The sequence below is a fragment of the Nelumbo lutea genome, chromosome 2 (genome assembly GCF_056320005.1).
Source record: "Nelumbo lutea isolate HS-2025 chromosome 2, American lotus-T2T, whole genome shotgun sequence".
NCBI lineage: Eukaryota > Viridiplantae > Streptophyta > Magnoliopsida > Proteales > Nelumbonaceae > Nelumbo > Nelumbo lutea.
In genome coordinates this window covers 77036875-77181053 of record NC_142685.1, presented here as the reverse complement: position 1 = coordinate 77181053, position 144179 = coordinate 77036875, and the positions used below count along the sequence as shown (strand labels likewise).

At 35.7% G+C, this 144179-nt stretch overlaps 1 protein-coding gene, 1 non-coding gene and 2 pseudogenes across 3 annotated transcripts; 3 read left to right on the top strand and 1 right to left on the bottom strand.

Moving 5' to 3' along the window:
- Positions 1 to 2333: 2333 nt before the first annotated feature.
- LOC148871590 (Presenilin-1) lies at positions 2334 to 4266 on the bottom strand. Its single transcript, XM_088967173.1, has one exon. It carries the CDS (start codon positions 3886 to 3888, stop codon positions 2494 to 2496), a length of 1395 nt encoding a protein of 464 aa, XP_088823299.1. The 5' UTR covers positions 3889 to 4266; the 3' UTR covers positions 2334 to 2493.
- A 30229-nt stretch (positions 4267 to 34495) lies between these two features.
- On the top strand, positions 34496 to 34602 carry LOC148871589 (small nucleolar RNA R71). Its single transcript, XR_016108563.1, has one exon. It is a non-coding gene; the product is annotated as a small nucleolar RNA R71 (small nucleolar RNA).
- A 32869-nt stretch (positions 34603 to 67471) lies between these two features.
- Positions 67472 to 69792, top strand: LOC148871588 (serine/threonine-protein phosphatase PP1-like; annotated as a pseudogene).
- LOC148871587 (serine/threonine-protein phosphatase PP1-like) lies at positions 68491 to 124162 on the top strand (annotated as a pseudogene). Its single transcript, XR_016107552.1, has 5 exons — positions 68491 to 68630; positions 71985 to 72151; positions 73143 to 73229; positions 103141 to 103697; positions 107108 to 124162. The product of XR_016107552.1 is annotated as a serine/threonine-protein phosphatase PP1-like (transcript).
- The last annotated feature ends 20017 nt before the right edge of the window (positions 124163 to 144179 follow it).

Sequence of the window (144179 nt, the reverse complement as noted above, 5' to 3'; positions counted from 1 at the left end):
TGTTTGCAATTGTTCCCCATATCTGAAAAAGTCTTCTATCTTAAAATCAGCACCACTTATACTAAACTCTTATACGCATGTAGCACCAAACCAACTAACTTCCTCAACCCTAGCAGCCCTATTTCCTCTCCATCCATATTAAAAGATGCGACATCCATTCTATGTTCCTTGGCATTTCTTTGGGCTTCTAATTCTTATCTTTAATCTCTCTTCCAACTCCAAGAAAACATTTCTTGCAAACTCCCTTCCCTTCACAAAATGGAAACAAGCATGATGGTGAAATGTTGCTCATGTAGAGATGTCATTACAAACACAATTCTATGATCTTCTGATCAAGATAATAAACTGTGTTGTAGCTCTTACAAGTCTATCTAATTGGAATGTTTGAACCTTACCAGACTTTCCTACTCCCAGTGTTAACATTAAAATCATTGTTTTAAAGGCATGCAAGGCATGTGCCTAAGGATCACCTCAAGGCAAGACTTAAAGAAAACACCCCAAGGCTCAACCTTGAGTCTCAACATAAAAGTGCATATAAATCACACCTCAACATGCCTTATGTGAACAACATGTGTTTCATAGATTAATTAAAGCTGGGTTCTCAAACAGAAAACTTATTTTGTTAGCAAAAAAAAAAAAAAGAAATACGTATTTAAAGACCAATTCCAAGCCTTTTGTGTATATGTGTGTAACTGTAATTTCTCTAAAACCTTCAGGGTTTATACCACTATTTGAGGTTTTGTTTTACATTAGGAGCTTTCTAATATCAAAGGATTTAAAGTTTTAAACTGTAGATTTTAAAAGCTCGTAATTTTTTTGTGGTCCTTATTTATATAATAATTCTCTTATCAACACTCTTCATTTCAATCCTTCTATGCATGATTTTATGTTTTTCTTCGTTTTTTTCTTGAAAGAACAACATCTCATGACACAAGAATCACTCCTTGAAGTTTATGACTCATGATTCAAAGATCCTAATGCTTTGCACCACATAGCCTTTTAAAACATTAATAAAAGCTAGTATCATGTCTGAAAGGAACAAAACAAGTCCATCCTTCCACAAGATGTCAATTCCATATCGCTATCTATCTTATGTGATGGAAAGAGCAAGTCCCGAAATTGACATAAATCTGATTGAAGATCATGAAAAGGAAGAAGAAAGTACTGATTGGACAGAGAAGTTAATAAAACTTCATACCTCAAACTTCTAAGAATCTCATAAAGAACTTTATGAATAAATCATACATTAAGGAGAACCCCACATCCTTTGGAATTTATTACAACAAAAGCAAATAATAGAAGAGAGAAAAGGAGATAAGCTACCAAGAGCCCAATCCAAGTAGCAGGCCTTGTTTCGCTGTAATGTGGAACTTGAGCTTCAAATATGAAAAGGATTTAAGGATTATAATCCACAACTTCCAGTCCTTCTATTACTTAATCTCACTCTTAAAAGATCCCTAAAAAGATTTCACTTTTGGATCTAAAAATTTGACATCAAGAAGTCCTATTATAGTAGAAAACAAGTAATATTTTCATTACATACAAGACTTCAACCATAACTGTCCAGACATCCTATCGCCATATAAAAAACATTGGAATTTTTTATCTACTACTCACTATAGCCAATACAAAAGTTTAAGGTACAATCATTAAATGAAAATTACAAACCAAATGGTGGAACAAGTATCAGTCATGTTTAAGCTACCAACAACCATACTGGGAAATAAACAGGAGCAATCCAAGAGTTTTCACAAATTTTGAAGACTTAGATAGGATGAAATCTTCATGGCTATGACCATACTTTTTTTTATCAGCAACTCAGAAAATGAATTCATTAAGAAAAAATAACGAATCACAAAAAGAAGTTGTGAAGGATACAAATAGACACCCTGTGTCTAAACCCCAGGCATTACAACTGAGCCCAAAACATAGACTGTCTTTGTACTCCTTGCTTAGCAAGAACATCCACTAAACAATTGGCAGATCTTCTGACCCAATGGACTTGAATAGACATGTCCCTAGAAAGCCATTTGTACCTCCTAAGGTTGTTCCTTAGATGCCAAGAGACTCCCTCCCCTTGCTTTAACCAGTCCACCACTACTTTGGAATCTCCTTTAATGATTAGCCTTTCAAAACCCAATTCCTTGGCTATGACCATACTTATTATTACAAAGTTAACTCAATGATCAAGTTGGCAAGATTCCATGCATCTAAATATTGGAAGAGGTTCTTCCTTACAGAAAAACTGCTGAGAAGAAACCATAATCATGGCATATTAAAAACATCCTCTCCTTCTGCACCTCTTAGTTAAGAAATTTAAATATCAAAAAATATTTACAGGACAAAAGAAGCAAAGGGAATAATACATAAGTAAACTCATTTGGTTCTACCAAAACAGAAGTAAACTCATTTGGTAGTTTACCGAAATGCATATCATCTGAAACAATTATAATTCTTTCACTTGTATTGAGATTACATGAAAAAAATAAAAAGTTAGAACATCATCAAATTTGTGGAAGTCCCAACAACAAAGGGTTCCATTAATAACCGTGTCAAGAAGTAAAACATGACGCCCAATGTTATAGAGATGGGGAGAGCCGGCAGTGCTCGGTGGCACACTGCCAATAAAATAAGGGTGCAGCCAAGTCCAGATATGATTGCAAGGTAACAAGCATACACAGTCATCAGATCATACATAGCAGCTCTACCCACAAGAACACTGTAGAAGACGAAGTCCCCAAGACCAAGTTTGATACCTGGCGTTGTGGTCATAGACATATCATGGCCATTGCCACTGTTCATCCTCGTTTGTTCTCTTTCATTCTCCAAACCAAGAAGTTCAACAAGGGGTGACATTTCCTCTTCAATAGCATTTTCAGATTCTGCATTCCCAGATATACGAGCTTGTAGGGACACAATATCCACCGTCGAGTAGTTAGAAACTTCAGTACTCGTTGACCGTCTCCTTCCCGAATGAGCAACTAGAGGTGATATCTCATCCTCGATGTTACTGTTAGTCTCATCAGCTTGACGATTTCCTGGTTCAACAGGAGAGCGATCAGAATTTATACGATTTCCTAATACAGTGTCATTTCGACCTCCATTATTCTGTCCCACCGGCTGGAACTCAACAGAACCTGACTCTGATGAACTAGCAACCAAAAGACCCAATGCTGTTGAGCGACGACCCCCTGGACTACTTGAGACAACTGGCCGAGCCTCATAAACCAATGCTGGAAGTTCCTCATCTCGGCTCGAGGCCATCTCAACCAACAGCTTCAGCGGTCCACCAGGAGCCAAAACAGCAACTAAATCATACACTGCCAATGCCACAAGCAACACCCACGTCGTCCATTCTGGTAACTTAGTGAACCATGTGGCAACAATGATTCCCAAAAGAACCATATACCCTTGCCGCAAGAATATCGGAAATCCACGAGAAAAAATCGACAGAACACCAACAATAGTAAAATTGAAAAGCAGAACAGAACTGGTTATTGAATCAATAGGTATGGAGAAATGTTGAATTATCGACAGAAAGATTGATCCACCCATAGAACCCAGTACAAAGAATGCCGAGAATCGCATGTAGTTCTTCAAGAAATTGCTGAAATTATAATAATACAGAACCACAAGGAGAAAAGTAACCGCAGCGATGAGTATGACGAACACTGCAGCGTTGAGTAATGCACCTTCTAGTTTCTGGGTAGTCGAGTCAGATGGGCTTTCGAGGTAGACCAGCGTTGCAGCAGTGCGAAATGGCGTTGGGTCGGGGGAGGAAGGAGTGAGGGCGTATACCAAGAGAACGACTAGGAGCATGCAGATCGAAACTGGGGTCATTACGCCGATAATTTCGACGCCAATCGATTCAAGAATGCTGGATTCCATGGTTAGAGAATTTCGTCAACAATTTGTGGATTGGCTTTAGAATTGAGGATTTCTGATACTTGGAGTCTTGGAGATAGGGAACTCTAAAGATGATCAAATCGGTAAGTTGGATCCAAAATTGAGAAATTCTGATTCTTCGAGATAGGGAACTTAGGAGGAAGAAGATCAATTCAATACCCGATCATCGTAGCTGTTCAGAGGGGTTTTGTGGAGGAATTGGGGCTCCGCAATTTCAACTCGCCGTTTATTTACCAAAAAAAAAAAAAAAAGCGGGGGGGGGTTAAATTGCTAACAAAATAATTAAAATGACTCTTTTACCCTAATTGATTCTTCTAATTTTCAAATTATTGGAAACTCTGTCACAGTCACCAGAGAGTTTTGTTAGGCGACATGTATTCTCAATCACAAATAAAAAAATGAACATTGATACTAAAAAGTAGAAACAAGATGAAAATTCAAAAAAAAATAGAGATGTGCACCATTTTTCAGACCTCCATTGAGAAGAAATACCTCTTTATTTCAATTTGTCCGCGTAACTCAGAGAAAAATCAGAGTTTACTTTATTGCTGCCGGTCATTCCAAACAATAATTCCTGTACAAAGTCGTAATGATTAAGTGAAGCGGAATTCATCCTTTCATTTTAAAGCTTTTATTTGTATTAGAGAGATTTCATTATTTCTTTTTTATATCATATTAGTGGCCCGTGCACGGGGTATTTGATTGATGGTGATGTTTGATTATGTTATATATGGTATAGATTTGTAATTTATGTTATTTTTTTCAATTTTTATGATTTTTTTTATTTTTTTATGCATTTTTTTGCTTTTATAATTTATATTATTTTCTTCATTCTTTGTGTTTTTTCATAGTTATTTTGCAATAACATATATAATAGGAAAAATATAAAGTTGAAGGTAAAGTTGAAAAACAAAATTAGAGTGTTTTGACCAAACCAATTGCACCATTCTCATTTTTCATATGATTACATATAAGTTTCTATGATTTTCTACATTTTTCTTTTTTATAAATTTTCAATGAATTTGATAAGAACCCACTAGACATCCGCTCTAAGAATTCTTAAATCAATTTGTTATAAGTACACAGGATCTACAAAATAAGTTATAGTTGATCATATTAGAAACTTAAGGAAACTAAGTCTTTAAATAATTTAATCTTGAAGACGCCATAAAGGTTGATCACTTCCTTAATAAATCAAGATATTGTGTTCTTGGTAGAACACAATGCTGAAAATACCTCTATATTATTGATGATCTCATTTTACATAATTGTAGCATTTATATAAGCATGTAAACATCATTATTTTATAAGGAAACTCCTAATCTAATGATGTAAACATCATTATCTTATGAAAAAATTCTTAACTAATAAGGATCCCTTTAATTTAGGAAAACAAATCTGCCTTGATATAGGAATCCTTTTAAAAGACTACAATTAATGACAACTAAGCATAGAAAAGTCAAAGTAAAACAAAACAAGACAAAAACAAGCCAAATAAAACAAAACAAATCCATCAATACATCTTAGCATGCGGATTGGGCATTTCCTTATCATGTCCATGCGCCTTGGTCTTATGTCATGGATTCCAAATTTTATTCTTCCAGATCTGAGTTTTGCACATTGTCTTGCACATAAAGATAAATGATTATCCTTTGTGAAGCTTTGGAAAATTCTAGAACAGTCTCTTTGTCATGCACTTCCATGATTAAGCCTTATAAAGCCTCTTTCATCCTCTTTGTCCTCGCCCTAGTCATTGAACCACCAATTCCTTGCGAAGGATCTTGAGAATATTTGGGAATATTAGCTTGAACCATTTGGCTAATAACTCGATCTCCATTAGTATTTCTTTGTTTTTTGTAATTTATATTGTTTTCTTCATTTTATGTTTTTCATAATTATTTTGTAGTGATAATATATATAACGAAAAAAATAGAAAGTTGAGGGTAAAGTTGGAAAGTAAAGTCAGGGAACCAATTGCAACATTCTCATTTTTTGGTATATATATGTATGTATGTATGTATGTATGTATGTATGTATGTATGGTATAGAAATTTTTATGATTTTCTATTTTTTTTTGGAAATGCTTTTGTGTATTTCTTTGTTTTTTTATAATTTATATTATTTTCTTTATTTTGAGGAGAAAGGTGCATAGGATAAAGCGACACAATTTTCTATATCCTCCTTCCTACTGTGAAGTAGGAGGAATGGATAAGATATATAATATACTAAGAGGGATTTAAAGGAGAGAATTGGGGTTTTAGAATTTATTTCTTCGTTTCATGGGTACATGATAATATTTTCCCTTTTGCCTCATGTCGTTCTACTCATCAATGGTGGAACCGTTATTTACATATCTAACGGCTAGCGTTTGTATATAGGTTGATCTTGATTCATTTATATTCGGATTCGAATTGAAAATCTCTTTGATTTTTGTAGAAGAGTTTGTATCTCCTATCAACAAAACGCATTCCAAATCCCTATGACCTACCAAGTACCAAACCTTTACATTATTACGTTGGTAGGGTGTTAGATTATTGGACTGGCCTTATGATCGTCGAGAAAAAAACACCTTAAAACAAAATCAATATAATGAACCTGAAAGCATTTTTCGATCCAATACAACTTATTATGTTAACGGAGACAATCGAAATAGAGGGGAAATGGGAAAAAATACATTAAAAAATAGGGAGAAAACCAAAAAAGGCTTCATTTAATCATTTAATTGATTGTTCGATGATGAAAACAGAGAGGTTGAAAAAATCCATTCCTCCTTTCAATTTGAACTTGTGGGTTTTGGGCAAAGCATTCGATACTTGATGGGAGTAGGATCTTAGTTGCTTATTAAGTAATCCATTTTTTGTTTTTCTTTATCAAGACTTTTTATATCTATTTTTTAGAAAAAAAATTGTATGAAATGTCAAATTATTTTGATCACAACTAATTTTTAGTTTTGAAGTATTTTAATTGATGCCCATTAACAAAATGCAAATCAAGAGTTCTAATGTTGATTTGAGCATAAACTCTTTTCGAGAAGAATTCTATGAAGTGGACTCATAGAATTCATATTAGTTCATGTAGACTTGTTCACGGGCTAGGTTTTGGTCCCAACTTTACATTATCTTGGGCTCGGGCTCATTAGAATTTTGATAAAAGGCAAGCCCAAATTATGGAATAAAAAATATCATATTTTTATCCCTAAATATTCATTCTTTTACATTAAATTAGCATTTAATTGGACTCGTTACTCTTGTATTTCGATTCAGGGCAAGCAAGAAGGCAAATGGAGGAAAACAAGGCTAATCGGATGATTTTGCACAGTTTCGGCACCGTTCAGTAATCGGGGCATAACTCTCAACCCCAGACTCCTATTGGGATGATTCAAGATGCACTTGAAAGATAAGGGAGAACTCCACAACTCTCGTGTTTGGGTTTTGACAGATTCGGTCTGCATTGAGGTCAAAATCGGGCCCAAAGTTGAAACAGATTCGTAGTAAAACCCAGTTCACAACTGAAGCCCAAATCCGCAGGAAGCCTTGTAGCAGCCCAACTCGAATTCAAGAATAAAGAGTCCCATCAAATTCAAATTTCAAATATAATCCTAGATGGATAAGATGATTGAGATTAGATTACTAGATAAGAGATGGGATAAGATTAGATTAAAACTGATTAAGACTTTATATTTTTTGAGGATAATCTCCTAAGAGGAGTTGGAGAGAGCCGCGCGGGGGGGTGGGGGGGACCAGCTTTAGGCATCACTCAATCAATGAAGCATTCAATCAATTCAGAGTATCGGTCCATCCATCTGGGAAGCAGAGCAAGTCGATAACCATGAGCGGCTAAGATTTTCTTTTCTGATTCAAGGGGGATTTTCGATTCAGTTGTCATCGTGAGCAAGAAGCATTCAATCAATTCAGAGGATCGATCCATCCATCTGGGAAGCAGAGCAAGAAAGAGTCGACAACCATGAGCGGCTAAGCTTTTCTTTTCTGATTCAAGGGGGATTTTTGATTCAATTGTGTCATCGTGAGGTTCTGTGTTTAATTTAAATTCTTGCTTTTAATTCAAGTATTCATTGATTCTTGTGCATGTTCTTATGGATGTTAATGTTAATTAGTCTGACAAATTAATTAATATTGATCTTTCTACTGCTATCCATGGTTAGATGATCCGTAATTGTCACAAATAGTGATACAAGTAGCGATTAGGTTATTATCCTACATGGGTCAATTGTTCGTGACAGCCTTTGACCAATGTATGGGTATGTTTTAACCTAAGGGGAATCAACGAAACAAGATTAGATAATTGCAGCTATCTCAATTATTGTTATTTTGGTTTAACTATTTTCACAAAGGTTATTGCTATCATTAATTGATATGGAATGCTATCGTACCCAGTCGGTTAATGATAAGTGTTGATCGAATGCTGGGTTTGGTCAACTAATTCAGGAAAACACGTGATTTATTATGGCTATTCTAATAAATCTTAAGGTTAAATACTTGAATTGCAAGACTGCTGAAGTTTACCTATGATTGATGACCAATTGACTCAATCCGAACCCTTGGATCAGAATTTGGTAAGACTGAATTTTCCTTGTTAGTTGTTAATTGCTCTTTTGTTATTTTAGAATTTTAAATTATTCAAATTGCCCACTCTTTATATTGCTCATTCGATTGAGAAATTAATTATTGGCTCCCTGTGGGATTCAACCTGGTACCATTGTTACTACAAATTTATAATAAGGTGAGACTAGAATTAATTTTGAGGGCTTCGACAACCCGTCAGAATTTTGGCGCCATTGCCGGGGAGCTACTTTAATTTCTTGGCTTTGTATCTTCTGTTTGTGTTAACCTCATTTGTTTTATGACTCGTGCTTCTCACCAAGGTGAAGTAGAATATAACCCTAAAATTGAGAAGACCACCCGTCGATTGAGAAAGAAGGCGAAACAAAGGAAGGACCGTTCACCTCAAAGGGTGAATTCTGATATTGATTTGACAACTTGTGATAGACCCATTTTCGCAAAGGAAGAAAGGATGGCTGATAGAGAAGGAATGATAAGAGAGTTGGCTGTGTCAATCATGAATCAGCATCCTTTATGCATAATCTATCCCACTCTCGAGGTAGCTTTTAAACTTAAATCGGGTTTGATTCAATTGCTTCCTATTTTTCATGGCTTTCCAGGTGAAGACCCTCATAAGCATCTTAAAGAGTTCCATGTCGTCTTTTTGAGCATGAGACCACAGGGTATGGCTGAGGATTAGGTAAAACTTATAGCTTTTCCTTTTACTTTACGAAATAAAGCAAAGGACTGGTTGTACATTCTTCCTCCTGGTTCAATACGTACATGGGATGAGATGAAATGTTTTTAGATAAATATTTCCCTGCATCACGAGCTGCAAATATTAGGAAGGAGATTTGTGGGGTTTGGTAGTTTAGTGGTGAGACACTATACGACTATTGGGAAAGGTTTAAACAACTCTGTGTTAGCTGCCCACACCACCAAATACCTGAACAACTATTAATCCAATACTTCTATGAAGGACTCCAACCCATGGATAGAAGTATGGTAGATGCGGCTAGTGGAGGAGCCTTGGTTAATAAAGCACCTGAAGCAGCTAGGTAATTGATTTCCAACATGTCCGAGAATTCCCAACAATTTGGAGTAAGAACAAATGGTGCTATCAGACGTGTTAATGAGGTAAGCCATTCTAATTTGGAAAGTCAAATATTTGATATAACTGCTTTGGTTCATCAATTGGCTATAGGGCAATTACAAATGACAAAGGTTTGTGGCATATGCTCGATTCCTGGGCATCCTACAGATATGTGCCCATCATTACAAGATGGTTCAATGCAGCAAGTCAGTGCCATAGGAGGATTTTCGGGCCAACCTCAATGCAAGTATGATCCCTAATCTAACTATTACAATCCTGGGTGGAGGGATCACCCTAATCTGAGTTACGGAAATCAAGGAGGACCACATAGATTCCAGCCCCAAGCTTTCAACAGACAACCTCTAGTTCTGACACCTACCCAAGTTCAAAACCAACCCTCAAGTTCAGGTATGTCTTTAGATGAGATCATTAAGGCTCTTGCGACTAACACTCAACAATTCCAACAGGAAACAAGGGCCAGCATCAAGAACTTAGGGAACCAAATCAGTCAACTTGCTACTTCTATTAGCAAGTTGGAGGCACAGAATTCTGGGAAGCTACCATCACAGACGGTAGTCAATCCCAAGGAAAATGCAAGTGCAGTAATGTTGAGAAGTGGGAAGGAATTACAGTCACAGCCTACTTCACCAAGGAAAGAGGATACAGAGCAGAAAGAAGAGGAGGAACAAGTATCACGTGAGAACTCCCATAAGGTAAACCCCGACCCCCTCTACCTAAGATGTCTAATGCCATTGTGCCACCATTTCCTAGTAGGTTGGAAAAATCTAAGAAAAAAGAGTATGAGCAAGAAATCTTGGAGACCTTTAGAAAGGTGGAAATAAATATTCCCTTGTTAGATGCCATCAAGCAAATCCCCAAATACGCAAAATTTCTGAAGGAGTTGTGCACTAACAAAAGGATGCTGAGAGGAGATGAGAAGGTAAAGGTTGGGGAGAACGTGTCAACTGTCATCAAGAGGACCCTGCCGGAAAAGCATGCTGATCCTGGTATGTTTACCTTACCTTGCGTGATTGGCAATAAAAGAATTGAGCGCGCCATGCTAGATTTAGGTGCATACATCAATGTCATGCCATACTCAATTTATTGTGCTTTGAATTTAGGTCCATTGAAAGAAGCTAGGGTTGTAATTCAGTTAACTGACCGTTCTAACGCTTACCCTGAAGGGATTGTTGAAGATGTTTTGGTGCAAGTTAACGACTTTATATTCCCAGTCGACTTTTACATCTTGAAGATGGAGGAAGATACTATCACAAGTTCAGCCCCACTTCTATTAGGCAGGTCATTTATGAAAATGGCTAAAACCAAAATAAATGTGGATGAGGGTACCCTCTTCATCGAGTTTAACGACGAGATTGTTAAATTTAATATTTTCGAAGCAATGAAGTACCCTAATGAATGTCATTCGATTTGTTCAGTTGACATTGTTGACTCAATTGTGTAGGAAATTTTGGGGAAGAGGATATGTATGCGGAGCTTGAATTAAGTGCACAATTGGATATGAAGGAAGAGCTAGATTCATCATGTGAAGCTTCGGAATTGATAGTAGAACAAAAGGTAACAAATTCTAATTTTCCATCATCATTTTCTCATAAGAAATTGTTGCCTTCTGTTTTGTAGGCTCCGAAGTTAGAGCTGAAGGCCTTGCTAGATCACCTTAAGTATGCCTAATTGGGTGACAAAGAAACATTGCTAATGATCATTGCAAAAGGGTTGACTGATGATCAAGAGGCACGGCTCATCGAGGTTCTGAAGGAGCACAAGACGGCGATTGGTTGGACCTTAGCTGATATAAAAGGGGTCGGCCCCTCAATCTACATGCACAGAATTCTTTTGGAAGATGGTGCCAAGCCAGTCAAAGAATTGCAAAGGAAGATCAACCCGATAATGAAAGAAGTGGTAAAGAAAGAAGTGCTTAAGTTACTAGATGAAGGGATAATCTAACCGATTTTGGATAGTAAGTGGGTAAGTCCAATACATGTTGTACCCAAGAAAACTGGGATCACTGTGGTAAGAGATCAAAATAACAAACTGGTCCCAATGAGGGTACAAAATGGCTGGCGTATGGTGATTGACATTCGGAAACTTAATTTAGCCACTAGAAAAGACAATTTTCCCTTGCCCTTCATAGATCAAATGTTAGAAAGGTTAGCTGGCAAGGCATTCTTTTGTTTTCTCGATGGATTTTCAGGTTATTATCAAATTGTTGTTGCTCAAGAGGACCAAGAGAAAATGACTTTTACTTGCCCACTCGACACTTTTGCCTATAGATGGATGCCTTTTGGTCTGTGCAATGCTCCAGGTACTTTTCAAAGGTGCATGATTAGTATATTTTATGACTTTATTGAGAAGTGCATTGAAGTGTTCATGGATGATTTTACTGTCTATGGTAATTCATTTGATGATTGTTTAGATAATTTGAGTAAAATTCTGGATAGATGTATCGAAACTAATTTGGTTTTGAATTATGAAAAATGCCACTTTATGGTAAAAGAAGGCATTTTGTTTGAACATGTTATCTCTGCAAGAGGCATAGAAATTGATAAGGCAAAGGTTGATTTAATTGTAAGCCTACCTTACCCTACAAATGTTAGGGAAGTGCGTGCTTTTCTTGGACATGCAGGGCTTTATCGTAGGTTTATCAAGGACTTTTCAAAAATTGCCCTGCCATTGTTCAAATTTCTTAAAAAAGATGTGCCTTTCGACTTTGGGGATGAATGCAAGGAAGCGTTTGGTAAGCTCAAGAATTTGCTGACGATTGCACCCGTTATTCAACCACCGGACTAGAACTTGCCCTTTCAAATCATGAGCGATGCAAGCAACTATGCGGTAGGAACTGTTCTAGGTCAACGGATTGATGGGAAGAGCCATGTCATTTAATATGCTTTGAGGACGCCGAATGTTGCACAATGCAACTACACAACCACCGAAAAGGAGCTATTAGCAATTGTTTTTGCTTTAGATAAATTTTGATCATATTTTCTTGGCTCTTAAGTGATTGTGTTTTCTGATCATGTAGCTTTGAAATACTTATTGACAAAAAAGGAGTCAAAACCAAGGATGAAAAGGTGGATACTTTTGCTCCAAGAGTTCGATTTAGAAATCAAGGATCGAAGGGGAGCTGAAAATTCGGTGGCGGACCATCTAAGTAGGTTGGTAAAAGATGAAGACTCCTCACCCATCTCTGAGCGTTTTCCTGATAAGCAACTGTTCCAAAAAAAGGTATGGTCCCTTGGTATGCTGATATCGTGAATTACTTAGTTACTGGAATTTTGCCTAGTTATCTTAGCAAGTCGATGAAGGATAAAATCAGGTATGAGGCAAAATATTATGTTTGGGATGAACCTTATTTGTGCAAATTTTGCTTTGATCAGGTGATTAGGAGATGTGTCCCTGAAAGTGAACATATGTCGATTTTGAACTTTTGTCATAATTATGCTTGTGGTGGTCATTTTGGGCCAAAAAGAACTGCTAGGAAGGTCTTAGATAGTGGGTTGTATTGGGCAACTTTATTTAAAGACGCATACTTGTTCTGTAAAAATTGTGAAAGATGCCAACGAGCAGGTGCATTGTCTCGTAGAAATGGGGTATTGATTTTATTGGACCATTTCCTTCCTCTTGTGGTTTTGTTTACATACTTCTAGCAGTTGATTATGTCTCGAAATGGGTGGAAGCAAAAGCCACCAAAACTGATGATTCTAAGTGTGTTGTAGGTTTTATCATATCTAATATTTTCAGTAGGTTTGGTATTCCTCGAGCCATCATAGTGATCAAGGGACCCACTTCTGCAATAAAGCCGTTGAAGCCTTGCTAAAAAAGTATGGGGTGCATCACCGACTTGCCACTGCCTATCACCCCTAGACAAATGGACAAGCTGAGATTTCCAATCGAGAGGTCAAGTCCATTTTAGAGAAGATGGTAAATCCAGGTAGAAAGGATTGGAGCCTATGTCTGGATGACGCACTTTGGGCATCCCGAACCGCATAAAAAACACCAATAGGGATGTCTCCTTATAGGATAGTTTTTGGCAAATCTTGTCATTTACCAATTGAAATCGAACATAAGGCATATTGGGAAATCAAACATTGCAATATGGACATAAAAGAAGCTGGAAAGGCAAGAAAGCTCCAATTACAAGAATTGGAGGAGTTGCGGTTAGAAGCATGTGAGAATTCGAGAATCTACAAAGAGAAGACCAAGTTGTTCCATGATAATTTGCTTTTAAGGAAACAATTTATGGTTGGTCAAAAGGTGTTATTATATAATTCTCGACTCAAACTCATGCCAGGTAAGTTGCGTTCTAGGTGGATGGGTCCATTTGTTGTTACTAATGTGTTTTCTTCTGGTGCAGTGGAGATCAAAAGTCTTGATACAAATAAGGTTTTCAGTGAACAGGCACAGATTAAAGTTGTTCCATGAGGATGCAAATGTCTCATCCTTGGTAGACATCTCGTTGGATCTCCCTCATTGTTCATCGAATTAAGAGAGCAAGAAGGACGTCGAGCATAACGACGTTAAACAATTGAACTTGTGGGAGGCAACCCATTGTGTTTAGTTATTTTTGTTCCGTTATTCTTTTTGTTTTCAATTTTAGGAACATGGTTGTGTTTAGCAGCTGATTTCACACCAGAAGGATCTCAACAAGGCGTTGTTCCCTTAAATCTTTCTATCTTACGCACAGTCATATACATTGGGGACAATGTATACCTTAAGTGTGGGGGGATTAAGGGAATTTGATAAATTCTGGATTAACTCTAGCATGTTTCGATCATCACTTTTTAACCTTGCTTTTTGAAGTTTCTACTCCCTAGAAACTCATCTTTGAATAATTTCAAATTATCATGATTTATGTGCTTAGGTTGAATAGACAAGATAGGATGCAAGCATGCCTAATTGAACTTTTTGACTACATAAGGCACCTCATTATTTTGGAATAAGCAAGATTCGATATAAATGTAACCCTTATGAACAATTTTTTTAATCCTATCAAACACAGTTTGATTGTTTTAGAACTTTTTTTGTAGTCATGTTGAGACCACGGCAATGAGTTCGTGGATCGGAATGGAAACGGTGATGTCTACTATTGTTCAAAAAAAAAAATCGTGACAAATGTGAGATGGAGCATAAAATGCACCCACATTTAGAAGCGAAAGACAAATGTGAGATAGAGCATAAGATGCACTCACATTTAGAAACAAAAGAAAAGGGTGAGATGGAGCATAAAATGCACTCATCCCTAGCACTCCATTTCAATTTTTGATGCATTGAACTCATGCTAAGTGGAGGAGATGTGATACATAAGCAAGTTTATGGTAATAACATACCTTGTTTTGACCTAAGAGACTAATGATGCCTCAAAAAACAAAGAGAGATATTTGAATCCGATTGCATTTGATTGTTAAAACAATGAATGCCTATTTTAGTCAAAAAATGTTTAGTTTTGGAATGTTTGTTTTCCTTGACTGTTGAATTAACTTGGGTTCATGAGGAATGGTGAGTTGAGATTACTCTTTGACAAGTTAAAGAGGAGAAGGAAGTGGAAAATGAAAAGATTGTTAAGTCTGGATTGAAGCATGCGAGAGGCTAAGCATCATGTTGAGAGAGAGAGTTTTAAAAGTCAATAGGTAGTTAGATTGTTTTTGCTTGAGTTTTGTCTTGCCCGAGGACGGGCAAGGTTTAAGTGTGGGGGGATTTGATGGGAATAAAAAGTATCATATTTTTATCCCCAAATATTCATTCTTTTACATTAAATTAGCACTTAATTGGACTCATTACTCTTGTATTTCGATTCAGGGCAAGCAAGAAGGCAAGTGGAGGAAAATAAGGCTAATTGGATGATTTTGCACAGTTTCGGCACCGTTCAGTAATCGGGGCATAACTCTCAATTCCAGACTCCTATTGGAATGATTCAAGATGCATTGGAAAGATAAGGGAGAACTCCACAACTCCCGTATTTGGGTTTTGACAGATTTGGTATACATCAAGGTCAAAATTGGGCCCGAAGTTGGAATAGATTTGTAGTAAAGCCTAGTTCACAGCTAAAGCCCAAATCTGCAAGAAAGCCTTGTAGCGGCCCAAGTTATTAAAGAGCCCAACTCGAATTCAAAAATAAAGAGTCCCATCAGATTCAAATTTCAAATGTAATCATAAATGGATAAGATTATTGAGATTAGATTACTAGATAAGAGATAGGATAGGATTAGATCAAAACTGATTAGGACTTTCTATTTTTTGAGGATAATCTCCTAAGAGGAGTTGGAGAGAGCCCCTCCTAAAGCTATATAAAGGGGGGGGGGGGGGACCAGCTTTAGGCATCACTCAATCACTGAAGCACTCAATCAACTCAGAGGATTGGTCCATCCATCTGAGAAGCAGAGCAAGAAAGAGTCGACAACCATGAGTGGCTAAGCTTTTCTTTTCTGATTAAAGGTGGATTTTCGATTCAATTGTGTCATCGTTAGGTTCTGTGTTTAATTTAAATTCTTGCTTTTAATTCAAGTATTCATTGATTCTTGTGCATGTTCTTATGGATGTTAATGTTAATTAGTCTGACAAATTAATTAATGTTGATCTTCCTACTACTATCCATGGTTTGATGATCCGTAATTATCACGAATAGTGGTACAAGTAGCAAGTAGGTTATTATCCTACATGGGTCAATTGTTCGTGACAGCCTTTGACCAATGTATGGGTATGTTTTAACCTATGGGGAATCAATGGAATAAGATTCAATAATTGCAGCTATCTCAATTATTGTTATTTTGGTTTAACTATTTTCACAAAGGTTATTGCTATCATTAATTGATATGGAACGCTATCGTACCCAGTCGGTTAATGATAAGTGTTGATCGAATGCTGGGTTTGGTCAACTAATTCAGGAAAACACGAGGTTTATTATGGCTATCCTAATAAATCTTAAGGTTAAATACTTGAATTGTAAGATTGCTGAAGTTTACCTATGATTGATGACCAATTGACTCAATCCGAACCCTTGGATCAGAATTCAGTAAGACTGAATTTTCCTTGTTACTTGTTAATTGCTCTTTTGTTATTTTAGAATTTTAAATTATTCAAATTGCCCACTCTTTATATTGCGCATTCGGCTGAGAAATTAATTATTGGCTCCTTGTGGGATTCGACCTAGTACCATTGTTACTACAAATTTATAGTAAGGTGGGACTAGAATTAATTTTGAGGGCTTTGACAACCCATCACCAAGCCCGACCCATGAACAGGTCTAGTTCAGTAGACTCGCTAGGAGTTTTCGAAGAGTTAAATGCAGATGAATCTTAGTGGCAAGATAATGATTCTTGAACCTAGACCTCTTTGATACAAGAATTCATATAATAGATCTTTTGGGATTTCGGGTGGTTTTCTTAAGTCTAGGTAAAAGATAAAATTGGGATTTAAAAAAAAATTAACTATAAGTGATATAATGTACAAATGGATCTTGACAAATTATTAATGGAAGGGAGATCTCCGTTCCATAATCCCATTGAACAAGAATTTTAAGTCCATTTAGGAAAGAGAGAGAAGGTCTTATTATTTAAGATAAACATTAGGGAAGGTTTAAGTCTTTTACCCAAAAAAGGATAAATTAAAAATCCCCTTGTTGGCACTCGGATTGGCCGAGGGCAACAAGGTAAATTCACTCCTGACCTTCGAAGGAAGGCCGAAGGCTTTGAGATTTCAGAGGGGATTTGTCGAGGCTGAGTACTGTAGGTCGAGGTGGATTGTTCCCTCGAATACTATAGAGGCCAAGGGCTAGTATTGAGGACGTTCGAGGAGACCAGGATATAGCTGCTCACTTGTGCGTACAAGGGGTCTGGAAGAACTCTTGGAAGTTTCTTTGCAAGGAAGAGAGTGTCAGAGGCCTTGGGTGGAAACCCGTGGCAAGGACTCCGATGGTCAAGTTAGTGTTTGCACGAGGTAAGCAGTAAGTCTAGAGCCAAGGGGTCCAGACGAGGTCATTGATGGCACTAAGTCCTCAATGGAGAGAATATGAGAGGTCTCAAAAGTTCTGGATCCTTTACATTGTGGGGGGTGCCTTGCCTTTATAGTCAGAGCTGCCTGGGAGTGGTTAGGCTCGGATGGCCTAGATGCGAGCCATACGAGGTCTTGCGAGATGTTCCAGCGGAGGACACATGGTGCCTTGCGATTGGGCCCATCTGGTTCGTACCAAAGGGGTCTGTGCATCCTTATGGAAGCCCCATGCTTTCGCCTTCTGTCTGACATGCGTCATCTTGGGGGAGCCGAATGCGCCTACATCACTTTCCCCCCACTCTCGAGGTTGAGGCGGGGGGCTTCGGCTTTGGTCGAAGGGAGTGCTAACATTGGTAGGTGCCTTTGGGTTCATCTTGCAAGGTGTACCCTATAGTGGCATCGCGTTTGTCTTGCGTATGCTTCGACCCAATTTCTTCTTCATGGTGGAGTGGCAAAGCTGTTGGGGCCTCGACTCCAGCTGGGTAGCCCGTGCAAGTGGGTTTGGAGAAGTTGAGTCTATGCCTCATGCCTGAGTGGGTTGCTGCATCGGGGCTGTCTCCTGTATGGGTCGTGCGTGACGAGAGTCTTCTGTAGGCAGGATGGATGCTCTGAGTGAGCCAGTCTGCAAGTCCATTAGGTTAATGGGTTTGAACTAGCAGGTTGTGGTGAATGGACTCGTCGATTCGGCTGGTGTCGTTTGGTCTCCCTGAGGCCGAGTGTTGAGTGTCATGCCACGGATGGGCAATAGGGGTGGAGGTTTCCCCACATTGGATCTGGGCCGTTTGTTCTCCTATAAATAAGGGCCTTAGATGCGATTTTTTCTTCGTCATTTGACTCTAGGCTCCCTTGCAATCGAGACTCCTGCTTCCTGAGCCTTCGGCTAACACACTTCATCTAGTTCCTTCTAACCTTCTTCTTTAGGTAACACCTCAGCCCAATGTTTGGTTCCAATTTTGGCCCCGAGTGTTATGAGCTTCCTGAATTTTCAAAAGGGAGTTCTCTTTGGACTCCTACTCTGCTTAGCTCCAATTTGGGGCCGTTGGTTGCCGAGGTCCCCCCTTGGTGAGAGGTGGAGGTGCTAAAGGAGAGGGTAGCTTCTGGGGGGTGCCGAGGGCAGCATCCGAGGCAGTGGCCCTCCCTGTGAGAGCGTCGCATCTGTGACGCTGAGGGAGCCGAAGGGGTCTCCTTTGGCCGAGGGGGACCAGGTCCCTGAGCACAATCTGAGGGTGGCAGTGGAAGGTGCTCCTCGAGGGGTGCCCTGGCCAATCTACCGTGTTTGGAGTTCGATAGCACTCTGGATGTAGACCAAATGAAGGCCCTGGCCAGGCACTTCTACATACCTCGTTCCTACTCACTTCGAGTACCTGACGTTGGTGACCATCCATGGATTCCCAAGGGTGGGAGATCTACGTGTACCAATATTTCTTAGAGTTCGGCCTTAGGTTCCCTCTTCACCCTCTGATTTCCGAGATGAAGAGGTGGTATGGGATCACCATCAGCCAGCTTGTCCCCAACGCCCTCTGAACCATGGTAGCCATGTTGGTAGTGGCTCAGCTTCAGGACGTGGAGCTGACGCTTAAGTTATTCAGTGCCTTGTTCGTGCCAAGGAAGCACACCTCCAATGCTGGCATGTATTACCTTCAGCGCCGGAAGGGTAAGCTTGTTGACAATTGGAAGGGCAAGTTCTTTTTTATTTCTTGTCCCGTGGGTTGGTCGTTCAGGTCAAGGTGGGGAGAGGCCTGTACGACAGTGGAGAGGTGTCCCCCACACTTTGGAACAAAGAGGCCACTGACATGGCCCACCTACTCGTGTTGGGGAAGGTGAAGGCCAAAACTTTGGTGGAGGAGGAGTTCCCCTTGGTATACGCGGGGTCAGCCCTGCCCTAATCAGTAGGAGAGGTCTTGTAGTCTCTTAACGCATTCCCCTCGTTTTCCTTAGCTTACTAACTTGTGTTTTTTCCTATTTGCAAAGGTTCCCATGACGCGAAGAAGCTGCTATTGGAGAGCGTCCATGCTAGGAAGAAGGCCCAGGGGGGCAGCACTCTAGGAGGGCAAGCGCCGAAGAAGCCTGCCGAGGGAGCACCTGCTAGGGGTGATTGGGTGCCTGCTTCCGCTAGGGGGGCCAATCCACAAGAAGTCCCTACTGGTCGAGGGGATTGAGGGAAGAAGCCCGCAGCCGAGCATGGGAAGAAGAGGCCAGTTGAGGAAGCTCCATGGGACCATAGTCGAATAAGCTAGCACACAAAGATCGGCCGACCAAGGCTACCGTCGTGAAGAAGCCCCCTATGAAGGGGTTTCCTGCAGGGCCCTCATCCGCCTAGGACCCGACTGAGGAGGCTGAACGCCTTTCTCGGGTGTTTTGTCCCCACTAGTTGATCCACGAGGGGGACTCTATCTCGGAGAAGGGGGTTGCCAAGGCCCTGGTGAGCAGGATGGTCCTTCCGAGGGATCGCTTCAAGATGATGCAGAGTGACCCCCAGTTAGTCCGCAATGAGGGTCTCTATCATGTGGCCGAGTTATGGCTTCTCCCTCGTACTTCATCCATTCCTCAACACTTACTTTTTCCTTGATTGCTACTTGCTTTACTGATGTTGTTCTCCTCAGTGCAGGTCTATCATCACTACGCTGGCATGGCAGACAGAATGGAGCTCTTCCGCGATCGCCTTGACCAGCTTGAAAAGATCAATGAAAAGCTTGCCGTGAAGGTCGCCAATGTGGAGAGCAACCGAGACGAGGCCATGGCCTCCCTGAAGGAAGAGTAGCATCTCCGGTAGATGCTGGAGGATGATTTGAAGAGGGAGAAGGCCCGAGTCGACCGCGTGAAGGAGGCCCTCAAGAAATCTGAGGAGGATCAGGCTCATCTCGATGGAGTTACACTAGGGGCAAGCAAGCGGGTAGTGGGAGCAGAGGAATGGGCAGTCGAGGCCAAAGCACAAGCAGCTGAGGCCGTTGATGGGGTTGAGGTTGCTGATGGAGCCGAAGACTCTACCCTCCCCCTGGCTAGTGGTGAAGCTTAGCTGTTTTTTTTTTTCTTGTATTTTTGTTTTTCTTTTTTGATGTAAATGTTCTTGGCCACCGAGGCCACAAATTTTTTGTAAATGCTTATACGAGATGAATGAATGAATGATTAAAGCAAATTTTGTACTGTGTTCTCTCATTCTTTCTCTTCTTTTCTCTCTCTCTATTTTTTTTTTTTACCAAGGGGTCCCTTCCCCTCTCAACGAAGAGATCATAGTTAAAAAAATGCTTCGTAATGGCTCACTTTAGATAGTTGGGGAACCGAGGCCTAGGCATAAGGTGTGCGACCGAGGTGCGGTTTGCTTGGCTTGCTTCCTTCCAAGTGTTTACTTAGGTGAGGCCGAGGTGGCCTGTTGAAGTGTGGGGGAGGGGCAGAAGCAGAGGTGTAGCTCGCCTGGCTAATCTCTTTCCCAAGTGGTTACTATGACGAGGCTGAGGTGACGCTCCTAGAAGGTCTAATGGTGATCTAGGTGCTGGCCAAATGGCTCAAGCTAATATTCCCAAATATTCTCAAGATCCTTTGCAAGGAATCGGTGGTTCAATGACTAGGGCAAGGACAAAGAGGATGAAAGAGGCTTTACAAGGTTTAATCATGGATGTGCATGACAAAGAGGCTATTCTAGAATTTTCCAATGTTTCACCAAGGATAATCACTTATCTTTATGTGTAAGGCTTAGATCTGTAAGAACAAAGCTTGGAATCCATGACATAAGACCAAGGCACATAGACATGATAAGGAAAGGCTGAATCCGCATGCTAAGATGTATTGATGGGCTTGTTTTTGTCTTGTTTTGTTTGATGGACTTGTTTTGTCTTGTTGGGATTGTTTTTTCTTGTTTTGTTTTACTTTGACTTTTCTATGATTAGTTATCGTTAATTGTAGTCTTTTAGAAGGATTCCTATATCAAGGCAGATTTGTTTTCCTAAATTAAAGGGATCCTCATTAGCTAGGAGTTTCCTCATAAGTTAATGCTGTTTACATGATTAGATTAGGAGTTCCCTTATAAGATAATGATGTTTACATGCTTATATAAAGGCTACAACTGTGTAAAATGAGATCATCAATAATATAGAGGTATTTTCAACAAGCTTAGCTTTGCCTTCTTGTGTTTTTGGTAGAATACAATATCTTGACTTATCAAGGGAGTGATCAACCTTTGTGGCGTCTTCAAGATTGGATTATTTAAGGACTTAGTTTCCTTAAGGTTCTATCTAATCTAATCAACTACAACTTGTTTTCTAGCTTCTGGGTGTGCATAACAAATTGATTCAAGAGTTCCTAGAGCAGCTCACCTAGTGGGTTCTTATCAAGGTCGGGGTCTCAGGCCAAGGCGAACCACTGTGTTGGTCAGGGTTGCCATAAAAAACGCAAAGTATATAAGACCAAGAGGCCAACCGCCACCGAGGCAGGTAGTGAGGCGTGCAATGCCTTAGCCGTCCTGATGTATTTTCGTTTGGTGAGGCTTAGTTTGGGTGTCCTCCACTGGCTATGTGCCATGGCGATGGTCCGACATGAGCGCATGGTCCTCAGAAGAGGCTGCGCGTTTCGGCCAGTCGAGAAGCCGAGGGGTCCCTCGGAACTTAGTGAGAATACACACTAAACATTGGGTTGTAGAGGAACTTTGCACTATTCATTCATCATTTGTCCATCAAAATTTACATTTACTGGTAGTACATCTGAAGGTTCTCCAAGTTCCATGTCTGAGGGACGAGTCTTCTATCTAAGTGTTCCAGACGAAAGGTACCAGGGCTGAGGACTTGTGCTTGACTTTGTAAGGGCCTTCTTAGTTGGGTCCCAGCTTTCCTACTCCGGGCTCAGGGACCATGACCTTCCTAAGGGTGAGGTCTCCCTCTCGGTAGTGTCTTTCTTTCACCTTCGAGTTGTAGTAGCGGGCCACTCGTTGCTGGTAGGCAGCCACCCAAATTTGTGCCTTCTCCCAGGCTTCTTTCAGCAGATCTAGGATTGTTCTCAATGCATCACTATTCTCGGCTTCATTGTACGCTTTGATCCGGAGCGTCGGCTGGCTGATCTCTACTGGGATAACTGCTTCTATACCGTAGGTTAGGCCGAATGGGGTCTCTCCCATGGCCGTCCAAGGTGTGGTTTGGTATGCCTAGGGGACACTGCTCAGCTCATCAGGGGGCTTGGCGGGATGAGCTTCCTCGACTGGGTGACCCTTTTCCAATTCATCTTCGAGGGCTCGGTGGAGGGCTAGGTTGAAGGTGCATTCTACTACAAAGTTTTCCAAGGCTTGCGCTTTGATGGCAGGCCTCAGCTAGTGTTGGATGGTGAACTCAGATAGCTCGATGATCCACTTGATCAGACGTCCCAAGGTCTCAGGCTTGGTGAGGAAGACCTTGAGGGGATGGTTCATTAGAACCACGATGGTGTGAGCTTGAAAATTCAACTTGAGCTTCCTGGACGAGATTACAAGGGTGAAGGCCAGTTTCTCCACCTCGGGATATCTGGTCTTAGCATCATAGTGAACCTTGCTGACATAGTATATTGGCTTTTGTGTCCCGTCCTCTTTTATCATGACCAAGCTGAATGCCTCGTCCTCGTCTGACAAGTATATGTACAAAATTTCTCCTGGAGTAGCTCAAGCAAGGAGGGGTGGTGAGGCAAGGTATCTCTTTAGATCATCAAAAGTGCACTAGCACTCCTTCATCCATTGGAAATGTTTTAGTTTCTTGATGGCGCAAAAGAAGGGAAGACATCGGGCAGCCGACTTCGACATGAAGCGGTTGAGAGCAGCTATTCAGTCGATGAGCCTCTGAGTCTCCTTCACCGGCCGAGGGGGCGCCATCTCCAGTATGGCTCGTATTTTGTTAGGGTTGGCCACAATGCCTCTTTGAGTAATGACGAAGCCCAAGAACTTGCCTCAGGTGATGCTGAAGGCACACTTGTTGGGATTATTCTTTGTGTTGAACTTCTGGAAGGTGTCAAAAGTTTCGACCAGGTCCGAGATGTACATCTTAGCTTTCAGGCTCTTTACCACCATATCGTCTACATAGGCTTCGACGTTCCTCCCCATTTAATTTTTGAACACCTTGTTGACGAGGCATTGGTAGGCGGCCCCTACATTCTTGAGGCTGAGGGGCATCACTCTGTAGCAGTAAGTGTTGGACAGTTTTTGTATGCCCTTAGCTTCAATCGACTTTGATGTACTTTTGATATTTAATGTAAATAAATAAAGTACATGTTTGATTCATGTTGTGTGGTATACTTCTGTGTAAGACCCTAAAACTGGACATTTAATGAGACTCATGTTGGTTTTAAATGTTCACAGCCGTTGGATAAGTCTGGGGAGATTTATCCTACCAAGGTTGACACTGGTGTGCTGCCAACTGTTGGGGTGGCTTGTCTCAGCCGCCAGGGTGAGACCCAAGGCACAGTCCATGTCTAATTTATGATTGTCTAAAATCAGAAATATTAATTTCATATCTTTCCTGAATTAATTATTGAATTGAAAATTAGTTGCAGACCATCTCGGACCAGATTGAACCAAATCTGTTTGGACCGAATCTAGGGTTCGAAAGGTGACTGTCTTCAGTCCAGTTTTCTCACACTTTCAGGCCCAAATTTGATGTTCAATTGCAGGTATTAATTCAACCCAACCTGTAAAGCCCAATTTTAAAGATTTAAAATTGCAAAAGCCCACTTTTGTGAGAAAAGCTATATGGGACGAACTGCTAATTGCTATTCAGCCCACATACCTAGATGTTAATTGTTAATATTGTGTTTTTGCTAGGCTGATTAATGGGCTTTACAGCTATTGACTGATTGGATCAATTCTTCCATATCATGTGATGTGTGGATGTTTGATGTGCTGCGACCATGGGTCATAAGCACTTGGCCTATGATGTTATGTTAGTGGATGACCCCTTCCTTAAATGGTGGGCCCCACAACCCTGAATGGGGTTGCGTGCGAAAACCCTAGCTAGTTTAGGCTCACCAGAAATCTGACTTTATGAAAGTCAGTGGGAGCCACTTTGGTTTGACCTAAATTAGAACTAGGGCGTAATTTTTGTTCCCTCCGGTAATATGAGTGCATGTGATTGGGAGATCCATATGATGGACTCTCTTAAGGCCTTCCGTCATTAGCACGATGCTGGGTCCTTCAGTAATGAGGAAATACACCATAAAATTGGGCTATCCATTTGTTGTTGGGTCTGTCAGAGTGTTTCATAAAATGATAGGGGCGTCATAGACCGATGTGGGAGGGGCTTCACTAGAAAATGGGAACTCTCTCACGGTACCTTGGTGTAACCTGAATATGATGGGTGAGCACTGACTGGATAGAAAAGCTTACTTGAAAATAGCTCTGAACCTTGTCTGACAGAGGCCAAAGGGAACCTCATACGATGAGTGGATGTGATCCGTCACAGAAAGGTGGTGGGGTTATGCAGTTGAAATAGTTGGCTCCATGCACCCTATGTGATTTCCCACATTTCCAAAGACATTTTGCCGTCTTCGTCACTGAGATAGGAGGGAAATCTCAGAGATGAACAAATGGAAATGGAACATAGATTAAAATCTAAGAAGACATTTTGCCATCTCCGTCACTGAGATAGGAGGGAAATCTCAGAGATGAACAAATGGAGATGGAACATAGATTAAAATCTAAGAAGAAATTTGATTTCTGTTTCTAAACTGTGTGTGAATGGATATACTATCTCTTTTACTAATGTGATTACAATCAAAAGGAATAATAAATTCATCGCATGCGGGGAACTGGAGAATGGTTTCTATGTTCTACATCCTTCTCTAGAAACTAACTTAACCGAATCTACGTCAGTCGAAATCCCCAAGAAAAGGACTCGCTAGATAGTCAATCCCACGTGCCTGTGGCATTACCGTCTTGGCCACATCGGTATTGATCGAATCACAAGATTGGTAAAGGATGGTCCTTTGGGTTTTCTAACCATAGAAAACCTTCCCACTTGTGAGCCTTGCCTTAGAGGCAAGATGACAAAGCGGCCATTTAATGGTAAGCCTGAAAGATGTACAAGCACACTTGACCTTATACATAGTGATGATGTATGTGGTCCCCTGAGTGTTAGGACCTGCAACCAACATGTGTATTTCATCACCTTTACCAATGATTTGTTACGATATGGTTACGTGTACCTAATATGACATAAATTTGAATCATTTGAAAAGTTCAAATAGTTCAGACAAGAGGTCAAAAAATAGTTAGGGAGAGAAATTAAGGCCCCTTGATCAGATCGAGGTGGCGAGTATCTCTCTGACGAATTCAGGGACTACTTGAAGGCCAATGGGATTATCTCACAGTTAGCTCCTCCTGCAACACCCCAGCTTAATGGTGTTTTAGAGAGGAGGAATAGGACATTGTTAGACATGGTCCGGTCACTTCTCACACGCTCGGAATTACCCACATCCTTTTGGGGATATGCGTTAGAGACCATAATTTACGTGCTAAATCGGGTTCCAACCAAATCGGTTCTGAAAACTCCATACGAACTATGGACCGGAAAGAAACCAAGTGTCAGAAACTTGAAGATTTGGGGTTGTCCTGACGGCCCTGAGCTTGGCTCATAGTTTTGCAATCCGAGGGTTAGGTGGAGCCTACTCCCCGTCTTTGTCTTCATGTGCCTGGCGGAGGTTGGCATGAACTCCGAAGTACTCCAAGGCTGGGCCGTGCACCTCCCGTCTGGCGCAACGGTCATTCAGGATGTCATGGAGGTCTAAGGTTGGCACACTAAGGTGTCCGCCTTCGTCCCATGGGTTCTCCCTCCTATGGCGATGGTTCTATTCTGAGGGCTGGTGACTGTCTTTGGACCGCAGTGGCTCTTCCTCCCTTCGGTTGGAATGTCTCACATTCCTCTATGGTGGGCTGGAGGGCTGGTTACTGCTGGACTCTGTGGGCTTGGCCCATTGGGGGTCAGCTTGGCTGAGAGCTGGAGGTTTGGCATGCTCGCGCCGGTTTTGTTCTGACACCACGACGGGGCAGTCGCCCCGAGGGGGACCTCCTGCTTGGGGGTAGACTTGTTCCACACGTTGCATGAGGTGGTCCCAATGGTCAATGACTGCTTGGAACTGTTCATAAGTGACCAGGTTCTTGGGGTTCTTGGCTCTTTGTACCATGGTGTCCGAAGCTTAGGAGATCTTAAATTTAGAGTGTTTTAGGAAATCGTCTTAGAAACACTTCCCACAGATGGCGCCAATTGTTGGCACTCGAATTTATATTATTTTCTATACTTTGAAGGAGGGCTGAAGGCTTTGAGAGTCAGGAGGGGATCTATCGAGGGCTAGTACTGAGGACGTTCGAGGAGACCGAGATACAACTACTCACTTGTGCATACGAGGGGTCTAGAAGAACTCTTGGAAGTTGCTCTACAAGGAAGAGAGTGTCAGAGGCCTCGGTGGAAGCCCAAGGCAAGGACTCCGATGGTCAATGATGTGTGGCTCACTGTGACACTAGCAAGTGCACTAACCGTTCAAGTAATAAAGTAGTGAGTGAAGTATCGTTCCCACGAGGATTTAGGAAACAATTACCAATACTAAATTGAACATTTCTTATCTGATCAACAAATAAATCAAAACTCTAATGAAAGCTAAGAAATCCTAAATTAAAATCTATCTAAATCATTGGTCCAATTGCCTTCAATTCAGGTTAGAAGAGTAAGCAGTAAATGTCAATCTCAGAATTCAGCAATCTATCAATTTGGATCATTCGAATGAATCATGATTGAGCCTTGGTTTGATGAAACCCCAAGGTCATGAACAGCCTCTCTCAAGCGCATGTTCATCCTATGCATGAGTGACGGTTCTTCTATCTCTAGCAAGAATCTAATCCCCATGCATGCATTTCTTCAAACACTTCTAAGGCATCAATTCAAATCTGAATTGATCACCAACTGAATTGTGCAAGTTATCTCTAACCTTGCACTCAATTCAGTTCTTGAATAGTAGATCTGAATTCCTAGAGTCTCTCTCAAGCACTCTAGGAATTCCAAGCTGTAGATTAATTCGCCCAATCTGAAATTTGCAGATCTGAATTCTCTTTCAAGCAATTCAGATCTTGCAATCTCAGATCTGAGAATTCAGATCTGAGTTTTGAAGGTTAGTTGGCCGAATTGATCTGCAATCACACCCTTATTCAAGAAACTTCAAGTACAATGCATGATCATTTGAATGAATCAAAAAGAATTAGATTGCTGAACTGAAATTTTACAAGCTGAAATACATCAAGGAAGAATGGAAACAAGGAGAAAGAAGAAAGAACATATAACTAAGAAACTGAATTCAAATCAAAAGAGAATGAAACTACAAATGATTTATTACAAAAAATCTTTGAATCACAATCCCTCAATTCGAACTCACCTTCTTCTTCTAGCTTGCTTGTCTTGAACTTCCTTCAGCCCTTCTTCTTCTTCTTCCTTGCGCCTAGCCTTCTTCTCTTCTCTTCTCTCAAGGTGGCTGAACCTCTAAGAGTGGGAGAGCCTTTCTCTCAAGCAATTGAACAACTTTCTCCCCTCCTAGAGGCCTCCTTATATAGTTTTTCAAGGGGGCTCTTGCCCCTTCTTGAAGCCTCTAGAATGGGGTGTATTACACCCCTCATGAACCTTCTAGAGTGCTCCCTCCTTCTCTTCAAGAAACTCCTAGAAGTTGCCGCCCCTAGCTCCCTTTGGGCTGCTATTTGGGCTACAACTTAGCTTGCTTTTGAGCTCATGTGGGCTACACTCTAGGCTGTTATTTGGGCTAAAAATGGGCCTTCCTTGCTGGGCCGAATTCTCCTCATAGCTAGGCTTCTTCCCTTGGATTTTCCAAAGAGTTTCACTTGCTCTTCTTGGGCCGAATGAAATTCTCTTGCTCTCATGGCTGGGCCGGGCTGAACTTGATAAATTTTTGGGTTTTCTTTTCTTGCTTTTGCCTTCTTTTTGATGATTTGGCTCCCCCTGAAATCTTTCTTGCAATCAAGCTAAAATACGGCAAAAATTTAATTAAACCATTATAAAATTTCATGCAAAAACCTCATAAAATATAGATAAATTGTAAGTTCATCAAATACCCCCACACTTAAGCTTTTGCTTGTCCTCAAGCAAAGACATCAGCCATAAACTTAACATTCCCCCCTTCTGTTCTCACCATTTACCTGGTGAACTTTTTAAGATAGAAATGCATTGAGTAGTCGGGGAACTTTTGTAAGTGCTTAACTCTTATTCTTGTAAATTACCATTTAAGATATGTATCAGATCCGAGGAAAGGAGAATATGAATTTCATCATAGTCTAGCCTTCACTCCTAATTCATATATAAATCAGCTCTTTAATTGTCAAGGTTAATAATCAAATTTCATTGAGTTTCACATCTGTAACTAAATCTCAATGAGAGTTCAACTTTAGAGTGCCCCTTTGAACCTCGATTGTCACCACAATTACTTATTTCTAAGGGTGAGTGCATTTTATGCTCCATCTCACCTTTTTTTTTTTTCTTTTTTTTTTTCTTTTCGGTGTGAGTGCATTTTATGCTCCATCTCACACTTTTCTCTCTCTTTTTTTTTTTTTTTTTTTTTTTTGGTGTGAGTGCATCTTATGCTCCATCTCACACTGGTCACTTGCTTGAGGTAGGTAAATAGGACTCATGTTCTAAGCTGCTAGTTTTACTATTCAGCTCAGAATAGCGGAGTCAATTTGGGCTTTTGTCCTTCTTTGCAATTATTGAACCTCAAGAATTAGCACTTCAGATGTGCACTAGCTCTCTTGACCATTAACAATGAAATCAAGGGCTTCCATACACATGAAGGAAGTTAGGGCTAGTCATGCTGAAAGGCATATTCAGCTCCCCTTTTCTCCTGCATAAATCAAATTGGGTCATTTACAAGAATAAAAACTTAACAAGTACATCAGTCTCCCTCAACTCATTGAATTCCTTCTTAAAAAAAAATCATCAAATAAATAGTAATGAACTTGAGGGGTTCCAGTCTTTTTTTTTTTTTTTTTTTTTTTTTTTTTTGTGATGTCATTGCTTGCATATGTGTGTTGGGGTGCATGAGGTGCATGGTTTCAACCCCCATACCCTAGCCTCGGGCTCACTCCCCCACACTTGAGATGAACATTGTCCTCAATGTTCGTAGTGTTAGGGAGTCACACTTGCTAGAGCAAACTGAAGAAAAGAAAATGATGAACTGAGTCCTTAAAGAATTGGAATTTTGAGAAAAAGATCTTTATTTTACTAACTAATATTCTAAAAAGATAAATGACAAAAAGATTCCTTAACTTGTTCATGAGCAAGCATAAGAGATTATTGGTTATCTAGATAAACAGTGGATGGAGGGGGTACAGTACTGCCCATTAAATATGGTTTCAGGCGCTGACCATTTACTTTAAACGTGCCCTGAACTGGGTGGGTGAGTTCTATAGCCCCATGGGGAAAAACCTGTGAAATGGTAAAGGGTCCAGACCACCTGGATCTCAGCTTACCTGGAAACAAGCGGAGACGGGAATTATATAACAATACCTGTTGGCCCACATAAAAGTCCCGTCTCAGCAAGTTTTTATCATGCCAGTTTTTTATTCTTTCTTTATAAACTTTGGCATTCTCATAGGTGGTAAGTCTGAATTCATCCAATTCATTCAATTGCAACCGCCTTTTAGCCCCTGTGGCCTGAATGTCAAAATTTAAGAATTTAAGAGCCCAATAGGCCTTGTGTTCCAATTCAACTGGTAAATGGCATGCTTTACCAAAGACCAATCTGTAGGGGGACATGCCAATAGGTGTCTTAAATGCAGTTCTGTATGCCCATAATGCATCATCTAATTTGATGGACCAATCTTTTCTGGTGGATGCTACAGTCTTTTCCAGAATTCTTTTGAGTTCCCTGTTAGCCAACTCCACTTGGCCACTGGTTTGAGGGTGATAAGGGGTAGCTAATTTATGTGTAATTCCATATTTCTGCATTAACCTCTCAAATTGGCTATTGCAGAAGTGAGTTCCCCTATCACTAATTATAGCTCGCGGAGTGCCAAATCGGGAGAATAGCTTCTTTAGGAAGTGTACTACCCTTCTTGAGTCATTTGTGGGTAAAGCCATGGCTTCTACCCATTTGGATACATAGTCAACTGCAACGAGGATGTACTTATTCCCAAAAGAATTCGGGAAAGGTCCCATGAAATCTATACCCCAAACATCAAAGATTTCACAGATTAAAATATTGGAAAGGGGCATTTCATTCCGTCGGGAAATGTTTCCCGATCTTTGGCATTTGTCACATGTGGACACATACCGATGGGCATCTTTGAAGAGTGTGGGCCAATAAAAACCTGATTGCAAAACCTTGGCTGCCGTGCGACTAGCTCCAAAATGACCTCCTGCTTCTTTATCATGGCAAAATTGGAGTACCGACTCCATCTCCTCCTCGGGGACACATCTCCTTATGATCTGATCTGCACACAATTTATACAAAAAGGGTTCCTCCCACAGATAGTATTTTACATCAGAAAAGAATTTCTTTTTCTGTTGATATGAAAGGTTAGGAGGAAGGACTTGTGCAGCTAGATAATTAGCAAAATCAGCATACCAAGGATATGAGTATTTCTGTATTGAGTACAACTGCTCATCCGGAAATTCTTCTCGAATGTTGCTGGTTATCTCCTCTTTTGAGCTTACCGTGTCCAACCGGGAGAGATGGTCAGCAGCCAGGTTTGCAGCACCCTTCAGGTCTCTAATCTCAATGTCAAACTCTTGCAATAAAAGGATCCACCTGATCAGTCTTGGTTTTGAGTTTTGCTTGGTAAGCAAGTGCCTTAATGCCGAGTGATCTGTGTGGACAACAACCTTGGATAATATCAGATATGAACGAAACTTATCAAGTGCAAATATTACTGCTAACAGCTCCTTTTCTGTGGTGGTGTAATTGAGTTGGGGTCCAGTCAAGGTTCTGCTAGCATAGTAAATTGGCTGAAAATGTTTGTTCATTCTTTGTCCTAAAACAGCTCCTATAGCAAAATCACTCGCATCACACATCAATTCAAATGGGAGGGTCCAATCTGGTGCTATCATGATAGGTGCATGGATCAATTTGTCTTTCAAGATGTTGAAAGAATGAAGACATTCAGTTGAAAATTCAAAAGGCACTTCTTTCTGAAGCAAGGTAGATAATGGCTTGGAAATTTTTGAGAAATCTTTAATAAACCTTCTATAGAATCCGACATGTCCTAAGAAACTTCTCAAAGAACGAATAGATGTTGGGGTTGGTAATTTTTCAATTGCCTCCACCTTGGCCTTGTCGACTTCTATACCTCTTTGAGAGATCTTGTGTCCAAGCACTATGCCTTCTTGCACCATAAAATGACATTTCTCCCAATTCAACACAAGATGTGTTTCTTTACATCTAGTAAGCACCTGTTCCAGATTATTCAAACATGCATCAAATGAAGAGCCAAAAACTGAAAAATCATCCATGAAGATCTCAATAAATTTTTTCAACCATATCAGAAAATATAGACATCATACATCGCTGAAAGGTTGCTGGGGCATTGCATAACCCAAAGGGCATCCTTCGGTATGCAAAGGTTCCATATGGGCAAGTAAAAGTGGTCTTTTCTTGATCTTCTGGTGCAATTGGTATCTGGTTATACCCTGAATATCCATCCAAGAAACAATAATACTCATGCCCGGCTAGCCTCTCCAACATTTGATCCATAAATGGGAGAGGGAAATGGTCCTTCCGGGTGGCTTCATTTAATTTTCTATAGTCAATACACACACGCCATCCGGTAATGGTTCTAGTAGGGATGAGTTCATTTTTCTCATTTGGAACAACAGTCGTACCCCCTTTTTTGGGCACAACTTGCACAGGGCTTACCCAAGAACTATCAGAAATAGGATAAATGATCCCAGCATCTAACAACTTAATTATTTCAGCCTTTACCACTTCTTTCATGTTGGGATTCAGGCGCCTTTGGGGCTGAACGGAAGGCTTGCTGTCCTCTTCCATCAAAATTCTGTGAGTGCAGATTGATGGATTAATGCCTTTGATATCTTCTACCTTCCAAGCTATAGCATTTTTGTGTTCCCGCAGCACTCTTAATAATTTTTCTCTTTGTAAGGGATTCAGTGCTGCGGAAATTATCACGGGGAGATCTGATGGTTCCTCAAGGAAAGCATACTCTAAATGGGATGGTAATTGCTTCAGTTCAAGGGTGGGGGGTTCTTGGGGTGATGGCTTACCTGATGGTCCGGGCAATTTGCCTAAGTTCTCTAATTTAAGAAACCCCTTTCCCTTGAATTGAGGCTTATCATTCAGGTATGCTATCATGAGGTTTATTTTTTTATTTTCTGTTTCTTCAAGTTCTCCCTGCTGGAGGCAGAGTTCAAGAGGATCAGTTATTCTACTTACCTGGAAGCATTCATCAATTGTCAATTCAATGGCATCAATCATAAAACAAGAATCATCACTAGAGGGTGCATGTTTCATAGCATCAGACATTTTAAAAATTATCTCCTCATCTTGTATCCTAAGGCTGAGTTGTCCTTGTTGGACATCAATCATTGCTTTCCCGGTAGCCAGGAAAGGTCTCCCTAGGATAAGCGGGACCTCCACATCTTCTTGCATGTCTAACACAATGAAATCAACTGGAAAAATGAATTTGTCAACTTTAACTAACACATCTTCTATGATCCCCCTAGGATGTCTAATGGATCTATCAGCCAATTGTAATGCCACTCTAGTGGGTTGGGGTTCATTCAACCCCAATTTCTTGAAGATAGAATATGGCATTAAATTGATGCTAGCTCCCAGGTCACATAAAGCTTTTTCAATTTTTAAACTGCCAATGGTACAAGGAATAGTGAAACTCCCTGGATCTTTGAGTTTCTGAGGCAGCTTGTTCAGAAGGATAGCAGAACATTCCTCATTTAATGCAACTGTAGCCACATCTCCCAGTTTCCTTTTGTTTGCCAATAATTCCTTCAAAAACCTTGCATAGTGTGGCATCTGGGCTAAAGCATCAGCAAAAGGAATATTAATATGTAAACTTTTAAATATTTCAAGAAACTTACCAAATTCCTTCTCCAATTTTTGTTGCTTCAGCCTGTTAGGGAATGGAACTTGTGGTTGTTGGTGCATCCCTTGTTGTGCTTCTGGTTGTTCCGTCTTCTGTTGTCTGGTTCCAAGGCTTGTTTCTGCCTTGGGTTCAGCCCAATTCTTCTTTTCTACCTCAGGCAACTCTTTTCCACTTCTTAAGGTAATAGCTTGCACCTGCTCTCGTGGATTCACTTCAGTGTTGCTTGGAAGAGTTCCCGGCAGTCTGGAAGAGATTAATTGTGCCAATTGCCCCACTTGGTTTTCCAGGTTTTTGATTGAGGCTTCCTGGTTCTGGAACCTAGTTTCTGCACCTGCTATAAATTTTGTCATCAGTTCCTCCAAATTGGATTTCGGTTCAGGCTGATGATAAGTCTGGTGGAACGGCTTGGAAATATGCTGATTTGGCCAGGACTGGTTTGAATGTCCCCTCCATCCTGGATGAAAAGTATGGTGACTCTGGTAACCCTGCTGTCTTGACGAATTGCTGACATAGTCAACTTGTTCAGTAGATGGTCTGAACTGATTGCCAACTTGGCAGTCTGTACTGATGTGGCCTCCCCCACACAATTCACAATTAAGAGGCTGCACATGCATGGCAGCTATCTGCATTTCATCTATTTTTTTACTGAGTGCTCCTATTTGTGCAGCTAGTGCTGTATAAGTGTCAACATTATGCAAGCCTTGCTGCTTCCTAGTTTGAGTCCTTTCCGAATGCCATTGATAATTGTTGGCTGCCATTTCCTCAATAAGTGCATGGGCAACCTCAGGAGTTTTATTATTTATGGATCCTCCGGATGCAGCATCTAATATGGTCTTATTTGAGTCAGTAAGACCATTATAGAAAGTCTGCACTTGCAGCCAAATGGGGAGGCCATGGTGAGGAACTCTCCTTAACAGCTCCTTGTATCGTTCCCATGACTCATATAAAGATTCCCCCTCTTGCTGGAAAAAAGTAGTGATGTCATTCCTCATTTTAGCAGTTTTAGAAGGGGGAAAATATTTAGAGAGAAAACGGCTGGCCATTTCGTCCCATGTGGCTATAGATCTTGCCGGTAATGAGTTCAACCAAGCTTTGGCTTTATCCTTCAAAGAAAATGGGAATAACCTCAGCCGGATGGCATCATCACTTACCCCATTGTGTTTGAAGGTGTCACAGATTTCCAAGAAGTTAGCAATATGGGCATTCGGATCCTCATGGGCCATACCACAAAACTGAACCGTATTTTGTATCATTTGGATTATGGCCGGTTTAATTTCGAAGTTATTGGCAGCAATAGTTGGCCTGATAATGCTGGAGACAGTCCCGGTGAGGGTAGGCTTGGCATAATCCATCATAGTTCTTTGTTCAGCCATTTCTTGTGCTTCTTGTCTGACTTGCTTAGCAACTCTCAAACGGACACGGAGAGTCCGTTCAATCTCTGGGTCGTAAAGGATCTCTTCCAGTTCAGGTCTGCTTGTCATAAACTGTTAAAGTCAAAGCAATAAAAATGCCAATATTCACAAAAGAAAATAAATAACTAATCCTATCACACTGAAAATGTAAAGTGAAGTATTGGAATACAAAACCTACATCCTATCATGAATAAATGAAGCCGATTATACTAAAAGCAGATTTAAACCAATCATCTTATTCAAGGTTCCTTTATCTACATCCATCGATTGCAACGTCTGAATTCAGACCCAATTTAGATCTGAGTTCAGATCTACAAGTCTTTGGTATTGTTAGTCTAGAGAAATTAATAAATAATAATTCAGATCTGAGCTGGATATCTCATACACACTCATTGGTATACACTACAATATACATCCATTAAGGTTGGAATCAATTCTGTGATGCTTTAGGGCTGAAATCAGATCTGATCTAAAAAAAAAAATTTAAAAGGATCTGAAATAAACTAAAACCAGTCCTGAGTTAGGCTTGGGTTAAAAACTCTACAATTGAAGCTCAAACCTGTATAGCTGATGCATATCAAACACTTGCTAAGACCTGAAAATTGGGTCTGCAATGTTTGGTATTGCAAGCTATTCGGCCCATACAACTTTTGTAGAAATCTGAAATCAGGTCTGCTAACTGTTGCACTATAGCAGCCCTGCTACAGATCTGAATGCTAAAAGAAATACTTGGAAAGTGCTAATTTTTCTTAAATATCTGAGGCATAACAATTATTCAATCCAAACATACACCTCCTTAGCTAATGTAGCTCGGTTACAAGTGGGTAAAGCCAAGAATTCAGTCCACCCAGAATTCATAGTATGCTCTGTATCAGTTCAGTCCTCACATCATATCAACTGAATTTCAGATTTGAATTTCTCTCATTCCTTGCTATCCATTCACCCTTGAGGCAGGTTGGATGTATCCTAGGGTGGATTGGGGTAGTGATGGCACCCAATTCACCTCAAACTTGCATCGGTTCAGATCTGAGTTCAGAGGAATTCAGATCTGAACTGAGCAGATCTGTAACAGCAGAATTCAGATCTGAACTCAAGTCTGAGTTTGGATCTGAATTCTCAATTGCCTTACCTTCAGTTATTGCTACCAAATTGTTTTTGGGGAATAGCAGAAGTGCCCTAGGGTGAATTGGGGTGGTGATGACACCCAATTCCCCTCAAAATTTCATCAGTTCAGGTCTGAGTCCAGAGGAACTCAGATCTGAACTGTTGCAGATCTGCTGTAGCAGAATTCAGATCTGAACTCAGATCTGAGTTCTGATCCGAATTCTCAATTGCTCCTCTTATTGTTCAAAAGATCTCCCCTTTGTTTTTTTTAATTTGTTTTTTTCTTTTTGTAATGAAAGAAAGAAAAAAAAAAATAAAGTCTGAAACACAAGCAACTCTTTTCGGCTGAGTGCTGCAGATCTGAAATCTGCTGATCTGAGTGCCGAATGCAACTCAGATCTGCAACACTCATGTTTTTTGTGAAATTTTTTTTTCTTTTTTTTTTATTTTTATTTTTGAAGGGAACAACATCAAGATTGAATAGAAATCAAATATGCCTTTATTAAAATGAAACTGAAACCAGAAAAAGAGAGTAATCTACTTAAGAAAGAAGAAACATAACTACATGAGTACAGCAGTTGCAGTCCAAGCTGAAATGAAAAAGTTAGCAAATTAACCCAACTATGAATGCAATGCTGAATGAGATCAGATTAAGAATGCTCAATGTTTCCTAATATTGCTTCTCTAAATCCCCGGCAACGGCGCCAAAAACTTGATGTGTGGCTCACTGTGACACTAGCAAGTGCACTAACCGTTCAAGTAATAAAGTAGTGAGTGAAGTATCGTTCCCACGAGGATTTAGGAAACAATTACCAATACTAAATTGAACATTTCTTATCTGATCAACAAATAAATCAAAACTCTAATGAAAGCTAAGAAATCCTAAATTAAAATCTATCTAAATCATTGGTCCAATTGCCTTCAATTCAGGTTAGAAGAGTAAGCAGTAAATGTCAATCTCAGAATTCAGCAATCTATCAATTTGGATCATTCGAATGAATCATGATTGAGCCTTGGTTTGATGAAACCCCAAGGTCATGAACAGCCTCTCTCAAGCGCATGTTCATCCTATGCATGAGTGACGGTTCTTCTATCTCTAGCAAGAATCTAATCCCCATGCATGCATTTCTTCAAACACTTCTAAGGCATCAATTCAAATCTGAATTGATCACCAACTGAATTGTGCAAGTTATCTCTAACCTTGCACTCAATTCAGTTCTTGAATAGTAGATCTGAATTCCTAGAGTCTCTCTCAAGCACTCTAGGAATTCCAAGCTGTAGATTAATTCGCCCAATCTGAAATTTGCAGATCTGAATTCTCTTTCAAGCAATTCAGATCTTGCAATCTCAGATCTGAGAATTCAGATCTGAGTTTTGAAGGTTAGTTGGCCGAATTGATCTGCAATCACACCCTTATTCAAGAAACTTCAAGTACAATGCATGATCATTTGAATGAATCAAAAAGAATTAGATTGCTGAACTGAAATTTTACAAGCTGAAATACATCAAGGAAGAATGGAAACAAGGAGAAAGAAGAAAGAACATATAACTAAGAAACTGAATTCAAATCAAAAGAGAATGAAACTACAAATGATTTATTACAAAAAATCTTTGAATCACAATCCCTCAATTCGAACTCACCTTCTTCTTCTAGCTTGCTTGTCTTGAACTTCCTTCAGCCCTTCTTCTTCTTCTTCCTTGCGCCTAGCCTTCTTCTCTTCTCTTCTCTCAAGGTGGCTGAACCTCTAAGAGTGGGAGAGCCTTTCTCTCAAGCAATTGAACAACTTTCTCCCCTCCTAGAGGCCTCCTTATATAGTTTTTCAAGGGGGCTCTTGCCCCTTCTTGAAGCCTCTAGAATGGGGTGTATTACACCCCTCATGAACCTTCTAGAGTGCTCCCTCCTTCTCTTCAAGAAACTCCTAGAAGTTGCCGCCCCTAGCTCCCTTTGGGCTGCTATTTGGGCTACAACTTAGCTTGCTTTTGAGCTCATGTGGGCTACACTCTAGGCTGTTATTTGGGCTAAAAATGGGCCTTCCTTGCTGGGCCGAATTCTCCTCATAGCTAGGCTTCTTCCCTTGGATTTTCCAAAGAGTTTCACTTGCTCTTCTTGGGCCGAATGAAATTCTCTTGCTCTCATGGCTGGGCCGGGCTGAACTTGATAAATTTTTGGGTTTTCTTTTCTTGCTTTTGCCTTCTTTTTGATGATTTGGCTCCCCCTGAAATCTTTCTTGCAATCAAGCTAAAATACGGCAAAAATTTAATTAAACCATTATAAAATTTCATGCAAAAACCTCATAAAATATAGATAAATTGTAAGTTCATCAGTCAAGTGAGTGTCCGCACGAGGTAAGTAGTAAGTCTGGAGCCGAGGGGTCTAGATAAGGTCACTGATGGCACTAAGTACTCAGTGGAGAGAATATGAGAGGTCTCAAAAGTTCCAGATCCTTTACCTTGTGGAGGGCACCTTGCCTTTATAGTTGGATCTGCCTGGGAGTGGTCGGACTCAGATGGCCCAGATACGAGTCGTACGAGGTCTTGTGAGATGTTCCAACCGAGGACACACGACGCCCTACGATTCGGCACATCCAATTCGTATCGAAGGGGTCTGTGCGTCCTTATGGCGACCCCATGCTATCGCCCATCGTCCGACACGCATTAGCCCTGTATTACGGGAGCCGAATGCGCCTACATCACTCCCCATTATGACAATTACTCTCAATTTTCACTTCGCGATAAATACCCTTGACCATTAAAAGTCAATATGCGTTTAAATTACCAAGCTTTGCTTAATTGTCAAAAAAAGGCATCCATTTTTTTCAAACAAAACCAACTAAAATAATAAGAATTATTTCATTGTATTTTGGCACTAATCGAGAAGAAGAAACAAAAGTTGTGTGAAGAGATTAGGGTTTCAGAACTCGAGAAAGCTAAGGGAAAGACTAGATAGAATAGGATCTCCCACTTGAAAGGGTGGGTCCCTATTTATAGCTAAGGGGAGTGCCTATATGTGCATGGAGTGAAAGAATTTCTGAACTTTCCTAAGGCAATTAGACTTAAATCCCTAGGTTGATTTGATAGGGATAGGCATTGATTGGGGACTTTGGGTTTGATAATGCTCAATTTGGGGTGGTGCACGAACTAAGGAGAGCAACTAGATAGTCCTTGTTGGCAGGGCGGGGCCGTGCTACAAGGGCGATGCTACGCTTCAAGACCTATGATCAAGAAAGCAGAAGTCAGAGTCCTGAGGAGTTATCCCCGGGTAGGTACTACAATGCTCAAGTTAGTAGGAAGTAGTGGATGGTCGGGCCGAGCTATGTAGATGCTGGTTTGAGCTGAGTAACAGTATGGGTGTCAGAAGTTGGATTCCTTACCTTTTGCATGGAGTACCTTTTTATAGCCGAAGATCCGTGTCCTGGTTGGGTTGGGCTTCTGGGGTTGTCCGGATGAGGTTAGCCACCGAGGTATTAGGGATAGAGTCCCATTCCCCAATAGAGTCATCTTCCTTACTTCTCTTTATCCATAGTTGTGCTCATCCGTGTGATGTATAGTTGACGTGGCTGAGATGATAAGGCTTAGCTGAGCTATGCTGACATTGCCAAGCTAAGCCAAGGTTGCTAGGCAATGATTGGGCGGCCATGACCCGAACACCACTTCCCCTATTCTGAAGTTGAGGAATGAAGTGTTCTCAATTCGTTCCTCGATTGAGGAACTTCCAAGTTGAAGTTTGGTTGAGCGTCTGGGCAATATGGAACATGACTGAGGAATCATTCCATCATCGGTTGCAGAACTCCAAGAACTCTAACTTCGGAGTCCGAACACCACTCCTCCAGTTCTGGAGCTGAGGAGGGGGAGTGCTCGGTCCAAAGTGTTGCACAGTCGCGAGCTTGGTAGAGTGCTGAGGTGTTGAACTGAGCTTTGAGGTCTATCTCCCTGGTGGCACTGAGGAAGGGCTCTCTAATTCCCGGTGAAAGTCGTGCTTCGGTGTTGAGGTCATTGTGATGCTTGACCATGGTGTGCCGAGCTCCGGAGTTCGATCCGAGCTTCGAGTTGAGGCCGCTGTGATGCTTAGCCGTGATGTACCGAGCTCCAAAGTCGTGGCTTAGCTCGATTGGGTACCGAGGAAAGGCTTTCTACTGCCGGTGGGAGGCCGTGCTTCAGAGTTGAGGTCGTTGTGATGCTCGGCCATGGTGCACTGAGCTATGAAGTCAGGGACCTTAGAGGTATCGAGCTACAGAGCTGAGGCCATTATGATGCTTGACCATGGTATGCCGAGCTTCAAAGTTGGGGGCCTCGGAGGTGCCATGCTATGGAGCTGAGGCCATTGTGATTTTCGGCCATGGTATGCCTAGCTTCGAAGTTGGGGGCCTCAGAGGTGCTGAGCAATGGAGTTGAGGCCATTGTGATGCTCGACCATGGTATGCTGAGCTTCGAAGTTGGAGGCCTTGGAGGTGTCAATTTACGAAGTTGGAGTCTCTGCTCTTCGACTGAGGAACTTGTACTTGAAATTTTGGAATCCGAGCACCGCTGCCCCAGTTCCAAAGTCGAAGGGTGGGGTGCTTGGCTGAGTCACCATGAGGCCTCCTTTGGTCAGTATTTGCTATTGGGCGTCCTAAAGAAACTAGAGAAACTAGTTGACCCAATGGTCCTGGGAGAACCTCGAGCATCTGCGATGTTGCTTGTCAAGGTTGTAGCATCGATTCTCAAGGCTGTACGCATGCTGCAACAATTACATTGATTGGTCTTCCCGAGCTTTGTCAGAGCGGAGCTTGATCCTCACCATAGATTTGGCATTGATTTGCGTTCCTGTGGGTTTTAAGAAGGGGTGGACAAGCATTCCCCCTTTGCCATTTGTGAGAGGAGTTGCTTGGATAGCTAAGCGAGGTGTTAGCGTTGCTCGGTGGTGTGTCCAAAAGCATGTCGTTAACCACTTCAGAACACTAGTTTCAATATTTATAATTTTTTTTATTCTCAAAATAATTACAAAATGCAGTTAGTGGTGAGAAAGGGGTCATATCCACAGGGAAGCGAGGGAAAATTTGTTACGTACTTCATTCCAGACAAAATAACAAGATTTGAGATTGCATAAACACAAAATTTAATTAACCGAAATAGAATCCATTAAAATTAAATTCTAACTATGCTGAAAGTAAGAATTGAAGAAAAATAAATAAATAAGAAAAAAAACTAAATAAAAAAATCTACAACTCAATCAGAGGTAGCAGTCTCCAGATCTATCCTTTGACACTCGAGCTCCTCGAGCTGGGCCTTCTATCTTACCTAGCTAAATTTCAGATCTGTAGGAAGGAAGACAAAAATTAAATTTGATAAAAATTAATTGAAGAAAAAAATAAAAATTGGAAATTAAAGAATGAAAAATAAAAACACGTGTAAAAAGTAAATATAAAACTATGGGAAACTGGTTGGGATCCGGATCCAGAGGTGGCAGTAGTGGATAAGCGAACTGCAAGTAGGAACCCCTCCTCTTGCTTGGGCATTCTCCTCTTCCTCTACCCTTGAACTTCTCAAGAACAACCTTCCGTCTTACTTGGGGGCAGAATCCAACCCCTTCTCAGGACTCCTTGGGTCCTTTTTATAGAGAAGGAATGATAGATTTGGGATTAGAAAGAAAGAGAGGGGCGGCAGCTAGGTTTTTGCAAAAATATGGGTGCCCTAGGGTTGAGAATGGAAGGTTACGATTGTTCTAAGGTGATCCTAAGGCTAAGAAGAGAAGGAGAGGGCACCCAATTTTATGTAGGGCTGAGATTTGGGCGCCTAGAATGGAAGGAGCAGATTTAGGCCCCTAGAGCTGGAGAAATGCGATTGGTTGGTGTGATGTGGCACCCTAAGGTGATTGGTTGATGTTTAAGGAGTGAGGTGTAGGGCTAGGATGCTGTCTAGGGAGAGATCTAAGGGTATGAGGGGCTGCTAAGGCTTGGATGGTTGAAATTAGAGAGAGGTTGCAGTGAAAGATGGGGATTTGTAGAGCTGGGGGCGGCAAGGAGAGAAAGAGATGGGGGGGAGGCACCTAGGGCTTCAAAGAGAGAGTTATTTCATTGGAAAGGCGCCTATCTTGGTTTAGCAGATAGGAGGCGTCCTGCTGTGCCTCTCTCAGCTAGAATTCGCACCATCTTCCCAAAATCTGTCGAAAAGTCTGTAATTTTGCCAATTTTTATGCAGAATTTGTAGAGGGACCCTCAGAGGTCACAATATTGAATTTAACCAGAAAAATGGTTCAGACTAGCTAGTCTAAGGTCTAAAATACCCCTAAAATGTTGCCCTAGAAAATGGTTCACAATATTGAATTTAACCTCGTGTGGTTGATTTGTTTGCCTTTAAAAAATAATAATAAATAAAAAAATTTTAAAAATTCAAATTTAAGTTTAAATTTTAGGAATTTAAATTTCAAAATCTGAAATTGAATTTAAATTTCAAAAATTTAAATTTTGAATTAAAAAATTTTAAAAAATCAAAATTGAGTTTAAATTTCAGAATTTACTTTTCAAGATCTATATTTGAAATTAAAATTCAAAATTTAATTTTCAAATTTCAAAAAAAAGAAGAAAAAGGAGGTTAAAATAAAATGAATTCAATGGCCAGAGTTTATGGAATGAGAAATTACTTCCATCTTGAGCCACAAATAGATTGGAACCATGTGTCTCAACAATTGGACAAGATTAATGGTATAACCCAAAGACTTGACCAAGTCCTTGCACGTCGTCAACAAAGTGGCCCATACCCAACCTTGTCATCCTATCCATCATGTTCCATCTGTGCAAGCCCGACCCATCATGTCATCCAGTGCCCTACGGCAGGCTCATGTAAATCAGTCTGTCCAAACCAAATACATGTGGCCAACAAATTTTTCCAACCCAAGGCTAACCCATTCTCTAGTCCATATAACCCTATGTGGGAAAATCAGCCCAATTTCAATTGTAGGGCCCAAGTCCAAGAAAACCCCCTATCAGATATGCACTCTCAGTGATCTGAAGCACAGACCCATTGGGAGTACAATGATTACCATGGGACTCAACCGGCTCAACCATGTCAAACTTATACACAGTCCCAATATAACCTATCTAACTCAATGGCTCACCAATTTTAGAGGCCACAAATGCAAAGTTAATTCTAGCAGATGCATCCTAGGAACCAACCTCCTCAAGCACATACAATAGATTACCAATTCATGCAGCTTCAGCTGCTGATCCTAAATCATTAGTTGTCCATTGATAGATTAGATAGCCAAATAGGACAGCTAGCCGAAGCCAAGGCGAGGAGAGAAGTAGGGAAAGTACCGAGTCAACCGGTTGCAACTCCTAGAAATTAACCATCAGGTTTTCCTCCACAACAAATTCAACTACCTCCTAAGAACACCTAGTGTGAAAATACCAAGGCCATTACAACCTTAAGGAGTGGGAGGATTTTAGAGGACCCATGTGAGAAAAGAGAGTTAATGAAAAGGAACAAGAAGACCCTAAGTTGGGGGGAAAAGAAGAAGGAAAGGAAACTTCAAAGGAAGAACCTTTAGTGAACCAACCCGTAGTTCCCTTTCCAACTGCACTCACAGTTAGGCCGGTGCAAAAGAAGAAAGAGACTTGCAATGATCAGAGCAAGGAAGTCCATATTAACTTCCCTCTCCTCGATGCGATCCAACATGTCCCAACCTATGCCAAGTTTTTAAAAGAGCTGTGTACTCAAATGATGGAGCCACAATCGACTCCACAAACATTAGGGAGTTTCTTCACAGATAGGGCCACTGTTGCACCCTTGTCAATTTTTGTTAGCAGTGCATGGAATTTCTCCAATTCCTCTAAAGAGATGGTTACATTTCTATGATTTTTCTACCACACAGTAAATGACATTCTACTTATTTACTCCACTTCTTTTTTTTTTTTTGAATTTTTAACTTTTGACAGATCTGGTGTGCAATTCTCTTGCATGAGTATTTTCCCATTCTTGGAATGATAAACATGAGAATGCATGCTTGAGTCTTATTAATTTAGGTGCTGAGGAATCAAATATGGAATTTTCTTAAAATTTTTGTATTTTTTGTATATTTGGATAATATGGGTATTTTCATATTTTTAACTACTCCTGTGTAGGGCCTGGGCTATAATATCTTGTTCCTCTAGTTACTAGGACATGTCTTTAAATTTTCAGTTTATTTGCATTAGTAGATAGAACGTTATTGTGTTTCTTGATGCACAAGACAAAGAGTGGCACTTTTTGTAATTATGGTGAACATTGTTCCGGGCCATACAAGTCACTCTATAAATAGATGTCTTTTCCTTTTGAATGAATGAATGAATGAAGATTTCTTAAGAGCTATCTTGCTGTATGGAGTGATTCCTACAAACCCTAGAGTGATTCTAGGACCCCTTGGAGTGATTCCATGGGATTTCTCTCTCTTTTCTCTTTCTCTACCCTTTCTATTCTCTCTTCCTCTCTCATTTCTGTTTTTTGATAGTTTGTTTAGCCCCATTGCATCACTTATAGTAGCCATTTTGTGGAAGAAAAGGTTGAAGGTTAGGTCTACATCCAGGCCACCCCACCCAAGATTTTGGATATTTAGGACCAACATTAGGTAATGTCCTTTATGAAAGGATTAGGTATTAGTAAGTGGATCATAGTGGTTAGATCCTTCCCTTAATGAGAGTAGATAGTGGCATTTGTTTTCAAAAAAAAAAAAAGGTAAAGTAATTTGTATTATCAACAAAATAAACAAGTAACTCGTGTAAAACAAGAATCTGTACACCTGGCCACAATACTAGCTAAGAGCCCCCAAAAAACTCTATAGACAAAAAGATTGACCTATCTCCCCACAAAAAACTCCATGAATAGAGATCCAGTCCCTCAGAAAACAAACATCATTGAGTTGCTTGTACCCGATTTTATCAGTTCTAGAATTTGCATTCAATCACTCCTTATGAATTTCACCCATAGTTTCCTTGAATTGATATTGCTTCATCATGATTTATCTACTATTATTGGTTTAATGGAAGCTCTGGTTCATAAGAACTTGAAGAAAACTTGTTCTCTTATTTAATCATTTACTCCTTTGGAGATTAAAATTGTCAAGTGGAGGAAATATGAACTTGGTTACTTGATTAATTGATTATCTTTCCAGGTTATCTATTGGAGCAGTGTATGATTGTTCAACTTTTGATTTCCATGAAACTCCCATTCAATTAACCATACGATTGTTACCAATATTGGTTTTGTTCATTGCATTTTCTATGTTTGTAGATGACCTGATTAGATGATTGTAAACATTTGATATAGTGCTCACTTAAATGATGAAAGAAAAGCATGTGCATACATGTTTAGATTAAAAGGCATGGTGAAAAAGAATTATGAGGACAACACTGAAACCACTGAATCAAGACACCTCTTAATTGTAGCATAAAATAAATTTAAAAGCTTCTATGTTTTTGGAGATTTTTTTCCAAGTTCTGTATCTAAGTGGGACATCATCCTGTGAGAGGAGAAATGTGCAAAATGCCTAAATGTGAAGTGGGTGACTGGGCTGGGTCACTTCAAATCTCTTATATTGTAAAGAAAGAACAAATATTAATCCAACCAAAAGAAAATATCTATTGGATTAGATATGACACCATGTACCCCTTATCCAAACTACAATGGTTAAACCAGGAGAGTAAAAATAAAGCCTCAGGCAGAAGCCCATAAATAGAGTTAGATTAGGAAAATTCTGATTTGATTGCTAGTGATGTCAATGGATTGGGTCTGGTCTTGGTCAAGGTAGACCCAGTCCCGAACCAATATGTGAATTTACAGTACTAGTGCCGAAGCAAACCTTGTAATAACAAACCAAAACCAATTGGATCATTAATTGGGACTATTGGGAATGACCCGACAAGACCTGATTCTAACCTACAACTATACTTTTTACCCATAATTTGCTAATCTCTGTGGTCTAGCCTTCTTGATTATAACCAAAGACAAAAGTCATTGGATGACAAGGACTATTGGGAATCCCGAATCTATCCTTTGACCCTTGAACTCCTTGAGCTGGGCCTTCCGTCTTACCTGACCAAATTTTAGATCTGCAGAAAGGAAGACAAAAATTAAATTTGATAAAAATAAATTGCAGAAATAAAATAAAATCTAGAAATTAAAGAACAGAAAATAAAAACATAAGTAAAAAGTAAATCTAAAACTATGGGAAACTGCTTGGGATCCGGATCGAGAGGTGGCTGTAGTGGCTAGGCGAACTACAAGCAGGAACCCCTCCTCTTGCCTGGGCATTATCCTTTTCCTCTACCCTTGAACTTCTCAATAATAGCCTTCTACTTTACCTGGGGACAGAATCCAACCCCTTCTCAGGACCCCTTGGGTCCTTTTTATAGAGAAGGAAGGATAGGTTTGGGATTAGAGACAGAGAGGGGTGGTAGCTGGGTTTTTCCAAAAATATGGGTGCCCTAGGGTTGAGAATGGAGGGTTAGGATTGTTCTAAGGTGACCTTAAGGTTGATAAGAGAAGGAGAGGGCATCCAATATTATGTAGGGCTGAGATTTGGGCACCTAGAGCTAGAGAAATGTGATTGGTTGGTGTGATGTTGCACCCTAAGGTGATTGGTTGAGGTTTAAGGAGTGAGGTGTAAGGCTAGGATGCTGTCTTGGGAGAGATCTAAGGGTATGAGGGGCTGCTAAGGCTTGGATGAATGAGATTAGAGAGAGGTTGTAGTGAAAGGTGGGGATTTGCAGAGCTGGGGGCGGGTAGGAGATAAAGAGATGAGGAGGAGGTGCCTCGGGCTTCAAAGAGAGAGTTGTTTCACAAGAAAGGCACCTGTTTGGGTTTAGTAGATAGGAGGTGCCCTCCTATGCTCAGGTTTTCACAAAAACACCCCCCTCTCAGCTGGAATTCGCACCGACTTCCCAAAATCTATAGGAAACTCTGTAATTTTCCTAGTTTTTACCTAGAATTTGCACAGGGTCCCTTAGTGGTCACAATATTGAACTTAATTGGAAAAGGGTACAAATTAGCTAGTTTAAGGTCTAAAATACCTCTGCGATAATGCCTTCAAGCCATCAAAATACAGAGTTATCACTCAACATTTGTTTTTATTCCTCGGCTTCAAGCTTAGTAAGATGTCTTCCTCATCCTCCCATTCTTCTTCCGCTTCTAGCTTTTCTGGTTCTAGTGGGTCTGATTATGAGTCCGAGATTTGGGATTTCAAGGGTGCCAAGGTTGAGGAGACCGAGGTTAGTCCCTCTAGGGTGGAAGCCGAGCTTCCCTTGTGGGTTGGTCGCCAGTTTCGGACCACACCCTGTGTCTTGACCCTCAAGGATATGGCTCAGATCCAAGCTATGTACTACATCCCCGAGGAATTCCAGATGAGGTGCCCGCAACCCGGTGAGATGGCAACCAATGCTCGGCCAGACAAGATTTGTGCATATGAGAACAATTTAGAAGTCGGGCTGAGGTTTCCATTGAATGAAGGGGTTGCTGAGGTGCTTGCATGGTACTGGGTATTGCCGGTGCAGTTGATGCTGAACTCCTTTAGGTTTTTGGTCAGCCTTATGTCCTACTGTGCCATTCGTGATATCGAGCTGACCCTGGGTATGGTGAACTTCCTTCTTCAGCTCAAACATCACCAGTAGGGCTATTACTACTTCTCAACTAGGAAGAACATCAAAGTGCTGGTCGGGGCTCCCTCCTCTGTGAAGCACTAGAAGGAAACTTTCTTGTTTGTGCAATGTTCTGAGGGCCTCCTCTTCCCAGCTGTGCTACAAAAGCCGAGAATGAGAGTGCCCCAACCTCAATGGTTTGCACTTACCTGGGAGGAGAGGTTTGTTCTAAGCATGATTCTTGAGATAGACGTAGTTGCTTTCACATGCTCGGTAGGCTGATGCGTAGGGTGGCTGGTCCATCCTTTTCGTTGCTTTGTTTGCTTCTTTGATCTTGTACTTATTGTCGTGCTTCCATGGTGTAGGTGTAGAAATGGCAAGTGAGGAGGAAATTGTATGTTGGATGAAGGAGAATCGCCAGAGGCAGAATTGGGCTGGCACGCCGCTGCAGGTTCGTCTCGAGGCTGTTCCTCCTCTGAGGTCTTCCAAGAGGGTGTCTTGTTGCCAAAAAAGAGCTTGGCAGTAGGGAAATGAGGATGAGGACGTTGTGGTTGTGGATCATGGGGAAGCTCGCAACACTGCCTTCCCTTCACAAATTGAGGTGGGGAGCAGTAGCTCAGATATTCATATGCCGTGCTGGACCATCCGCAGCCGGGATGGGCTAGAGACCCTTGGAGTTCCCGAGCAGCTGCTTTGCAGGATGATGATGACATACATCACCAAAGAGGCTGTGAGTACTGGGAGTAGCAACTTAGAGTGGTCACTTATTTGGGTTGTGGCTCAGGTAAGTTTGTACTTGCCTTTGCTGTTTTAAGCACATTTCTTAGTACTAAAATTGCTTCTTGTGTCCGCAGAATGGATGCTCGGCCATTGCCATGGTTGATCATCTTCATCAGTTGTGGCGATTGTATGAGAAGGAGCATACCGAGTACCTACAAGTGAAGGTGAAGGCCCAATTGGCCGAGCTTTAGACGGCTGGGGAGTGGTCTGCTGCTGCCTTCCCTTCGCAAGTTGAGGTGGGGAGCAGTAGCTTAGATATCCATATGCTGCGCTGGATGGTCCACAGCCGAGACGGGCTAGAGATCCCCAGAGTTCCCGAGCAGCTACTCCGCAGGATGATAATAGCATACATCACCGAAGAGGCTGGGAGTACTGGGAGTAGCACCTTTGAGTGCTCACTTATTTATGCTGCGGCTTAGGTAAGTTCATACTTGCCTTCATTGTTTTAACCATGTTTCTTCGCACTAAAATTGCTTCTTGTGTCCACAGAATAAATGCTCGGCCATTGCCGTGGTTGATCATCTTCGTCAGTTGTGGTAACTGTATTAGAGGGAGCATACCGAGTACCTGCAGGTGAAGGCCCAATCGACACTAAGCATTAGACATTATCATCATTTTCAAGTAGTAGTATAGTAAACTAATTGTATTACCATCTCACGATGCAATCTTGCATTACTCTTGGTCCCCCCATAGTGTTCATACTTTTGTTGAGATCGATTTCCTCTAGCTATAGCACTCCGTTTCTACAATTTTATAAAAATTACAAGTGGAAGGCCATGTATATTGTGACAATCAAACAATATAGGTTAATCAATATAATTAGAAGATAATACTTTGCCTTCATCAGAGTTCCAAAAAGTGACAAGAATCTAGCATTAATCGCTAGGAACCCCTCTTGGGCAATTCAACATTGTCTCATCAGGGGTAAGTAGATCATAGTACATGGCTTTCAAGTTTGATTTGTAATCTTTCCATTTTTCCTAATCGAGGACAATACCCACTTTCTACCTTTATTGTCTATCTCAAATTTATCCTACAGAAAATGGGGGAAGATTAGTTGGAGACGAAAACATACACACCCGGCTGAATTACCTATCACGGTTGAATACGCTAGTGTTCAGTACAACTGGGTCCTAGATGGAGCCGATAGTGAGCACTGGTGTGTTCAATCGTGATAGGTAGTTCAGCCCGGTGTGTATAATTTTGTCTCCAGCTCATCCGGACTGACAAAGAACGACTGACAAAGAACACATTTAAACAAATGTATTAACAATTAATATATGAATTCAAACAAATAAACAGTAGGCCTAAATAAAAAAAAAAAATCATACCAGTATGAGATCCCAAATGTCCTCTTTACGAGGAGTTGGAAATGAAGTCCACTGCTTGAAACCCAGGGGATAGAGATCACCATTTCTCGCAATTGTCCCCATAAACTTAACTAGTTTCTTTGTATTTTCTCCAATACCTTGGCCAAGTTCATTTAATGTTATTGGAATTTTTTCTCCTATTCGCAAGTTCCAAATGTCAGTAACTCTTGTGGGGCCCTTGCCCCTCCTTGGCATTGAGGCATCTATTTCATAGTACATAAAAGGTTAAAATATTTAAAACGAATATGATAAAATAACTCAAATAAAAAAAGCTATTCATAAAATAATACCACCATTTGAACCAAAAATTTCTCCAGCCATAATTTCCTATGAGAAAGAAAACAAACATTTTCAATAAATTTCAAATTGCATGTCTACCATAATAGAACAATACAAGCATATATTTTAAATTGCACAAGCATGTTAGAATAGCATATCTACTATTACATTACCTTTTCCCAAAAAAATACATCTTTTGAATATTGAAAAAGTTACTTCAACAAGTGTAAGGAACCACATTTTAAATCATGCAAACTAATCAACATCAGAAGTAGTCATAAAGGGTATCATCCTTTGACTCTTCCTTATATGTAGGCTCATGTACATCATCATCTTCATCATCGGAAATGGTTGCCTCAACAATTGTTCCATCAACATCCTCACAAACCCAATCAATGTTATCATCAGGAGTGTCTTCCATTACATGTATTCTAGGTGGCTCAATTTCTAAATCATCATCTCCATCAACCTCTTCAGCCCGCATATCAAATAAATCTTTTGGGATTGTCTTATTAACAACACTCCAATTATCTTCATTAAGGTCTTTCACATAAAAAAACTTATTGGGTTTGGGAGGCTAAAATGAAGGGTTCATCCTCTAACTGTGAACTACACATCAAATGCAAGAGATTAACTAATGTATAGCCATACTCATCTTGTCTTATTCCCCTACCTTGTGTCACATTAACCCAATCACATCGAAATAATACAATCCTAAACTTTTCATAGTAATTAAGCTCAATGATGTTGGTTAATGTATAATAAGTGACATCCCCAAAAATTGGATTTCTATCTCTTGAACTAGAAAAACTTGATGTCTCTGCCGTGACAACAAGCCCACTATTTTGGGTCTTTTGTCGTCATTCATGATCCTTGGTGTGAAATCTAAAACCATTTACAAGCTTCACTATTACATGATGAACATGAAAACCTCCCTTTGGTATTCCAACCTGATAAATTGCCATATGCAGGAAGTCATTTATTTTCATTAACAAAGCAACACGCAGTTAGAAGTTCAGATTAGTAGATGCATCATATGTTTCGACACCATCCTCCCATAATTCCTCAAGCTCAGCAATAATGGGTTGTAAGTACATGTCAATATCAATTCTAGGAACATTTAGACCATGAATAATCAATGACAAAAACAAATAAGTTTGTTTCATACACATTCATGGGGGAAAATTGTACAGGATCAATACCATTGGCCATGTACTGTATGTGACACTGAGTGTTCTGAAGGGATTTGTATTGTCACTTGCCAAACCAAGCCCAACATTGTGAGGTTCAACTGCAAAGAGTGGATACTTAGTATCAAATTCCTTCCAAGCAAGAGAGTTAGCAGGGTGTCTCATGAAGCCATCCTTAATACGTCCATTTTCATGCCAAGTCATAAGAGATGTCATTTTAGTTTACATGGAAAGACGTTGCTGTCTTGGTTTTAAAGGAAAATAGCACAAGACCTTTATAGGAATCTCTCTCCCTTGTATCAACTGCCCCATCAGTGTTTTTCTCATGGTCGTCATTTGGCTTCCATTTTGAATCACCACACATGGAACAAATCTCATCATTAGCATGTTCTTTCCAAAACAACATACAATCCTTTGGACATGAATCAATCTTTTCATACTTAAGTCTAAGATTTCTTATCATCTTCTTAGTTTCATAGAAAGAACTTGGTACTCAATTACCTTTTGGGAGCACCTCCTTCAACAATTCAAGCAACTCGGTAAACGACTTGTTACTCCACCCATACAAACACATCATATGAAATAGCCTAACAATGAATGAAAGCTTTGAGAATCTTATACACCCCGGATATAATTCCTGTTCAATTCCATTAAACAAATTAAACAAATGAAAGCAAAAACTTTATACAGTTCTTTCAACCAGTAAGAGAGAAGCATATTACAAATCTAAACTTACCATTCTAACTTGAAACAACCCATTTTATCAAGATAAACTAAATCAACTCACTCAGAATTTATAAGCGGCAATAAAAGCCATACAAGCAGATTCAAACTAATCCCCACTAGCCGCATAAAATTCCTCCTTTCAAACAAACCCTCATTGTCTTCTAACAACAATATAAAGTGGTTTCATTATTCAAATCCATAATTATTTAAACTACTTACAATAACTCAAAGCCAAGGGTTCTCCAAAACCAATGTTATCAAATTATCAGTTGCAAACTATAAACTATAATGATTCCCAAAATATATAAAAAAAATCCCAATCGAATCCAACACAACAGAGACCAAACGAAACCAAACATGGCCAATAGTACAAATTAGAACAAAAAAAATGACACACTGTCTGCCCAATCAAGGATATCAACACATTGCCACATCAAAACCATCGAAGCAAAACATAGCTGAAATCATTCCAGAAAACCCAAGATTATCTAAACCGACTTACCTTCAAGACAAAGATAAATGAAACTCAACAATACTGTAACAAGATGCTAATAATTTTAGACTACTCATTTTCAACGAAACCTCTACAGAGATACAAATGAATTCAGCCCAGCATAGCATAACGAATATGGTACACATCTGATATAACTACGGTTAATTTAGGGCAATCTTCCAAATCCCATGAAACTGAGTCTAGCCAAACCAAGATAGAACCAACTACACCATATCCAAAACTATCCAAACAAGCCAGTCGACCACCAGTCAAATCCTGAATCACAAACCGAGTGTAAAAGAACACTAAACACTTTATTCTAATTTTAACAAAACTAGCATGGCTTGACGAACTAGGAAATCAACTCAACTCCTTCAAAAGATGGAATTATACCTATTCAATGTAAAATAAAACCAATAAACCTGGATCATTCCAAACCATCCAGCCTATATAACCTAAAACAAATCAAAGCAAATACAAGAAATTAATCACTTTAACCAACGAAAACCAAGCTTATTTCTACTCTAAACTCACAAACTTAAACAAGCCCAGCATATTTAGATAAAGTAGAAAATAAACTCAAATCCTTTATAAGATTAAAACAGACCTATTAAACGAACCATATTTTGATAAACTAAATCCACTCACTCAAAATTATAAGTTCCACAAAAACCCATACAAATACATTCAAACTAATCCCCACTGGCCACATAAACGTCCTTATATCAAACGAACTCTCCTTGTCTTCTAACAAGCATATAAAGAGGTTTCATTATTCAAATTCATAATTATTCAAACAACTTATAATCATTCAAACCGAAGGGTTATTAACAACCAAAGAATATTATCAAATTATCAGCTGCAACATAGAAATGAGTCCAAACAGAATCCATTACAACAGAGCCCAAACGAATCCAAACATGGCCAATGCAAAGTAGAACGTATACAACCACACAATGCCGACCCAATCTGTCATTCCTTAACCAGTTCAATCAAAAACACTGAGACATTGTCATCTCAAAACCATCGAAGCAAAAATCAATCCAAACAACCCAAGATTATCCAAACCGACCTACCTATCAAGACAACGATAAGTCAAACTCAACAAAACTGTAACTAAATGCTAACAACTTTATAATACTCACTTTCAATGAAACCTCTAAATAAAGGATAACCAATCTGGTACACGTCTGATATAGCTACGGTTTAATTAAACGCACTTTTCAAAGCCCATGAAACTGAGTCTAGCCAATCCTAGGTAGATGAACTACACAATATCCAAAACAAACCAAGCCAGAGCATCCAATCAACCTCCAATAAAATCCCTAACCACCGACCAAGCTAATAGAACACTAAACCCTCTATTCAAATTCAAGCGAAACTAGCATGCCTATATAAATTAGGAAATCAACTCAACTATTTTAAAAAATGAAGTTAAGGCCTACTCAAAGTACAATAAAACAAATAAACCGGGATCATTCCAAACAATCCAGCCTATATAACCTAAAGCACATCAAAGCAACTACAAGAAATTAATCTCTTTAACCAACAAGAACCTATCTTATTTCTACTCTAAATTGACAAACTTAAACAAGCCCAACATATTTTGATAAAGTAGAAAATAAACTCAAATCCTTTATAAGATGAAAATAGGCCTATTAAACGAACCATATTTTGATAAACTAAATCCCCACTCAAAATTAAAAGTTCCACAAAAACCCATACAAATACATTCAAACTAATCCCCACTGGCCGCATAAATGTCCCTATACCAAACGAACTCACCTTGTCTTCTAACAAGCATATAAAGAGGTTTCATTATTCAAATCCATAATTATTAAAACAACTTATAATCACTCAAACCGAAGGGTTATTAACAACCAAAGGATATTATCAATTTATCAACTGCAACATTGAAACGAGTCCAAACCGAATCCATTACAACAGAGCCCAAACGAATCCAAACATGGCCAATGCAAGGTAGAACCTATACAACCACACAATGCCGTCCCAATCTGTCATTCATTAACCAATCCAATTAAAGGCACCGAGACATTGTCAAATGCAAACCATCGAAGCAAAAATCAATCCAAACAACCCAAGATTATCCAAGCCAACCTACCTATCAAGACAAGGATAAGTCAAACTCAACAAAATTGTAACTAAATGCTAACAACTTTATAATACTAACTTTCAATGAAACCTCCCAATAAAGGTTAACCAATTTGGTAGACATCTGATATAACTACGGTTTAATTAAAGGCATTTTTTCAAATCTCATGAAACTGAGTCTAGCCAATCCTAGGCAGACCAACTACACAATATCCAAAACAAACCAAGCCCTAGTATCCAATCAACCTCCAATCAAATCCCTAACCACTGACCAAGCTAAGAGAACACTAAACCCTCTTTTCAAATTCAAACGAAACTAGCATGCCTAGATAAACTAGGAAGCATATTACTACGCTAATCACATTAAATAACAAGAACCAAGCATATTACTACACTAAACTGATTGACTTAGCATATTTAGAGAAAGTAGACAATGAACTCATCCAGAAAGAGGGAAATAAACAAATGAAACAACCCATTTTATCAAGATAAACTAAATCCAAACAATTCCGTTAAACAAATTAAACAAATGAAAACAAAAACTTTATACAATTCTTTCAACCAGTAAAAGAGAAGCATATTACAAATCTAAACTTAGTATTCTAACTTGAAACATCACATTTTATCAAGATAAACTAAATCAACTCACTCAAAATTTATAAGTGGCAATAAAAGCCATTAAAGCAGATTCAAACTAATCCCCACTAGCCGCATAAAATTCCTCCTTTCAAACAAACCCTCCTTGTCTTCTAACAACAATATAAAGTGGTTTCATTATTCTAATCCATAATTATTTAAACCACTTACAATAACTCAAAGCCAAGTGTTCTCCAAAACCAATGTTATCAAATTATCAGTTGCAACCTATAAACTAAAATGATTCCCAAAATCTTAAAAGAACAATCCCAATCGAATCCAACACAACAGAGACCAAACAAAACCAAACATGGCCAATAGTACAAATTAGAACAAAAAAAATGACACACTGTCTACCCAATCAAGGATATCAACAAATTGCCACATCAAAACCATCGAAGCAAAACATAGCCAAAATCATTCCAGAAAACCCAAGATTATTTAGACTAACTTACCTATCAAGACAAAGATATATCAAACTCAACAATATTGTTACTAGATGCTAATAATTTTAGAGTACTCACTTTCAACGAAACCTCCCCAGAGATACAAAATGAATCCAACCCAGCATAGCTTAACGAATCCGGTACACGTTTGATTTATCTATGGTTACTTTAGGGCAAACTTCCAAATACCATGAAACTGAGTCTAGCCAAACCAAGATAAACCAACTACACCATATCCAAAACTATCCAAACAATCCAATCGACCACCAATCAAATCCTGAATAACAAGCCATGCATAAAAGAACACTAAACCCTTTATTCTAATTTTAACAAAACTAGCATGGCTTGATGAACTAGGAAATCAACTCAACTCCTTCAAAAGATGGATTTATACCTATTCAATGTAAAATAAAACCAATAAACCTGGATCATTCCAAACAATCTAGCCTATATAACCTAAAACAACTCAACTATTTTAAAATAAACTCATTTTATCAAGATAAACTAAATCAACTCACTCAGAATTTATAAGCGGCAATAAAAGCCATCAAAGCATATTCAAACTAATCCCCACTAGCCGCATATAATTCCTCCTTTCAAACAAACCCTCCTTGTATTCTAACAACAATATAAAGCGGTTTCGTTATTCAAATCCCTATTTATTTAAACCACTTACAATAACTCAAAGCCAAGGGTTCTCCAAAACCAATGTTATCAAATTATCAGCTACAACCTATAAACTATAATGATTCCCAAAATCTTAAAAAACAATCCCAATTGAATCCAACACAACAGAGACAAACGAAACCAAACATGGCCAATAGTACAAATTAGAACAAAAAAAATGACACACTGTCATCCCAATCAAGGATATCAACATATTGCCACATCAAAACCATCAAAGCAAAATATATCTGAAATCATTCCAGAAAACCCAAGAATATCTTGACCGACTTACCTATCAAGACAATAAATGAAACTCAACAATACTGTAACAAGATGCTAATAATTTTACAGTACTCACTTTCAACGAAACCTCCCCAGAGATACAAATGAATTCAACCCAGCATAGCTTGACGAATATGGTACACATCTGATATATCTACGGTTACTTTAGGGCAATCTTCCAAATCCCTTGAAACTGAGTCTAGCCAAATCAAGATAGAACCAACTACACCATATTCAAAACTGTCCAAACAATCGAATCAACCACCAATCAAATCTTGAATCACAAGCCGAGCATAAAAGAAACTAAACCCTTTATTCTAATTTAAACGAAACTAGCATGGCTTGATGAATTAGGAAATCAGCTCAACTCCTTCAAAAGATGGAATTATACCGATTCAAAGTAAAATAAAACCAATAAACCTGGATCATTCCAAACAATCCTGCCTATATAACCTAAAACAAATCAAAGCAAATACAAGGAATTAATCACTTTAACCAACAAAAACCAAGCTTATTTCTACTCTAAATTCACAAACTTAAACAAGCCCAGCATATTTAGATAAAGTTGAAAATAAACTCATAAGATTAAAACAAACCTATTAAACGAACCATATTTTGTTAAACTAAATCCACTCACTCAAAATTATTAGTTCCACAAAAACCCATACAAATACATTCAAACTAATCCCCACTGGCAGCATAAACGTCCTTGTATCAAACGAACTCTCCTTGTTTTCTAACAAGCATATAAAGAGGTTTCATTATTCAAATTCATAATTATTCAAATAACTTATTATCACTTAAACCGAAGGGTTATTAACAACCAAAGAATATTATCAATTTATAAGTTGCAACATAGAAACGAGTCCAAACCGAATCCATTACAATAGAGCACAAACGAATCCAAACATGGCCAATGCAAAGTATAACCTATACAACCACACAATGTCGACCCAATCTGTCATTCATTAATCAGTCAAATCAAAGACACCGAGATATTATCATCTCAAAACCATCGAAGCAAAAATCAATCCAAACGACCCAAGATTTTTCAAACCGACCTACCTATCAAGACAAGGATAAGTCAAATTCAACAAAAATGTAACAAAATGCCAATAACTTTATAATACTCACTTTCAACGAAACCTCTCATTAAAGGTTAACCAATCTGGTACACGTTTGATATAGATAGGATTTAATTAAAGGCATTTTTTCAAATCCCATGAAACTGAGTCTAGCCAATCCTAGGTAGACAAATTACACAATATCCAAAACAAACCATGCCCGAGCATCCAATCAACCTCCAATCAAATCCCTAACCACCGACCAAGCTAATAGAACACTAAACCCTCTATTCAAATTTAAGCGAAACTAGCATGCCTAGATAAACTAGGAAATCAACTCAACTATTTTAAAAACTGAAGTTAAGGCATACTCAAAGTAAAATAAAACCATCAAACCTGGATTATTCCGAAAAATCCTACCTGTATAAGCTCCAAACAAATCAAAGCAAAAACAACACATAACCACTTTAAATAAAAAGAACCAAGAATATTACTACGCTAAACTGACTGGCTTAGCATATTTAGAAAAATTAGAAAATGAACTCAACTCCTTTAGAAGATTAAAACATATCTATTAAAACAAAAAATAAAAACAAATAAACTAGGATCAATCCAAACAATTCCGTTAAACAAATTAAACAAATGAAAGCAAAAATTTTATACAATTCTTTCAACCATTAGGAGAGAAGCATATTACAAATCTAAACTTACTATTCTAACTTGAAACAACCCATTTCATCAAGATAAACTAAGTCAACTCACTCAGAATTTATAAGCGGCAATAAAAGCCATACAAGCTGATTCAAATTAATTCCCACTAGCGGCACAAAATTCCTCTTTTCAAACAAACCCACCTTGTCTTCTTACAACAATATAAAGCGGTTTCATTATTCGAATTCATAATTATTTAAACCACTTACAATAACTCAAAGCCAAGGGTTGTCCAAAACCAATGTTATCAAATTATCAGGTGAAACCTATAAACTTTAGTGATTCCCAAAATCGTAAAAAACAATCCCAATCGAATCGAACAGAACAGAGACCAAATGAAACCAAACATGGCCATTAGTACAAATTAGAACCAAAAAAATGACACACTGTCAGCCCAATCAAAGATATCAACACATTGCCACATCAAAACCATCGAAACAAAACATAGCTTAAATAATTCCAGAAAACCCAAGATTATCTAGACCGGCTTAACGAATATGGTATACATATTCGACCCAACATAGCTTAACGAATATGGTACACATCTGATATATCTACGGTTGATTTAGGGAAATCTTCCAAATCCCATGAAACTGAGTCTAGCCAAACTAAGATGGAACCAACTACACCATATCCAAAACTATCCAAACCATCCAATCGACCACCAGTCAAATCCTGAATCACAAGCCGAGCATAAAAGAAAATTAAACCCTTTTCTAATTTAAACGAAACTAGCATGGCGTGATGAACTAGGAAATCAACTTAACTCCTTCAAAAGATGGAATTATACCTATTCATAGTAAAATAAAACCAATAAACCGGGATCATTCCAAACAATCCTGCCTATATAACCTAAAACAAATCAAAGCAAATACAAGGAATTAATCACTTTAACCAACAAAAACCAAGCTTATTTCTACTCTAAACTCACAAACTTAAACAAGCCCGACATATTTGGATAAAGTTGAAAATAAACTCAAATCCTTTATAAGATTAAAACAGACCTATTAAACGAACCACATTTTGATAAACTAAATCCACTCACTCAAAATTATAAGTTCGACAAAAACCCATACAAATACATTCAAACTAATCCCCAGTGGCTGCATAAACGTCCTTATATCAAATGAACTCTCCTTGTCTTCTAACAAGCATATAAAGAGGTTTGATTATTCAAATCCATAATTATTCAAACAACTTATAATCACTCAAACCTAATCCATTACAACAGAGCCCAAACGAATCCAAACATGGCCAATGCAAAGTAGAACCTATACAACCACACTATGCCGGCCCAATCTGTCATTCATTAACCAATCCTAGGTAGACCAACCACACAATATCCAAAACAATCCAAGCCCTAGCATCCAATCAACCTCCAATCAAATCCCTAGCCACCGACCAAGTTAATAGAACACTAAACCCCCTATTCAAATTCAAACGAAACTAGCATGCCTAGAAAAACTAGGAAATCAAGTCAACAATTTTAAAAAATGAAGTTAGGCCTACTCAAAGTAAAATAAAACCATCAAACCTGGATCATTCTAAAAAATCCTACTTATAAAACCTCAAACAACTCAAAGCAAAAACAACACATAATCACTTTAAATAACAAGAACCAAGAATATTACTACGCTAAACTGACTGACTTAGCATTTTTAGAGAAAGTAGAAAATGAACTTAACTCCTTTAGAAGATTGAAACATAGCTATTAAAATAAAAAATAAAAAATAAAAACAAATAAACTAGGATCAATCCAAACTATTCCGTTAAACAAATTAAACAAATGAAAGCAAAAACTTTATACAATTCTTTCAACCAGTAAGAGAGCAGCATATTACAAATCCAAACTTATTATTCTAATTTGAAATAACCCATTTTATCATGATAAACTAAATCAACTCACTCAGAATTTATAAGCGATAATTAAAGCCATCAAAGCAGATTCAAACTAATCCCCACTAGCCGCATAAAATTCCTCCTTTCAAACAAACCCTCCTTGTCTTCTAACAACAAAATAAAGCGGTTTCATTATTCAAATCCATAATTATTTAAACTACTTACAATAAATCCTACTCAATGTAAAATAAAATCATCAAACATGGATCATTCCGATAAATCCTACCTATATAAGCCCCAAACAAATCAAAGCAAAAACAACACATAATCACTTTAAATAACAAGAACCAAGAATATTATTACGCTAAACACAATATAAACTTACTATTCTAACTTGAAACAACCCATTTTATCAATATAAACTAAGTCAACTCACTCAGAATTTATAAGCAGCAATAAAATCCATACAAGCAGATTCAAACTAATCCCCACTACCCGCATAAAATCCCTCCTTTCAAACAAACCCTCCTTGTCTTCTAACAACAATATAAAGTGGTTTCATTATTCAAATCCATAATTATTTAAACCACTTACAATAACTCAAAGCCAAGGGTTCTCCAAAACCAATGTTATCAAATTATCAACTGCAACCTTTAAACTATAATGATTCCCAAAATCTTAAAAGAACAATCCCAATCGAATCCAACACAACAAAGACTAAACGAAACCAAACATGGCCAGTAGTACAAATTAGAACAAAAAAATGACACACTGTTAGCCCAATCAAGGATATCAACACATTGCCACATCAAAACCATCGAAGCAAAACATAGCTGAAATCATTCCAGAAAACCCAAGATTATCTAGACCGACTTACCTATCAAGACAAAGATAAATCAAACTCAACAATACTGTAACTAGATGCTAATAATTTTAGAGTACTCACTTTCAACGAAACCTCCCCAGAGATACAAATGAATCCAACCCAGCATAGCTTAACAAATCCGATACACGTCTGATATATCTATGGTTAATTTTGGGCATTCTTCCAAATCCCATGAATCTGAGTCTGGCCAAACCAAGATAAACCAACTACACATATCCAAAACTATCGAAACCATCCAATCGACCAACATTCAAATCCTGAATCACAAGCCGAGCATAAAAGAACACTAAACCCTCTATTCTAATTTAAACGAAACTAGAATGGCTTGATGGAATTATACCTATTCAAAGTAAAATAAAACCAATAAACCTGGATCATTCCAAACAATCCAAGCTATATAGCCTAAAGCAAATCAAAGCAACTACAAGAAATTAATCACTTTTACCAATAAGAACCAAGCTTATTTCTACTCTAAACTCACAAACTTAAACAAGCCCAACATATTTAGATAAAGTAGAAAATAAACTCAAATCCTTTATAAGATTAAAACAGGCCTATTAAACGAACCATATTTTGATAAACTAAATCCCCACTCAAAATTAAAAGTTCCACAAAAACCCATACAAATTCATTCAAACTAATCCCCCCTGGCCGCATTAATGTCCTTATATCAAACGAATTCTCATTGTTTTCTAACAAGCATATAAAGAGGTTTCTTTATTCAAATCCATATTTATTCAAACAACTTATAATCACTCAAACCGATGGGTTATTAACAACCAAAGGATATTATCAATTTATCAGCTGCAACATAGAAACGAGTCCAAACCGAATCCATTACAACAGAGCCCAAACGAATCCAAACATGGTCAATGCGAAGTAGAACCTATATAACCACACAATGCCAGCCCAATCTGTCATTCATTAACCAATCCAATCAAAGACACCGAGACATTGTCAAATCCAAACCATCGAAGCAAAAATCAATCCAAACAACCCAAGATTATCGAAACCGACCTACTTATCAAGACAAGGATAAGTAAAACTCAACAAAATTGTAACTAAATGCTAACAACTTTATAATAATCACTTTAAACGAAACCTCTGAATAAAAGTTAACCAATTTGGTACATGTCTGATATATCTACGGTTTAATTAAAGGCATTTTTTAAAATCTCATGAAACTGTGCCTAGCCAATCCTAGGTAGACCAACTACACATTATCCAAAACAAACCAAGCCCTAGCATCCAATCAACTCCAATCAACTCCCTAACCACCGACCAAGCTAATAGAACACAAAACCATCTATTCAAATTCAAGCAAAACTAGCATGCCTAGATAAACTAGGAAAAAAACTCAACTATTTTAAAAAATGAAGTTAGGCCTACTCAAAGTAAAATAAAACCATCAAACATGGATCATTCCGAAAAATCCTACCTATATAAGCCTCAAACAAATCAAAGCAAAAACAACACATAATCACTTTAAATAACAAGAACCAAGAATATTACTACGCTAAACTGATTGACTTAGCATATTTAGAGAAAGTAGAAAATGAACTCAACTCCTTTAGAAGATTAAAACATAGCTATTAAAATAAAAAATAAAAACAAATAAACTAGGATAAATACAAAAAATTCTGTTAAACAAATTAAACAAATGAAAGCAAAAACTTAAAACAGTTTTTTTAACCAGTAAAAGAGAAGCACAATACAAATCTAAACTTACTATTCTAACTTGAAACAACCCATTTTATCAAGATAAACTAAATCAACTCACTCAGAATTTATAAGCGGCAATAAAAGCCATACAAGCAGATACAAATTAATCCCCACTAGCCGCATAAAATTTCTCCTTTCAAACAAACCCTCCTTGTCTTCTAACAACAATATAAAGTGGTATCATTATTCAAATCCATACTTATTTAAACCACTTAGAATAACTCAAAGCCAAGGGTTCTCTAAAACCAATGTTATCAAATTATCAGCTGCAACCTATAAACTATAATGATTCCCAAAATCTTTAAAAACAATCCCAATTGAATCCAACACAAAAGAGACCAAACGAAACCAAACATGGACAATAGTACAAATTAGAACCAAAAAAATGACACACTGTCAGCCCAATCCAGGATATCAACACAACACATTGCCACATCAAAATCATCGAAGCAAAACATAGCTGAAATCATTCCAGAAAACCCAAGATTATCTAGACCGACTTACCTTCAAGACAAAGATAAATGAAACTCAACAATACTGTAACAATACTCACTCAAAATTATAAGTTCCACAAAAACCCATACAAATACATTGCAACTAATCCCTATTGGCCGCATAAACGTCCTTATATCAAACAAACTCTCCTTGTGTTCTAACAAGCATATAAAGAGGTTTCATTATTCAAACAACTTATAATCACTCAAACCGAAAGGTTATTAACAACCAAAGGATATTACCAAATTATCAGCTGCAACATAGAAACGAGTCCAAACCGAATCCATTACAACAGAGCCCAAACGAATCCAAACATGGCCAGTGCAAAGTAGAACCTATACAACCACACAATGCCGACCAATCTGTCATTCATTAACCAATCCAATCAAATACACCGAGACATTGTATTATTTAGTTTAATAAATTAGTTAATAATTTATTATTCTCTTTCTCTGAATCCTTATTTTATGGGTTATCAAGGAGTTAGGTCTAGTATGGTATAGCATGTACCTGTCTCGTCCCAATAATTAATGAAATTTTATTTATTTATTTATTTTACTAAACTAAATTATTTTTTTATTTATTTAAATACTTTAGATAAACTATTATGTATAAATTTTTATTTATTTGATTCAACCCAACACCCAATAATAAATGAGTATTTTGTTATTTTATTAAATTAAATTGTTGATTTGTTTATTTTACAAAATTAAGTAAAATATTATCCATAGATTTCTATTTTTTAATTTACTAAATTATTCAAGTAATTAATAATTTTTTTAACTATTTAGTTATTTCAATCTCTCTCCCAAAGCCTAATATTTAGGGCTATTCGTAGGTTAGGTCTCAACTTGGATTAAAATTATTAACAGGATCAATAGAACATATTTATGCACAAGTCTGAGTCCAGGTTGAACTTTGGGCCTACATCTTGAGCATGAGCCTGAAGTTCAAATAGAGCTCGAATCATGGTGAGGAAATTGTTTGTTCCTCTCATTTTCTCACCTAATTACTTATATAGTTATGCTATTAAGTTAAAAAATATTTACTGAACTTACTAAGTTATTTTAGTTTATAAACAAATTATTTCTCTCTCTCTCTCTCTCTCTCTCTCTCTCTCTCCCTCTTGAGTTACATATTTAGGGTTGTCAATGGATTGGGTTTAGATCTAGATAGTTTGGATATTTATTTAATTTTCCAAAAGTTAGTAAATTATTATCTGTAGATTTTATTTATTTATGTAACTAAATTATTCATCTAATTAATGATTTAATTTATGAACAACGGATTAGTTCTAGTGTCGAATAGGCTGTACATGTCTTTTCCCAATAATAACTGAAATTTTATTTATTTATTTTACTAAATTAAATTATTCATTTATTTGTTTTAATATATTAAATAAATTATTCTCCATAAAGTTTTATTTATTTAATTCAACCTGTGACCAATATTTACGGTTGTCAATGATGCAAGTTTGGTTGGGGATAGCTTGGACTAGTCTTGCAACAATCAATGCGCTCTATCCAACACCTACAATACCTCTATATAGCTCCCTGATTCAAGTGAAAATCTATAGCAACCTCTGGTCGAAAGGGAAACAAACAATTTACATCTTGATTGTATCTAGAAAGAAAGGCTTTAAAATCGTGTTACTTCCAGGCATTTATTTGGTAAAGAATGCATTTCTCAGCTCCATGACTAGCACTTCCTTCTAGAAGGCCAAAACGGATTTGGAAAGAAAAAAGTTTTGTTTGCTTCAAATGGTCTCAGATGATCTCTGCAGTGAGCATCAGCTATCTTAATGGCAGTGGCCACTATAGCCCATTTCATTACTTTCTATGTAAGAGATAATCCATGCTGACTCCTAGACGCCATAGGAACTCTCCTTAGCCCTTAATACCACTGTTTAAAAACATTGAGAGAGTTTGGTGGAGAATGGGATTCTTTGTTTCTTGAGACCCATTATTTTTTTCTGTTCCCCCATGCATGTATTCCTTATCTATCTTACCCAGCAGAGTTGGGAAGCTCATCAAGATTTTCAGAAAACATCCCACCCTTCTAAGTTCTAACCTTCTACCTATCGGAATATACACATTCCTTTTTCCTCCCTTACCAAAAAATTCCTGCCAGGGTTATAAATTGGCCTTTCTAGCAGGTTTCTGTTCAACAGCCTCCTACCTAAGGATGGATCCAGCCTATGGGGCATGTCTCTCCTCATCCATTCGCACCATTGAGTGCCCTTGGAAAGTCTGCTGACATGATGCCCACCTGGCAATGTTAAACTCGGCTCCTTCCGCTTTGCAAGGAACCAGATAAGGGCCACCATGACTCTATGAAGGCGTACTTTGTAAGCAACGGGCGGATAAGGCTTATCACCTTTGGACGTATTGGACATACACTTTACTAAGCTCTCGGCTTTGATTCTCTGCCCACTAGCTCTGGTTCTCTTTGGCAGCTTGGTACTAACTTGCTTGTTAGAGTCCCCTTGCCTGGGTCATCCTCTCGGGCTCTTTGATGTGTTTGATCTTGTAGATACGACTTGATGACCTTAGTTCACATTGTTTGAGCTGTCATTGCCAGCAGAGACTCAGCGCGATTTGGTCCTCATCACCTTGTGCATGTCTTTTTCTCTGATGTACATCTTCTCATGTACTACCTCTTTTATTTAATCAAATTTTTGTTATCCTTTCTCAAAAATTAAAATAAAGTAAGACCATTTGCTCTTTCTTAAGCTATCTGGAAAGAGTGCTACAGCCAGATCTTTGACTCAAAAGCTTCCATCATAGAGGTTGTTATGCATAGGACTGAGTGATACCTGATCTGCTGGTAAAGAGGGACTCAGCAATTCCAGGGGTTACAGCTAAGCAATCCAGTGTAACTGGGATTCCATCTCTCTCTCTCTCTCTGATGCCAGCTGTCTTGTGTACATTCTGTTCTTTGTTTTGTTCATCTGAGTATATATCTCAATACTGCATTATAAATGAAGTAGGAGTTTCCCTGCTTTACAGCAATATAATCATATACCACTTAAAAAAAAATGCTTATTCTGAAGAAAGTCATTGGTAAAGAAACTCAAGTTGAAATGAGGGAAGTGTTGGGAGTGTTATATTTAGGAGGGGAGTTTTCTGAACAGTTGGAAGATGGGGAAATAAGAGAGCAGAAATCGGGGGAAGTTTTAGAAACAGAACACTATGTGAGGGTCAATTGAAAAGAATGGGGTGGGAGTTAATTATCAAAAAAAAAAAAAAAAAAGAATGGGGTAGGAGTTTAGTTGACACCGGTAACCATATTTGGAGACACATTTTTGATACCTGATGAGGGCGATTCTGATGGCTGGAGTATGGTTTTTGGATAGAGGTCTGAGAGAATCCTTGTTTTTTCTTGTTTGTAATGGTTCTTATATTTGGGTCATAGTTTTCAAAGTGTGTCATACTGCCATTAGTCTATGTAAGTTCTTATTTGATTGGTCATGATGGGGAGTTTAGGATGCTTGTTGGTTCTCTTGTCCTTTGTGGGTAATTCCTTACAACCTATTTTTGTGTCTTCATTTTGTTTTAATGAATTTTTCTTTACCATAAAAAATGCTTATTCTGTCCAAGATTCCAAGGAACTTATCCCATAGTTTTGGAGATGTATTAGATAAGATGCCTGTGAGCAGAAAATCTGAATGTCATGTAATTACGTCTCTTTCACACTTTTCTCTACTACTCTCCCTCATTGAAAGATTGAGTCACTAGGGTCAGAGATATGATGGAGGGGAAAGGTTTTAGCTTCAATTGAAATGAGATTTTCTCCATTTTGTAGCATGGAAAGATGCATGATGAACTTTAGAAGAAAGTAAAGGAGAATAAAGGGAGAGTAAAGGGCCAATGGAAAGAACTACAAGATTGGTGATGGTCGTTCAAATGGCTTGGGAGAGCAGGGAACATAGAGCCAAGAAGACTAACTGGATGTGAATTCACACTCGCATCCAACTTTCTTTCCCTGATGTTGTTTGCTTTAGCCAAACTATGTGGTGAACATGTTTAGAACAATCTAGTGTTGAACAAGTCGAGATCAATGAAACATGGGGGACCCTCATGGACCAACTCCTGTAATGTTCAGGATCAGTGTCTCATTTACAGACTCCACAAGGTTGGTTTTTACCCAATAAAGAACTAATAGAGGACAAATATTCATATCTAAGCATTTATCTTTTTGTTGACTTCATCCTATGTGTCACATCATAGGTGTTAAGATTAATCAGATTTTATAACAGACATTGTCTAACACATGGTAACAGTTTTGCCTTTCCAAAGCCTGTTATCTTAGATACAAAAATGAAAACTCCCATTATCTACATGCTTTTATGATTGTTTTGATTGATATTTGAGAAAAATGATTGTGGATTTCGATTGAGTAATGAGTATCTCAGAGCAAAGGCAGCCATATTTTGAATTTTATTAAGTACCGGATGGAGCAAGTTGTTTGTTTTGTTGGGCATCTACCCATGTGTCTACACAGCTGATGCAAATGCATAAAGATAATTATCATATTTACCAAGTTCTCTAATTCAATTACAACATTTTCTGTTAAACTGCAAATATCTTGTGTGGAGTAAAAGTGTAGCTCCATTCATTTGCTTTAATAATGAAATCTCCATTGCTGAACTACTTGACTCTTTGGCAGGAGATATCCATGGTCAGTATTCTGATCTTCTTTGGCTTTTTGAATATGGTGGACTCCCACCTGCAGAAAATTATCTCTTACTTGGGGATTATGTGGACCGTGGTAAGCAGAGCATAGAGACCATTTGCCTTCTCCTTGCTTACAAAATTAAATACCGGAGAACTTTTTCCTTCTGCGGGGCAACCATGAGTGTTTCCATCAACCGAATATATGGGTTTTATGACGAGTGCAAGAGAAGGTTTAATGTCCGCCTTTGGAAGACATTTACAGATTGCTTCAACTGCCTGCCAGTGGCTGCTCTTATTGATGACAAGATCCTTTGCATGCATGGAGGATTGTCCCCTGACTTGAAGAACTTGGATCAGATACGGAATATTGCTCGCCCTGTTGATGTGCCCAATCAGGGACTTCTCTGTGATTTGCTATGGGCTGATCCTGATAAAGATATACAAGGATGGGGAGAAAATGACAGAGGTGTATCTTATACTTAGGGAGCTGACAAGGTCACTCAATTCCTTCAAAAACATGATCTAGATCTCATTTGCCGTGCTCATCAGGTAGATATGATTCAAATGCCATAGCCCGGCTCTTTTGGCTTGCTTAATCAACTTTTGTTACTTCATTAACATATGCATCTATCGGCTTATGTCTAGGCCTATAGATTTCAGTTATGCATCTAACATCAAATCATGGTCTAGATTAGTGCATGTTTCATGAAATCATAGGGTCCCATCAGAATGGCATAATTCATAATCCTCACTAAAAGTTATTGCAGACAAGTAGGGGTGCTACAACTTCCATATCTAGTAGTGGACTTTCCAGTGTGAAAGAAGGTAATTTGAGTGACTAATGATGAAAAATAGATATGAATAAACAAAGATACAGCTTGCTGTCCACCAAAGTTTGAGTAGGAACTAGGTTTCATCATGGAAGCACTTACAAAAGTAAAGAAAAAGAACTGTTGCTCATAGTTTCCAAGGTGCCAATGCAAGGCTAGGTGACCATGGCAGGGCACCCGGGCACCTAGGCACCTAGCCCTCACCTAGGCGATGGAATTTAAAAATAATAAGTTGATGGATTTCTACCCATTCTGAACTAGTTTCTTTGGATTTATGTATTCTGCACTTTTGTGCTTGTATTTCTTGCAGTGTTGCTTCAAGTAGGCAAAACAATTTATTAGAGTTACAACTTATAACTTAGGAGTTGGAACTTGAAAGAACTGAAGGGGGTGGAGCCCCTATTTGAGATCAACAATAAAAGAAAATGAATGTGAAAAATAGGTGGTAGAGCCCCTGTTCTAGACTTAGAAAAACTGGTGAAAAAATATTAAAATAATAGAATAAATATGAAGAAGAAAAGAAGGGGTGAAACCCTGTTCTAGACCCAGAAAAACTGGTGAAAAAATACTAAAATAAAAGAAGAGTATGAAGAAGAAAAGAACGGGTGGAGTCAAGGAAGTTATTGTTCTGACTTTGAATCCGCCAACATAGTATCCATATTCTCAATCAGCCGATTCCAATGAGTGAGAGAAGAGAGATGGAGAACAGGTTTGTAGAAGTTGCAAAATGGAGGAAAGAGATAAAGATTGAAGCAAAAGTTTGCACTCTTGAAGAGGTAAGGATCAGAGGCCAGCAGAGCTTAAAGATTAGGGAGGCAGAGAGAACTACAATATTGTTGGAAGGTCTTGATGTTATCGAATGGATGCAGAAGTTTGTTTAGAAGCAAGTTCTAAAGGTAAACAAATGAACTTTATGAAGTTCAACCTTGATGGAAGGAAGAAAGAGGTATGAGTTGGAATGCAAAAAGAATGCAAAAGGTTGTTACATAACTCTGCAGGAATTCTTTGGAGGAAGAAAGAAGCAGGTGGTCTGCTTCCCAGAAGGTAGAAGGGGTAATGGTTGGAAGGTAGTGACACAGGTACTGAGTGACTTTATTCAGCAGATGAAAACAAAACAAGTAGAGGCTGTAGCAAAGGAAAAGAAAGGGGGTATACAAAAGAGAATGGAAGAACCCAGTGACAGAAACTGGTTGATTGTAGAAAAAGGAAAAAGAAGTTCTAAACTAGTAGCATCAGTAAAAAAGGAGAATTGAGGGAAGAAATTTGCGGTGGAAACCTCAAGTTCACCAAAGGATTGGAGAGGTATTGCGCAGGCGATACTCAGAGAATTAAACCTACAAAAGCCAATGGTGATTACTCCTTATGCCTCTTTGTAAAGCTTTGTTAGATCTGGTTGAAGATGAAGTAGAGATTTCAGCTTTAATTATTCACTCAGAGGCTGGTGCTGCCACAGTCTCGAAATGGTGTCCTCTCTCCAATACCAAAAGTTTTGTGATTGAGGACAATGTAATAGTCAGATTGCTTGGGTTACTTTTCAACCTCTGGAAGGAGGAAGTATTATAGTCAACAGTTGTAGTCTGTGATGCAAGATTAGATGGTGTGTTTGATTGTGATCTCCATTCAGTTGTAGTGATGTTAGGTGGTATTAAACCCAGTGATATTCCAAAGAAGATAGAGGTTGTTTCAGATGGTTTAATTTACCCCGTTTGGCTTGCTACCTCCATTGAAGCCCAGCTATGGAAGGAGGGAAGAAGAGAGGAAGATGAAGAGACAAAATAGGCTTGGTTGTGTGGTTTGCAAGACAGTGTAGTCTCTACAAGTGAAGTTAAGGCAACTAAGGTTCTCAAGAAAAAAAAGAGAAAAAAGAGGATGAGTTAAACACTTGGGGAAAGTCTGCATGGCAAGGTGGGCTGAGGGATGGCAGGTCCTATGTTCAGTTGATGACAGGGGATTTAAATGGAGACGGGCTTGTTCCAGTTCAAATTTCAAAACAAAATGAACAAAGGTCGACAAGGTTTCAGGGTTCAAGCCAGTCCTGTGAGCTGGTTCAGTCTGGTCTAATGAACCGAGGCTAGTCAACTAGTCACATGTTTTAAGTAAACACGTGACTAGCAAAGGGATAGAGGGTTGGGCCAAGGCCCATCAGGATCTGATGGGTCTAGGCAAGTGAATGGGCCGACTTTTTTAAATCGGGTGGACCCAGACCTTAAAAAGACACGCGCCCTTTTAAGTAGGCACGTGACCAAAGGAGATGAGGAGATGATGGACCAAAATGATAGTCTATCATTGTCTCCCTCGAGCAATTCGCAACCAACGCTTGCAGGAAGTAGGGTTAGCCGCAGTGGTGCAACAAATCTGAACTGGGCATGTTGCTGATCAAAAACTGAGGAATGGGTAATTTGGCAGCTAAGGAATGAATTCAGGCACTTCAAACAACTTTCTAGAGATATGCTCATCCAAATATGATGGATTAGAAGATCTGCAAACAGCATGGCAGATGGCCTAGCTAAACAAGGAATTCAGAGACAACCCATGTTTTGGGCTCATGTGAAAATTTGGGCAGGCTTTTTGGGTTTGCTGTTTTTTTTACAACCTCTAGTTCTATCTTTCTATTCTAAATTAATATTTCAATTTTTCTGTTGCTGATAAAAAAAAAATTGCTTATCATGTTACTTTGAACAGTGAAAGAAACAGGGCCTTTTACCTCTTTTGAACGCACTATATAGCCCTCCCCCCTCCCCCATAACAGAAATATTTTCCTTCAATTCAGTCCTAGATCCTAAACATTGGTGACAGTTGCTGCATTACATACTAATACGATTATATGCCCATTACTCGCTCTGTCTCGGAATCAAAGCATCTACTGGCCAACATAAAATAGAGTTACACATAGTACACCTTTACACATATCATAGAAAGATCATTCGCTAGATCCTTCCACTAATGATCTCTTCGAGATTGTAAAAGATATGGTGATTTCCCTGTTAAGCCCTTTGCTTTAATTTGAATTTGGAGATGGTTTTCTTTCTTGGTTTTGGGGCTTTGTAATCTGAAGGCATATTCTTTGATGTAGTAAACTTATCAATGTGGCAGTCCCTGGGACACTGATGAACGAGCAATCAATACAAAGAGGGTGTTGAACCCTTGGGAAAGGAATGAAAATCTTACACTATGCCTCGATTCTACTAAGGCTATTGGATGTACAATAGTTAATATTGGCACGCAGGACTTCATTGAAGGGTAAGTATACATGCTGTTTCAGTCGTTAGTTCTTTTCTATTTTCAAGAATATTTTGGTCCTGTCACTAGTTTTTTTATAGTTTTCTGAATATTCTGTTCCATGCCAAAGTACAAAGAAGTAAAACTTATTAACCTAATATCTATTAGGTTCTTTTCATATGAACCCTGAAGATTATCTAAAAAGTGCATGATAGAAAGCCTGTAAACTTCAAACAAGATTGGAGTTTGCTATCTATGTTTATTTCATTATTCTGCCCTTGCTTGTACAATAGTTGATACCATATGCTCGGTAAGTACAATGCTAAGTTACATGTTTTGTGTTGTTGCACTGCACATTTTTTTTTCTTTATTTGGTCCTTTTGACGACTTTGGTTGGATTTTTGTTATTTTCTTCCTCAATTACATTGGCATATTGCAATCTATGAACAAATGTATATTTTGAGATGGATTTTTGTTGCATCATGTTGGTTTTGATTAATTTTTTTTCCCTCTACTAAGTTATGAAAGTTGGTAGGGTGCTCCTAAGTGTTAGCAGTTTCTGGTCAGTACGAATATTAATATTCTCTGTGTTTTTTATTTCCTCTGTCATCTAGTTCTTCGGTTGATATCTCAAATCATTAAGGTATGCTCTGGTTGTCATCTAAAAGTTTGAGCTTTCTTTAGACTTTAGAGTGTTAAGTCTTGATTCTGGACTGTAATTGTTTGAAAGCCATTTTTCTATTTTGACTTTTGAGCACATGGTGATGATACAAACTGAAAATTATAGTAATATTTTCTATAATTGAAACAATTACTTTGATGTTTTAACCTTAGATACAACTATGGGCAGACCTCAATTTGAGGAAAACACTTCAATTGGTGGAGTTAGTTGATGATAGTAAGGTGAAATAGCCTTTTTATAGCAGAAGTTTTCTGCTTATTTGTGATTTTTTATGAAATGTTATTTGCTACTTTTTAGTTCATATGTTGTATTTTGTTCATAAATCGTTAGGATGTGGAGGAGCTGATGAATCAACCACCTGAGAAGATCTTATTGAGATGGATGAACTTTCAACTGACTTTCTCAGCAGATGTGAAGGTAAGTTAAAATTGGGTTAATAGATTCCCCTTCTCTTTATTTCGTTTGTGTGTTCATAATCACTATAACCTACCTTTGACTTTCTCAGCAGCTTGAAAACTTAATATGGTAGTGTACTATCTCAAAGTGGATATGAGATATTTGAAACAAGTGGTGGTTGATTCATCAAAACATGAAATCTCATTTAGTTATATTTGGCAGTTAGAACTAAAAGATGCTTTATAACTCAATTTTATTTCATTCCACTTGGTGCTTGAATCCCGAAAACTAGAAACCAGAAATCAGGCTGAATGTTCATTGAGTTAATTGAAATCACTTAGCAGTAAACACTTTCCAGTTTCCATACTTTGAATGCTGGAACATGCCTCCTTTTCTGATCAGTAATTGGAAGGCCCTCTTCCTCCTCCTTGCACAAATATAACAAAAGCAAGTGTGCAATTAATTAATGAGCATATGCAATTGCAACTTGTTTAAATCTCAACATTAGGACAAGCTCTTTGTAGTAACAGCATCGAATGCATCAAAGTTTAGTTTATGCTAATAAGTCATTTTCTCTAATTAAATTTAAAAAGTCAGAAATCATTGCTATCCAAAACTGGTCTTTGGAAGATTTAAATAGCCGGTAAATTCTTGGGATCTCCAAAAAAGGCAAAGTGATATATTGTGTTATATACCAGAAGTATTCATTTGGCAAGAGAGAAAAGCAAAGTGTTTTTAATAACAAGAAGATGCAAAGGGATGAAGTACTTAGGAATATCCTCCAGTATCAGTGGTAGAGGCTTCATTGAAGCAGGTAAGGGATGATAGCACATGCAATCAAGGGATCAAATGTCTTGATATAGAGGGCAATGTTGTTCTTCAAAGGAACAACAATGTTTTCTAGCTGAGGAAGTGTTAACTGGAAGGATTGGTGCCAATTTGGGAACGGATCCAAGAGGATTAACTGATTAGGTAAATCTTATTTGGTGCATGTTACTAAGGTTTTTTCGTGGATAAAAGAGGGACTTGTTGAGACTGAACCCAACAATAAATATAAGAGAGTTTTTTCAAGGAAGGTTGGTTCTAGAGCTACAAATCATAAGGTTCTTATTGATATTAACTCCAGTGATCAAACTAACATTCATGATAGTTCTGAAGTTGGGGAGTTAAAGAAGATTGGAGTCCTTGAGGTGAAAGGGAAGGGGGATGTGGGTAAAGCTTTGATAAGTAATGAAGTTTTGAACTTAGATAATGGGAAAAGGAAGAGTTGAGTGGACTTAAGGAAACTAGTGGAGAGGGATATTGAAGTTGGTAAATCTGTAGGCCTATTCTTTTTGGGTGGTGAGGCTTTTTTGCTAGAAGGGCTTTTGAAAGAGTTTGAGAATAAGAAAAGGCGAAGTGAAAGAGCAACACTCAAGAGGAAGGTGGAGAGACATGGGATGAGGGAGAGGGTCAGGATTTTAGACGTGGAGGAGTAAGTGCGATTGATGGGAGGAGTTGTGGAAGTTTGATTTGCTGGTTTTTACAGGAGGCAGATGCTGTCGTTTGAAGTGTTCAAGAGGGTTGGTTGGAGATTTTCTCATCTTCATCGGGGCTAGTGCTGCTTCGTTTAGTTCTTGGAATATGGTTTTAGTTTGGTTTTGTGTGTTGACCCTTGATTTGTGCTGTAATTTTTTTTTTCTATCTTTTGCTGTTTGCTATTGTGGGAGTATTATTTTTGCTTTCGGATGATGTTTTATCACTTTTTAATTGTAATCCCTTGTTTTATTTTTTAATGAAATTTACTCTTGAAAAAAAATCCTTTGTTCTCTAAGCTCCTCATATGGTGTTAAATGAGTTCAAAGACTACTGCTTCAAAGTGTTCTTTCTGTGTTTATTTGTGTTTCTTCCATTTTTTGAAATACTTTCTCTTTTTTTTTTGTGTACAGTTAATGTATAGGAGTTCCTGATATTTGGAGTTTTTAATAGCTATTGTCCACGTTATCCCATTCTTCTATTCCTTCTCCTCCTATTCGTGTTTTCTCTTTCGACCCAAGTCCACACTCAACCTCCACCTTTACTTCCTCAAAATGCAAACCATCTTCAAAACAACCTTTATCCTGATACATACATACATGCATTGGTAGGCTGAATAAACTGAAAATCCCCTCCAATTTATTGATGTTTATTAGGTGAAATCCAAGAGGGAATACAATGAGTGAGGGAAATTTTTGTAAGTGTGAGACTTTATTCTTGTGAATGATCCAAACTTATCACAATTCATGAGGTTAAGGAAGTTGAACATGACTTTCACCATGACCAGCCCTAACTACCTTCATGTGTACAATGCACTTGATTGAATAATTGATAATCATTCGAGCTAGTTCACATCTGAACTGCTAATGCATGAGATTCAACAATTGAAAAAGAGAAAAAGAAAGGGACAAAGTCCAAATGATTCCGCTGGCATGAACTGAATAGTAAAACTAGTGGTTATGACACGAGCCAGTCCCAACTCCGCTATTCCGAGCTGAATAGTAAAACTAGCAAACTTGGAATATGAGTATTTTATCTGCCTCAAGCCTGTGACCAGTGTGAGATGGAGCATAAAATCCATTCACACCAAAAAAAAAAGAAAAGAAAAAGAAGAAAGAAGCAAATACCCCATGTGAGATGGAGCATAAAATGTACTCACACCAAAAAAAAAGAAAAGAAAAAGAAGAAAGAAGCAAATACCCCATGTGAGATGGAGCATAAAATGTACTCACACCAAAAAAAAAAGAAAAGAAAATGAAGAAAGAAGCAAATACTGAAAGAATGGTAGGATCCATCTAATGGACGCCATAAAGGTTGCGGAATGGGTGGGCGAATTTCAAAAATTTCCTACCTTCTCCCAACTGGGAATCATATTCCCTAAATTTAGAATACAATATTCAAGGATCCTACTTGAACCATAATCAAACTAGATCTGTACCAAAAGATAAATGGGAGGAATATACCTGATCCGGAGAAGCAGTATCTCCCAAAGTTGGTGTTCACGCCCAAAGAATGCTCCAAGATCCGTTCCTGCTGAAGATGACACAGCTGTGGATGGAACAGAACCAGCAGGGTGCGTCCTACACACTGGATCCTTCACAAGAATCCTCTGGAAACACTAAACACTGAATCATTTTAGTCTTTGTTGCAAGACTAATGTCAAGAACAGATTTCTTGATTTTCTTTTTCTGCAAAGATCTAATCTTGCAAAACAGATGGCGGCGGCAGGAGGTGAACTCTAAAGGCGAAAGGGCTGAACTGCCTTTTTCTTTTTCTGGAGTATGAATGAGATCCTATCTCAATTCGCAGGAGATATCCTATATCTCTTCAAGGTGGTTCAAAATCTGATATTTTGTTTTTCTTGGTTAGGGTTTCTCCTCCTTTCTTCTTGATTAAGAATCCTCCTAATTAGGAGTTATCCCAATCCAAATCAGTATTTGGATAGGGGATAATCTTAATCCTATCTGCAGATAAAGTTAGCTCACTCCTGATCTTATCAGGAGGTTACCAGATTCAAATCTAATTTGAATTTGGTCTCCAAGAGTGGATAAGGCTAAAGGCCCAATCCTTTTACTAACATTAATCTCAGATTCGCCCCAAGGATGGGTGATCATATCAGCCCACCTCGAAATGGTCTTCTTGCCCATTAAGTGTTCAGTGTCTAATTACTTTCCAATCTGCTGCCCAGTTGGGCTTCTTTGTATGGCGTGGGACCCAAGCATTGATCTACACACCAGCCACATGGGTTCGGCCCAGCCTTTAAAACAAGGCCCAGCCGAATTCACTGAAAAACTCAATGAACCCCTTGAGTCCATCATATGGACCCTATGGGCCCAACACTTACATTAAGTGGTCCCTGGGCCAAGTCATCTTATAAAAACCCAGGGACTGTGGGTATTATTGCGGGTCGAATTGGGGGAAGCTGTAGGTCGAATTGGGGGAAGCTGTAGGTATTATTGCGGGTCAATCTATTGGAGAACCAAGGACTCAACTTACATTAAGAACTTTTCATACCGGCGGAGTATTCACAGGAGGTACTGCAGAACAGGTATGAGCCCCTTCTAATGGAAAAATAAAATTCAATGAGGATTTGGTTTATCCCACACGTACACGTCATGGTCATCCTGCTTTTCTATGTTATATAGACCTGTATTTAAAAAAGATCTGTGATCCCTTAAAAAAGAAAAATATTTGCGACTACTTCCAATGACAATTGTTTGGTCGACCTGATGGATACAGAAAGCTCATATTCTTCCAGTTCTGATTTTCTCAATCAGATGAAAGAATAACGACCTAAATCGGAGCCTATGTTTTAGGGCTATGAACGAGTTAGGTCAGGTGAGGGATAGCTGTAACTGCCCGTCCCAATAACAATTAAAATTTTATTTATTTATTTTATTAAACAAAATTATTCATTTATTTATTTTAATAAATTAAACAATTATATATTTATTTGATTCAACTCGCACCCAATAATATATGAGTACTTATTTCTATTTAATTAACTTACTGATTTATTTATTTTATAAACTTAAGTTATTATCTATAGATTTCTATTTATTTAATTTACTAAATTATTCAAGTAAAAAATAAATTATGTTTATTTTATTATTTAGCTTAATAAATTATATAATTAATGAATAAATTATATTATTAACAAATTATTTCTCTCTCTCTCTCTCTCTGGATCCTTATTTTTTGGGCTATCAATGAGTTAGGTCTAGAGTGGGATATGTACCTATCCCGTGCCAATAATAAATGACATTTTATTTATTTATTTTACTAAACCAAATTATTCATTTATATATTTTAATACATTAGATAAACTATTATGTATAAATTTTTAGTTATTTGATTCAACCCAAGACCCAATAATAAATAAATATTTAGTTATTTTATTAAATTAAATCATTGATTTGCTTAGTAGGTTAGGTCTCATTTAGGACTAAAATTATTAATGGGTTGGGCCAGATTTGGATTGGGATTTGCGTTTATATCAATAGAGTATATTTAAGCCCAAGTCTGAGTTTGGGTTGGTCTTCGGGCCTAGATCTTGGGCATGAGCCCAACGTTCATATAACAGTGAGATTCTTTGTTTCTCTCTCATTTTCTTATCCAATTATTTATATAGTTATGTTATTAAGTTAAAAAAGTTATTTATTGAATTTACTAAATTGTTTACTCTATAAACAAGTTATTTCTCTCTCTTTCTCCCTCCCCGAGTTAAATATTTAGGGTTGTCAACGGATTAGGTTTAGATCTAGATAGCTTGGATATTTATTTATTTTACCAAAAGTTAGTATATTCAATAAAAAAGTTATTTATTGAATTTACTAAATTGTTTACTCTATAAACAAGTTATTTCTCTCTCTTTCTCCCTCCCCGAGTTAAATATTTAGGGTTGTCAACGGATTAGGTTTAGATCTAGATAGCTTGGATATTTATTTATTTTACCAAAAGTTAGTATATTATTATCCATAGATTTTATTTTTTACTTAACTAAATTATTCAATTAATTAATGATTTAATTTTTGAACAAAGTATTTCTCTTTCTCTCTCCCTTTTTAAGTCTATCAATGGATTATTTATGTTGTCGGATAGGATATACATGTCTTGTCCCAATAATAACTGAAATTTTATTTATTTATTTTACTAAATTAAATTAGTCATTTATTTGTTTTAATAGATGAAATAAATTATTCTCCATAAATTTTTATTTATTTAATTCAACCCATGATCAATATTTAACTAATAAGTTATTTCTCTCTCTCTCTCCTATCTCTCTCTCTCCGAGCCTAATATTTAGGGCTATCAATAGGTTAGGTCTCAGTTGGGATTAAACCGATTCACGGTCCATGCCAGGTTCAAGTCGGGTCTTTGCCTTCATATCAGCAAAACATATTCAAGCCCAAGTCTGAGCCTGGGTTGGCCATCAAGCCTAGACCTTTAAGCTTGAGGCTGACCCTCATATAAAGCCCAAAGCACGACTAGGAAATTTTAATTCTTTGTTTCTCATTTTATTGCATAATTATTTATATATTTATATTATTAAGTTAAATAATTTTATTTATTTATTTTTATTAAAAAATTATTTATTTATTTTATATTTATTTTTATTAAGTTAAAAAAATTATTTATCTAATTTAGGCCAAGTTCAGGCTGGGCTTTGTCTTTATATCAAAGGAACAGGGGTGGAGGCAGGGGGGACCCAGGGGAGCCATGGCCCCCCTATGGCCAAAAAATCCTCACTATTCCATGTAAATTTTCTAGGGGTGTAACTTTTCCGAGTTAGGGTTAGGATTTTGTCATAATTTCAATAGGCCTAGCCTGAAGCCTGAGCCCGAAACAGTGTAAACTATTAACTCGGGACAACCCGACTTGCACCCCTAAAATTTTCCCTACCCCACTCTCCACCCCAATGGGGTGTCCCTCCTTTAACCATCCATATTTATTCCCCCAGACCCCCAAATTCCACCTTACGTTTTGGCCCCTTCATGAAAATTTTCTAGCTCCACCCCTGCAAAAGAACATATTCAAGCCCAAGTACGAGCCCAGCCCAACCATTGGCCCTAAATATTGAGTCGATCTTGGCCAAGGAGATTATTATTCTTGTTGGTGATGATGGAATCAGATTACCAGGTAATGCTTTTGATTCTCAATTTTATTGTACTCGTTCTTTGTAATCTGAGTTGGTTCAGATTGTTAGATGCTTGAATATCGTGGTTTTTTTTTTTCCTTTTGAATTTTGGTTCATTTGTGCAATCTCTCTCTCTTCCTCTCCCCGGGCAGATCTTTAACTTTCTAGCTCCCTTTTGAGTACAAATCAGTATGTCCAATTTTCTCACTGGTGCTTCTTAATTTTTTTTGGTCATTTAATTGTTCAGAAGGAAAAGGTTTGCAGTTTGCCAACGGTCATGAATTTTTAGCAATAATGACCCTTTGCCAACAGTCATGAATTTTTAGCAATAATGACCCTGTCCAAAACTTTATTCACATCTTTCTGACAAATCAATGTTGGACACATTACTCTAACTCCTCAAAAAATTACCAATTGAAACAAAGATATTTTCTATTGGGTTTTTGGATGAGATTGAATGCAATTAGTTATTAATTGGAGATATGCTCAGCTTGGTTGTTAGCCTATAAAAGACCAAGAAAATGCAATCTGTCATGAATTTGTGCCCACATGCTGGTGTTGACGAAGTACTAAAATTTTAATCCATACCAACACTAGCAAAGAAACATTTGAAAGTTAACCACATGCTTTGAAATGGATTTATTCTTGTTTAGTGTTGTGTGAATATTTTCTTGTCAATATGGGTTGCTTTTATTGTCAATATGGGCACTCAATCTGTTGTTGCAAGTGTAAATATCTTCTAATGATGTTATTATTTGATTACTTTAAATGGATTTATTTCGTTCAAGACTCATCTTTATAATGAAACATCAGGGGTAGGGGTATGCATTTCTTTTCTTGTCAATATGGGTGCCCAATCTGTTGCAAGTGTGAATTTTGATAGCAGTTCATATACTTTACCTATATGATATGCAAGCATATTTCCAGATTGCAAGAATGTGGTGTATCTTTATTATAAAAATTTGATTCAACAACTTATGGTTGTCTGTACTCACTAGATGATTTTACTAATGAATATATTTGTAATAACCAATTACATGGACGTCATAGATACCATGGATTTCTATTTTTTGGGCTATCAACAAGTTATGTCTAGAGTGGGATGGCATGTACCTGTCCGGTCCCAATAATAAATGAAAACTTAATTATTTATTTGTTTTACTGAACTAAATTATTCAATTATATATTTAAATACATTAGATAAAATATTATGTATAAATTTTTATTTATTTGATTCAACCCGACACACAATAATAAATGAGTATTTAGTTATTTTATTAAATTAAATTGTTCATTTGTTTATTTTACAAAATTAAGTAAAATATTATCCATAAATTTCTATTTTTTAATTTACTAAATTATTCAAGTAATGAATAATTTATTTAACTATTTAGTTATTTTAATCTATCTCCCTAAGCCTAATATTTAGGGCTATTAGTAGGTTAGGTCTCAGCTTGGATTAAAATCATTAACGGGATCAATAGAACATATTTATGCGCAAGTCTGAGTCCAGGTTGAACTACGGGCCTACATCTTGAGCATGAGCCTGAAGTTCATATAGAGCCCGAATCATGGTGAGGAAATTCATTGTTCCTCTCATTTTCTACCTAATTACTCATAAAGTTATGCTATTAAGTTAAAAAATATTTACTGAACTTACTAAATTATTTTATTTTATAAACAAATTATCTCTCTCTCTCTCTCTCTCTCCTTGAGATACATATTTAGGGTTGTCAATTGATTGGGTTTAGATCTAAATAGTTTGGATATTTATTTATTTTTCCAAAAGTTAGTAAATTATTATCCATAGATTTTATTTATTTACGTAACTAAATTATTCATCTAATTAATGATTTAATTTATGAACAACGGATTAGTTCTGGTGTGGAATAGGCTGTACATGTCTTGTCCCAATAATAATTGAAAATTTATTTATTTATTTTACTAAATTAAATTATTCCTTTATTTTTTTAATATATTAAATAAATTATTCTCCACAAAGTTTTATTCATTTAATTCAACCTGTGACCAATATTTACTGTTGTCAATGATGCAAGTTTGGTTGGGGATAGCTTGAATTAGTCTTGCACCAATCACAAGTGAATATTTATATATATATTTTTTGTTAAAGTTAAGTATTGATTTATCTATTTTATAAAATTAAGTAAATTATTATCCATAGATTTCTATTTACTTAATTTATTGAATTATTTAATTAATTAATTAATTAATTATTTTCTTAACAAATTATTTCTCTCCCTCTCTCTTAGGGTAATTAATAAGTTTAGTGAGGTGTGGGATAGGATGTACCTATCCCGTCCCAACAATAAATGTAATTTTATTTATTTATTTTGCTAAACCAAATTAATCAATAATTATTTTACAAAATTAACTAAATTGGTATCCATAGGTTCCTATTTATTTAATTTATTAAATTATTCAAGTAGTTAATAATCCATAGATTCCACCCCAACCCGAGCAAAATTTCTAGGTTTATAAATTGGATGGGTATCGGTTGGGATTAAACCTTTTCTTTGGTTGGGCTGCATCTGGTTTGGGCTTTGCCTTTATATCAACAGAACTTATTAAGGCCCAAGTCTAAGCCAAGGCCAACCATCAATCCTAGATTTTGAGCCTGTGCCCGACCATCAACGAAACCTCTCAATAAAGGTTCACCAATATGGTAGACCAATCCTTGGTAGACCAACTACACAATATCTAAAACAAACCAAGCCCTAGCATCCAATCAACCTCCAATCAAATCCCTAACCACCGACCAAACTAATAGAACACTAAACCCTCTTTTCAAATTCAAGCGAAACTAGCATGCCTAGATAAACTAGGAAATCAACTCAACTATTTTAAAAAATGAAGTTAGGACTACTCAAAGTAAAATAAAACAATCAAACCTGAATCATTCCGAAAAATCCTACCTATATAAGCCTCAAACAAATCAAAGCAAAAACAACACATAATCACTTTAAATAACAAGAACCAAGAATATTACTACGCTAAATTGGCTGACTTAGCAAATTTAGAGAAAGTGGAAAATGAACTCAACTCCTTTAGAAATAAAAAATAAAAACTTTATACAGTTCTTTCAACCAGTAAGAGAGAAGAATATTACAAATCTAAACTTACTATTCTAACTTGAAAAAACCCATTTTATCAAGATAAACTAAAACAACTCACTCGGAATTTTTAAGAGGCAATAAAAGCCATACAAGCAGATTCAAACTAATCCCCACTAGCCGCATAATATTCCTCCTTTCAAACAAACCCTCCTTGTCCTCTAACAACAATATAAAGTAGTTTCATTATTCAAATCCATAGTTATTTAAACCACTTACAATAATTCAAAGCCAAGGGTTCTCCAAAACCAATGTTATCAAATTATCAGCTGCAACCTATAAACTATAATGATTCCCAAAATCTTAAATAACAATCCATATCAAATCCAACACAACAGAGACCAAACAAAACCAAACATGGCCAGTAGTACAAATTAGAATAAAAAAAAATAACACACTGTCAGCCCAATCAAAGATATCAACACATTGCCACATCAAAACCATCGAAGCAAAACATAGATGAAATCATTCCAGAAAACCCAAGATTATCTAGACCGACTTACCTATCAAGACAAAGATAAATCAAACTCAACAATACTGTAACTAGATGCTAATAATTTTAGAGTTCTCACTTTCAACGAAACCTCCCCAGAGATAGACAGGAATCCAACCCAGCATAGTTTAATGAATCCGGTACACATCCGATATATCTATGGTTAATTTAGGGCAATCTTCCAAATCCCATGAAACTGAGTCTAGCCAAACCAAGATAGAACCAATTAAACCATATCCAAAACTATCAAAACCATCCAACCAGCCACCAGTCAAATCCTGAATCACAAGCCGAGCATAAAAGAACACTAAACCCTCTATTCTAATTTAAACGAAACTAGCATGGCTTGATGAACTTGGAAATCAACTCAACTCCTTCAAAAGATGGAATTATACCTATTCAAAGTAAAATAAAACTGATAAACCTAGATCATTCCAAACAATCCAGCCTATATAACCTAAAACAAATCAAAGCAAATACAAGAAATTAGTCACTTTAACCAACAAAAAACCAAGCTTATTTCTACTCTAAACTCACAAACTTAAACAAGCCTAGCATATTTAGATAAAGTTGAAAATAAACTCAAATCCTTTATAAGATTAAAACAGACCTATTAAACGAACCATATTTTGATAAATTAAATGCACTCACTCAAAATTATAAGTTCCACAAAAACCCAAACAAATACATTCAAACTAGTACCCACTGGCCACGTAAACGTCCTCATATCGAACGAACTTCCTTGTCTTCTAAGGAGCATATAAAGAGGTTTCATTATTTAAATCCATAATTATTCAAACAACTTATAATCACTCAAACCGAAGGGTTATTAACAACCAAAGGATATTATCAATTTATCAGCTTGAACATAAAATGAGTCCAAACCGAATCCATTACAACAGAGCCCAAATGAATCCAAACATGGCCATTGCAAAGTAGAACCCATACAACCAGTCAATGCCAGCCCAATCTGTCATTCATTAACCAATCCAATCAAAGACATCGAGACATTGTCAAATCAAAATTGACGAAACAAAAATCAATCCAAACAACCCAAGATTATCCAAACCGACCTACCTATCATGACAAGGATAAGTCAAACTCAACAAAACTGTAACTAAATGCGAACAACTTTATAAAACTCACTTTCAACGAAACCTCTCAATAAAGGTTAACCAATCTGGTACACGTCTGATATAGCTAGGGTTTAATTAAAGGGATTTTTTCAAATCCCATGAAACTGAGTCTAGCCAATCCTCGGTAGACCAACTACACAATATCCAAAACAAACCAAGCCCTAGCATCCAATCAACCTCCAATCAAATCCCTAACCACCGACCAAGCTAATAGAACACTAAACCCTCTATTTAAATTCAAATGAAACTAGCATGCCTAGATAAACTAGGAAATCTACTCAACTATATTAAAAAATGAAGTTAGGCCTACTCAAAGTAAAATAAAACCATCAAACCTGGATCATTACGAAAAATCCTACCTATATAAACCTCAAACAAATCAAAACAAAAACAACACATAATCACTTTAAATAACAAGAACCAAGCATATTACTATGCTAAACTGACTGACTTAGCTTATTTAGAGAAAGTAGAAAATGAACTCAACTCCAGATTAAAACATATCTATTAAAAAAAATAAAAACAAATAAACTAGGATCAATCCAAACAATTCCGTTAAACAAAATAAACAAATGAAAGCAAAAACTTTATACAGTTCTTTCAACCAGTAAGAGAGCAGCATATTACAAATCCAAACATACTATTCTAACTTGAAACAACCCATTTTATCAAGATAAACTAAATCAACTCACTCAGAATTTATAAGCGGCAATAAAAACCATAAAAGCATATTCAAACTAATCCCCACTAGCCGCATAAAATTCCTCCTTTCAAACAATCCCTTTTGTCTTCAAACAACAATATAAAGTGGTTTCATTATTCAAATCTATAAATATTTAAACCACTTACAATAACTCAAAGCCTAGGGTTCTCCATAACCAATGTTATAAAATTACCAGCTGCAACCTATAAAATATAATGATTCCCAAAATCGTAAAAAACAATCCCAATCGAATCCAACACAACAAAGACCAAATGAAACCAAACATGGCCAGTAGTACAAATTAGAACAAAAAAAATGAGACACTGTCAGCCCAATCAAGGATATCAACACATTGCCACATCAAAACCATCGAAGCAAAGCATAGCTGAAATCATTCCAGAAAACCCAAGATTATCTAGACCGACTTACCTATCAAGATCAAGATAAATCAAACTCAACAATACTGTAACTAGATGCTAATAATTTTAGAGTACTCACTTTCAATGAAACCTCCCTAGAGATACAAATGAATCCAACCCAGTATAGTTTAACGAATCTGGTACACATTTGATATATCTACGGTTAATTTAGGGCAATCTTCCGAATCCCATGAAACTGAGTCTAGGCAAACCAAGATTGAACCAACTACACCATATCCAAAACTATCCAAACCATCCAATCGACCAGCAGTCAAATCCTGAATCACAAGCCGAGCATAAAAAAATGCTAAACCCTCTATTCTAATTTAAACGAAACTAGCATGGCTTGATAAACTAAGAAATCAACTCAACTCCTTCAAAAGATGGAATTATACCTATTCAAAGTAAAAATAAAACCAACAAACTGGGAACATTCCAAACAATCCTGCCAATATAACCTAAAACAAATCAAATCAAATACAAGAAATTAATCACTTTAACCAACAAAAACCAAGCTTATTTCTACTCTAAACTTACAAACTTAAACAAGCCCAACGTATTTAGATAAAGTAGAAAATAAACTCAAATCCTTTATAAGATGAAACCAGGCCAATTAAACGAACCATAATTTGATAAACTAAATCCCCACTAAAAATTATAAGTTCCACAAAAACCCATACAAATACATTCAAACTAATCCTCACTGGCCGCAGAAATGTCCTTATATCAAACGAACTCTCCTTGTCTTCTAACAAGCATATAAAGAGGTTTCTTTATTCAAATCCATAATTATTCAAACAACTTATAATCACTCAAACCGATGGGTTATTAACTTCCAAAGGATATTCTCAATTTATCAGCTGCAGCATTGAAACGAGTCCAAAACGAATCCATTACAACAGAGCCCAAACGAATCCAAACATGGCCAATGCAAAGTACAACCTATACAACCACACAATGTTGTCCCAATATGTCATTCATTAACCAATCCAATTATAGACACTGAGACATTGTCAAATGCAAACCATCAAAGCAAAAATCAATCCAAACAACCCAAGATTATCCAAGCCGACCTACCTATCAAGACAAGGATAAGTCAAACTCAACAAAATTGTAACTAAATGCTAACAACTTTATAATACTCACTTTCAACGAAACCTCCCAATAAAGGTTAACCAATCTGGTACACGTCTGATATAACTACGATTTAAAAAAAGGCATTTTTTCAAATCTCATGAAACTGAGTCTAGCCAATCCTAGGCAGACCAACTACACAATATCCAAAACAAACCAAGCCCTTGCATCCCATCAACCTCCAATCAAATCCCTCAACACCGACCTAGCTAAGAGAACACTAAAACCTCTTTTCAAATTCAAAAGAAACTAGCATGCCTAGATAAACTAGGAAGCATATTACTACGCTAATCACATTAAATAACAAGAACCAAGCATATTACTACGCTAAACTGATTGACTTAGCATATTTAGAGAAAGTAGACAATGAACTGATCTAGTAAGAGAGAATTAAACAAATGAAACAACCCATTTTATCAAGATAAACTAAATCCAAACAATTTTGTTAAACAAATTAAACAAATGAAAGCAAAAACTTTATACTGTTCTTTCAACCAGTAAAAGAGAAGCATATTACAAATCTAAACTTAGTATTCTAACTTGAAACATCCCATTTTATCAAGATAAACTAAATCAACTCACTTAGAATTTATAAGCGGCAATAAAAGCCATTAAAGCAGATTCAAACAAATCCCACTAGCCGCATAAAATTCCTCCTTTCAAACAAACCCTCCTTGTCTTCTAACAACAATATAAAGTGGTTTCATTATTCTAATCCATAATTATTTAAACCACTTACAATAACTCAAAGCCAAGGGTTCTCCAAAACCAATGTTATCAAATTATCAGTTGCAACCTATAAACTATAATGATTCCCAAAATCTTAAAAGAACAATCCCAATCGAATCCAACACAACAGAGACCAAACAAAACCAAATTGCCACATCAAAACCATCGAAGCAAAACATAGCTGAAATCATTCCAAAAAACCCAAGATTATTTAAACCGACTTACCTATCAAGACAAAGATAAATCAAACTCAACAATACTGTTACTAAATGCTAATAATTTTAGAGTACTTACTTTCAACGAAACCTCCCTAGAGATACAAATGAATCCAACCCAGCAAAGCTTGACGAATCCGGTACACGTTTGATATATCTACGGTTAATTTAGGGCAATCTTCCAAATCCCATGAAAGTGAGTCTAGCCAAACCAAGATAAACCAACTACACCATATCCAAAACTATCCAAACAATCCAATTGACAACCAATCAAATCCTGAATCACAAGCCGTGCATAAAAGAACGCTAAACCCTTTATTCTAATTTTAACGAAACTAGCATGGCTTGATGAACTAGGAAATCAACTCAACTCCTTCAAAAGATGGAATTATACCTATTCAATGTAAAATAAAACCAATAAACCTGTATCATTCCAAACAATCCTACCTATATAACCTAAAACAAATCAAAGCAAATACGAAAAATTAATCACTTTAACCAACAAGAACCAAGCATATTTCTACTCTAAACTCACAAACTTAAACAAGCCCAACATATTTAAATAAAGTAGAAAATAAACTCAAATCCTTTATAAGATTAAAACATACCTATTAAATGAACCATATTTTGATAAACTAAATCCATTCACTCAAAATTATAAGTTCCACAAAAACCCATACAATTACATTCAAACTAATCCCCACTGGCCGCATAAACGTCCTTATATCAAACGAACTCTCCTTGTCTTCTAACAAGCATATAAAGAGGTTTCATTATTCAAATCCATAATTATTCGAACAAACTATAATCACTCAAACCGAAGGGTTATTAACAACCAAATGATATTATCAAATTATCAGCTACAACATAGAAACGAGTCCAAACCGAATCCATTACAATAGAGCCTAAACGAATCCAAACTTGGTCAATGCAAAGTAGAACCTATACAACCACACAATGCCGGCCCAATCTGTCGTTCAGTAGCCAATCCAATCAACCCAATCTGTCATTCATTAACCAATCCAATCAAAGACACCGAGACATTATCAAATCAAAACCATCAAAGCAAAAATCAATCCAAACAACCCAAGATTATCCAAACCGACCTGCCTATCATGACAAGGATTAGTCAAATTCAACAAAACTGTAACTAAATGCGAACAACTTTATAATACTCACATTCAACGAAACTTCTCATTAAAGGTTAACCAATCAGGTATACATTTGATGTATCTAGGGTTTAATTGAAGGCATTTTTTCAAATCCCATGAAACTGAGTCTAGCTAATCCTAAGTAGACCAACTACACAATATCCAAAACAATCCAAGCCCAAGCATCCAATCAACCTCCAATCAAATCCCTAAGCACCGTCCAAATTAATAGAACACTAAACCCTTTATTCAAATTCAAACAAAACTAGCATGCCTAGATAAACTAGGAAATCAACTCAACTATATTAAAATAAACTCATTTTATCAAGATAAACTAAATCAACTCACTCAGAATTTATAAGCGGCAATAAAAGCCATCAAGGCAGATTCAAACTAATCCCCACTAGACGCATAAAATTCCTCTTTCAAACAAACACTCCTTGTATTCTAACAACAATATCAAGCGGTTTCATTATTCAAATCCCTAATTACTTAAACCACTTACAATAACTCAAAGCCAAGGGTTCTCCAAAACCAATGTTATCAAATTATCAGATGCAAACTATAAACTATAATGATTCCCAATATCTTAAAAAACAATCTCAATCGAATCCAACACAACAGGGACAAACGAAACCAAACATTACCAATAGTACAAATTAGAACAAAAAAAATGACACACCCATCCCAATCAAGGATATCAACATATTACCACATCAAAACCATAAAAGCAAAATATAACTGAAATCATTCCAGAAAACCCAAGAATATCTTGACCGACTAACCTATCAAGACAATAAATGAAACTCAACAATACTGTAACAAGATGCTAATAATTTTAGAGTACTCACTTTAAATGAAACCTCCCCAGAGATACAAATGAATTCAACCCAGCATAGCTTGACGAATATGGTACACACCTGATATATCTACGGTTAATTTAGGGCAATCTTCCAAATCCCTTGAAACTGAGTCTAGCCAAACCAAGATAGAACCAACTACACCATATCCAAAACTATCCAAACATTCCAATCGACCACCAATCAAATCCTGAATCACAAGCCGAGCATTAAAAAACACTAAACCCTTTATTCTAATTTTAACGAAACTAAGATGGCTTGATGAATTAGGAAATCAACTCAACTCCTTCAAAAGATGGAATTATACCTATTCAGAGTAAAATAAAACCAATAAACCTGGACCATTCCAAACAATCATGCCTATATAACCTAAAACAAATCAAAGCAAATAGAAGGAATTAATCACTTTAACCAACAAAAACCAAGCTTATTTCTACTCTAAACTCACAAACTTAAACAAGCCCAACATATTTAGAAAAAGTTGAAAATAAACTCAAATCCTTTATAAGATTAAAACAGACCTATTAAACAAACCATATTTTGGTAAACTAAATCCTCTCACTCAAAATTATAAGTTCCACAAAAACCCATACAAATACATTCAAACTAATCCCCACCAGCAGCAAAAACGTCCTTGTATCAAATGAACTCTCCTTGTTTTCTAACAAGCATATAAAGAGGTTTCATTATTCAAATTCATAATTATTCAAACAACTTATAACCACTTAAACCGAAGGGTTATTAACAACCAAAGAATATTGTCAATTTATCAGCTGCAACATAGAAACGAGTTCAAACTGAAACCATTACAACAGAGCCCAAACGAATCCAAACATGGCCAATGCAAAGTAGAACCTATACAACCACACAATGCCGGCCCAATCTGTCATTCATTAACCAGTCCAATCAAAGACACCGAGATATTGTCATCTCAAAACCATCGAAGCAAAAATCAATCCAAACAACCCAAGATTTTCCAAACCGACCTACCTATCAAGACAAGGATAAGTCAAACTCAACAAAACTGTAACTAAATGCCAACAGCTTTATAATACTCATTTTCAACGAAACCTCTCATTAAAGGTTAACCAATCTGGTACATGTTTGATATAGATAGGATTTAATTAAAGGCATTTATTCAAATCCCATGAAACTGAATCTAGCCAATTCTAGGTAGACAAATTACATAATATCCAAAACAAACCAAGCCCGAGCATCCAATCAACCTCCAATCGTATCCCTAACCACCGACCAAGCTAAAAGAACACTAAACCCTCTATTCAAATTTAAGCGAAACTAGCATGCCTAAATAAACTAGGAAATCAACTCAACAATTTTTAAAAATGAAGTTAAGGCCTACTCAAAGTAAAATAAAACTATCAAACCTAGATCATTCCGAAAAATCTTACCTATAAGCCCCAAACAAATCAAAGCAAAAACAACACATAATAACTTTAAATAACAAGAACCAAGAATATTACTACGCAAAACTGACTGACTTAGCATATTTAGAAAAATTAGAAAATGAACTCAACTCCTTTAGAAGATTAAAACATATCTATTAAAATAAAAAATAAAAACAAATAAACTAGGATCAATCCAAATAATTCCGTTAAACAAAATAAACAAATGAAACCAAAAACTTTATACAGTTCTTTCAACCATTAGGATAGATACAAATCTAAACTTACTATTCTAACATGAATCAACCCATTTTATCAAGATAAACTAAGTCAACTCACTCAGAATTTGTAAGTGGCAATAAAGGCCATACAAGCAAATTCAAACTAATCCCCACTAGCCGCATAAAATTCCTCCTTTCAAACAAACCCTACTTGTCTTCTAACAACAATATAAAGCGGTTTCAATATTCAAATCCATAATTATTTAAACAACTTACAATAACTCAAAGCCAAGGGTTCTCCAAAACTAATGTTATCAAATTATCAGCTGCAACCTATAAGATATAATGATTCCCAAAATCTATAAAGAACAATCCCAATCGAATACAACACAACAAAGACCAAACGAAACCAAACATGGCCAGTAGTACAAATTAGAACAAAAAAAATGAGACACTGTCTGCCCAATCAAGGATATCAACACATTGCAACATCAAAACCATCAAAGCAAAACATAGCTGAAATCATTCCAGAAAACACAAGATTATCTTGACCGACTTACATATCAAGACAAAGATAAATCAAACTCAACAATACTATAACTAGATGCTAATAATTTTAGAGTACTCACTTTCAACAAAACATCCCCAGAGATACAAATGAATCCAACCCAGCATAGTGTAATGAATCCGGTACACGTCTAATATATCTACGGTTAATTTAGGACAAATTTCCAAATCCCATGAATCTGAGTCTAGCAAACCAAGATAGAACCAACTACACCATATCCAAAACTATCCAAACCATCCAATCGACCAGCAGTCAAATCCTGAATCACAGGCTGAGCATAAAAGAACACTAAACCCTCTATTCTAATTTAAATGAAACTAGAATGGCTTGATGGAATTATACCTATTCAAAGTAAAATAAAACCAATAAACCTGGATCATTCCAAACAATCCAGCCTAAATAACCGAAAGCAAATCAAAGCAAATGCAAGAAATTAATCACTTTAACCAACAAGAACAAAGCTTATTTCTACTCTAAACTCACAAACTTAAACAAGCCCAGCATATTTAGATAAAATAGAAAATAAACTCAAATCCTTTATAAAATTAAAACAGGCCTATTAAACAAACCATATTTTGTTAAACTAAATCCCCACTCAAAATTATAAGTTCCACAAAAACCCATACAAATACATTCAAAATAATCCCCACTGGCCGCATTAATGTCCTTATATCAAACGAACTCTCCTATTCAAATCCATAATTACTCAAACAACTTATAATCACTCAAACCGAAGGGTTATTAACAACCAAAGGATATTATCAATTTATCGGCTGCAACATAGAAACGAGTCCAAACCGAATCCATTACAACAGAGCCCAAACGAATCCAAACATGGCCAATGCCAAGTAGAACCTATACAACCACACAATGCTAGCCCAATCTGTCATTCATTAACCAATCCAATCAAAGACACCGAGACATTGTCAAATCCAAACCATCGAAGCAAAAATCAATCCAAACAACCGAAAATTATCGAAACTGACTTGGCTATCAAGACAAGGATAAGTCAAACTCAACAAAATTGTAACTAAATGTTAACAACTTTATAATACTCACTTTCAACGAAACCTTTGAATAAAGGATAACCAATTTGGTACTTGTCTGATATAGCTACGGTTTAATTAAAGGCATTTTCTCAAATCTCATGAAACTGAGCCTAGCCAATCCTAGGTAGACCAACTACACAATATCCAAAACAAACCAAGCCCAAGCATCCAATCACTCCAATCAAATCCCCAACCAGCGACCAAGCTAATGGAACACAAAACCATCTATTCCAATTCAAGCAAAACTAGCATGCCTAGATAAACTAGGAAATCAACTCAACTATTTTAAAAAATGAAGTTAGGCCTATTCAAAGTAAAATAAAACAATCAAACCTGGATCATTCCGAATAATCCTACCTATATAAGCCTCAAACAAATCAAAGCAAAAACAACACATAATGACTTCAAAAAAAGGAACCAAGAATATTACTACGCTAAACTGACTGAATTAGCAATTTTAGAGAAAGTATAAAATGAACTCAACTCCTTTAGAAGATTAAAACATATCTATTAAAATAAAAAATAAAAACAAATAAACTAGGATCAATCCAAACAATTCCGTTAAACAAATTAAACAAATGAAAGCAAAAACTTTATACAGTATTTTTAACCAGTAAGAGAGAAGCATAATACAAATCTAAACTTACTATTCTAACTTAAAACAAACCATTTTATCTAGATAAACTAAATCAACTCACTCTGAATTTATAGGGGGCAATAAAAGCCATACAAGCAGATTCAAACTAATCCCCACTAGCCGCATACAATTCCTCCTTCCAAACAAACCCTCCTTGTCTTCTAACAACAATATAAAGCGGTTTCATTATTCAAATCCATAATTATTTAAAGCACTTACAATAACTCGAAGCCAAGGGTTCTCCAAAACCAATGTTATCAAATTATCAGTTGCAACCTATAAACTATAATGATTCCCAAAATCGTAAAAAACAATCCCAATCGAATCCAACACAACAGAAACCAAACGAAACCAAACATGGCCAGTAGTACAAATTAGAACAAAAAAAAAGACACAATGTCAGCCCAATCAAAGATATCAACACATTGCCATTTCAAAACCATCGAAGCAAAACATAGCTGAAATCAATCCAGAAAACCCAAGGACTTGCCTATCAAGACAAAGATAAATCAAACTCAACAATATTGTAACTAGATGCTAATAATTTTAGAGTACTCAATTTCAACGAAACCTCCCCAGAGATACAAATGAATCCAACCCAGCATAGTTTAACAAATCCTGTACACGTCTGATATATCTAATGTTAATTTTGGGCAATCTTCCAAATCCCATGAATCTGAGTCTGGCCAAACCAAGATAAAACCAACTACACCATATCTTTTCCAAAACTATCCAAACCAACCAATCGACCAGCAGTCAAATCCTGAATCACAAGCCGAACATAAAAGAACACTAAACCCTCTATTCTAATTTAAACAAAACTAGCATGGCTTGATGGAATTATACCTATTCAAAGTAAAATAAAACCAATAAACCTGGATCATTCCAAACAAGCCAGCCTATATAACCTAAAGCAAATCAAAGCAACTAGAAAGAATTAATCACTTTAAGCAACAAGAACCAAGCTTGTTTCTACTCTAAACTCACAAACTTAAACAAGCCCAGCATATTTAGATAAAGTAGAAAATAAACTCTAATCCTTTATAAGATTAAAACAGGCCTATTAAATGAACCATAATTTGATGAACGAAATCCCTACTCAAAGTTTTATGTTCCACAAAAACCTATACAAATACATTCAAACAAATTCCCACTGGCCGCATAAATGTCCTTATATCAAACAAACTCTCCTTGTCTTCTAACAATCATATAAAGAGGTTTCCTTATTCAAATCCATAATTATTCAAACAACTTATAATCACTCAAACCGAAGGTTTATTAACAACCGAAGGATATTATCAATTTATCAGCTGCAACATAGAAACAAGTCCAAACCGAATCATTTACAACAGTGCCCAAACGAAACCAAACATGGCCAAACCGACCTACCTATCTAGACAAGGATAAGTCAAACTCAACAAAATTGTAACTAAATGCTAACAAGTTTTAAATACTCACTTTCAACGAAACCTCTCAATAAAGGTTAACCAATTTGGTACACATCTGATATAGCTATGTTTTAATTAAAGGCATTTTATCAAATCTCATTAAACTGAGTCTAGCCAATCCTTGGTAGACCAACTACATAATATCCAAAACAAGCCAAGCCCTAGCATCCAATCAACCTCCAATCAAATCCCTTACCACCAACCAAGCAAATAGAACACTAAACTCTCTATTCAAATTCAACCGAAACTAGCATGCCTAGATAAACTAGGAAATCAACTCAACTATTTTAAAAATTGAAGTTAGGCCGAGTCAAAGTAAAATAAAACCATAAAACCTGGATCATTCCAAAAAATCCTGCCAATATAAGCCTCAAACAAATCAAAGCAAAAACAACACATAATCACTTTAAATAACAAGAACCAAGAATATTACTATGCTAAACTGACTGACTTAGCATATTTAGAGAAAGTAGAAAATGAACTCAACTCCTTTAGAAGACAAAAACATAGCTATTAAAATAAAAAATCAAAACAAATAAACTAGGATCAATCCAAACAATTCTGTTAAACAAATTAAACAAATGAAAGCAAAAACTTTATGCAGTTTTTTTAACCAGTAAGAGAGAAGCATAATACAAATCTAAACTTACTATTCTAACTTGAAACAACCCATTTTATCTAGATAAATTAAATCAACTCACTCAGAATTTATAAGCGGCAATAAAAGCCATACAAGCAGATTCAAACTAATCCCCACTAGCCGCATAAAATTCCTCCTTTCAAACAAACCCTCCTTGTCTTCTAACAACAATATAAAGCGGTTTCATTATTCAAATCCATAATTATTTAAAGCACTTACAATAACTCGAAGCCAAGGGTTCTCGAAAACCAATGTTATCAAATTATCAGTTGCAACCTATAAACTATAATGATTCCCAAAATCGTAAAAAACAATCTCAATCGAATCCAACACAACAGAGACCAAACGAAACCAAATATGGCTAGTAGTACAAATTAGAACAAAAAAAAACACACAATGTCAGCCCAATCAAAGATATCAACACATTGCCACATCAAAACCATCGAAGCAAAACATAGCTGAAATCATTCCAGAAAACCCAAGTTTATCTAGACCGACTTACCTATCAAGACAAAGATAAATCAAACTCAACAATATTGTAACTAGATGCTAATAATTTTAGAGTACTCAATTTCAACAAAACCTCCCCAGAGATACAAATGAATCTAGCCCAACATAGTTTAACGAATCCGGTACACGTCTGATATGTCTAATGTTAATTTTGGGCAATCTTCCAAATCCCATGAATCTGAGTCTGGCCAAACCAAGATAAAACCAACTACACCATATCTTTCCCAAAACTATCCAAACCATCCAATCAACTAGCAGTCAAATCCTGAATCATAAGCCGAGCATAAAAGAACACTAAACCCTATATTCTAATTTAAACGAAACTAGCATGGCTTGATGGAACTATACCTATTCGAAGTAAAATAAAACCAATAAACCTGGATCAATCCAAACAAGCCAGCCTATATAACCTAAAGCAAATCAAAGCAACTACAAGAAATTAATCACTTTAAGCAACAAGAACCAAGCTTGTTTCTACTCTAAACTCACATACTTAAACAAGCCCAGCATATTTAGATAAAGTAGAAAATAAACTCAAATCCTTTATAAGATTATAACAGGCCTATTAAACGAACCATATTTTGATAAACTAAATCCCCACTCAAAATTATAAGTTCCACAAAAACCCATACAAATACATTCAAACTAATCCCCACTGGCCGCATTAATGTCCTTATATCAAACGAACTCTCATTGTTTTCTAACAAGCATATAAAGAGGTTTCTTTATTCAAATTCATAATTATTCAAACAACTTATAATCACTCAAACTGAAGGGTTATTAACAACCAAAGGATATTATCAATTTATCGGCTACAACATAGAAACGAGTCCAAACCGAATCCATTACAATAGAGCCCAAACGAATCCAAACATGGCCAATGCCAAGTAGAACCTATACAACCACACAATGCCAGCCCAATCTGTCATTCATTAACCAATCCAATCAAAGACACCGAGACATTGTCAAATCCAAACCATCGAAGCAAAAATCAATCCAAACAACCCAAGATTATCAAAACTGACCTGCCTATCAAGACAAGGATAAGTCAAACTCAACAAAATTGTAACTAAATGCTAACAACTTTATAATACTCACTTTCAACGAAACCTCTGAATAAAGGTTAACCAATTTGGTACATGTCTGATATATCTACGGTTTAATTAAAGGCATTTTTTCAAATCTCATGAAACCGAGCCTAGCCAATCCTAGGTAGACCAACTACACAATATCCAAAACAAACCAAGCCCAAGCATCCAATCACTCCAATCAAATCCCTAACCACCGACCAAGCTAATGGAACACAAAACCATCTATTCAAATTCAAGCAAAACTAGCATGCCTAGATAAACTAGGAAATCAACTCAACTATTTTAAAAAATGAAGTTAGGCCTACTCAAAGTAAAATAAAACCATCAAACATGGATCATTCAGAAAAATCCACCTATATAAGCCTCAAACAAATCAAAGCAAAAACAACACATAATCACTTTAAATAAAAAGAACCAAGAATATTACTACGCTAAACTGACTGACTTAGCATATTTAGAGAAAGTAGAAAATGAACTCAACTCCTTTAGAAGATTAACCACAGCTATTAAAATAAAAAATTAAAATGAATAATCTAGGATCAATACAAACAATTCCGTTAAAAAAATTAAACAAATGAAAGCAAAAACTTAATATAGTTTTTTTAACCAGTAAGAGAGAAGCATAATACAAATCTAAACTTACTATTATAATTTGAAACAACCCATTTTATCAAGATAAACTAAATCAACTCACTCAGAATTTATAAGCGGCAATAAAAGCTATACAATTATATACAAACTAATCCCCACTAGCCGCATAAAATTCCTCCTTTCAACAAACCCTCCTTGTCTTCTAACAACAATATAAATTGGTTTCATTATTCAAATCCATACTTATTTAAACCATTTACAATAACTCAAAGCCAAGGGTTCTCCAAAACCAATGTTATCAAATTATCAGCTGCAACCTATAAACTATAATGATTCCCAAAATCTTTAAAAACAATCTCAATTGAATCCAACACAACAGAGACCAAACGAAACCAAACATGGCCAATAGTACAAATTAGAACAAAAAAAATGACACACTGTCAGCCCAATCAAGGATATCAACACATTGCCACATCAAAACCATCGAAGCAAAACATGGCCGAAATCAATCCAGAAAACCCAATATTATCTAGACCGACTTACCTTCAAGACAAAGATAAATGAAACTCAACAATACTGTAACAATACTCACTCAAAATTATAAGTTCCACAAAAACCCATACAAATACATTCCAACTAATCCCTAGTGGCCACATAAACATCCTTATATCAAACGAACTCTCCTTGTCTTCTAACAAGCATATAAAGAGGTTTCATTATTCAAACAACTTATAATCACTCAAACCAAAGGGTTATTAACAACAAAAGGATATAATCATATTATCAGCTGCAACATAGAAACGAGTCCAAACCGAATCCATTACAACAGAGCCTAAACGAATCCAAACATGGCCAATGCAAAGTAGAACCTATACAACCGCACAATGCCGATCAATCTGTCATTCATTAACCAATCCAATCAAAGACACCGAGACATTGTATTATTTAGTTTAATAAATTAGTTAATAATTTATTATTCTCTTTCTCTGAATCCTTATTTTATGGGTTATCAAGGAGTTAGATCTAGTGTGGTATAGCATGTACCTGTCCCGTCCCAATAATTAATGAAATTTTATTTATTTACTTATTTTACTAAACTAAATTATTTTTTTATTTATTTAAATACTTTAGATAAACTATTATGTATAAAATTTTATTTATTTGATTCAACCCGACACCCAATAATAAATGAGTATTTAGTTATTTTATTAAATTAAATTGTTGATTTGTTTATTTTACAAAATTAAGTAAAATATTATCCATAGATTTCTATTTTTTAATTTACTAAATTATTCAAGTAATTAATAATTTATTTAACTATTTAGTTATTTCAATCTCTCCTCCAAAGCCTAATATTTAGGGTTATTAGTAGGTTAGGTCTCAACTTGGATTAAAATTATTAACAGGATCAATAGAACATATTTAATCACAAGTCTGAGTCTAGGTTGAACTTTGGGCCTACATCTTGAGCATGAGCCTGAAGTTCAAATAGAGCTCGAATCATGGTGAGGAAATTGTTTGTTCCTCTCATTTTCTCACCTAATTACTTATATAGTTATGCTATTAAGTTAAAAAATATTTACTGAACTTACTAAGTTATTTTAGTTTATAAACAAATTATTTCTCTCTCTCTCTCTCTCTCCCTCTTGAGTTACATATTTAGGGTTGTCAATAGATTGGGTTTAGATCTAGATAGTTTGGATATTTATTTGTTTTTCCAAAAGTTAGTAAATTATTATCCGTAGATTTTATTTATTTACATAACTAAATTATTCATCTAATTAATGATTTAATTTATGAACAACGGATTAGTTCTAGTGTCGAATAGGCTGTACATGTCTTTTCCCAATAATAACTGAAATTTTATTTATTTATTTTACTAAATTAAATTATTCATTTATTTGTTTTAATATATTAAATAAATTATTCTCCATAAAGTTTTATTTATTTAATTCAGCCTGTGACCATTATTTGTGGTTGTAAATGATGCAAGTTTGGTTGGGGATAGCTTGGACTAGTCTTGCAACAATCAATGTGCTCTATCCAACACCTACAATACCTCTATATAGCTCCCTGATTCAAGTGAAAATCTCTAGCAACCTCTGGTCAAAAGGGAAGCAAACAATTTACATCTTGATTGCATCTGGAAAGAAAGGCTTTAAAATCGTGTTACTTCCAGGCATTTTTTTGGTAAGGAATGCATTTCTCAGCTCCATGACTAGCACTTCCCTTCTAGAAGGCAAAAACCAGGATTTGGAAAGAAAAAGTTTTGTTTGCTTCAAATGGTCTCAGATGATCTCTGCAGTGAGCATCAGCTATCTTAATGGCAGTGGCCACTATAGCCCATTTCAATACTTTCTATGTAAGAGATAATCCATGCTGACTCCTAGACGCCATAGGAACTCTCCTTAGCCCTTAATACCACTGTTTAAAAACATTGAGAGAGTTTGGTGGAGAATGGGATTCTTTGTTTCTTGAGACCCATTATTTTTTTCTGTTCCCCCATGCATGTATTCCTTATCTATCTTACCCAGCAGAGTTGGGAAGCTCATCAAGATTTTCAGAAAACATCCCACCCTTCTAAGTTCTAACCTTCTACCTATCGGAATATACGCATTCCTTTTTCCTCCCTTGCCAAAAAATTCCGGCCAGGGTTATAAATTGGCCTTTCTAGCAGGGTTTCTGTTCAACAGCCTCCTACCTAAGGATGGATCCAGTCTATGGGGCATGTCTCTCCTCATCCATTCGCACCATTGAGTGCCCCTGGAAAGTCTGCGGACATGATGCCCACCTGGCAATGTTAAACTCGGCTCCTTCCGCTTTGCAAGGAACCAGATAAGGCTTATCACCTTTGGACGTATTGGACATAACTTACTTTACTAAGCTCTCGGCCTTGATTCTCTGCCCACTAGCTCTGGTTCTCTTTGGCAGCTTGGTACTAACTTTCTTGTTAGAGTCCCCTTGCCTGGGTCATCCTCTTGGGCTCTTTGATGTGTTTGATCTTGTAGATATGACTTGATGACCTTAGTTCACATTGTTCGAGCTGTCATTGCCAGCAGAGACTCAGCGCGATTTGGTCCTCATCACCTTGTGTATGTCTTTTTCTCTGATGTACATCTTCTCATGTACTACCTCTTTTATTTAATCAAATTTTTGTTATCCTTTCTCAAAAATTAAAATAAAGTAAGACCATTTGCTCTTTCTTAAGCTATCTGGAAAGAGTGCTACAGCCAGATGTTTGACTCAAAAGCTTCCATCATAGAGGTTGTTATGCATAGGACTGAGTGATACCTGATCTGCTGGCAAAGAGGGACTCAGCAATTCCAGGGGTTACAGCTAAGCAACCCAGTGTAACTGGGATTCCATCTCTCTCTCTCTCTCTCTCTCTGATGCAAGCTATCTTGTGTACATTCTGTTCTTTGTTTTGTTCATCTGAGTATATATCTCAATACTCCATTATAAATGAAGTAGGAGTTTCCCTGCTTTACAGCAATATAATCATATACCACTTAAAAAAAAAATGCTTATTCTGAAGAAAGTCATTGGTAAAGAAACTCAAGTTGAAATGAGGGAAGTATTGGGAGTGTTATATTTAGGAGGGGAGTTTTCTGAACAGTTGGAAGATGGGGAAATAAGAGAGCAGAAATCGGGGGAAGTTTTAGAAACAGAACACTATGTGAGGGTCAATTGAAAAGAATGGGGTGGGAGTTAATTATCAAAAAAAAAAAAAAGAATGGGGTAGGAGTTTAGTTGACACCGGTAACCATATTTGGAGACACATTTTTGATACCTGATGAGGGCGATTATGATGGCTGGAGTATGGTTTTTGGATAGAGGTCTGAGAGAATCCTTGTTTTTTCTTGTTTGTAATGGTTCTTATATTTGGGTCATAGTTTTCAAAGTGTGTCATACTGCCATTAGTCTATGTAAGTTCTTATTTGATTGGTCATGATGGGGAGTTTAGGATGCTTGTTGGTTCTCTTGTCCTTTGTGGGTAATTCCTTACAACCTATTTTTGTGTCTTCATTTTGTTTTAATGAATTTTTCTTTACCATAAAAAATGCTTATTCTGTCCAAGATTCCAAGGAACTTATCCCATAGTTTTGGAGATGTATTAGATAAGATGCCTGTGAGCAGAAAATCTGAATGTCATGTAATTACGTCTCTTTCACACTTTTCTCTACTACTCTCCCTCATTGAAAGATTGAGTCACTAGGGTCAGAGATATGATGGAGGGGAAAGGTTTTAGCTTCAATTGAAATGAGATTTTCTCCATTTTGTAGCATGGAATGATCCATGATGAACTTTAGAAGAAAGTAAAGGAGAATAAAGGGAGAGTAAAGGGCCAATGGAAAGAACTACAAGATTGGTGATGGTCATTCAAATGGCCTGGGAGAGCAGGGAACATAGAGCCAAGAAGACTAACTGGATGTGAATTCACACTCGCATCCAACTTTCCTTCCCTGATGTTATTTGCCTTAGCCAAACTATGTGGTGAACATGTTTAGAACAATCTAGTGTTGAACAAGTCGAGATCAATGAAACATGGGGGACCCTCATGGACCAACTCCTGTAATGTTCAGGATCAGTGTCTCATTTACAGACTCCACAAGGTTGGTTTTTACCCAATAAAGAACTAATAGAGGAAAATATTCATATCTAAGCATTTATCTTTTTGTTGACTTCATCCTATGTGTCACATCATAGGTGTTAAGATTAATCATATTTTATTACAGACTTTGTCTAACACATGGTAACAACATATGTTTGCCTTTCCAAAGCCTGTTATCTTAGATACAAAAATGACAACTCCCATTATCTACATGCTTTTATGATTGTTTTGATTGATATTTGAGAAAAATGATTGTGGATTTGGATTGAGTAATGAGTATCTCAGAGCAAAGGCAGTCATATTTTGAATTTTATTAAGTACCGGATGGAGCAAGTTGTTTGTTTTGTTGGGCATCTACCCATATGTCTACACAGCTGATGCAAATGCATAAAGATAATTATCTTATTTACCAAGTTTTCTAATTCAATTACAACATTTTCTGTTAAACTGCAAATATCTTGTGTGGAGTAAAAGTGTAGCTCCATTCATTTGCTTTAATAATGAAATCTCCATTGCTGAACTACTTGACTCTTTGGCAGGAGATATCCATGGTCAGTATTGTGATCTTCTTCGGCTTTTTGAATATGGTGGACTCCCACCTGCAGCAAATTATCTCTTACTTGGGGATTATGTGGACCGTGGTAAGCAGAGCATAGAGACCATTTGCCTTCTCCTTGCATGCAAAATTAAATACCGGAGAACTTTTTCCTTCTTCGGGGCAACCATGAATGTTTTCATCAACCGAATATATGGGTTTTATGACGAGTGCAAGAGAAGGTTTAATGTCCGCCTTTGGAAGACATTTACAGATTGCTTCAACTGCCTGCCAGTGGCTGCTCTTATTGATGACAAGATCCTTTGCATGCATGGAGGATTGTCCCCTGACTTGAAGAACTTGGATCAGATACGGAATATTGCTCGCCCTGTTGATGTGCCCGATTAGGGACTTCTCTGTGATTTGCTATGGGTTGATCCTGATAAAGATATACAAGGATGGGGAGAAAATGACAGAGGTGTATCTTATACATTGGGAGCTGACAACGTCACTCAATTCCTTCAAAAACATGATCTAGATCTCATTTGTCGTGCTCATCAGGTAGATATGATTCAAATGCCATAGCCCGGCTCTTTTGGCTTGCTTAATCAACTTTTGTTACTTCATTAACATATGCATCTATCGGCTTATGTCTAGGCCTATAGATTTCAGTTATGCATCTAACATCAAATCATGGTCTAGATTAGTGCATGTTTCATGAAATCATAGGGTCCCATCAGAATGGCATAATTCATAATCCTCACTAAAAGTTATGGCAGACAAGTAGGGGTGCTACAACTTCCATATCTAGTAGTGGACTTTCCAGTGTGAAAGAAAGTAATTTGAGTGACTAATAATGAAAAATAGATATGAATAAACAAAGATACAGCTTGCTGTCCACCAAAGTTTGAGTAGGAACTAGATTTCATCATGGAAGCACTTACAGAAGTAAAGAAAAAGAACTATTGCTCATAGTTTCCAAGGTGGCAATGCAAGGCTAGGTGACCATGGCAGGGTGCCCGGGCACCATGGCACCTAGCCCTCACCTAGGCGATGGAATTTAAAAATATTAAGTTGATGGATTTCTACCCATTCTGAACTAGTTTCTTTGGATTTATGTATTCTGCACTTTTGTGCTTGTATTTCTTGCAGTGTTGCTTCAAGTAGGCAAAACAATTTATTAGAGTTACAACTTATAACTTAGGAGTTGGAACTTAAAAGAACTGAAGGGGGTGGAGCCCCTATTTGAGATCAACAAAACATAGGGAACAACTACTAAAATAAAAGAAAATGAATGTGAAAAATAGGTGGCAGAGCCCCTGTTCTAGACTCAGAAAAACTGGTGAAAAAAATATTAAAATAATAGAATAAATATGAAGAAGAAAAGAAGGGGTGAAACCCTGTTCTAGACCCAGAAAAACTGGTGAAAAAATACTAAAATAAAAGAAGAGTATGAAGAAGAAAAGAAGGGGTGGAGTCAAGGAAGTTATTGTTTTGACTTTGAATCCGCCAACATAGTATCCATATTCTCAATTAGCTGATTCCAATGAGTGAGAGAAGAGAGATGGAGAACAGGTTTGTAGAAGTTGCAAAATGGAGGAAAGAGATAAAGATTGAAGCAAAAGTTTTCACTCTTGAAGAGGTAAGGATCAGAGGCCAGCAGAGCTTAAAGATTAGGGAGGTAGAGAGAACTACAATATTGTTGGAAGGTCTTGAAGTGATCGAATGGTTTAGAAGCAAGTTCTAAAGTTAAACAAATGAACTTTATGAAGTTCAACCTTGATGGAAGGAAGAAAGAGGTATGAGTTGGAATGCAAAATGAATGCAAAAGGTTGTTACATAACTCTGCAGGAATTCTTTTGAGGAAGAAAGAAGCAGGTGGTCTGCTTCCCAGAAGGTAGAAGGGGTAATGGTTGGAAGGCAGTGACACAGGTACTGAGTGACTTTATTCAGCAGCTGAAAACAAAACAAGTAGAGGCTGTAGCAAAGGAAAAGAAAGGGGGTATACAAAAGAGAATTGAAGAACCCAGGGACAGAAGCTGGCTGGTTGTAGAAAAAGGAAAAAGAAGTTCTAAACTAGTAGCATCAGTAAAAAAGGAGAATTGAGGGAAGAAATTTGTGGTGGAAACCTCAAGTTCACCAAAGGATTGGAGAGGTAATGCGCAGGCGATACTCAGAGAATTAAACCTACAAAAGCCGATGGTGATTACTCCTTATGCCTCTTTGTAAAGCTTTGTTAGATCTGGTTGAAGATGAAGTAGAGATTTCAGCTTTAATTATTCACTCAGAGGCTGGTGCTGCCAGTCTCGAAATGGTGTCCTCTCTCCAATACCAAAAGTTTTGTGATTGAGGACAATGTAATAGTCAGATTGCTTGGGTTACTTTTCAACCTCTGGAAGGAGGAAGTATTATAGTCAATAGTTGTAGTCTATGATGCAAGATTAGATGGTGTGTTTGATTGTGATCTCCATTCAGTTGTAGTGATGTTAGGTGGTATTAAACCCAGTGTTATTCCAAAGAAGATAGAGGTTGTTTCAGATGGTTTAGTTTACCCCGTTTGGCTTGCTACCTCCATTGAAGCCCAACTATGGAGAGAGGGAAAGAGAGAGGAAGATGAAGAGACAAAACAAGCTTGGTTGTGTGGTTTGCAAGGCAGTGTAGTCTCTACAAGAGAAGTTAAGGCAACTAAGGTTCTCAAGAAAAAAAGAGAAAAAAGAGGATTATTTAAACACTTGGGGAAAATCTGCATGGCAAGGTGGGCTGAGGGATGGCAGGTCCTATGTTCAGTCGATGACAGGGGAATTAAATGGAGACGGGCTTGTTCCAGTTCAAATTTCAAAACAAAATGAACAAAGGTTGGCAAGGTTTCAGGGTTCAAGCCAGTCCTGTGAGCTGGTTCAGTCTGGTCTAATGAACCGAGGCTAGTCAACTAGTCACATGTCTTAAGTAAACACGTGACTGGCAAAGGGATAGAGGGTTTGGCCAAGGCCCATCAGGATCTAATGGGTCTAGGCAAGTGAATGGGCCAACTTTTTTAAATCGGGTGGACCCAAACCTTAAAAAGCCATGCGCCCTTTTAAGTAGGCACGTAACCAAAGGAGATGAGGAGATGATGGACCAAAATGATGGTCTATCATCGTCTCCCTTGAGCAATTCACAACCAACGCTTGCAGGAAGTAGGGTTAGCCGCAGTGGTGCGACAAATCTGAACTGGGCATGTTGCTGATCAAAAACTGAGGAAGGGGTAATTTGGCAGCTAAGGAATGAATTCAGGCACTTCAAACAACTTTCTAGAGATATGCTCATCCAAATATGATGGATTAGAAGATTTGCAAACAGCATGGCAGATGGCCTAACTAAACAAGGAATTCAGAGACAACCCATGTTTTGGGCTCATGTGAAAATTTGGGCTAGCTTTTTGGGTTTGTTGTTTTTTTTTACAACCTCTAGTTCTATCTTTCTATTCTAAATTAATATTTCAATTTTTCAGTTACTGATAAAAATAAAAATTGCTTATCATGTTACTTTGAACAATGGAAGAAACATGGCCTTTTACCTCTTCTGAACGCACTATATAGCCCTCCCCCTCCCCCATAACAGAAATATTTTCCTTCAATTCAGTCCTAGATCCTAAACATCCTAAAGACCACCACTTTATATTACTCTATCATTTATGGGCGATAATTGGTGACAGTTGCTGCATTACATACTAATACAATTATATGCCCATTACTCGCTCTGTCTCGGAATCAAAGCATCTACTGGCCAACATAAAATAGAGTTACACATAGTACACCTTTACACATATCATAGAAAGATCATTCGCTAGATCCTTCCACTAATGATCTCTTCGAGATTGTAAAAGATATGGTGATTTCCCTGTTAAGCCCTTTGCTTTAATTTGAATTTGGAGATGGTTTTCTTTCTTGGTTTTGGGGCTTTGTAATCTGAAGGCATATTCTTTGATGTAGTAAACTTATCAATGTGGCAGTCCCTGGGACACTGATGAATGAGCAATCAATACAAAGAGGGTGCTGAACCCTTGGGAAAGGAACGAAAATCTTACACTATGCCTCGATTCTGCTAAGGCTATTGGATGTACAGTAGTTAATATTGGCACGCAAGACTTCATTGAAGGGTAAGTATACATGCTGTTTCAGTCGTTAGTTCTTTTCTATTTTCAAGAATATTTTGGTCTTGTCACTAGTTTTTTTATAGTTTTCTGAATATTCTGTTCCATGCCAAAGTACAAAGAAGTAAAACTTATTAACCTAATATCTATTAGGTTCTTTTCATATGAACCCTGAAGTGTATCTAAAAAGTGCATGATAGAAAGCCTGTAAACTTCAAACAAGATTGGAGTTTGCTATCTATGTTTATTTCATTATTCTGCCCTTGCTTGTACAATAGTTGATACTTTTTAGTTCATATGTTGTATTTTGTTCATAAATCGTTAGGATGTGGAGGAGCTGATGAATCAACCACCTGAGAAGATCTTATTGAGATGGATGAACTTTCAACTGACTTTCTCAACAGATGTGAAGGTAAGTTAAAATTGGGTTAATAGATTCCCCTTTTCTTTATTTCGTTTGTGTGTTCATAATCACTATAACCTACCTTTGACTTTCTCAGCAGCTTGAAAACTTAATATGGTAGTGTACTATCTCAAAGTGGATATGAGATATTTGAAACAAGTGGTGGTTGATTCATCGAAACTTGAAATCCCATTTAGTTATATTTGGCAGTTAGAACTAAAAGATGCTTTATAACTCAATTTTATTTCATCCCACTTGGTGCTTGAATCCCGAAAACTAGAAACCAGAAATCAGGCTGAATGTTCATTGAGTTAATTGAAATCACTTAGCAATAAGCACTTTCCAGTTTCCATACTTTGAATGCTGGAACATGCCTCCTTTTCTGATCAGTAATTGGAAGGCCCTCTTCCTCCTCCTTGCACAAATATAACAAAAGCAAGTGTGCAATTAATTAATGAGCATATGCAATTGCAACTTGTTTAAATCTCAACATTAGGACAAGCTCTTTGTAGTAACAACATCGAATGCATCAAAGTTTAGTTTAAGCTAATAAGTCATTTTCTCTAATTAACTTTAAAAAGTCAGAAATCATTGCTATCCAAAACTAGTCTTTGGAAAATTTAAATAGCCGGTAAATTCTTGGGATCTCCAAAAAAGGCAAAGTGATATATTGTGTTATATACCAGAAGTATTCATTTGGCAAGAGAGAAAAGCAAAGTGTTTTTAATAACAAGAAGATGCAAAGGGATGAAGTACTTAGGAATATCCTCCAGTATCAGTGGTAGAGGCTTCATTGAAGAAGGTAAGGGATGATAGCACATGCAATCAAGGGATCAGATGTCTTGATATAGAGGGCAATGTTGTTCTTCAAAGGAACAACAATATTTTCTAGTTGAGGAAGTGTTAACTGGAAGGATTGGTGCCAATTTGGGAACGGATCCAAGAGGAATAACTGATTAGGTAAATCTTATTTGGTGCATGTTACTAAGGTTTTTTCGTGGTTAAAAGAGGGACTTGTTGAGACTGGACCCAGCAATAAAATATAAGAGAGTTTTTTCAAGGAAGGTTGTTTCTAGAGCTACGAATCATAAGGTTCTTATTGATATTAACTCTAGTGATCAAATTAACATTCATGACAGTTCTGAAGTTGGGGAGTTAAAGAAGATTGGAGTCCTTGAGGTGAAAGGGAAGGGGGATGTGGGTAAAGCTTTGATAAGTAATGAAGTTTTGAACTTAGTTAATGGGAAAAGGAAGAGTCGAGTGGACTTAAGGAAACTAGTGGAGAGGGATATTGAAGTTGGTAAATCTGTAGGCCTATTCTTTTTGGGTGGTGAGGCTTTTTTGCTAGAAGGGCTTTTGAAAGAGTTTGAGAACAAAGAAAAGGCGAAGTGAAAGAGCAACACTCAAGAGGAAGGTGGAGAGATATGGGATGAGGGAGAGGGTCAGGATTTTAGACGTGGAGGAGTAAGTGCGATTGATGGGAGGAGTTGTGGAAGTTTGATTTGTTGGTTTTTACAGGAGGCGGATGCTGTCGTTTGAAGTGTTCAAGAGGGTTGGTTGGAGATTTTCTCATCTTGATCAGGGCTAGTGTTGCTTTGTTTAGTTCTTGGAATATGGTTTTAGTTTGGTTTTGTGTGTTGACCCTTGATTTGTGCTGTAATTTTTTTTTCTATCTTTTGTTGTTTGCTGTTGTGGGAGTATTATTTTTGCTTTCGGATGATGTTTTATCACTTTTTAATTGTAATCCCTTGTTTTTTTTTTTAATGAAATTTACTCCTGAAAAAAAAATCCTTTGTTCTCTAAGCTCCTCATATGGTGTTAAATGAGTTCAAAGACTACTGCTTCAAAGTGTTCTTTCTGCATATAATCTGTGGGGGTAGTTTTGTAGTGGCTTTGTCCACTTTACTTGTGTTTCTTCCATTTTTTGAAATACTCTCTTTTTTTTTTATTTTTTTTGTGTACAGTTAATGTATAAGAGTTCCTGGTATTTGGAGTTTTTAATAGCTATTGCCCACGTTATCCCATTCTTTTGTTCCTTCTCCTCCTATTCGTGTTTGCTCTTTCGACCCAAGTCCACACTCAACCTCCACCTTTACTTCCTCAAAATGCAAACCATCTTCAAAACAACATTTATCCTGACACATACATACATGCATTGGTAGGCTGAATAAACTGAAAATTCCCTCCATTTTATTGATGTAGGTGAATTCCAAGAGGGAATACAATGAGTGAGGGAAATTTTTGTAAGTGTGAGACTTTATTCTTGTGAATGATCCAAACTTATCACAATTTCATGAGGTTAAGGAAGTTGAACATGACTTTCACCATGACCAGCCCTAACTACCTTCATGTGTACAATGCACTTGATTGAATAATTGATAATCATTCGAGCTAGTTCACATCTGAACTGCTAATGCATGAAATTCAACAATTGAAAAAGAGAAAAAGAAAGGGACAAAGTCCAAATGATTCCGCTGGCATGAACTGAATAGTAAAACTAGCGGTTTATGACATGAGTCAGTCCCAACTCCTCTATTCCGAGCTGAATAGTAAAACTAGCAACTTGGAATATGAGTATTTTATCTGCCTCAAGCCTGTGACTAGTGTGATGTTGATGATGGAATCAGGTAACCAGGTAATGCTTCAATTGTTTTAGAGATTAGTGATTTTAGTCTGTGCTGGTTTACATTGATGTGCTTTTCCCAAGTCTTTTTTTGTCCTAGTCATACAAAGAATAGTTGTTGCTTGTATTTTGCAATAATTAATAGAGGTTTGAGATAGTTTAAGGACTTGTTAGATGCTTGGATTTTTTTCTCATTGGTTCTTCTTATTTTCATTGGTCATTTAAATGTTTGCCAATAGTCGTGATCTTTTAGCTATAAAGACCCTGTTCAAAACTTTAATCACATCTCTCTAGCAAATCAATTTACTCGTAACTCCTCAAAAAATTACCAATTGATTTTCTATTGAATTTTTGGATGAGGTTGAATGCAATTACTTATTAATTGGAGATATGCTCAGCTTGGTTGTTTAGCTTGTAAAGACCAAGAAAATACAATCCATCATGAATTTGTGCCTACATGCTGGTGTTGTCAAAGTACTAGAATTTTAATCCATACTTACACTGGCAAAGAGTTATTTAAAATTTGAAAGTAAACCAAAAGCTTTTACTTATTTGCATCTTAAGAAATTTATTTTACTAAATTAAATGATTCATTTATTTATTTTAATAAGTTAAATAGGACAAGTAGGTCTTGTGTTGTGTGATTGCTTGTCACATAAATAATAGAGGTTTGAGATTTGTTAGATGCTTGGATTTAATCTTGGATTTCTCTCTCTCTCTCTCTCTCTCTCGGGCATCTTTTTAGCATTCTGTCTCCCTTTTGAGTTCAAATCAGTATGTTGAATTTTCTAACCGGTGCTTCTTGATGTTGATTGGTGGTAACCAAACATTTAATTGTTTAGAAAGAAAAGGTTTGTGGTGACGAGGTCGAATTGGGGCAAGCTATAGGTATTATTGCGGGTCAATCTATTGGAGAACCAAGGACTCAACTAACATTAAGAACTTTTCATACCGGCGGAGTATAACACTTTCCTCGTCGGGCTCGACTCAAGAGATAGGTCTAATGGTTGGGTCGGGCTTAAATTTGGGCTACAATATATTCTATTGTATAAAGACAAAGTCTAACACAAACATGGCACTGCCTATGAACAAGTTTAATCCCAACCTCCTTAACTTGTTAATAAATTATTAATTAATGAAGTCAATTAGTTAATTAAATAAATAGAAATCTATGGATAATAAGTTTCTTAATTTTGTAAAATATATAATTGAATAATTTAATTTAATAAAATAAATAAACATCCAAGCTACCTAGACCAATCCCCACCTGTTGACAACCCTTAAATATTGGACACCGAGCAGTAAGATAGAGAGGGATATAAATAAATAATCTACTAAATTAAATCAATAAAATCTTTTAACTTTTTAAAATAAGTATATAAATAATTAGGCAAGAAAAAGAGAGTTGTTAGCTCTTTACTAATGGCATCATTGTAAATAGTTACATGTTAGCAACAAATATGGAAGAGTTGTTAGCTCCTTATCACAATCCGAGCTTTATGTGATGGTTGGGCACTAGCTCAAAATCAAGGAATGATGGTTGGCCTAGGCTTAGACTTGGGCCTTAATAAGTTCTGTTGATATAAAGGCAAAGCCCAAACCAGACGTGGCCCAACCAATGAAAAGGTTTAACCCCAACCGATACCTATCCAATTTATAAACCTAAAAATTTTGCTGGGGTTGGGGTGGAATCTATGGATTATTAACTACTTGAATAATTTAATAAATTAAATAAATAAGAACCTATGGATACCAATTTAGTTAATTTTTTAAAATAATTAATGATTAATTTGGTTTAGCAAAATAAATAAATAAAATTACATTTATTATTGGGACGAGACAGGTACATCTTATCCCACACCTCACTAAACATATTAATTACCCTAAAAATAGTCTCCAGGAGAGAGTGAGAGAAATAATTTGTTAAAAAAATAATTAATTAATTAGTTAATTAAATAATTCAATAAATTAAGTAAATAGAAATCTATGGATAATAATTTACTTAATTTTATAAAATAGATAAATCAATAATTAACTTTAACAAAAAAATATAAATAAATATTCACTTGCGATTGGTGCAAGACTAGTCCAAGTTATCCTCAACCAAACTTGCATCATTGACAACAGTAAATATTGGTCACAGGTTGAATTAAATAAATAAAAATTTTTGGAGAATAATTTATTTAATATATTAAAACAAATAAATGAATAATTTAGTTTAGTAAGATAAATAAATAAATTTTCAGTTATTATTGGGACAAGACTTGTACAGCCTATTCGACACCAGAACTAATCCGTTGTTCATAAATTAAATCATTAATTAGATGAATAATATTGTTACGTAAATAAATAAAACCTATGAATAATAATTTACTAACTTTTGGAAAAATAAATAAATATCCAAACTATCTAGATCTAAACCCAATCCATTAACAACCCTAAATATGTAACTCAGGAGGGAGACAGAGAGAGAGAGAGAGAGAGAGAGAGAGAGAGAGAGAATAATTTGTTTATAAACTAAAATAATTTAGTATGTCCAGTAAATATTTTTTAACTTAAAAGCATAACTATATAAGTAGTTAGGTGAGAAAATGAGATAAACAAAGATTTTGCTCACCATGATTAGGGCTCTAATATGAACTTCAGGCTCATGCTCAAGATGTAGGCCCGAAGTTCAACATGGACTCAGACTTGCGCATAAATATGTTGTATTGATCCCGTTAATAATTTTAATCCAAGCTGAGACCTAACCTACTAATAGCCCTAAATATTAGGCTTAGGGAGAGAGGTTCTAATAACAAAATAGTTAAATAAATTATTAATTACTTGAATAATTTAGTAAATTAAAAAATAGAAATCTATAGATAATATTTTTCTTAATTTTGTAAAATAAACAAATCAAAAATTTAATTTAAAAAAATAACTAAATACTCAGTTATTATTGGGTGTCGGGTTGTATCAAATAAATAAAAATTTATACATAATAGTTTATCTAATGTATTTAAATATATAAACGAATAATTTAGTTTAGTAAAACAAAAGAATAAAAAAATCATTAATTATTGGGACGGGACAGGTAAATGCTATCCACACTAGAACTAACTCGTTGATAACCCAAAAAATAAGGATCCAGAGAAAGAGAAAAATAAATTATTAATTAATTTATTAAACTAAATAATAAAATCTATATATAATGACTCAATTCATTTAGTAAAATAATAAGAATAATATCCAATCTATCTAAAACCAAGCCTGGCCCATTGATAACCCAAAATATTAGACTCGGGGAGGGAGAGATATAGTGAAATAATTTTTTGATAAAATTAAATCATTTAACAAATTAAATAAATAAAAGTTTTTAACGTACTAAATTAAATATATAAATAAATTGGCAAGGAAATAAGAGAGTAATAAATAATAACACTTTCCTCGCCGGGCTCGACTCAAGAGATAGGTCTAATGGTTGGGTCAGGCTTAAATTTGGGCTTCCATATATTCTATTGAATAAAAACAAAGTCCAACCCAAACATGGCACTGCTTGTGAACAAGTTTAATCCCAACCTCCTTAACTCGTTAATAAATTATTAATTAATGAAGTCAATTAGATAATTAAATAAATAGAAATCTATGGATAATAATTTTCTTAATTTTGTAAAATATATAATTGAATAATTTAATAAAATAAAATAAATAAAACTTTATGGAGAATAATTTATTTAATATATTAAAACAAATAAATGAATAATTTAATATATTAAAACAAATAACTTACTTAATTTTATAAAATAGATAAACCAATAATTAACTTTAACAAAAAAATATAAATAAATAATCACCTGTGATTGGTGCAAGACTAATCCAAGCTATTCTCAAACAAGCTTGCATCATTGACAACAGTAAATATTGGTCACAGGTTGAATTAAATAAATAAAACTTTATGGAGAATAATTTCTTTAATATATTAAAACAAATAAATGAATAATTTAATTTAGTAAAATAATTAAATAAAATTTCAGTTATTATTGGGATAATACTTGTACAGCCTATTTGACACCAGAACTAATCTGTTGTTCATAAATTAAATCATTAATTAGCTGAAAATTTTAGTTACGTAAATAAATAAAACCTATGCAGAATAATTTACTAACTTTTGAAAAAATAAATAAATATCCAAACTATCTAGATCTAAACCCAATCCATTGACAACTCTAAATATGTAACTCAGGAGGGAGAGAATGAGAGAGAGAGAAATAATTTGATTATAAACTAAAATAATTTAATAAGTTCAGTAAATATTTTTTAACTTAAAAGCATAACTATATAAATAATTAGGAGAGAAAATGAGAAAAACAAAGAATTTCCTCACCATGATTCAGGCTCTATATGAACTTCAAGCTCATGCTCAAGATGTAGGCCCGAAGTTCAACCGGGACTCAGACTTGCGCATAAATATGTTCTATTGATCCCGTTAATAATTTTAATCCGAGCTGAGGCCTAACCTACTAATAGCCCTAAATATTAGGCTCAGGGAAAGAGATTCAAATAACTAAATGGTTAAATAAATTATTAATTACTTGAATAATTTAGTAAATTAAAAAATAGAAATCTATGGATAATATTTTACTTAATTTTGTAAAATAAACAAATCAACAATTTAATTTATTATTGGGTGTCGGGTTGTATCAAATAAATAAAATTTTATACATAATAGTTTATCTAATGTATTTAAATATATAAACGAATAAATTAGTTTTAGTAAAACAAAAGAATAAAAAAAATCATTAATTATTCGGACGGGACAGGTACATGCTATACCACACTAGACCTAACTCGTTGATAACCCAAAAAATAAGGATCCAAAGAAAGACAAAGTCCAACCCAAACTTGGCACTACCTGTGAACAAGTTTAATCCCAACCTCCTTAAGTTGTTAATAAATTATTAATTAATAGAGTCAATTAGTTAATTAAATAAATAGAAATCTATTGACAATAATTTTCTTAATTTTGTAAAATATATAATTGAATAATTTAATTTAATAAAATAAATAAATATCCAAGCTACCTGGACCAATCCCCACCTATTGACAACCCTTAAATACTGGACACCGAGCAGTAAGATAGAGAGGGATATAAATAAATAATCTATTAAATTAAATCAATAAAATCTTTTAACTTTTTAAAATAAGTATATAAATAATTAGGCGAGAAAAAGAGAGAGTAGTTAGCTCTTTATTAATTAATGGCATCATTGTAAATAGATACATGTTAGCAACAAATAAGGAAGAAAGACTTCTAGAAAATGAGAAAGAGACAGAGAACAAAAATTTCCTTATCGCAATCTTATATGATGGTCGGGCATAGGCTCAAAATTTAGGATTGATGGTTGGCCTAGGCTTAGACTTTGGCCTTAATAAGTTATGTTGATATAAAAGCAAAGCCCAAACTAGATGTGGCCCAACCAATGAAAAGGTTTAACCCCAACCGATACCCATCCAATTTATAAACCTAAAAATTTTGCTCGGGTTAGGGTGTGGATTATTAACTACTTGAATAATTTAATTAATTAAATAAATAGGAACCAATGGATACCAATTTAGTTAATTTTGTAAAATAATCAATGATTAATTTGGTTTAGCAAAATAAATAAATAAAATTACATTTATTATTGGGACGGGACAGGTACATCCTATCCCACACCTCACTAAACATATTAATTACCCTAAAAATAATCTCCGGGAGAGGGAGAGAGAGAAATAATTTGTTAAGAAAATAATTAATTAATTAGTTAATTAAAGAATTCAATAAATTAAGTAAATAGAAATCTGTGGATAATAATTTACTTAATTTAAAAAAATAGATAAATCAATAATTAACTTTAACAAAAAAAATATAAATAAATTAAATGAATAAAACTTTATGGAGAATAATTTATTTAATATATTAAAACAAATAAATGAATAATTTAATTTAATAAAATAAATAAATAAATTTTCAATTATTATTGGGACAAGACATGTACAGCCTATTCGACACCAGAACTAATCCGTTGTTCAAAAATTAAATCATCAATTAGATGAAAAATTTAGTTATGTAAATAAATAATATCTATGAATAATAATTTACTAACTTTTGGAAAAATAAATAAATATCCAAACTATCTAGATCTAAACCCAATCCATTGACAACCCTAAATATGTAACTCAAGAGGGAGAGAAGGAGAGAGAGAGTGAGAGAAATAATTTGTTTATAAACTAAAATAATTTAATAAGTTCAATAATTTTTTTTCTAACTTAAAAGCATAATTATATAAGTAATTGGGTGAGAAAATGAGAAAAACAAAGAATTTCATCACCATGATTCGGGATCTATATGAACTTCATGCTCATGCGCAAGATGTAGGCCCGAAGTTCAACCTGGACTCAAACTTGCGCATAAATATGTTCTATTGATCTTGTTAATAATTTTAATCCAACTTGAGACCTAACCTAATAATAGCCCTAAATATCAGGCTTAGGGAGAGAGATTCAAATTACTAAAGGGTTAAATAAATTATTAATTACTTGAATAATTTAGTAAATTAAAAAATAGAAATCTATGGATAATATTTTACTTAATTTTGTAAAATAAATAAATCAACAATTTAATTTAATAAAATAACTAAATACTTATTTATTATTGGGTGCCAAGTTGAATCAAATAAATAAAAATTTATACATAATAGTTTATCTAATGTATTTAAATATACAAACAAATAATTTAGTTTAGTAAAATAAATAAATAAATAAAATTTCATTAATTATTGAGACGGGACAGGTACATGCTATACCACACTAGACCTAACTCATTGATAACCCAAAAAAGAAGGATCCAAAGAAAGAGAAAAATTTATTAAACTAAATAATAAAATCTATATATAATGACTCAATTCATTTAGTAAAATAATAAATAAATATCCAATCTATCTAAAACCAAGCCCGGCCCATTAATAACCCAAAATATTAGACTCGAGGAGGGAGAGATATAGTGAAATAATTTTTTGATAAAATTTAATCGTTTAGCAAATTAAATAAATAAAAATTTTTAACTTACTAAATTAAATATATAAATAAATTGGTGAGGAAATAAGAGAAAAATAAACAATAACACTTTCCTCGTCGAGCTCGACTCAAGGGATAGGTCTAATGGTTGGGACAGCTTTAAGTTGGGCTTCAATATATTCTATTGAATAAAGACAAAGTCCAACCCAAACTTGGCACTGCTTGTGAACAAGTTTAATCCCAATCTCCTTAACTTGTTAATAAATTATTAATTAATGAAGTCAATTAGTTAATTAAATAAATAGAAATCTATGGATAATAATTTTCTTAATTTTGTAAAATATATAATTGAATAATTTAATTTAATAAAATAAATAAAACTTTATGGAGAATAATTTATTTAATATATTAAAATAAATAAATGAATAATTTAATTTAGTAAAATAAATAAATAAATTTTCAGTTATTATTGGGACAAGACAAAGACAACCTATTCGACAACAGAACTAATCCGTTGTTCATAAATTAAATCATTAATTAGATGAATAATTTAATTACGTAAATAAATAAAATCTATGGATAATAATTTACTAACTTTTGGAAAAAAAATAAATATCCAAACTATTTAGATCTAAACCCAATCCATTGACAACCCCAAATATGTAACTTAGGAAGGAGAGAGAGAGAGAGAAATAATTTGTTTATAAAATAAAATAATTTAGTAAGTTCAATAAATATTTTTTAACTTAATAGCATAACTATATAAGTAATTAGGTGAGAAAATGAGAGGAACAATGAATTTCCTCACCATGATTCGGGCTCTATATGAACTTCAGGCTCATGCTCAAGATGTAGGCCTGTAGTTCAACCTGGACTCAGACTTGCGCATAAATATGTTCTACTGATCCCATTAATAATTTTAATCCAAGCTGAGACCTAACCTACTAATAGCCCTAAATATTAGGCTTAGGGAGAGAGATTGAAATAACTAAATAGTTAAATAAATTTTTAATTACTTGAGTAATTTAGTAAATTATAAAATAGAAATTTATGGATAATATTTTACTTAATTTTGTAAAATAAACAAATCAACAATTTAATTTAATAAAATAACTAAATACTCATTTATTATTATGTCGGGTTGAATCAAATAAATAAAAATTTATACATAATAGTTTATCTAATGTATTTAAATATATAAATGAAAATTTTAGTTTAGTAAAATAAATAAATAAATAAATTTTCATTTATTATTGGGACGGGACACATGTAATTGGTTATTACAAATATATTCATTAGTAAAATCATCTAGTGAGTACAGTTGCTGGTGTTGGTATGGATTAAAATTCTAGTACTTCATCAACACCAGCATGTGGGCACAAATTCATGACAGATTGCATTTTCTTGGTCTTTTATAGGCTAACAACCAAGCTGAGCATATCTCCAAACTAATTGCATTCAATCTCATCCAAAAACCCAATATAAAAGAATTCTGTTTCAATTGGTAATTTTTTGAGTTAGAGTAATTTGATTTGTCAGAAAGATGTGAATAAAGTTTTGGATGGGGTCATTATTGCTAAAAATTCATGACTGTTGGCAAAGGGTCATTATTGCTAAAAATTCATGACTGTTGGCAAACTGCAAACCTTTTCCTTCTGAACAATTAAATGACCAATGAAAATTAAGAAGCACTAGTGAGAAAATTGGACATACTAATTTGTACTCAAAAGGGAGCTAGAAAGTTAAAGATCTACCCAGGGAGAGGAAGAGAGAGAGATTGCACAAATGAACCAAAATTCAAAAGGAAAAAAAAAACACGATATTCAAGCATCTAACAAGTCCCTAAAACTATCTCAAACATCTATTAATTGTTGCAAAATACAACCAACAACAGTTCTTTGACTAATTAGGAAAAAAAGGCTAAAAAATGTATTATAACAGATTTATTAAATTTAGGCAAAGCACATCAATCTGAACCAACTCAGATTACAAAGAAAGATAGTACAATAAAATTGAGAATCAAAAGCATTACCTAGTAATCTGATTCCATCATCACCAACAATAATAATCTCCTTGGCCAGCCTCGACTCAATATTTAGGACCAATGGTTGGGTCCCCCTTGCCTCCACCCATGTTCTTTTGATATAAAGACAAAGCACAGCCTGAACTTGGCCTAAATTAGATAAATAATTTTTTTAACTTAATAAAATAATAGATGTTTATTAATGACACCATTACAAATAATTAGACATTTAGCAATAATTACGGAAGAGGGATTTTTAGCAATTTTTTTTAATAAAAATAAATAAATAAAATTATTTAACTTAATAATATAAATATATAAATGATTATGCAATAAAATGATAAACAAATAATTAAAATTTCCAAGTCATGCTTTGGGCTTTATATGAGGATCGGCCTCAAGCTTAAAGGTCTAGGCTTGATGGCCAGCCCAGGCTCAGACTTGGGCTTGAATATGTTTTGCTGATATGAAGGCAAAGACCCGACTTGAACCTGGCATGGACCATGAACCGGTTTAATCCCAACTGAGACCTAACCTATTGACAGTCCTAAATATTAGGCTCTGAGAGAGAGAGAAAGAGAGAGAGAGAAATAACTTATTAGTTAAATATTGGTTATGGGTTGAATTAAATAAATAAAAACTTATGGAGAATAATTTATTTCATCTATTAAAACAAATAAATGACTAATTTAATTTAGTAAAATCAATAAATAAAATTTCAGTTATTATTGGGACAAGACATGTATATCTTATCCGACAACATAACTAATCCATTGATAGACATAAAAATGGAGAGAGAAAGAGAAATAATTTAGTTAAGTAAAAAAATAAAATCTATGGATAATAATATACTAACTTTTGGTAAAATAAATAAATATCCAAGCTATCTAGATCTAAACCTAATCCATTGACAACTCTAAATATTTAACTCGGGGAGGGAGAGAGATAGAGAAATAACTTGTTTATAGGGTAAACAATTTAGTAAATTCAATAAATAACTTTTTTAACTTAATAACATAACTATATAAATAATTGGGTAAGAAAATGAGAGAGAAACAAAGAATTTTCTCACCGTTATATGAACGTCGCTCAAGATCTAGGCCCGAAGGCCAACCCAAACTCAGACTTGGGCTTAAATATATTCTATTGATATGAACGCAAATCCCAATCCAAATCTAGCCCAACCCATTAATAATTTTAGTCCCAAATGAGACCTAACCTACTAATAGCCCTAAATATTAGGCTCAGAGAGAGAGATTGAAATAACTTAATATTTAAATAAATTATTAACTACTTGAATAATTTAGTAAATTAAAAAATAGAAATCTATGAATAATATTTTACTTAATTTTGTAAAATAAGCAAATCAATGATTTAATTTAATAAAATAACTAAATATTTATTTATTATTGGGTATTGGGTTGAATCAAATAACTAAAAATTTATACATGATAGTTTATCTAATGTATTAAAATATATAAATGAATAATTTGGTTTAGTAAAATAAATAAATAAAATGTAATTTATTATTGGGACGGGATAGGTACATATCCCACTCTATACCTAACTCGTTGATAGCCCAAAAAATAAGGATCCAGAGAGAGAGAGAGAAATAATTTGTTAATAATATAATTTATTCATTAATTATATAATTTATTAAGCTAAATAATAAAATAAATATAATTTATTAATTACTTGAATAATTTAGTAAATTAAATAAATAGAAATCTATGGATAATAACTTAAGTTTATAAAATAAATAAATCAATAAGTTAATTAAATAAAAATAAGTACTCATTTATTATTGGGTGCGGGTTGAATCAAATAAATATATAATTGTTTAATTTATTAAAATAAATAAATGAATAATATGGTTTAATAAAATAAATAAATAAATTTTTAGTTGCTATTGGGACGGGCAGTTACAGCTATCCCTCACCTGACCTAACCCGTTCATAGCCCTAAAACTTAGGCTCCGAAAAAATTTCCAATTAATAAGTAATTGCATTTTCTTTTTTTTTCGTGGGGTGAATAGAATGAAATTGAAATAGAGAAGGCTCATGTAAGAAAAAGAGTTAGGATTTAGGTCGTTATTCTTTCACCTGATTGAGAAAATCAAAACTAGAAGAATATGAGCTTTCTGTATCCATCAGATTGACCGAACAATTGTCACTGGAAGTAGTCGCAGATATTTTTCTTTTTTAAGGGATCACAGATCTTTTTTACATACAGGTCTATATAACATAGAAAAGCAGGATGACCATGACGTGTACGTGTGGGATGAACCAAATCCTCATTGAATTTTATTTTTCCATTAGAAGGGGCTCATACCTGTTCTGCAGTACCTCCTGTGAGTACTCCGCCGGTATGAAAAGTTCTTAATGTTAGTTGAGTCCTTGGTTCTCCAATAGATTGACCCGCAATAATACCTACAGCTTCCCCCAGTTCGACCAAGTCACCACAAACCTTTTTCCTTCTAAACAATTAAATGTTTGGTTACCACCAATCAACATCAAGAAGCACCGGTGAGAAAATTCAACATACTGATTTGAACTCAAAAGGGAGTCAGATCCAAGATTAAATCCAAGCATCTAACAAATCTCAAACCTCTATTAATTATATGGCAAGCTATCACACAACACAATACCTACTTGTCCTATTTAACTTATTAAAATAAATAAATGAATCATTTAATTTAGTAAAATAAATTTCTTAAGATGCAAATAAGTAAAAGCATTTGGTTTACTTTCTAATTTTAAATAACTCTTTGCCAGTGTAAGTATGGATTAAAATTCTAGTACTTCGACAACACCAGCATGTGGGCACAAATTCATGATGGATTGCATTTTCTTGGTCTTTACAAGCTAACAACCAAGCTGAGCATATATCCAATTAATAAGTAATTGCATTCAACATCATCCAAAAATTCAATAGAAAATCAATTGGTAATTTTTTGAGGAGTTAAGAGTAATGTATCCAAAATTGATTTGTTAGAGAGATGACCAATTAAAATAAGAAGAACCGATGAGAAAAAAATCCAAGCATCTAACAAGTCCTTAAACTATCTCAAACCTTTATTAATTATTGCAAAATACAAGCAACAACTATTGTTCTTTGTCTAACTAGGATAAAAAAAGACTTGGGAAAAGCACATCAATGTAAACCAGCACAGACTAAAATCACTAATCTCTAAAACAATTGAAGCATCACCTGGTTACCTGATTCCATCATCACCAACAATATAGGTTGTCGTTCCCGCAGAAAGCCCAGCATTGTAAGATTCAACTTGTACATAATCATCAAAAAGATATGGACCCAATACTGGATCACTACTGTTATATACACATTTTGGGTATTTTGGGGAGTTTGGGATATCAACAGAGGATGTGGGGCACCATCAGCCAAGCATAGTTAGCCAATGCAGAGTGTCTTCCATAAAGCAATGGTGCCCTTGTATGATGAGATGAAGGTAGGCATTACAACCTTCAGTGAAACATTGGCAGGGATTGAGCATAGGGGAAAGGTACCCCCTTCACAAGTGGATTAAGTTCGGGTACTCAAAAAGCAAAAATAACAAGCACTTCACCCGGGGAGAGAGAGGAGAGAGATTGCACGATTGAACCACAACTCTAAAGAAAAATAGAATAAAAACCACAAAATCCAAGCATTTAACAAGTCCCTAAAACTATCTTAAACCTCTATAATTTATTGCAAACTATCACAAACAATTGTTCTTAGTGTAACTAGGAAAAAAGACTATAAATTGTATTATAATTGAGTTAGAAAACTTAGGCAAAGCACATCATTCTGAACCAACTCAGATTAAAATCACTAATCTCTAGAACAACTGAAAAACAAAGAAAGAGAGTATTTGCCTATCAAAATAAAATTGAAACCAAAATCGTTAATTGGTTACCTGATTCCATCATCACCAACAATATAGGTTGTCATTCTGGCATAAAGCCCAGCATTATAAGATTAAAGGTGCACATAATCATCAAAAAGGTATGGATTACTGGGTCATTGTTGTTATACACACATTTTTTGGGCCTTTTGGGGAGTTTTGGATATCAGTAGAGGATGTGTCCTCTTTGTTTTCAATGCACATGAGGGGCACCATCACCCAAGAATAGTTAGCCAATGTAGAGTTTCCATAGAGCGATGGTGCCTTTGTATGATGAGATGAAGGTAGGCATTGCACCCTTCAGGGAAACATTGGCAAGTACTGTGCATAGGGGAAAATTACCCCTTCACAAGTGGGTTAAGCTTTTGTTTGTCCTCAAGCAAAGACCTCAGCCATAAACTGATCATCCCCCCTTATTATTACCATTTACCAGATGAATTCTAGGATGAGAATACCTTGAGTGGTTGGGAAACCTGTGTAGGTATTCTAATTCATTCCTCTAAATTGTCATTCTTATCACATACATAAGAGTCAAGGAAGGGGAGAATATGAAATTCTTCATGCCCCAACATTCACTTCCATTCAATATGTAAATCAGTTCCTTGACTGCCAAGTTTAACCATTACTTTGAGCTTGGTCTCAAATCTGTCACTGCACCTCATTGAGTGTTCAACCACATTTTGTCCCTTTGAACCTCAGTCGTCACCAATTTTTTTTTCTTTCCCCTTTTTTTTGGTGTGAGTGCATTTTATGCTCCATCTCACACGAAGTATTTGCTTCTTTCTTCTTTTTCTTTTCATTTTTTTTTGTGTGAGTGCATTTTTTGCTCCATCTCACACGGGGTATTTGCTTCTTTCTTCTTTTTCTTTTTTTTTGTGTGAGTGCATTTTATGCTCCATCTCACACGGGGTATTTGCTTCTTTCTTCTTTTTCTTTTCTTTTTTTTTTTTTGGTGTGAGTACATTTTATGCTCCATCTCACACGGGGTATTTGCTTCTTTCTTCTATTTCTTTTCTTTTTTTTTTTGTGTGTGTGTGAGTGCATTTTATGCTCCATCTCACACTGGTCACAGGCTTAAGGCAGATAACAATACTCATGTCATAAACCGCTAGTTTTACTATTCAACTCATGCCAGCGGAGTCATTTGGACTTTGTCCCTTTCTTTTTCTCTTTTTCAATTGTTGAACCTCATGCATTAACAGTTCAGATGTGAACTAGCTCGAATGATTATCAATTATTCAATCAAGTGCATTGTACACATGCAGGTAGTTAGGGCTAGTCATGGTGAAAGTCATATTCAACTTCCTTAACCTCATGAATTGTGATAAGTTTGTATCATTCACAAGAATAAAGTCTCACACTTACAAAGATTTCCTACACTCATTGTATTCCCTCTTGGAATTCACCTAATAAAAATCAATAAATTGGAGGGGATTTTCAGTTTATTCAGCCTATCAATGCATGTATGTATGTGTCAGGATAAAAGTTGTTTTGAAGATGGTTTGCATTTTGAGGAAGTAAAGGTGGAGGTTGAGTGTGGACTTGGGTCGAAAGAGAAAACACAAATAGGAGGAGAAGGAATAGATGAATGGGATAACATGGGCAATAGCTATTAAAAACTCCAAATACCAGGAACTCCTATACATTAACTGTACAAAAAAAAAAAGAGAGAAAGTATTTCAAAAAATGGAAGAAACACAAGTAAGGTGGACAAAGGCACTACAAAACTACCCCCACAGATTATATGCAGAAAGAACACTTTGAAGCAGTAGTCTTTGAACTCATTTAACACCATATGAGGAGCTTAGAGAACAAAGGATTTTTTTTCAAGAGTAAAATTCATTAAAAAAGAAAACAAGGGATTACAATTAAAAGGTGATAAAACATCATCTGAAAGCAAAAACAATACTCCCACAACAGCAAACAGCAAAAGATAAAAAAAAAAATACAACACAAATCAAGGGTCAACACACAAAACCAAACTAAAACCATATTCCAAGAACTAAACAAAGCAACACTAGCCCTGATCAATATGAGAAAATCTCCAACCAACCCTCTTGAACACTTCAAACAACAGCATCCGCCTCTTGTAAAAACCAGCAAATCAAACTTCCAGTTAACACTTTCTCAACTAGAAAACATTGTTGTTCCTTTGAAGAACAACATTGCCCTCTATATCAAGACATCTGATCCCTTGATTGCATGTGCTATCATCCCTTACCTGCTTCAATGAAGCCTCTACCACTGATACTGGAGGATATTCCTAAGTACTTCATCCCTTTGCATCTTCTTGTTATTAAAAACACTTTGCTTTTCTCTCTTGCCAAATGAATACTTCTGGTATATAACACAATATATCACTTTGCCTTTTTTGGAGATCCCAAGAATTTACCAACTATTTAAATCTTCCAAAGACCAGTTTTGGATAGCAATGATTTCAGACTTTTTTAAAGTTAATTAGAGAAAATGACTTATTAGCATAAACTAAACTTTGATGCATTCGATGCTGTTACTACAAAGAGCTTGTCCTAATGTTGAGATTTAAACAAGTTGAAATTGCATATGCTCATTAATTGCACACTTGCTTTTGTTATATTTGTGCAAGGAGGAGGAAGAGGGCCTTCCAATTACTGATCAGAAAAGGAGGCATGTTCCAGCATTCAAAGTATGGAAACCGGAAAGTGCTTACTGCTAAGTGATTTCAATTAATTCAATGAACATTCAGCCCGGTTTCTGGTTTCTGGTTTTGGGATTCAAACACCAAGTGGGATGAAATAAAATTGAGTTATAAAGCATCTTTTAGTTCTAACTGCCAAATATAACTAAATGGGATTTCAAGTTTCGATGAATCAACAACCACTTGTTTCAAATATCTCATATCCACTTTGAGATAGTACACTACCATATTAAGTTTTCAAGCTGCTGAGAAAGTCAAAGGTAGGTTATAGTGATTATGAACACACAAACGAAATAAAGAAAAGGGGAATCTATTAACCCAATTTTAACTTACCTTCACATCTGCTGAGAAAGTCAGTTGAAATTTCATCCATCTCAATAAGATCTTCTCAGGTGGTTGATTCATCAACTCCTCCACATCCTAACGATTTATGAACAAAATACAACATATGAACTAAAAAGTAGCAAATAACATTTCATAAAAAATCACAAATAAACAAAAAACTTCTATAAAAAGGCTATTTCACCTTACTATCATCAACTAACTCCACCAATTGAGGTATTTTCCTCAAATTGAGGTCCGCCCATAGTTGTATCTAAGGTTAAAACATCAAAGTAATTGTTTCAATTATAGAAAATATTACTTATATAATTTTCAGTTTGTATCGTCACCATGTGCTCAAAAGTCAAAATAGAAAAATGGCTTTCAAACAATTACAGTCCAGAATCAAGACTTAACACTCTAAAGTCTAAAGAAAGCTCAAACTTCATTCATATAATAGTGATTTTTAGATGACAACCAGAGCATACCTTAATGATTTGAGATATCAACCGAAGCACTAGATGACAAAGGAAATAAAAAACACAGAGAATATTAATATTCGTACTGACCAGAAACTGCTAGCACTTAGGAGCACCCTACCAACTTTCATAACTTAGTAGAGGGAAAAATAAATTTAATCAAAATCAACATGATGCAACAAAAATCCATCTCAAAATATACATATTTGTTCATAGATTGCAATATGCCAACATAATTATAGAGGAAGAAAATAATAAAAATCCAACCAAAGTCGTCAGAATGACCAAATAAAGAAAAAAGAACGTGTAGTGCAACAACACAAAACAAGTAACTTAGCATTGTACTTACCGAGCATATGGTTTCGACTATTGTACAAGCAAGGGCAGAATAATGAAATAAACATAGATAGCAAACTCCAGTCTTGTTTGAAGTTTATAGGCTTTCTATCATGAACTTTTTAGATAATCTTCAGGGTTCATATGAAAAGAACCTAATAGATATTAGGTTAATAAGTTTTACTTCTTTGTACTTTGGCATGGAACAGAATATTCAGAAAACTATCAAAAAACTGTTGATAGGACCAAAATATTCTTGAAAATAGAAAAGAACTAACGACTGAAACAGCATGTATACTTACCCTTCAATGAAGTCCTGCGTGCCAATATTAACTACTGTACATCCAATAGCCTTAGCAGAATCGAGGCATAGTATAAGATGTTCATTCCTTTCCCAAGGGTTCAACACCCTCTTTGTATTGATTGCTCATTCATCAATGTCCCAGGGACTGTCACATTGATAAGTTTACTACATCAAAGAATATGCCTTCAGATTACAAAGCCCCAAAACCAAGAAAGAAAACCATCTCCAAATTCAAATTAAAGCAAAGGGCTTAACAGGGAAATCACCATATCTTTTACAATCTCGAAGAGATCATTAGTGGAAGGATCTAGCGAATGATCTTTCTATGATATGTGTAAAGGTGTACTATGTGTAACTCTATTTTATGTTGGCCAGTAGATGCTTTGATTCCGAGACAGCGAGTAATGGGCATATAATCGTATTAGTATGTAATACAGCAATTGTCACCAATTATTGCCCATAAATGATAGAATGTAATATAATGTGAGGGTCTTTAGGATGTTTAGGATCTAGGACTGAATTGAAGGAAAATATTTCTGTTATGGGGGAGGGGGGAGGGCTATATAGTGAGGTCAGAAGAGATAAAAGGCCCTGTTTCTTTCACTGTTCAAAGTAACATGATAAGCATTTTTTTTTATCAGCAACAGAAAAATTGAAATATTAATTTAGAATAGATAGATACAACTAGAGGTTGTAAAAACATGGGTTGTCTCTGAATTCCTTGTTTAGCTAGGCCATCTGCCATGTTGTTTGCAGATCTTCTAATCCATCTTATTTGGATGAGCATATCTCTAGAAAGTTGTTTGAAGTGCCTGAATTCATTCCTTAGCTGCCAAATTACCCCTTCCTCAGTTTTAATCAGCAACATGCCTAGTTCAGATTTGTCGCACCACTGCGGCTAACCCTACTTCCTGCAGGCATTGGTTGCGAATTGCTCGAGGGAGACGATGATAGACCATCATTTTGGTCCATCATCTCCCCATCTCCTTTGGTTACGTGCCTACTTAAAAGGGCACATGGCTTTTTAAGGTCTGGGTCCATCCGATTTTAAAAAGTCGGCCCATTCACTTGCCTAGACCCATTAGATCCTGATGGGCCTTGGCCCAACCCTCTATCCCTTTGCCAGTCACGTGTTTACTTAAAACATGTGACTGGTTGACTAGCCTCGATTCATTAGACCAGACTGAACCAGCTCACAGGACTGGCTTGAACCCTGAAACCTTGCCGACCTTTGTTCATTTTGTTTTGAAATTTGAACTAGAACAAGCCCGTCTCCATTTAATTCCCCTGTCATCGACTGAACACAGGGCCTGCCATCCCTCAGCCCACCTTGCCATGCAGACTTTCCCCAAGTGTTTAAATCATCCTCTTTTTTCTCTTTTTTTCTTGGGAACCTCAGTTGCCTTAACTTCTCTTGTAGAGACTACACTGGCTTGCAAACCACACAACCAAGCATGTTTTGTCTCTTCATCTTCCTCTCTTCTCCCTCCTTCCATAGCTGGGCTTCAATGGAGGTAGCAAGCCAAATGGGATAAACTAAACCATCTGAAACAACCTTTATCTTCTTTGGAATATCACTAGGTTTAATACCACCTAACATCACTACAATTGAATGGAGATCACAATCAAACACAGCATCTAATCTTGCATCACAGACTACAACTATTGATTGTAATACTTCCTCCTTCCAAAGGTTGAAAAGTAACCCAAGCAATCTGACTATTACATTGTCCTCAATCACAAAACTTTTGGTATTGGAGAGAGGACACCATTTCGAGACTATGGCAGCACCGGCCTCTGAGTGAATAATTAAAGCTGAAATCTCTACTTCATCTTCACCCAGATCTAACAAAGCTTTACAAGAGGCATAAGGAGTAATCACCATCTACTTGTTTTGTTTTCAGCTGCTGAATAAAGTCACTTAGTACCTGTGTCACTGCCTTCCAACAATTACTCCTACTTTCTAGGAAGCTGACCACCTGCTTCTTTCTTCCTCCAAAGAATTCCTACAGAGTTATGTAACAAACTTTTGCATTCTTTTTGCATTCCAACTCATACCTCTTTCTTCCATCAAGGTTGAACTTCGTAAAGTTCATTTGTTTACCTTTAGAACTTGCTTCTAAACAAACTTATGCATCCATTTGATCACTTCAAGACCTTCCAGCAATATTGTAGTTCTCTCTGCCTCCCTAATCTTCAAGCTCTGCTGGCCTCTGATCCTTACCTCTTCAAGAATGAAAAACTTTTGCTTCAATCTTTATCTCTGTCTTCCATTTTGCAACTTCTACAAACCTGTTCTCCATCTCTCTTCTCTCACTCATTGGAATCGACTGATTGAGAATATGGATACTATGTTGGTGGATTCAAAGTCAGAACAATAACTTCCTTAACTCCACCCCTTCTTTTCTTCATAATATTCTTTTATTTTAGTATTTTTTTCACCAGATTTTCTAGGTCTAGAACAGGGTTTCACCCCTTCTTTTCTTCTTCATATTTCTTTTATTATTTTAATATTTTTTCACCAGTTTTTCTAAGTCTAGAACAGGGGCTCAGAACAATAACTTCCTTGACTCCACCCCTTCTTTTCTTCATAATCTTCTTTTATTTTAGTATTTTTTTCACCAGCTTTTCTAGGTCTAGAACAGGGTTTCACCCCTTCTTTTCTTCTTCATATTTCTTTTATTATTTTAATATTTTTTCACCAGTTTTTCTAAGTCTAGAACAGGGGCTCTGCCACCTACTTTTCACATTCATTTTCTTTTATTTTAGTATTTGTTCCCTATGTTTTGTTGATCTCAAATAGGGGCTCCACCCCCTTCAGTTCTTTTAAGTTCCAACTCCTAAGTTATAAGTTGTAACTCTAATAAATTGTTTTGCCTATTGAAGCAACACTGCAAGAAATACAAGCACAAAAGTGCAGAATACATAAATCCAAAGAAACTAGTTCAGAATGGGTAGAAATCCATCAACTTATTATTTTTAAATTCCATCGCCTAGGTGAGGGCTAGGTGCCTAGGTGCCCGGGCGCCCCGCCATGGTCACCTAGCCTTGCATTGGCACCTTGGAAACTATGAGCAACAGTTCTTTTTCTTTACTTCTGTAAGTGCTTCCATGATGAAATCTAGTTCCTACTCAAACTTTGGTGGACAGCAAGCTGTATCTTTGTTTCTTCATATCTATTTTTCATCATTAGTCACTATTACCTTCTGTCACACTGGAAAGTCCACTACTAGATATGGAAGTTGTAGCACCCCTACTTGTCTGCCATAACTTTTAGTGAGGATTATGAATTATGCCATTCTGATGGGACCCTGTGATTTCATGAAACATGCACTAATCTAGACCATGATTTGATGTTAGATGCATAACTGAAATTTATAGGCCTAGACATAAGCCAATAGATGCATATGTTAATGAAGTAACAAAAGTTGATTAAGCAAGCCAAAAGAGCCAGGCTATGGCATTTGAATCATATCTACCTGACGAGCACGGCAAATGAGATCTAGATCATGTTTAATAGAAAATGTTGTAATTGAATTAGAGAACTTGGTAAATATGATAATTATCTTTATGCATTTGCATCAGCTGTGTAGACATATGGGTAGATGCCCAACAAAACAAACAACTTGCTCCATCCGGTACTTAATAAAATTCAAAATATGGCTGCCTTTGCTCTGAGATACTCATTACTCAATCGAAATCCCCAATCATTTTTCTCAAATATCAATCAAAACAATCATAAAAGCATGTAGATAATGGGAGTTGTCATTTTTGTATCTAAGATAACAGGCTTTGGAAAGGCAAACATATGTTGTTACCATGTGTTAGACAATGTCTGTACTAAAATATGATTAATCTTAACACCTATGATGTGACACATAGGATGAAGTCAACAAAAAGATAAATGCTTAGATATGAATATTTGTCCTTTATTAGTTCTTTATTGGGTAAAAACCAACCTGGTGGAGTCTGTGGATGAGACACTGATCCTGAACATTACAGGAATTGGTCCATGAGGGTCCCCCATGTTTCATTGATCTCGACTTGTTCAACACTTGATTGTTCTAAACATGTCCACCACATAGTTTGGCTAAGGCAAACAACATCAGGGAAAGAAAGTTGGATGCGAGTGTGAATTCACATCCAGTTAGTCTTCTTGGCTCTATGTTCCCTGCTCTCCCAGGCCATTTGAACGACCATCACCAATCTTGTAGTTCTTTCCATTGGCCCTTTACTCCCAATCTTTTCTTCTCTCTTTTGCCCTTCCATATCCCTTAATCTCCTTTACTTTCTTCTAAAGTTCATCATGGATCTGTCCATGCTACAAAATGGAGAAAATCTCATTTCAATTGAAGCTAAAACCTTTCCCTCCATCATATCTCTGACCCTAGTGACTCAATCTTTCAATGAGGGAGAGTAGTAGAGAAAAGTGTGAAAGAGACGTAATTACATGACATTCAGATTTTCTGCTCACAGGCATCTTATCTAATACATCTCCAAAACTATGGGATAAGTTCCTTGGAATCTTGGACAGAATAAGCATTTTTTATGGTAAAGAAAAAATCATTAAAACAAAATGAAGACACAAAAATAGGTTGTAAGAAATTACCCACAAAGGACAAGAGAACCAGCAAGCATCCTAAACTCCCCATCATGACCAATCAAATAAGAACTTACATAGACTAATGGCGGTATGGCACACATAATGGGTATGGCACACTTTGAAAACTATGACCCAAATATAAGAACCATTACAAACAAGAAAAAACAAGGATTCTCTTAGACCTCTCTCCAAAAACCATACTCCAGCCATCAGAATCGCCCTCATCAGGTATCGAAAATGTGTCTCCAAATATGGTTACCGGCGTCAACTAAACTCCTACCCCATTCTTTTTTTTTTTCTTTCATTGATAATTAACTCCCACCCCATTCTTTTCAACTGACCCTCACATAGTGTTCTGTTTCTAAAACTTCCCCCGATTTCTGCTCTCTTATTTCCCCATCTTCCAACTGTTCAGAAAACTCCCCTCCTAAATATAACACTCCCAACATTTCCCTCATTTCAACTTGAGTTTCTTTACCAATGACTTTCTTCAGAATAAGCATTTTTTTAAGTGGCATAGGATTATATTGCTGTAATGCAGGGAAACTCCTACTTCATTTATAATGGAGTATTGAGATATATACTCAGATGAACAAAACAAAGAACAGAATGTACACAAGACAGCTTGCATCAGAGAGAGAGAGAGAGAGAGAAAGAGAGATGGAATCCCAGTTACACTGGGTTGCTTAGCTGTAACCCCTGGAATTGCTGAGTCCCTCTTTGCCAGCAGATCAGGTATCACTCAGTCCTATGCATAACAACCTCTATGATGGAAGCTTTTGAGTCAAAGATCTGGCTGTAGCACTCTTTCCAGATAGCTTAAAAAAGAGCAAATGGTCTTACTTTATTTTAATTTTTGAGAAAGGATAACAAAAATTTGATTAAATAAAAGAGGTAGTACATGAGAAGATGTACATCAGAGAAAAAGACATACACAAGGTGATGAGGACCAAATCGCGCTGAGTCTCTGCTGGCAATGACAGCTCGAACAATGTGAACTAAGGTCATCAAGTCGTATCTACAAGATCAAACACATCAAAGAGCCCGAGAGGATGACCCAGGCAAGGGGACTCTAACAGGCAAGTTAGTACCATGCTGCCAAAAAGAACCAGAGCTAGTGGGCAGAGAATCAGAGCCGAGAGCTTAGTAAAGTAAGTGTATGTCCAATACGTCCAAAGGTGATAAGCCTTATCCGCCCATTGCTTACAAAGTACGCCCTCACAGAGTCATGGTGGCCCTTATCTGGTTCCTTGCAAAGCGGAAGGAGCCGAGTTTAACATTGCCAGGTGGGCATCATGTCCACAGACTTTCCAGGGGCACTCAATGGTGCGAATGGATGAGGAGAGACATGCCCCATAGGCTGGATCCATCCTTAGGTAGGAGGCTGTTGAACAGAAACCCTGCTAGAAAGGCCAATTTATAACCCTGGCAGGAATTTTTTGGTAAGGGAGGAAAAAGGAATGTGTATATTCCGATAGGTAGAAGGTTAGAACTTAGAAGGGTGGGATGTTTTCTGAAAATCTCGATGAGCTTCCCAACTCTGCTGGGTAAGATAGATAAGGAATACATGCATGGGGGAACAGAAAAAAATAATAATGGGTCTCAAGAAACAAAGAATCCCCATTCTCCACCAAACTCTCTCAATGTTTTTAAACAGTGGTATTAAGGGCTAAGGAGAGTTCCTATGGCGTCTAGGAGTCAGCATGGATTATCTCTTGCATAGAAAGTATTGAAATGGGCTATAGTGGCCACTGCCATTAAGATAGCTGATGCTCACTGCAGAGATCATCTGAGACCATTTGAAGCAAACAAAACTTTTTTCTTTCCAAATCCTGGTTTTGGCCTTCTAGAAGGGAAGTGCTAGTCATGGAGCTGAGAAATGCATTCTTTACCAAATAAATGCCTGGAAGTAACACGATTTTAAAGCCTTTCTTTCCAGATGCAATCAAGATGTAAATTGTTTGCTTCCCTTTCGACCAGAGGTTGCTAGAGATTTTCACTTGAATCAGGGAGCTATATAGAGGTATTGTAGGTGTTGGATGGAGCACATTGATGCTCTGTGACCTCAAGATAGATATGATCAGGGTGTCTGGCAACAAAGCTATATCAATTCCTCAGTCAACTAGCTCAGTTCTGTTAAAATTTGTTATCACAAAATGCAATGCCCAATCATCTCTACTGAGACCATAATTTTTTTTTATATGACTGCTTAGACATGAACAAATTTAATCATGCCTCAACATATAATATATAAGCAAATGAGTCTAATCTCTTTGGTAAGATTATGCATGTTATAGATGACATAGTAAGACAGAAAGCATTTATACTAATGAGTTCTATTTGCAAATTTCAGGTGCAAATATAATTATCATTTCCATTTTCAGGATTTGACATTGGTAAGGTTTAACCCCAACCGATACCTATCCAATTTATAAACCTAAAAATTTTGCTCGAGTTGGGGTTGAATCTATGGATTATTAACTACTTGAATAATTTAATAAATTAAATAAATAGGAACCTATGGATACCGATTTAGTTAATTTTGTAAAATAATTAATGATTAATTTAGTTTAGCAAAATAAATAAATAAAATTACATTTATTATTGGGATGGGACTGGTACATCCTATCCCACACCTCACTAAACATATTAATTACCCTAAAAAGTCTCCGGGAGAGAAAGAGACAAAAATAATTTGTTAGGAAAATAATTAATTATTTAGTTAATTAAAGAATTCGATAAATTAAGTAAATAGAAATATATGGATAATAATTTACTTAATTTTATAAAATAGATAAATCAATAATTAAATTTAACAAAAAAATATAAATAAATATTCACTTCTGATTGGTGCAAGACTAGTCCAAGCTATCCCCAAACAAACTTGCATCATTGACAATAGTAAATATTGGTCACATGATGAATTAAATAAATAAAACTTTATGGAGAATAATTTATTTAATATATTAAAACAAATAAATGAATAATTGAATTTAGTAAAATAAATAAATAAATTTTCAGTTATTTTTGGGACAAGACGTGTACAACCTATTCGACACCAGAACTAATCCGTTGTTCATAAATTAAATCATTAATTAGATAAATAATTTAGTTACGTAAATAAATAATATCTATGGAGAATAATTTACTAACTTTTGGAAAAATAAATAAATATCCAAACTATCTAGATCTAAACCAAATCCATTGACAACCCTAAATATGCAACTCAGGAGGGGGAGAGAGAGAGAGAGAGAGAGAGAAATAATTTGTTTATAAACAAAAATAATTTAGTAAGTTCAGTAAATATTTTTTAACTTAAAAGCATAACTATGTATATAATTAGGTGAGAAAATGAGTAAAACAAAGAATTTCCTCAACATGATTCGGGCTCTATATGAACTTCAGGCTCATGCTCAAGATGTAGCCCCGAAGTTCAATCTGGACTCAGATTTGCGCATAAATATGTTCTATTGATCTCGTTAATAATTTTAATCCAAGCTGAGACCTAACCTACTAATAGCCCTAAATATTAGGCTTAGGGAGAGAGATTCAAATAACTAAATGGTTAAATAAAATATTAATTACTTGAATAATTTAATAAATTAAAAAATAGAAATCGATGGATAATATATTACTTAATTTTGTAAAATAAACAAATCAATAATTTAATTTAATAAACGAACTAAATACTCATTTATTGTTAGGTGTTGGGTTGTATCAAATAAATAAAAATTTATACATAATAGCTTATCAAATTATTTAAATATATAAACGAATAATTTAGTTTATTCAAACAAAAGAATAAAAAAAAATCATTAATTATTGGGACGGGACAGGTACATGCTATACCACACTAGACCTAACTCGTTGATAACCCAAAAAATAGGGATCCAGAGAAAGAGAAAAATAAATTATTAATTAATTTATTAAACTGAATAATAAAATCTATATATAATGACTCAATTCATTTAGTAAAATAATAAATAAATATCCAATCTATCTAAAACCGTGCCCGACCCATTGATAACCCAAAATATTAGACTTGGGGAGGAAGAGATATAGTGAAATAATTTTTTGATAAAATTAAATCGTTTAGCAAATTAACTAAATAAAAAATTTTAACTTACTAAATTAAATATATAAATAAATTGGTGATGAAATAAGAGAGTAATAAATAATAACACTTTCCTCGCGGGGCTCGACTCAAGAAATAGGTCTAATGGTTGGGTCGAGCTTAAAGTTGGGCTTCAATATATTCTATTGAATAAAGACAAAGTCCAACCCAAACTTGGCACCGCCTGTGAACAAATTTAGTCCCAACCTCCTTAACTTGTTAATAAATTATTAATTAATAAACTCAATTAGTTATTAAATAAATAGAAATCTATCGAGAAAGTTTTTCTTAATTTTGTAAAATATATAATTGAATAATTTAATTTAATAAAATAAATAAATATCCAAGCTACCTAGACCAATCCCCACCTGTTGACAACCCTTAAATATTGGACACCGAGCAGTAAGATAGAGAGGGATATAAATAAATAATCTATTAAATTAAATCAATAAAATCTTTTAACTATTTAAAATAAGTATATAAATAATTAGGCAAGAAAAAGAGAGAGTAGTTAGCTCTTTATTAATGGCATCATTTTAAATAGTTACATGTTAGCAACAAATATGGAAGAGAGATTTCTGGTGAATGAGAGAGACAAAAGAACAAAAATTTCCTTATCGCAATCCGAGCTTTATATAATGGTTGGCCAAGGCTTAGACTTGGGCCTTAATAAGTTCTGCTGATATAAAGGCAAAGCCCAAACCAGACGTGGCCCAACCAATGCAAAAGGTTTAACCCCAACCGATACCTATCCAATTTATAAACCTAAAAATTTTGCTCGAGTTGGGGTTGAATCTATGGATTATTAACTACTTGAATAATTTAATAAATTAAATAAATAGGAACCTATGGATACCGATTTAGTTAATTTTGTAAAATAATTAATGATTAATTTAGTTTAGCAAAATAAATAAATAAAATTACATTTATTATTGGGATGGGACTGGTACATCCTATCCCACACCTCACTAAACATATTAATTACCCTAAAAAGTCTCCGGGAGAGAAAGAGACAAAAATAATTTGTTAGGAAAATAATTAATTATTTAGTTAATTAAAGAATTCGATAAATTAAGTAAATAGAAATATATGGATAATAATTTACTTAATTTTATAAAATAGATAAATCAATAATTAAATTTAACAAAAAAATATAAATAAATATTCACTTGTGATTGGTGCAAGACTAGTCCAAGCTATCCCCAAACAAACTTGCATCATTGACAATAGTAAATATTGGTCACATGATGAATTAAATAAATAAAACTTTATGGAGAATAATTTATTTAATATATTAAAACAAATAAATGAATAATTGAATTTAGTAAAATAAATAAATAAATTTTCAGTTATTTTTGGGACAAGACGTGTACAACCTATTCGACACCAGAACTAATCCGTTGTTCATAAATTAAATCATTAATTAGATAAATAATTTAGTTACGTAAATAAATAATATCTATGGAGAATAATTTACTAACTTTTGGAAAAATAAATAAATATCCAAACTATCTAGATCTAAACCAAATCCATTGACAACCCTAAATATGCAACTCAGGAGGGGGAGAGAGAGAGAGAGAGAGAGAAATAATTTGTTTATAAACAAAAATAATTTAGTAAGTTCAGTAAATATTTTTTAACTTAAAAGCATAACTATGTATATAATTAGGTGAGAAAATGAGTAAAACAAAGAATTTCCTCAACATGATTCGGGCTCTATATGAACTTCAGGCTCATGCTCAAGATGTAGCCCCGAAGTTCAATCTGGACTCAGATTTGCGCATAAATATGTTCTATTGATCTCGTTAATAATTTTAATCCAAGCTGAGACCTAACCTACTAATAGCCCTAAATATTAGGCTTAGGGAGAGAGATTCAAATAACTAAATGGTTAAATAAAATATTAATTACTTGAATAATTTAATAAATTAAAAAATAGAAATCGATGGATAATATATTACTTAATTTTGTAAAATAAACAAATCAATAATTTAATTTAATAAACGAACTAAATACTCATTTATTGTTAGATGTTGGGTTGTATCAAATAAATAAAAATTTATACATAATAGCTTATCAAATTATTTAAATATATAAACGAATAATTTAGTTTATTCAAACAAAAGAATAAAAAAAAATCATTAATTATTGGGACGGGACAGGTACATGCTATACCACACTAGACCTAACTCGTTGATAACCCAAAAAATAGGGATCCAGAGAAAGAGAAAAATAAATTATTAATTAATTTATTAAACTGAATAATAAAATCTATATATAATGACTCAATTCATTTAGTAAAGTAATAAATAAATATCCAATCTATCTAAAACCGTGCCCGACCCATTGATAACCCAAAATATTAGACTTGGGGAGGAAGAGATATAGTGAAATAATTTTTTGATAAAATTAAATCGTTTAGCAAATTAACTAAATAAAAAATTTTAACTTACTAAATTAAATATATAAATAAATTGGTGATGAAATAAGAGAGTAATAAATAATAACACTTTCCTCGCGGGGCTCGACTCAAGAAATAGGTCTAATGGTTGGGTCGAGCTTAAAGTTGGGCTTCAATATATTCTATTGAATAAAGACAAAGTCCAACCCAAACTTGGCACCGCCTGTGAACAAATTTAGTCCCAACCTCCTTAACTTGTTAATAAATTATTAATTAATAAACTCAATTAGTTATTAAATAAATAGAAATCTATCGAGCAAGTTTTTCTTAATTTTGTAAAATATATAATTGAATAATTTAATTTAATAAAATAAATAAATATCCAAGCTACCTAGACCAATCCCCACCTGTTGACAACCCTTAAATATTGGACACCGAGCAGTAAGATAGAGAGGGATATAAATAAATAATCTATTAAATTAAATCAATAAAATCTTTTAACTATTTAAAATAAGTATATAAATAATTAGGCAAGAAAAAGAGAGAGTAGTTAGCTCTTTATTAATGGCATCATTTTAAATAGTTACATGTTAGCAACAAATATGGAAGAGAGATTTTTGGTGAATGAGAGAGACAAAAGAACAAAAATTTCCTTATCGCAATCCGAGCTTTATATAATGGTTGGCCAAGGCTTAGACTTGGGCTTTAATAAGTTCTGCTGATATAAAGGCAAAGCCCAAACCAGACGTGGCCCAACCAATGCAAAAGGTTTAACCCCAACCGATACCTATCCAATTTATAAACCTAAAAATTTTGCTCGAGTTGGGGTTGAATCTATGGATTATTAACTACTTGAATAATTTAATAAATTAAATAAATAGGAACCTATGGATACCGATTTAGTTAATTTTGTAAAATAATTAATGATTAATTTAGTTTAGCAAAATAAATAAATAAAATTACATTTATTATTGGGATGGGACTGGTACATCCTATCCCACACCTCACTAAACATATTAATTACCCTAAAAAGTCTCCGGGAGAGAAAGAGACAAAAATAATTTGTTAGGAAAATAATTAATTATTTAGTTAATTAAAGAATTCGATAAATTAAGTAAATAGAAATATATGGATAATAATTTACTTAATTTTATAAAATAGATAAATCAATAATTAAATTTAACAAAAAAATATAAATAAATATTCACTTGTGATTGGTGCAAGACTAGTCCAAGCTATCCCCAAACAAACTTGCATCATTGACAATAGTAAATATTGGTCACATGATGAATTAAATAAATAAAACTTTATGGAGAATAATTTATTTAATATATTAAAACAAACAAATGAATAATTGAATTTAGTAAAATAAATAAATAAATTTTCAGTTATTTTTGGGACAAGACGTGTACAACCTATTCGACACCAGAACTAATCCGTTGTTCATAAATTAAATCATTAATTAGATAAATAATTTAGTTACGTAAATAAATAATATCTATGGAGAATAATTTACTAACTTTTGGAAAAATAAATAAATATCCAAACTATCTAGATCTAAACCAAATCCATTGACAACCCAAAATATGCAACTCAGGAGGGGGAGAGAGAGAGAGAGAGAGAGAAATAGTTTGTTTATAAACAAAAATAATTTAGTAAGTTCAGTAAATATTTTTTAACTTAAAAGCATAACTATGTATATAATTAGGTGAGAAAATGAGTAAAACAAAGAATTTCCTCAACATGATTCGGGCTCTATATGAACTTCAGGCTCATGCTCAAGATGTAGCCCCGAAGTTCAATCTGGACTCAGATTTGCGCATAAATATGTTCTATTGATCTCGTTAATAATTTTAATCCAAGCTGAGACCTAACCTACTAATAGCCCTAAATATTAGGCTTAGGGAGAGAGATTCAAATAACTAAATGGTTAAATAAAATATTAATTACTTGAATAATTTAATAAATTAAAAAATAGAAATTGATGGATAATATATTACTTAATTTTGTAAAATAAACAAATCAATAATTTAATTTAATAAACGAACTAAATACTCATTTATTGTTTGGTGTCGGGTTGTATCAAATAAATAAAAATTTATACATAATAGCTTATCAAATTATTTAAATATATAAATGAATAATTTAGTTTATTCAAACAAAAGAATAAAAAAAAATCATTAATTATTGGGACGGGACAGGTACATGCTATACCACACTAGACCTAACTCGTTGATAACCCAAAAAATAAGGATCCAGAGAAAGAGAAAAATAAATTATTAATTAATTTATTAAACTGAATAATAAAATCTATATATAATGACTCAATTCATTTAGTAAAATAATAAATAAATATCCAATCTATCTAAAACTGTGCCCGACCCATTGATAACCCAAAATATTAGACTTGGGGAGGAAGAGATATAGTGAAATAATTTTTTGATAAAATTAAATCGTTTAGCAAATTAACTAAATAAAAAATTTTAACTTACTAAATTAAATATATAAATAAATTGGTGATGAAATAAGAGAGTAATAAATAATAACACTTTCCTCGCGGGGCTCGACTCAAGAAATAGGTCTAATGGTTGGGTCGAGCTTAAAGTTGGGCTTCAATATATTCTATTGAATAAAGACAAAGTCCAACCCAAACTTGGCACCGCCTGTGAACAAATTTAGTCCCAACCTCCTTAACTTGTTAATAAATTATTAATTAATAAACTCAATTAGTTATTAAATAAATAGAAATCTATCGAGCAAGTTTTTCTTAATTTTGTAAAATATATAATTGAATAATTTAATTTAATAAAATAAATAAATATCCAAGCTACCTAGACCAATCCCCACCTGTTGACAACCCTTAAATATTGGACACCGAGCAGTAAGATAGAGAGGGATATAAATAAATAATCTATTAAATTAAATCAATAAAATCTTTTAACTATTTAAAATAAGTATATAAATAATTAGGCAAGAAAAGAGAGAGTAGTTAGCTCTTTATTAATGGCATCATTTTAAATATTTACATGTTAGCAACAAATATGGAAGAGAGATTTCTGGTGAATGAGAGAGACAAAGAACAAAAATTTCCTTATCGCAATCCGAGCTTTATATAATGGTTGGCCATGGCTTAGACTTGGACCTTAATAAGTTCTGCTGATATAAAGGCAAAGCCCAAACCAGACGTGGCCCAACCAATGCAAAAGGTTTAACCCCAACCGATACCTATCCAATTTATAAACCTAAAAATTTTGCTCGAGTTGGGGTTGAATCTATGGATTATTAACTACTTGAATAATTTAATAAATTAAATAAATAGGAACCTATGGATACCGATTTAGTTAATTTTGTAAAATAATTAATGATTAATTTAGTTTAGCAAAATAAATAAATAAAATTACATTTATTATTGGGATGGGACTGGTACATCCTATCCCACACCTCACTAAACATATTAATTATCCTAAAAAGTCTCCGGGAGAGAAAGAGACAAAAATAATTTGTTAGGAAAATAATTAATTATTTAGTTAATTAAAGAATTCGATAAATTAAGTAAATAGAAATATATGGATAATAATTTACTTAATTTTATAAAATAGATAAATCAATAATTAAATTTAACAAAAAAATATAAATAAATATTCACTTGTGATTGGTGCAAGACTAGTCCAAGCTATCCCCAAACAAACTTGCATCATTGACAATAGTAAATATTGGTCACATGATGAATTAAATAAATAAAACTTTATGGAGAATAATTTATTTAATATATTAAAACAAACAAATGAATAATTGAATTTAGTAAAATAAATAAATAAATTTTCAGTTATTTTTGGGACAAGACGTGTACAACCTATTCGACACCAGAACTAATCCGTTGTTCATAAATTAAATCATTAATTAGATAAATAATTTAGTTACGTAAATAAATAATATCTATGGAGAATAATTTACTAACTTTTGGAAAAATAAATAAATATCCAAACTATCTAGATCTAAACCAAATCCATTGACAACCCTAAATATGCAACTCAGGAGGGGGAGAGAGAGAGAGAGAGAGAGAAATAATTTGTTTATAAACAAAAATAATTTAGTAAGTTCAGTAAATATTTTTTAACTTAAAAGCATAACTATGTATATAATTAGGTGAGAAAATGAGTAAAACAAAGAATTTCCTCAACATGATTCGGGCTCTATATGAACTTCAGGCTCATGCTCAAGATGTAGCCCCGAAGTTCAATCTGGACTCAGATTTGCGCATAAATATGTTCTATTGATCTCGTTAATAATTTTAATCCAAGCTGAGACCTAACCTACTAATAGCCCTAAATATTAGGCTTAGGGAGAGAGATTCAAATAACTAAATGGTTAAATAAAATATTAATTACTTGAATAATTTAATAAATTAAAAAATAGAAATCGATGGATAATATATTACTTAATTTTGTAAAATAAACAAATCAATAATTTAATTTAATAAACGAACTAAATACTCATTTATTGTTAGGTGTTGGGTTGTATCAAATAAATAAAAATTTATACATAATAGCTTATCAAATTATTTAAATATATAAACGAATAATTTAGTTTATTCAAACAAAAGAATAAAAAAAAATCATTAATTATTGGGACGGGACAGGTACATGCTATACCACACTAGACCTAACTCGTTGATAACCCAAAAAATAGGGATCCAGAGAAAGAGAAAAATAAATTATTAATTAATTTATTAAACTGAATAATAAAATCTATATATAATGACTCAATTCATTTAGTAAAATAATAAATAAATATCCAATCTATCTAAAACCGTGCCCGACCCATTGATAACCCAAAATATTAGACTTGGGGAGGAAGAGATATAGTGAAATAATTTTTTGATAAAATTAAATCGTTTAGCAAATTAACTAAATAAAAAATTTTAACTTACTAAATTAAATATATAAATAAATTGGTGATGAAATAAGAGAGTAATAAATAATAACACTTTCCTCGCGGGGCTCGACTCAAGAAATAGGTCTAATGGTTGGGTCGAGCTTAAAGTTGGGCTTCAATATATTCTATTGAATAAAGACAAAGTCCAACCCAAACTTGGCACCGCCTGTGAACAAATTTAGTCCCAACCTCCTTAACTTGTTAATAAATTATTAATTAATAAACTCAATTAGTTATTAAATAAATAGAAATCTATCGAGAAAGTTTTTCTTAATTTTGTAAAATATATAATTGAATAATTTAATTTAATAAAATAAATAAATATCCAAGCTACCTAGACCAATCCCCACCTGTTGACAACCCTTAAATATTGGACACCGAGCAGTAAGATAGAGAGGGATATAAATAAATAATCTATTAAATTAAATCAATAAAATCTTTTAACTATTTAAAATAAGTATATAAATAATTAGGCAAGAAAAAGAGAGAGTAGTTAGCTCTTTATTAATGGCATCATTTTAAATAGTTACATGTTAGCAACAAATATGGAAGAGAGATTTTTGGTGAATGAGAGAGACAAAAGAACAAAAATTTCCTTATCGCAATCCGAGCTTTATATAATGGTTGGCCAAGGCTTAGACTTGGGCTTTAATAAGTTCTGCTGATATAAAGGCAAAGCCCAAACCAGACGTGGCCCAACCAATGCAAAAGGTTTAACCCCAACCGATACCTATCCAATTTATAAACCTA

Bases quoted from the DNA above. Each gene is read 5' to 3' on its own strand.
- LOC148871590 (XM_088967173.1), bottom strand. From the start codon at position 3,888: ATGGAATCCAGCATTCTTGAATCGATTGGCGTCGAAATTATCGGCGTA.